The 144,179-nt window shown below is 42.2% G+C and overlaps 5 protein-coding genes across 6 annotated transcripts in view; 3 read left to right on the top strand and 2 right to left on the bottom strand.

Moving 5' to 3' along the window:
• The window catches only part of prkar1b (protein kinase, cAMP-dependent, regulatory, type I, beta), a 110,350-nt gene extending 55,261 nt beyond the window's left edge, over positions 1–55,089 (bottom strand). The window contains exons 1-4 of one of the 2 annotated variants that reach the window (XM_033645293.2): positions 54,950–55,089; positions 52,439–52,626; positions 28,404–28,574; positions 23,655–23,746 (exon numbers count right to left, since the gene is read on the bottom strand). In XM_033645293.2, the coding sequence (XP_033501184.1) occupies positions 23,655–23,746; positions 28,404–28,574; positions 52,439–52,612 (437 nt within the window). In that variant the 5' untranslated portion in view covers positions 52,613–52,626; positions 54,950–55,089. Of the gene's footprint in view, positions 1–23,654; positions 23,747–28,403; positions 28,575–34,163; positions 34,482–52,438; positions 52,627–54,949 lie in introns of those variants that run through there. The other variant, XM_033645294.2, reaches the window with a different exon arrangement.
• Positions 55,090–58,504: 3,415 nt separating this feature from the next.
• Positions 58,505–101,414, top strand: dnaaf5 (dynein axonemal assembly factor 5). The gene is made up of 13 exons (XM_033643958.2): positions 58,505–59,051; positions 60,961–61,145; positions 61,269–61,393; positions 63,227–63,345; positions 68,334–68,566; positions 68,880–69,104; positions 73,351–73,494; positions 75,170–75,335; positions 83,610–83,757; positions 87,277–87,427; positions 91,414–91,570; positions 91,783–91,974; positions 100,758–101,414. Exons 1-13 carry the CDS (start codon positions 58,514–58,516, stop codon positions 100,910–100,912), a joined length of 2,538 nt encoding a protein of 845 aa, XP_033499849.2. The 5' UTR covers positions 58,505–58,513; the 3' UTR covers positions 100,913–101,414.
• A 1,838-nt stretch (positions 101,415–103,252) lies between these two features.
• On the top strand, positions 103,253–113,912 carry LOC117268052 (glycerophosphodiester phosphodiesterase 1-like). Its single transcript, XM_033644209.2, has 6 exons — positions 103,253–103,723; positions 105,965–106,140; positions 107,199–107,304; positions 109,591–109,683; positions 109,852–110,063; positions 112,362–113,912. Exons 1-6 carry the CDS (start codon positions 103,463–103,465, stop codon positions 112,507–112,509), a joined length of 996 nt encoding a protein of 331 aa, XP_033500100.1. The 5' UTR covers positions 103,253–103,462; the 3' UTR covers positions 112,510–113,912.
• A 1,775-nt stretch (positions 113,913–115,687) lies between these two features.
• Positions 115,688–126,816, top strand: LOC117268753 (MAPK regulated corepressor interacting protein 2-like). The gene is made up of 5 exons (XM_033645412.2): positions 115,688–116,371; positions 116,479–116,548; positions 117,009–117,148; positions 118,353–118,445; positions 126,412–126,816. The coding sequence occupies exons 1-5, from the start codon at positions 116,317–116,319 to the stop codon at positions 126,480–126,482; spliced, it is 429 nt and encodes a 142-aa protein (XP_033501303.1). The 5' UTR covers positions 115,688–116,316; the 3' UTR covers positions 126,483–126,816.
• A 63-nt stretch (positions 126,817–126,879) lies between these two features.
• On the bottom strand, positions 126,880–143,476 carry trap1 (TNF receptor-associated protein 1). The gene is made up of 18 exons (XM_033645411.2): positions 143,277–143,476; positions 142,005–142,187; positions 141,838–141,920; positions 141,584–141,724; positions 137,097–137,168; positions 136,826–136,986; positions 136,600–136,709; positions 136,443–136,516; positions 134,787–134,942; positions 134,370–134,490; positions 134,134–134,203; positions 133,803–133,950; positions 133,506–133,691; positions 131,064–131,202; positions 130,869–130,954; positions 130,533–130,678; positions 130,330–130,402; positions 126,880–127,755 (listed from the first exon to the last, which is right to left on the bottom strand). The coding sequence occupies exons 1-18, from the start codon at positions 143,398–143,400 to the stop codon at positions 127,654–127,656; spliced, it is 2,175 nt and encodes a 724-aa protein (XP_033501302.2). The 5' UTR covers positions 143,401–143,476; the 3' UTR covers positions 126,880–127,653.
• Between the last annotated feature and the right edge of the window lie 703 nt (positions 143,477–144,179).

The raw sequence follows: 144,179 nt of genomic DNA, 5'->3' as shown, positions 1-144,179 counted from the left end.
TAAACAGAATGTATGCTGCACACTTACGGTAGTCTACCTTGAATTAAAAGCTCTCAGAGGACTTCAAAGATGCACATTCTCAACGACTCTAGCTAAAGTGGCAGGTTGCTATGAAAAACACAAACAACAGCACTGCTTTTTGTTCAGCTGCCAGGTGAAGAGTTGTGATTAGTCAGCACAATGTGTAAAGCATGAGCAAACTCACAAAGAAAGCATGAAAACATAAATTAGGTTTTCACTGATGATGGAGGTTAAGAGGATTGTTTACTAGCGTGTTGTGTGACTCATTCTGGGTATATCACAGGGAGATGGAAAACATCTTTATGAGGCTGACTAAGTGGTTTAATGTCCAGAGTTTAAAGTTGAGCACAAACAGCCAAAGTTACTCACACGGAACAAGCAACTCACCCCACTGAGCTCTGTCAGCGTGGACACAATGACATTTGTTTTTTTAAAACCATCAAAGTACATAAACTGAGCCGCGCATAGCCTCAGCACATGCACACGGCGGACACACAACGCTGACAATAGGCAGTAGTGTGACAGTGAGTGAGGGAGAGGAAAAAAGGGGGAAATGGAGGAGGTGTAATTATACAGCACTGAAGCATTCAGGAAGGATATTTATGACATGAAAGCCCTTGGCACGTGCCCTGTCTCTCCCTAGAGGCCTGGAAAAAAATGGAGGGACTGGGCCATGCCAGCTGCGGCCCATTTCTTCAAGAACACCACAAAGATCCTCTCCAACTACCAATTCACAACCTTAGTCCACTTTTAAAACTGTGGTGGTGATGTTGAACAAATAGAACTGGGTGAGACACGTCATAATATAACAGCTACAGAATGATTTCTGCAGGTGCCAAATGAAGAGAAAATGTATTTCAATTTCATTCTTTACTTTTATTCTGAAATTTTAATTCATTTTAATGTAGTAGTAATAATAATAATAATAATAATAATAATAATAATAATAATAATAATAATAATAAAACATATAATTTATAAGCACCATTTTAAAGCACTCAAGGACATCTTACAATTCCGTTAAATTGGAATTACCGCCTCATAGTTGCTTCCCTCCGTGAATCAGTCAAACTGCAGTTCACATCCATGTCGGTCCAAACTCAAATAACACCATGACAGTAGACAATGCTTTTCAATTAGATGTTGCTGCAAAGAAGCAACATATTCTAAAACATGGACGCTTCACACACATCTTCAACCCAGCGTTACAGAGGATCTGCACAATCAGCACAGTTTCAAGGTGGACACCCAAGATTAGCGTCACCGATTCAGTATCTGAGCAAATGTTTCCCCTTCTGTTCCTGAGTTATTACGTAAGCACAGAAAAATGTTTTTGAAGAACATTATGATGTCATAGTGAAGTTAACCTTTGACCTTGTGGATATAAAATATCATCACTTTACTACTTTTATTAGGCAGTTTTGTGAACTTTCGTCATGAGCGTTTGAATTCTTAAGTTATGACCAAGAACATGTTTTGTGAGGTCACACTGACCTTGGCCTTTAACTACAAATTTTAATCAGTTCATGCTTGAGTGGATGTTTGTGCCTTGAAGAAATACCCTCAAGGCCTTCTTGCGATATCGTGTTCAAGAGAATGAGAAGAACACAAGGTCACAGTGACCTTGACCTTTGACCACCAAATTCTTAGCGCTTCATCCTGGAGTCCAAGTGGACATTTGTGCCGGAATTGAAGTAATTCTCTGATGGTGTTCTTAGGGTATCGCTTTCACAAGAATGAGACGGACAAGGTCATGGTGACTTTGACCTACGACCACCAAAATCTAATCATTTCATCCTTGAGTCCAAGGGAACGTTCATGCAAAATTTTAAGAAGATTTACAAGAACTGGACAGTCGGACCACCTGAAAACATGCCTCTGGCCACAACTTTTGACAGCATGGAGGCATAAAAACAAGCAGCAATGCATCTATACATCATGAAATCAATCAGTCATTAATTCATTCATTCTTTATCTGTAACCGTTAATGCTGTTGGGAGTCGCGGGGGGGCTGAAGACTAAGGAGGGAGACAGCCGAAGGCTCTAGACGTCATGGTAGTCAACCAAGCAGATGGTGAAGTGAGATGGATTGCAGAAGAGGACATGAGAGGACAGGAGAGTGTGTAGATATGAAGGAGTTCGGAAAGATACAAAGGGGCTAGGTTATGAAGGGCCATCAAAGTACATTACAAGTAATATAAATTCATATATCTCGTCACTAGAGATGCACGATATTGGATTTTTTTTTCCCAATATCCAATATGCTGAAATATAACAACTTATTTTGTTGATAACCAATACCACTATCAATATATCCACTTTCTTCCCCACCTACTTTTAGTGATCATCAAGTCTCTGCTGTAGTGGAATTAACATCATATTATGCATGCATACCCTTATCGTGATGGCCCACCAGCAGATGGAGACATGAAATACAATGCTTTTCCATTTATGTAATATGCATTCATTGTGTAAAGTAAGAAAAAGCATGTTGGCCTATTCTCATAGTTCATTTTACAGCAGATATTGGCCAGTACCGATGATGTGCCGAGATTATTGTGCATCCCTACTCGTCACAAACAGACGGGAAGATTGTGGTTTCTTTCTGGTAAACTAAGTTGTTCTTGCACACCCAGAGTCCCATTGACAGAGCTTTCCTGTCAACTTAAGTACAGATATTAGAAAGCAACTGTTATTTTTATGCACACTGTTGAATTTCCCCCCTCTACTTCTCTTTCAAAGCTAAGATTGAGCTTATTTTTGAATGATTTTATGAGGTCCTACTGTTTCACTGGGCTGATGTGAACTGGCCTATACTGCAGCGTGCAGCACACAGGTGGTCCTGGAGGTTTACAGGTGGACATAACAGTTTACGGCTGGTGGCAATGACCACTTAGAGACGGTCAACAATGTGGGAGGAGAGAGGAGGCCAAGACCGGGCGAGGAGAAAGAGAACCCTCACTTTCCTAAAACTCAGCTGGCCTTTTCCCAATCTGACCTTGGCTTCGGCGCTCGGGGCTCTGATAAACATCACAGGATCCAAAACACACTAAGTGTTCTTTTACTTTGCAACAGTCCATTGCACACTAAGACCTTTTTGAATCCTTAATAGAATCTAAGAGTACTTCGGGCTGATATTTCTGTCTCTAATCTAGGGTCTAATGGGGGCTAACGTCTGCATACGTGGAGGTCTAAAGAGGTCTAGTTAGAGTAAGCTGTGTGATTAAATGTTGGAAGTTGTATTTAAAACCAACAGAGGGCAGGGAGCACACTGTGTTAAACCCACACACCTGGACCTGGTGGGTTTATAAGCGGTGTAAACCTGGATACATTTGTGTTGTTTCAAAGTGTAGACGTGTGTTTCAATATGTGTGTGTTACAGTACCAGAACACCTGAGGGCCAACGCTGGTGATCTGTGTGACCTGCACACTGCTGCCGAAGAAACATTTAGACGCACTGCAATGATCAGACCACCTCAGTAGAAGAGAAGAAGTTGGAGAAAGACAGAACTGGGGAGACAAAGTTTAGCTTTAGATTTTTCTAATCTCTAATTACCAATTTCTGTGAATTTGAAAGTGGTCAAGTGTAGTTGTGGGGCATATATTTTCCCTTAGCTTTGCTTATGATATGTTAAAACATGGCACAAGGGTAATTAAAAGAAAAGAGCAACATCTACATGGTCTAATCTGCATTTTTAAGCATTGATACAGTGATGAGATGCAACATTTTCCAACCCTACAAAAGCGTGACTTCACCGCCCCAGATTGTTTTTTGCTTATACATGTCTGGAGAACTGATTCAGCCTCGTCAAATACATACCGGACCAGTCAGCAATGTTACGTCAGTCAGTGTGTGGTCAGTGTTTACTGACGATGTGACACACCACCTCTGTAAACTCCCACACCTCATTAAAACCTACAGTAGCTGTTGCTATAACATTAAGCACAGTTCTGCAACTCTATGGCCCGTTAGTTAAATCAGATTTACTGAGAATCAGATTTTGGCCAAGAGTCTAAACAGTTGATTGTGGTAACTGCTCCATAATGAAACAGTGATGTTGATGGGTTTTCAATGCAGTGATTTCCAGGGATCCACGGGTGGTCATTTGAGTGGGTCCGCAATAAAATTTGTACTTTTCGACAAACTGTACTCTTAAAAAATCTGACAGTTAAACAAATAAAATGCCCAATATAAAAAGTTTATTAACAAAACCATGGTCTGCATATGTAACTATATATGGCTTAAGAACAAAACATGACTCAAATGCCACATCTTGGGTAGTCTCGCGTGACCAGGTGTTACATGTAACAGAGATGTTGCAGCTCTGCAATATAGCTGAATCAAATGAAATCATATCCATTTTAATCTCTTCTTGCGATACACTGAACACACAGCAATTCCGGTGTAGGCAGGTGTAAAGCAAAGCTAATCCGCTGGGAGCCAACGCTAGTTCTATTACAACTTTCCTATGGGAATGTCCACAGACGACAGAGTTAGCCAGCGTGCTGACGTCATCGACGTCTGTGCAAGAGACTACATCTTGGGTTGAGTATAGAGAGCACCAAAATTATCTACCCAGTATCAAGTTGATCAAATCTGATATGTGATTGTAATATGTGACAATCCATGAAAAAATGAATAGGCTACTGAACAAATTAATAGTTCAACAGTGGGCAGGTGTCAGATCTTTGCAGAGCACCACTACAAAAACTCTGACTCACCGACCGTATGATAACATTCAAAACGCAAGTTTTACCTCAGTGGTTTCTGTGACGTGAGAAATTCTTCCAAAATAACTCATGCAAAGCAAATGTTTATGTTTTCAATGAGATTTGTTGTCCACAGTGTAGCATTATCATAGAAAACAATAGAGTGTGTCCCTGCGACACATTGATAGTGAGTTTACTACGGCAGGTTACTAATTCTCATTGGTCGGACAGTCACTAATGTTACTGTAATAACGCCGTGCGTCCATGAAAGTGTTTCTTTTCCCAGCTGGAAACGGCAGTTGTTATTGTTCAGCACTTGAAGACATTCTTAGGTGATGGGTGGTCTTTGTGGTATTTGTCCTGCCCCCTCTCCACTGTGATTGGAAGGCTGGTGACAGTGATGAGCACAGGGTTTTACCCAAAGTTAAACATTTTTCATCTCTCATATTTAATGGGAAAACAGATTTTATTACAATGGATCTATTTATACTAAGTCTTCAAAAAGACATCACAGTTCAAGGCTGGATTACAAAGCTTATTAAAGGAATAGGATCACACAGAGCCCTTATTGGAGCGGCATAATGGCTTACGTTAGCTTCTAGGATCTAGATATTTAATGTTAGTAAAGTTACGTTGTATATGACATCCTAAACACCTTAGTTAACTTCTTTAGTATCCAGTATGTCAGAAATCTCTTATCAGTCCTGTTGAACACTTCGTGGTGAGACGGACTCGCCCACGTAATTCAGTTGGAAAAGCGCCCAGTGAACTAGTGTGCAGTCTATTTTTGGATAATATTACATTGGAGATCACATTTATTTTTACCTCCAGGCATTGCACTTGCTTGAACACACAGTTTACTTGTCCTAGGAACAGGAAAAAAACACAATTTGGCGGAAACACAACACTACCAGGTAGAGTGCACTTAATGTACTGTGGCATTTTAGTCACTCTAGAATTAACCTGCAGATTTTTTTTCCCCATCAAACGATCAGTTACGATGGGATTACATCGTTATGATCGATGAGAAGGTAGAACTTCAGTCAACCAAGATTTTCTTTGATGAAATACAGCCCTAGAGTTTACAGGATGCGTACCTAGCAACATCACTGGTAAACACTTGCTGATGCTGTATCTAACGGAGTCAGTGAAATATACTTTACAGCTGCAACAGCAAATAAACAGTGAGTCAAACAAACATAAGCAATAACTTGCATAATAGAGAAGGAGTGGAAAAACTAACTGACACAGTAGCTCTGCTGAAACCTTTGAGCCTAATTGAAGCAGTAGTCCTCAGATAAAATATCAGACTGAACCGGCACTGGCACCTTGGACTCTGCCAGCCTGCCAATGCCAACTTCATGAGAGTGCAATCCGGCCTTATCACGACCTTACCATGCCCAGTCCCTAGAGCTCCAGTGCTTTCCTCACACTGTTGTGTCGCTGGCATGGTAATAGGAAGGCTTGGAAGTGCTGCTTTACAAGTAGAAGAGAAATTAGAAAAAAGAGAGATTTCATTTAGACGAGCACGGTGCTGCTGAGAAGCCGCAAGCTGATGTAGTGAATTCCAGACAGCTTAGACCCTCCACCAGATTGCGCTTAATGAACACCTCGTTCACGCTCGCTTGTGCATAAACACACAAACATACTCGCTCACAAATACAAGCTTTAAAAAAGCTATTTTACAACAATTTCCAACAGCTTTAACAATCTAATACAATCTCATTCTTCTGCCGTGACTACTGCTTGGAACATTCAACACACACACTCAAGTATACACACTCAGGTTGGTGCGAGGAGAGAGCTGCGTGGCAGTGGATGAAAAGGACCGGCCTGAGGAGGAAAAGAGTGAGACAAGGGAGAGGGAGCGGTTGATAGGAGGATGTGAGGAGAAATGAGGATATGTTACAGGGGCGGCGAACAAACACCAAATACTTTGACAGGATCTCGACTGTTAATATCTGCCTCATCAGAATCTTTGATGTTTAAAATCACAGGATTATTGTATGTTACTGCGAGGAATAGCTGAATCATTTTCCAGGCAAAGTAGCGGTAATACAATAGGTTACTTGTGGGCACATATCATGTGTATTTCCTCCTTCTCTCCTGTATCACGGCTATAAATAATTTTAACGATTGGAGCTGGATTAAGGAGGGGGATAAAAATAAAGTCTGACTCACACATTCGGCTAAATCTCAGACTACACTGTTGGCCTCCCGTTGCCATGGACAGAGGTTCCCTGCTTCCCCTCTTTTCAGTCCGCTGTGTGCATTAAGTGTGACAAGGCTGTTTTACAGGCCTACCTGATGATCCAACACACACCACCTGCTGATGCAGCCATGATGTCAGCCTCAAAACATCACAAACATGTCCAACCCTGCAGTCACTCCCATTCTTTCCTCTCCCTTTCTTTCCTTTTCCCCTCTCGCATTCGCTCAGTGCAGACATTAAGCTGCCATGCTGTTGATTAACTTCACCGAAACTTGTTTTACTTTTTAACTTGTTTCCCTCATGTTGTCCGCAAGAGCACATTTTCAGTGCTCATGCATTTTCACATTTACCCAGTGCCCTGTGTCTCAGATGTTTGTTGCCCCAGGACAGGAAAAAGCGAGCTCTTCCTCCACTTAAAGAGAAAAGGGGTCAGGCTCAATCAGGCGCTGACAGGACTAAGCCTCTACCTCTCTGATGTTTCTACAGGGGACGTGTCATTGGAATGAGGCAAAGAGAGGGAAAGACGATATAGACAGATAAAGAGAGAGACATATTCTCTTCCTCATCCAGCGAGCAGAGATAGATAAAGATTAATTTCACTGAATGCCTGCAAATACACACAAATAAAACCACCCTGTACATTGTGTACAGGTGCCAAGAGTTTTTCTTTCGCTCTCCTTCTCTCACACACACACACATATCCTGACACGTCGCTAAACATCACAAGGCATGCCGCTGTCCCGCGGGCATGTCTTTTCCTCTCTTCTCTCCTCCTTCGCCCTCCCCTCCCTCATTCCCACCTCACAGAAGACAAGCACTCAAACAAGATAAGCATTTGAGAGGAAGATCGGGACACAAATTGTCTTTTGTTGGGGTTTAAACCTGAGAGGTGTTTACACAACACGGCACATTATGCATGCACGCTCAAACACATCGGTATATACGCTGAAATTGAGACAGAAAGAAAACTCTGAAATTGCCCCAGGGCCTGAGGAAGAAGGAGGGGAGGGTGAGTGAGAAAAGTCAAGGATGAGGTATCCGCTGTAGAAATGCTATAGGCTAAAACTGTACACTGTACTCGTGTGTGTGTATTTGTGTGTGTGTATAAACCCCACCAGCTAGTGCTGTGGGCAGTGAGGTAATAGGTGCAGCGGGTGCACGGAGGGAAGAGAAATAGTTGACATTCAACAGCTGACATCTGACTGACGTAAGGCCTCGCCTGCTGTAAACAGTCAGCTCCATCAGACACACAGCCTGCAGACCTGGACAGTGTTGAGCAACCAACTAGCACCCTGTGCTGTAATGTGCTAACAACATGGAATGTGCTAATGTTAGCAACCTGCTAACTGGAAACATCATGTAAAGGTCTAGTGTGTAGGATTTAAGGAGGGATGTTGACAAAGATTGAATATAGTATCTTAAGTATGTTTTCTTTCGTGTGCGAATGATATATAAAATAAAAATGATGTGTTTTCGTGACCATATTGCCGCAGCAAGTTTAGAGAGGCTCGAGCAAACAGGTGAGACTGTTCCCTTACTGTCAGATGGTCTTAAGGAAGACAGACATTAGACTTCAGTGGCATGCCACCACACTATCAGAGCACAGAACTTGGAGCACAAAGTACTACAAACTAAAAACAGAGCTCCTTTTTTGGCTTTGAACACACTGAGTTTTTGTAAACCAAAAAAGACAGGAAGGATATTGAAGACAATAAAATACATGGAGCAGATCTGTCACTCCATTAGCTGCAAATTGAACCGCTTTAATTTGTTTTTCCTGGATCTGTGTTAGTACAGAAAAAGTTTTTTAGCCAGAAAAGTGTTTTAGCAGAACATTATGATGTCACAGTGAGGGTGACCATTGACCTTTTGGATATAAAATGTTTCATCACTTCTTCAGTATATCGACATTAATGTAAAATATTGTCATAATTAGCCTATAAATTCTTGAGTTATGGCCAAAAACATGTTTTGTGAGGTCAAGCACCAAATTCTAATCAGCTCATCACTGAGTCCAAGTGGACGTTTGTGCCAAATTTAAGTATATCCCTTCATCGTGTTCATGTAGGGTCACACTGACCTTGACCTTTGACCACTAAAATCTAATCTGTGCATCGTTGAGTTCAAGTCGATGTTTGTGCCAAATTTTAAGAAATCTCCTCAAGGTGTTCTTCAGATACGTGTTCACAAGTATGGGACGGACAGCCGGGAAACATCACGCCTCTTGCCACGGCTATCGACAGCGCAGAGGTATAAAAAGTGACGGATGCATGTGTGGTTTTTGTTGTCTCTTTATGAAGGGATTTTACTTTTTCGCTGTTTTACTCATTCACATTAATAAGTTTTTGTTTCAACAATTGAGGTGTCTTACCAGTTGTTGATGGAAATCACAAAGAAAGTAGGGCTGCTGTCCCTGCTTATGTAAATACAGCAGTCATTGTCATGTACAATGTTTTAATCAAGATATGAATCAAATAGCAAATTAAATACCATCCCTAAAGCTGGGAGCTCACATAACAGTTCAGTCACTGTACGTACTGTAACAAACCAGAGGACTGCATTAGTGTAATCACCTAAAAAGCCACACTGCTTTATGATGGCCTAAATTCTGTAATACAAGCTCTCTGAGACATCACACATTCAAACTTCTCAAGCATGGAAATGGGCTGAGCACCTCTAACCTAAATGAAACTCAACCGCAGTGACACCCGCAAACCAGTGAGGAGGTCATGGGAGAATTAACACGCTATAACAAGACTGTTGTCTGTGCCTGTGCACTGGAACCTATCACAGTAGCATAGACAAAGCACATGGGATGTATACAATAGGAGGCCATGGGCCAAGAAGGCAGGCTATTCTGTAGGGCGCTGGGCTCTGTGGTGGTCAGTGTGTGGGCTGTGCTTTGGGCCTGGCTGAGCTATAAAGGCACTGGAGGGTTGCAGGAACATCATGTCCTCACGGCAGGGGCAAACAGTGGCCAGGAAGTCACTTTCATGCACACTCGCACATTTACCCTACATGTTCATTCACATGAAATGAAACGTGGCACTGTCCACAATCACACATGTCCTGAGTCAGTCCTGACTGATATCTTACTATTACACACACACACACACACACACACACACACACACACACTCACACACACAGACATCTCAACTTAACAGTGATTTTTAAAATGCAGCGCTAGATCAACAGGGGTGGGAATCATCAGAGGATCCACGGTACGATATTATCACGCTATTTAAGTTACGGTACAATATTATCACAATATTTAAGTCACGATTAAGGGTGTGCGATATGGACAAAAAATATTATCTCGATACTTTGGGGGATTTTGACGATAATGATAATTAGACGATATTCTTTTAAATATGTGTTTTTAACAGCCTGAGTTATAGCTCATTAATTGTTTCTCATAGATGATATTAATGGACACAGTGTTTTAAAGAAAAAATGTTCTTAACATTTCTTGCTGCTTTTTTACCTGCTCTCTCTGTTTGACTCTGGTGACGGCCTTTTGTAGCATCAATTCCGGGTCCATTTGCAACTGTTCAGATAGGCGTTTGTCCCGCAGACTCACCACAAGACTGTCCCTCACCATCTCATCATGTAGAGCCCCATAACCGCAGTGCTCCGCCAGGCAGTGCGGCGCCGTAATCAAACTGTCAGCCGTCTCGCCCGTTTCTTGATGCCGCTGATTAAACTTTGCCTTCTCAAAAATCACATTCCTGCGATTCTCTTCTGCTTGCGTCTCCAATCCAGCAGCAATGTGGAATCTGTCGAAGCGTTTAATCCATTTAGGCCAGTCTTCAGCCTTGAAGGTGAACTTTTCCGGCGGGGAGACTTGAAACTGTGCCATGTTGCCGCTTCGTTTAGCTAACTGTGGCTAGGCTAGGTAGCTCCGTAGATGGTCTCCTACAACTAGACACTTTTGTGTGTCGCTATATGCAGACTAAGTCACTAGTACTGTCGCTCGCGTCTGACTTTACTTCTGACGCCATGTTCAGTTATTTATTGGTATAACCGCAAACCACTCATGAACCACGCAGGCTTCAGGTACTTGAGCAACCCGTTAATTGTTCCCCTGCAAAACAATACACCATGAGTTCCCACCTTACAGGCTGGGACCTATCACTACAGTTGACCCACGTCTTTCGAAGCTGCTGGAGCATCTGTGGGTGGTGTTGCCATGTTGTCTCGCTAATGTTTGTTTAGCAGCAGGCTAACCTGCCGGGAAGGTGCCAATGAGAGATCATGTGACCACCTAGGCGTACTGCGGCGTGCTGCTGCACGCAAGTTACGTAACTCTTGTTTGGTGAATGTGTGGGGTTTCAACCTGGTTTCAGTTGTTTTTATGAAGTCATTTGCACACGATAACGTAAATTTGCACGTCGTTAAAACAACAATGACGAAATTATCGTTAACGATATATATCACTCACCTAGTCACGATACAATATTATCACGATATTTAAGTCACGACACGATATTATCACAATATCTAAGTACAATATTATCACGATGTTTAAGTCACGGTACAATATTATCACGATATTTAAGTCAAGACACGATATCATCACGATATTTAAGTCATGGTACGATATTATCACGATATTTAAGTCACGATACAATATTATCACGATATTTAAGTCACGATACGATATTATCATGATATTTACGTCATGACACGATATTATCACGATATTTAAAGCACAATACGATATTATCATGATATTTAAGTCACGATACAATATTATCACAATATTTAAGTCATGATACGATATTATCACGATATTTAAGTACAATATTGTCACGATATTTAAGTCACGACACGATATCATCACGATATTTAAGTCACGACACAATATTATCACGATATTTAAGTCATGATACAATATTATCACGATATTTAAGTCACGATACGATATTATCATGATATTTACATCACAACATGATATTATCATGATATTTAAGTCACAATACAATATTATCATGATATTTAAGTCACAATACGATATTATCACGATATTTAAGTCACAATACAATATTGTGATTTTAAATATGTTGGAGTATTGTGATAAAATATATTGTGATATATTGCGATTTATTTACTTTTTGTCAACTGTAAATGATGTCCCCAAAGGTTAACTTTACCAGCCTTTGTTTTATCTAATAAGAAAGATTTCAGTCTGTTCATCCCACCTCAGCCATTTTTTTTTGCAGCAACAAAATGTATCTAGTGGACTGAAAAAGCAACCGATTATATTATTCTAGTAGGCCACCTAAAGTTTAATTTGAGTTTTTCATATAATAAAAAAACAATACTTGGCACTGTGTGACAGTACGATATTGCCACACAAAAGTATCGCGATACTGTGCTGTATCGATTTTTTCCCGCCACTCCTAAAGACTAGCAGCTTCTGTATTCTGCGAGATAGAGTTACTGTTTTTGAAGACTTAAAAAACAGCACACACTCCCAAAAATGATAAATACTGGGTGCAAGACAGAAAAACAAAAACAAAAAAAAAGCAGGTCCGCACACCAGAAACTGCTCCTTTTGGAAGTTTTAATCGTATCACCACATGTGACGTTTCGGGCACCAGCCCTTCATCAGACATGGACAAGATAAGGACACACCTCTCACATGACTGAAACATCAGTTAAAAAAAATGTCATGACAGGCAAATTCAAGGTGAACCAGAAGAAGATATTATACTAACTCATATATCTAAAAAAAAATAGAGGCACCACTTACACAATAAAAAGTAGTGATCCTCAATTAAATATGAGCTATAATGAGATATGATTTGCTGCCACCTGTCATCCACAACAGTACATTGCTTAGCTTAAGTGGCAGTACATCTGCCTGCTTCTCCAAACTGGGAGCATACCAGCTGCCATCTACAGTATGTTATACACTGATTATAGATAAGTACCTGATACCCCACTTCAAACAAACGGCTATCGCTTTAAAGTATGTTTTGGGGCCATTTTGTTCCGCGAGATCGAGGTGAGATTGAGGTGATTCACTACTTCTTCCACCGTCGACATTTGATCCAGCTGCTGCTCAGATCCAAAATGGAGGCCAGTTTCAATCCCTTTTTCCTGTTTACTACATGATAAACACGGCTGTGCATTGTACATGCATGCATGTACAAAAACATAAATTTACATACCCCTTTCTTCCATGAACTTATGTGCATTGGTCAGACAGCGTGCACATAAGTACCTGCACATATATACATGAACTGGAAAACAAATCTCCACTCACATGCAAACACACACACACTCACATTGATGGTATAAGCAGCTGAAAAGGCAGGGATGAATCATAGCGAGCTGGAAAACTGTCCTGCAAAGACTCTGGGGTACATTTTGGAGGGAAAACAACTTTCTAAAAGGACTCCAGACACTAACACTACACTACATGACTCACTACTTTGAAAAGAATTGGATGGAGAAGTGGATGGAGTGAAGGATGGAGACAGATGACAGGGGGCGGAAGAGGCAGCAGGGGACAGGTTGAAACACAGCAGAGGGTATGAGAGAGGACAAAAGTTTCCAGCTATCTGTGCAGTTGTGTGTGTAACTGTGTGTACGTGCATACATGTGCGTGCATGTGCATGTACGAGTGTGTTTATCTGCGCTAGCTTACAAGTATGCATATGAACTTCCTACAAATGATATGTTTGTGTGCGTGCCATGTGGTTTGCAAGGGCGTGAAGGTGAAGCAGTCCGCGCTGAGGGGAAAGATGCAGAGCGCTGGGGGAGGAGGTGACACTGCCGGCCTGTTAGTCCTCCGCGCGCCGGATGGTGGTGGGGATGGTCGCGGTTCAGTCAGGCCTGCAGCACTCCCGTGGAGAGTGACCTCATCGCCTGGCCCCTGGCATTGTGGCAGCAGCACAAAGCCATGCAGGGGACGGAGAGAGAAGAGACTACACATGAATGTGGGGGAGGGACTGGATGTGAGTGTGGATGGAGATGTGAATGAGTCTGTGTGACTGAGGGAGGGAGAAAAAGGCAAGAGGAAAGTAGTGAATTCTGAAAAGGGGGGAAAAAGGAGGACCACCGGGCTCTCAGGAAGAACAGGGATGAGAACACACAGAGAGTCAATGAGGGAATCCATAAGGCAGGAAACACAAACACAAACAAACAACACACAAGAGAAACCTGCTAATTTGCTCATGCTGTTATTGCATAGCCCGCCGTAAAATACAGTCCTCACTAGGCTTCCACCTGAGCACACAGAGAAACCTGTCAATGACGGGAAAAGACACGCAAATGGCCTCACTGCGGAGACTGCAGGACACTTCCTCAATGGTCACTCATTGTGCCACTGCATCCTGTCTCCCCTGCGTTATAAACTGCCAGGATGGACAGTCTGCAGGGGGTCATGTGAGACAAGTGTCCAGGCATGTTGGCACACAATAATCTTGGATACATGTACATGTTTGTGTGTGTATATATATTTATATTTCCAGTCTAAGGATCAGTGTGTCTAACTAGTAGGAGCAACAACTCAGAGATAGTTAATATCTGTGTTATCTATGTGTGGCAAAAACACCCTCTAGGGGCGGCTTCATGGTAACAGCACTTAAAAGTGTCTGTGGCTGTCACAGCTGACCAAAAACCCATTTGCCCTTTCTGTTCATTTTGGAAACAGCGCATCTGCGTTTCAGATATGAACCCATTCACCGGAGCAAAGAGCTCAGGTTCAACACCCATTGATATGGAGCCTGATTCAAATGAGCGAGCGATCAGATATAACGATGAGAGCTGTGTTCATTTGATACGGCTCCGCAGTTTGCTATCTCGCATTGCATCCTCTTTGTTGTTTTGTCCCTTCACACGGGCCTTAAATAAACTTCCGCTGGAACATGAGACGAGGCAGAGCTCTCCCGGGCGTTTTTTTTTAGTGTCTTTCACTTCACTGTTGTTTGTTTATTTAAGTTTTCTGTCTCTCGCTGATTTATTTATTGTTGTTTTTACACCTCTTCAAGCGCACACACACACACACACACACATACAGACAAAGAGTGCCAGTACACTAAAGATGTTCCCCGTCCATCGACAGGGGCGACTTGGGAAGGTGCAGAGGTCAGGGTTTAGGGGTCAGAGGTCAACTAATCGGTCACTTCATCAACTCATTACTCTGCTTGTTAATTAGGGGATTAAAGCAGGCAGGATGAGGTAAGCACCACCTCTTTACAACCCTTTCCCCCTTTTGTATCCTTTGCTATAACATTTTAACTGCAAACATTTTAACGGTTGTATTGATCGTGCTTCTTATGGAATGGTATTAAACTCTTTCCGTTTTTTTTCTTGAGGATCTGGTTCTCTACATAGCGAAGATAAAGAGCCGCATTTCCTTGATTTTACAACTGGGTCCTGACCTGAAAAGATTTAACAACTCCTGTTACCAGATGGCATTTTAGAATATTGCAAGCTCTGCCAAGGCAGCTCAAGGAATGGGATAAACAGGGTTTCCTCGTGCCTGCCAGACTATTTATGTGGTTACACAGGCAGCAGGGCTTCTCCTGTCTGTGCGGTCCCCAGGAGAGTGTTTTGTGGTATGAGGGCATTAGACTAATGCACCCGGACAGGGGAAGACAACTTGATGAGCGTATATTTATGTCAATTTGTGTGTGTTTTGTTTGTGTCAAGGGAAAAATAAATGCACCTCTGACAGATTTCCCAGAGGTCTCTTCCTCTGTAATTAATCCCTCTCCTAAAGGGTTCCCTCACATTTTTGCCAGTGAATTTTTAAAACTCCTCCATAACATTTTCATATTTTACCCCCTTTCCATGTCTTTATTTAAGTAGTTGTAGGCCCTGATACCCCAAAGTGACATCAAGGAACTAGTGCCGATGAAGGTTAACTGTTGCATCGCCTCATGTCGCCTTTTTCTCAGCCAAAAAGCTGCACCTAAACACACCATGAAGACTACAGCCAATGGCCAAGTAGCACTTCTGTTCTGCACCTGCGTGAGAGGAAGGAACTCTCCACACCAGCAGGCAATGGTGGTCTGTATTCGTCATTTACTGCAAGACCCACAGGATGGATTCAAGACACTAGTTAGTTAGTCCTCAAAATGGTGAGTCCACAAGTGGCTGGGCAAGGGCGGGACTCGATGCACATGCCCTTGCTTACTCCGCAAGAACAGAGAAATTTGTTCTCTCTCGCAGGGCTGCAAGAAAAGATTGACGTCATTTTTTTCTTGCAGCCCTGGTTTGGGAGTTCTTGCAGCTTGCTCTCGACACATCATCTGGGCAGAACTTTTTTCTTGTGTGGTGTCCAAGAACTATTGTGTGATTGGTCAGAAATTTTATTAAATGCGGTTAATGCGGAAAAGCGCATGTGACGTATGCGGCAGTGGGAGGGGCCTATGATGACTTCTGCACTTGAGTTTTTTGTGAAGTATGAAAAGCCCTGGCCAGAAAGAACTTTGTTCTTGTTCTTGCCACCTCGGGAACAAGAACAAATTTCTCTGTTCTTGCGGAGTATTTTACAGGGCTTTAGAGGATCCGGTAGTTGCCATTGCCAATGCTGTCGATAGCTAAAATAGAAATGAACCTCAACGGCTAAAAGCAGCTCACTTTGACGTGTTAGCTTCTTCCATATAGTACAAACAGGTACAACACGAAAACACCCACTTGAATAAATTGGCCAACTAGTGCTAACTGAGTTTTGAGCCATGACTCCTTCTATTCTGGCTCCCAATAACACAACAAGATGTCATTTTAAGACTCCTATGTAGCCTACAGCCCTGTGGTGAAAAGCCGTGTTTTGCCTCCAGCTAACAAACTGATGTCATTGTGACATGGACTCTATTTCTTGTTACTTGTTCTTGAATGTTTGTTTTGCAGACATGTCTAATAATCGTTTTGCGACCTTGCCTGAACCTGAGTATATGTGATACCTTAATAAATTAAGGTTGATCGCCATCATGTCCTGTCAGTCTTCCCCCGTCCAAGTAGATGAATGACCCAACACAATGGATGAATATTGCTTGCCAGGTATCATTAGGCTAAGTGTTGTCTGTAAACAACCATCCTGCTGATAGCCAAATGTTTGATCTACAGGCTGAGATTTAGATGGAGATGACAGTCTGATGCTTATGTGCTGTATGTACATACTGCAGCGGCCTCCCACTGAGGCTAACGTTAGCTATCCATCAGTAGTAGCTGTCACCAGCATCGTTTTCTGTTTCTCTACTGATGTGACAGCGTGTTTCATTCCCCTAAAAGGGGGCGTGGCCTTGGCGATGACATGGTGCTGGTCTGGTGTCCCTTGTGATACTAGGGACATTTTCATCAGTCACGCAGTACGGCACACAGTTTTACGTTAGTAATTCAAGAAACATATTTCGTGAAACATTAGACATGCTTGGGGGGGGGGTATGAACATATTTTAAACAAAAGCCAAAACAATGTTCATAACTTTCCAAAAAATCTGTTAATCCCAAACACATTTTTGAAATTTCATAACTTTTGCAGGAATTTCGTGACCCTGGGTAACCTGTTTCTAAATGTGTCCTCACATAACTGCTCCTGCGCCCGTCCCATCCATCTTTCCACTGGAGATCATGAAGGTCATTAATCCAGGTGTGCAGAAAAATTGCCAAAAGCAGGCCAACATTAACACACACAGTTCACAATCTACCGCTATCTGAAGTCTCATTTCATATCACTTCAGTAGGAAGTTAGATAAGAAACACTATTACAGTAGGAACTAAGAGAATGTTTGTTTAAACAGGCGATAGCACTTCTATTGAGCATATTTAAAGACTGATTCTCAATGGGCATTTAACAGGGGGAAGTGGTGGAGAGGGTGCACCTGGACAAACATACACATGTGCACATACACATACACATCATAGGCCTGTAAACTTGACAATTTAGCCGAGGCCAGATATCCAAATTGGTGCAAAACAGTGTGACCTGATTCTTTCTTTTATCAATTTCTTATCAGAATCTTTTATCTGAAAACGATCATCTAAGTGCTGTTAGTTCGCTGAAACCAAAACAGACTAATCAGACATGCAGATGGTAAGATGAGATAGTAGTTTCAGTCGATATGATAACAACTACGGCACAGTTACACTATTGAGACAGGTGGTTGCAGGCTGATTTGGGTGTTAGCCGTGCAGGCTCGGCACAATGTGAAATCAAACACCTGTTCTCGGCTTATCTACTGTAGTGTGCTTGGCTGTTGATGTGGGCATATCGTAATGAGGTCATTATGGCAGCTAATGGGAGGCAAATAGAGGGGTCCACCCAGTGGCCCACTGGGAGCCACACCATGGCAGAGATTCAGACGTCAGTTTACAGACCAGCCAAGGTCACGAGATAAACAAGTGGAGGTACTGTCCCCTGATGGTACAGCATAAGTTCATTCCCTTGCAGTTTGTATTCCTAAGAAACCATGACCTTTTATTTAGCAAAAGTAAAAATTCCTAACTTGAACGCTCTGTGTGTCTCGTCTTTGAATATTGTACAAGACAGGTGTGTGCTTTGACCTCTTCATTCCTCGCTAAGTGCTTAAAAAAACGGACTTTTAATTACAAAAACAGTGTTAAGTTGAAATCTGGAAGGCAGAAATGTGTTGAAGTTTCACTTCCAGGCAGCTGAGGAAAGATGAACCACATGCACACACACACACACACATGGCTGGAGGAGCTCAGAAACTTTGAGGCCATAAAGTTTGACATATGGAATGGTGTGTTAATCAAAGACTCCACGCTCCCAGCTGGAGCAGCCTCACTGGGAACACAGCCTGACATGCATGCTTGAGAATGTCCTTGTGTGTGTGTGCGTGTGTGTGTGTGTGTTTCTCATGATAATGTAATCCCTGTCATCCTTTGTAGTGATGGTTGTATTTGTGTGCCTGGTTATGCATGAGAGAGTGTGTGTGTGTGTGTCTGTGCTTACAGTGTGGATGCTTCACCATTGTGCCATTGCAAATAGCAGACAGAGAGGCAGTGCCACATCTCTCTTGCTCTTTCTCTGCCTCTTCCCTCCCCTGTCTCTCACCTTTACCTCAGCTCAGGTGGAACAGTGCTTGAAGGAATACTCCACCTGCAAAATGACCATCTGTGTTTCAGTTACTTACCTTGAATTCATGAAGAAACCTCTGTGTTCCTGCATGCCACCACAGTGAACGGCAAATCCAATAAAAGGCAAATATTCTTTATGAATTGAAGTAAATGGGGACCAAGTTTTTCAAAGCAAAACTATATCAAAAAGTCTGTTTCCATATTCTCAGTACTTCCCAAATGCATGCATTTTTGCTAAGACATTACAATTCAAAACACGTCAGTACTAACAGTCTCACACAGCCAAGCAGAGAGCCTGAGCACAAGTGTTATTGAGATAAATAAGACTGTGTTAGAGTTTGTAAAAAGATTTCGTTCTGCAGTAGTAAACGTAACCCCCGTTTACTTCATTTCACGAGGGATCTTTGCCTTCGTTGTATTCTTCATAGAGCCACACCAAAAAAGCATAGTTTTCTCCAAGAATTTGAGGTAACACGTGTTATGTGTTTGACAAATGCCTCGAGGGCAAATGACAAATGCCTCTCCTCTTGCCTCTTGCTCTGAATTCCCCTTGATATTCTTTGTTTTCCTTCTGTCTCCAGAATGTACTCATAAACCCTGACATCTTTACATTGCTGACAATGGAATCTGTGACAGCAAACATTCACAGAACAGGATATGATCAAAGTGCAGACCACTGGCTGGCTCTGTTTTAGTTTAAGTAATATCCTGCTTGTCCTGAGATGCCCTCCTGGATCATTTTTCTCAGCCTGGCTCTATCCTGTAATTATACACTCAGTCATCTCAGCCCCAACACAAGACTAATAGGGCAGCTTCACTGCTGAAAGATTTCCTCTGGAAAGACACATATACTGTATATGCACATATATAAAGTATGTAGGTGTTTGCTGAGTGGCTTTAACACTGGAGTTATTGGAATCTCTGATGACATAGAAAAAGTGGCTGATTGTCTAATTTGCACACATCCATTTTGACAAACAGTATGTGGCAAGTGACAAGGACACATGTGATGGGTCTGTTCTTCAGAGCTGTGTTTTAAGCAAAAAACTATACTAACTAGGAAATGATGGAACCCAACATGCAGCTGTGTGCATAGGGACAAGTAAACACACAGTCAGCACTTGCAGTCCAGTATTAAATACCATTGCAGAACACGTAGTACTGTCATACTGGGTACTATCAATAAAGTTATAAACATTTTAAAAAATCCAAAGTGTACTTCATGGTGTCCCACTGTTCAAGACTGGCAGGTATAAATCATGATCCATATAGAGAATGGCAGATTTTGATCAGTATCCATTAGCGTACAAGACTGGCAACCAAACATTAGTCGGTCATTAATCGGCAAGATTTCACTGGTCGCTTAGTCGCAGAAAAAAAAAACAACAACAACTTAAAACTCTATTAGGAGCTGCGCCTTGTCAAAATAAATCAAAACCGATATGACTGGACCATGTGGGCATTTAATTTGAAAGGACAGACACAGGAAGTGGCCACGCTCAGCAGTCAGACAGGAGTCACATTACAAACCACTCACAGCCGACAGATATCTTTCCCTTCTTCTGTAAATATTCAGTCTGATAAATATGGAGAAGGACGATAGGCCTACACACTTATAAACAGCTCCTGGTGGTTAAAGACACGTCATGTGTACACCCTCTAATTCCCTGGGCTGGTACCTGCAGTTATTCCACAGGCTAGTTAATAACATGTCGGGCAGGAAATCCAAAGTGTGGGATCATTTTGAGAAGGTGAAGGACGAACCCAAGGTGGTATGTAAACTCATCTTCATTGGTCGACTACAAACATGACGAATCATCTGAAACATGGAAGTAGCTACACGCCCATTAGCCACTTAGCACAATCATTACTGCTTCCGACAGCGTCATTAACAGGTGGCTCGCTCAGTGTGTGACGTGCACTTGTAGATTAAAATATAGGCCTATATTAATGAAGGTTCATTAGTACGATTCTGTATTTCTCTGTAATGTAGCACAGTGTTAACAATGTTACTGATACTATTCTTTCTCACACCTTCAACTCAAACCATTGTGTTGCCCCGCCCAAAATATATCATTTAATAATTAAATTAATATTGTAAACATGCAGGCGACTAGTCGACTAATGGCCCTAAAAAGCACAGCAAAATATACGAGTGCTGCGGCAGCAAAAAACAATCTGAAAATGGAAAAAGAAAATTTAAAATGGAAGAAAAAGCAGCAGTAAAAATACAGCACAGTGTCCCTGGATTCCTAGAAAGACAGAGAAGTAACTTAAGACAGAGAGCAATAAGACAACAAGGAAAAAGAGAGAGCTCTGCAGAAAAAAAGTGATGAGAGGAAAAAGAGAGCACTGGAGAGAGCAGAGAAACAGAGAGGGCTTCATTGTTTTCGATCTTGCTCATTACTGAAGGGGATGATAGCATAATATAGTGCTAATGGGGGAACAAACCGTGTGGTGTTCGGCTTACATAACTGCTGAGTGATTAATCACACAAGATATTTCCTTGACACACAGATAGCTATTGGCCCTCTGTTTTTCTTTCTCTTTCTGTCTCACACACACGTTATAGACGCCATTCATTAAACAAAGTACAAAAAAATATATTTGCCAATCCCAACCAGTAGTCAGGGGGAAAAAAGTTTGCATGATGTCCCATCCAATGACGACATGCACTGACCCATCCCCCTGATGTCAAGCACAGGCCCATACCAGGAGCGAGCAATGGTCAACTGTCACTATCTTCTCACCCAATGAGACCACATGTGCAAGAACATCTGATAGCCCAAATGGCCAGCTGTGTGCAAAACAAGGGAGGAGCGAGAAACAGAGTGGGAGTGACAGACAGAGAGACAGAGGACTGTACAGTCAGACTCCATCTGCTAATGTGCGTCAGTCCTTGACAGCTCTGGCACATCTAAAGACGCCAATGTACTTCATACTGTGACTTCATCAATGCCATGACAGAAGGCATCAACAGGAGAAAATGATTACTCTGCAGCTGGGACTGGCTTCATTTTCTGTTTTGTTGCCTGTAGTGACCGCTGTAGTGATACTGTACATCACTTCGGATGAGCTGAAGTCACAGGCGCACCTCCTCGGGCAAAGTTTGTGCCGAACCTTTACTAACGAGAGTGTGTAGTCTACTCTGCAGCAACTAAACCATGTGCACAGGGCTGCTGGTTGCTGTGTGCAGGTTTTCATTAATGCTGGACGACCACATTGGCCATACACCAATACACTTCTGTTGTTAGGGGCTCCAGGCGCGACAGCCGCAACATCACCGCAATGTAACCGAGCCACCAGCCAGCCAGCCAGCCAGCCGTCCGGCATCATCAGCCCAGAGTGAAGAGTGAGGAAGAACAGAAGAGAGTGAGGGAGACCGTAAGAGCGACAGAGAGAGACGATTAGAAAGCTAAACGAAGGCAAAGCCAACTAACTGCCATGTCACTGTACAATCTAGCAAATCGGACAAGGTTTTCACGAGCTAAGAGTCTTCAGCGCTGCTAGCTGCATGTTCAACCACAAATGACACAACAACGAATTCCTGTGTGCGCAGCATTAATGGCTGATGCTAGCTGTGTGTAGCGAGACAGCAAACATGACAGCCAGTCAAATAAATTCTACATCATGCATGGTTTCATGGGCCGACGACGCCGCCATTACATAGCTTGGCATGCCAAGAGGCCTTGAACACATTAAAACCTGATGGTTTATGGTCTACTGCCACATATTTTTGTGGCGTAACTCTAATCTGCCACATCAGCCACCCAAGTACATGGTCTCTCAGACTGTCCGGATCTATCACATGTTGCACTCTGCTCGGGGCTGCTTCAGAAGCACTGACGTGCAATCAGAGGCCTGCGTGCCTGTGCCAAGGAAGCACGGTAAATTGTCAGCTGACGAAAGACTGGAAAGAGTGTGTTTTGGGTTTGGTCCGTGGAGGCTTTAGCCGACAGGAAAGCTCCGGTGTTTTCCTCTCCATGGGGCATAATGGATTCTCCCCGCCAATGAAACACTATTCCGGCTGGCGGGCGGGACCGCCAGCCACCTGAGAGCCTTTCCCACAACACCCCCTTCCCTGTCAGAGCCAGACCCAGGCATCACTGGAGATCTGGGACAGATGGAGGGATGGAGAGAGGATGGTAGAAGAGAGGAGGAATGTGAAAGAACAATGAATAGGAGCAGATGGGAAGAAAAAGAGGAAAAGAGGGAAGCTGGCATCCCTCTCTTTCTGAGACAACTATGGAGAATCGTTGATTTCTGAGCAATGTATCTGAACACCGCCGCCCATATCTGAATACACAACATGATATGGACATGCAGACAGCTCACCATAACAACGAGCAACACAACACACAGACACATCCAGTTGCCCCCTTACCCACCCTTCACTGCATACCTCCTCTTCTGTTACATCCATCCATGTTCACCCCTCTATGTCTCTGCAGACTTGAGATGCTCCCAAAGCAGGCAACACTGGCACACAGTGGCCACAAGGGCAATACACTCAGCTGAAACAATGGCCTGTTCATGATTTTATCAGCTTACAAACACACACTCATACTCCACACACATTTGGATTACTGGCATGCAACTGGATATTGTGCAGACCTGCTAAAGAACACAGCAGGGTCACAAACATTCTGTACCTTCTTTCATTATCGTCCAGGTGAGCGAAGAGCACATTCTTGGAGATGGCCTTGGCTAAAGCGGTCATGGTCTTGTAGTCCTTTGGGATCACCTGTGTGGACAAAGCAGTAATATCCATTACAGTAACGTATACCGCAACCACACTGTGCAGGTGGACACATGAGACAGTCCAACACAAACAAATAATAGGTCTGACTTCAAACGCAGACTAAATTGAGTAATTAAAGAGCAGCATTTTGGCAAACTCTGAAAGGGACATCCCACACGTGTGTCTGAGTATTTTTGGGAAAGCCCATCTGTTCAGGGATTACACTCAAAATGTCACACAGCCTTTAAAAATTCACAAGAGGCCTGAACTCATTCATAAGACATGCATTTTCATGTCCCAGACTGTGGTGTGTGTGTGTGTGTGTGTGTGTGTGTGTGTGTGTGTGTGTGTGTGTGTGTGTGTGTGGAAAGGGAATGGCAAAGTCTGCAGCCACAACAAAGCCACAGAAGTCTGTATTTTAAGTTTCTTTTAACATAGGGTGAGAAAGAAAAAAGTAAGAAAGAGCGAGAGGACGAAACAAAACCATTCTCACTGCGGAGTAACTTAAAAAAAAAAGAGAGAGGAGTGTGTATGTGTACGCATGTGTTTTGTCTCTGGTGGTGAGGGAGAGGAGGGGGTAGGCTGTAATTATGTTAAGGCAACAGATGTCTCCACATGAAGACGACCATGCAGCAGTGTGCATAACGCACACACAAAAACGCACACAACCACATCAAATGGGAAGTAAAAAGTACCAAAAGTTTATCTATCTGCCGTCCTCCAGCCTGGTTACTCCGTGGACAGCAAGGGAAAGAGGCTGGTCATCCTCCACAAGATCCATCCTGCTGTCACCCAGGAGGTCATTACATGTCAGGGCACTCGGCTTGTTACCAGCTTTTGAATCACTGTCCTTTTTAAAGCAACGTGTCAGACTGATGTTTCTGTTCTAGCCAAGTGATCCTTCACTAAACCACCCCCTAGTATGCGGAGACGAAGGTTCACACCTCCACATCAGCCATTAAAAAGTGATAATGGACACCGCATTGGACATTATGCCTAGTTGTCTCAGATTAGTTATCTGTGGTGTCAAAGCTTTTGAGAGCATAAATTGAGAGATGTGGAGCTTAACAAATGATGATCAGTAAGCGTGTGCTCGTGAATCTTGAACCTGTCAAAAAGGAATGCAAGTTTGTATTTACAGAAAAATTTGTCTAAATGAAATTTTTATACACCCTGTCACCTTGACTCTAATTTCTGATACAATAATTAGCCTCACTGAATTAGTTTAAAGATAAAAAAACATATAGAAAACATAATGACTAAAACTAATGAACATTTTTGTCCCAAGACTAAAGGGAGATTTATAGTTGTGTGGCAGAGCCTACGCCGTTGTGAACATTTATACTTGTGCGGTGGTGTGTCTGTGTCACCCTGCAGTTACACCTCCAAAACACTAGTTGGCAGCAGAGGTTTCTGTGAAGTGCTGTAAACTTCAGTTGATTCAAAACACACATTAAACACACATTAAACATGGCTTAATAGAGACAATTTCAAACACAAGTACACAAATCAGCTTCACTATAACTCTGGCCTTTATCTGGACACATTTTCCCCGCAAATTTAGCATGCTAATGTTTTTAGCACAAGCCTATGGCATTTTACATTGTATAAATTAGCCTAGAGGCTAGCTGACTTTTTTTCTACTTATATGAAGCCAGGGACAACAGCAACATTTAACAAAGGTAACGTTAAAAAATTCGGCTCCATTACAACTCACAAGATTCACCAACAAAACAACTGTCTTATACTAAACACGTTTTCCAAACAAATATACATGCTAACGTTATTAGCACAAGCCTATAACATTTTACATTGTATAAATTACCCTAGCAACGAGCGGAGATTTCCTCTGCTCATAAACTAGGATAAATCCCTGTAGGATAAATCACACACACAACTTAAAATGCTATTTTAGTGGAGGCTTTATTGTCTTCACAATTTATTGTTTCTTATCTGTGAAATTTAAGTAAATAAAAGCTTTGTTTCCACTGAGAGAAATGGTTTCAGCTTACAATAATAGATAGGAGGGCTGCGCCGCCAGGACGTGTAGTTACATTTCTGGGGAGGTGTGTGTCAGGCTATGGCTCCACGTCAACGCAGAGCCTATGGCGCCGATTCGACACAGAAGTATAAATCCCGCATAATACTGAATCTAAAATACCTGTCAAAATTAACACTGGGGGGCGGGACTTAGCAAAGTGGAAAGAAAGTTAAGATAAAGCCTCATGGGAAAAGATGGATTTCTAATAATTTACCAGCAACGCCTCCAAGCAGCCAATCAAATTCTGTTGCTATATTACATGTGTACTCAATAGTTAGGCCTAAATATTAAAGTAAAAAGTGAAGTTAGGCAAGTGGCAAGTTTAGTATTTGCTTCCATCTGCAATATCCATGCTATGTTTCTTAAACAGCATTACATAAGGTCTGATGTTAGCTATGATACATGCCAAATCCCAAAGAAGTCCCAGAGTCTCTCATTTGATGCCACAGGCCTTTTAAGTCGGAGGAAATATCTGACTCGATGCCCATTTTGTTCCCGCCTTGTCAAGACGGTGTCTACTCTGGTTCCCATCAATCTGATGCCAGCCATGCAATTCATTCTGTTAATGTGATCTCCGGGCCGCCAGGCCTCACAATTTGTTAAGACTCACGGCGCTTTACAGCAAAGCTCTTTTTAATCAGATGAGCAGGGTTAGCTAATTGATTGTGTTCTGTTTAGCAGCTGCAGATTTTCACAGTGGAGTCATTAATGGAATTGATGATGTAGGAAGATGTTGGCACATAGAGTGTGTGTGTGTGTGTGTGTGTGTTACGTCAGAGTACATCAACGGCCAGATGAAATGCTCTCTCATACTGAAGCAATAATGTGCTTTCATCTCCTAATTCAATTTTAATTCACTTTTCTCTGATGGTCTGTTGTGTTCAGTAAGAATTAATTTCTTTTTTCACATGCGGCTGACGTGGCTGTGTGAGTCGTGATACGTGTAAGTTGGTGCGTGTGTGTGTGTGTGTGTGTGTGTGACTGTCCGTGAGATAGTGAAGGACACTGAAGAAAATGAGGCTGGAGCTGGAAGCAGGCTTGTTGCCACAATACATAACTGCAGCGTCTGGTAAAGACCTCAGAGCCACAAACACAAATGCATGTCGGGTGAGTGCACACACCTGACACACACACACACACACACGTGCTGCATGCTCCAGTGGCCATGTGATTACAGCGTGGTGATGGGGGTTCATGCACTTTTGTCATTACCCAGCAATTAATGGCGTGTCAAGTTAATTACAAATGAACAAGCAAGGCAATGATACAATGGCTAAGGTGTGTATGTATGTACAGTTTACAAGAGTGTGTGCGTGTCTGCATGTGTAAAGGTGAGTTATAGTTTCTGGCTAAGGAGCACACTTTCCAAAAGCTCCGTTAAATTGTGGGTGGACACATGACAGTTGGCAAGATGCAAGATAAATCTAAAAGCTGCCTTGCTGTCCAGAATGAGAAAACATGAAGTCACACAGTGTATTTACACGCACAGCTTTCTACAGTAAGCCTATTTCTTAATCAGCAATCACAGTGTATGAGGAGCCTTGTGTGTGTAGGGTATGTATGCATGTAACCAGGGTTCCTATCAGCTCTTTAAATGTACGCATGTGCATGACAAAGAATTAAGATAAGGAAAGCACTCCAGGAGGAAGCAAGATATCTGATTACAATGAGAAATGCATCCTCCTAATCAGAATAATTTAATTCAAAGGCCTAAACTGGAACAATGTAGCCTCCAGAAGTAAATCGGTTATATCAATAAATGATGAATGAATAAATCAGTTTCTACAGATTATTTCCTACATAACCTGATTTTTCTAGGTAATCTGGTGTCTCTAAAATGGGAACGGTTCCATTAGTACTGTCCAAACCTTTTCACATAAACAGAAAAAAGCACACCGAACTGATCTTAACCGTACTGCTTGGTGGCTTAAATGTAATGAAGATACCCTGACATGTGCGAGTCAAGGTGGTTGTGGTTTTTAGCTCATTTAGAGCAAAGCAAATACGACTGGCATGATTAAAAACAGTTTCTCTGTTCAGCACATCTTTAAATTTCATGATGAAGCTGTCAACTATCTGCAAAAACCTAGTCTAGAGAGTCTATCAACGCATCTGTGCTGAACATCAGCCCAGTAGCTGAGTTACAAACTGTGTATTTTGCTGGAAATATATTCGCTGAAGTGTCCAAGTCTGTTCATTAACTGCTGTCATAAATTTACACGGCTGATCTCCCACTGTCACGACGTTTCGATGAATGTGTTTGTATTCGTGCTCTTAAGTGGGCGTTGACAGAACGGCAGCTTTGTGTCTGACAAATAAACAACAATTAACCTCGATGTCTGCTTGATGTTTTTGACTGTGTTTTGAATTTCTCATCCTGGGGAGGGCTTTGGATAAGCCCCCTGTCACTCATGCATTTCTTACGTTAGGAATTGTTCAGTAATTGTGCAAATACATAAGCAATAATCTGCTAGTTCATATGTACGCATTGATTGCATGTATCTGTGTGCGAGCATGTTGATGAGTTTGTGTAAACACGTTGGGTATACACTAACTGTGTGTGTCAGTACGTGTCTGTGCGTAGATGTTTGCGTATCGCATCCATCTTCTGATGCTGACCTTGCGTACGTAGCTGACAGCGTCCTCTTCAGTGTAGACCTCTGCGCTGACCCCTCCCCTGCGGCGCCGGGCCTTGACAACAGGGTTGGGCGGTGGGGGAGAAACCTCATCATCGTGTGAGTCTGACTGGCTGTTAGATTTCTGGCGTGCCATGATCTGCTTGCATTCTTCCTGTGAAAACAAGAGGAGAGACCTGACTGTTAGAGGGACACGCGCAGAGAGCGGGACACAGAGGGAGAGAAAAAAGGTGGTAAAAATATAAATAAGCAGGTGGTCTTCTCTTGAAAGAGGTTCTAATGCTCTTCCTTATTTTCTGTCAAATCCTTTCTGTTACAACATCAGATGTTCATATTGTATGTGGCCAAAGTTTCAAATAATAAGGTAAACAAATGTAAAAGAAATCCCTGTGAGCAAAACCCTCACACCTCAGACCGTTCTGAATACTTTGTTTTTTACACTTTGGCTACAAGATAGCATCAGATAGTGTTAGATTTTTAACATGTTCATCTACTCCAGGCACGTGTTTACATTACTTAGCCTACACTGCTACATGTAGCTACATGCTAACATCAGGAAAATGTCGAGTCTTGGCTGCTGATTCTGTTCATTTCTCTCTGATTTTGGATCGTAGTTCCGCTGAAACATGCCCAGTTGTAAGGATTATGGTTTAGAAGTAAGGACGTCAACAGCTAATCGTTAATCAGTTAACTGCTGATTGGTTATGAATGTCGGTTTATAGGTTAATTTTGCTAGTCTTCAGTTTATTGCGCTGTATACCAACCGGGTCTGGTGGGAATTAGCGGTGCTGCTCATTCTGTGATTGCTGTTAACGCTGTCCAGACCCAACAGCATTGCTCTGGATACATTGTGCCCACCCTCCAGTCTCCCCCCAGGTTGCCACAGTGAATAAGCGACTCAGTTTTGAGCCGCAAACCCCCTTTAGCATTTTTAACTGTGTTATCAGTAGCCCTTTTTAAATACGAATTGTGCAAATTTGCAGGAAAGCCCAATCAGTCTTTTTTCAGCATTGGCAGTATAAAAACAGGGTCAGGGAGTGCAGCAAAATGCTGCCTGCCTACTTTTGTTATAAATACAGAATGTGTCTTTCATGTTTGCGTTTCCCTCTGCTTGCTAATTCCTGCTATCACCTGTTTCCTGTTTATCCACCGCCGGTGGGTCGCACGTGCGGTGTCATCAACAGCTCCTCCCACAAGTCATCAACAGCCCCTCCCGTGGCGGAAGGGCGCCTCGTTCTTTTTAAACCAAAAAGGTTCCGCCAATCGGATCAACTAGCCAATCCAGCCCTGTGTGTCTAAACACTCGCAGCTTGCCGGCAAAATGGCCCAACATTCGCCGAAAATCTGGCAGTGTAAAAGGGGCTAGTGTTAGCACCGTTAGCAGTGTCAGCACAGCTAGTGGTGCTAACAGTTTTAGCACTGCTAAAGGGGTTTTGTGGCTCAAAATGAAGCCACTTTCTCAGTAGGGGGACCTAGGGGGAGGGGCTGCCATGTTTCCACATTTTCCTGGTGGTGAGACGGTGTTACCGGCAGTAATTGCCATATGACTGGTGCTCCTGGTACCTAGCTCCTCCTAGATATCTACCCAAGCAGTGAGCGGTGTAGAGTGACGAAAGATAGCTACCCAGTGGGGATAAAAGGCTGGGTAGTGGGTACTATGTTTTCGCATGATAGTGCGGCTAGCTAGCTATCTGTCTTCAAAGCCAATAGAAAATAAAACGGGAATAATTTGCATCACAAAGCATTATAATTTCACCACCTCTAAATTCATAGCGCTATGAAATGCAGCGCTAATACTAAAAGGTAAGGCCTCTTGCATTTCACGTCATGTTGTATATTCTGTCTTACTTGCCGGTTAATGGATGTCGGGCTATTTAAAGCAAAATTAACTGAAACCGCTTTCACTGGTAAGAGATGCCGAGTTGGCAGCCAAGAGTGCAGATACTGAAGACCCGGAAACACTGACCAATCAGAGCAGACTGAGCTTTTTTCGAAGGTGGTCTTATAGAGACAGGCACTAGAGAGTGTTTTAGACAGAGGGTGAGTACAAGTGTTCCAGCATAGACATTATGAGGAAAATAAAGTGTCTTTTCAAATATCAAAGCATGTAAACATGTCCTAGTAGAAACCCAAAGTACAAGTATGAACCTGAAAATAAGCATAACTGGTCTCCTTTGTGTGGAAAAAATAGATATAACTACTATGGTAGCTTCAGGCAAGACAAACAAGATCTGAAAGCATCTGTTATTCTTTTACCTCACAAACGATCACATGAAGACGGGCTGACAAACCTCTCCGAACACACTCTTTCTAACATGGCGCATCACGTGGATTCTTAATCGGGTCAGATAACATAACAGGTTTGTATAAACCTCAGAGAAAGTGCAGTGGATGTGTCCTAGTCCTGAGTGCACGTTGTCTGGACATCTGGCTGCTATAGTATGAAGTGAAAGTCATCAAATATTGATATCTGCAGGCCTGAACATGCAGAGAGAAGAAGGTTCAGCCAGGTACTCTCCTCCTCTCAGATAATGAACAACAAGGAATACAGACATCAAAGGGGAGACAGGCTGCCTCCGGCTGACAATTGTTTCGACTGCTGAACACTCTGCAGGTGATGAATTATTGATTGCACACTTGATTAACACATTAGCATAAGTACACAATAAACCACTGTAGTCTTGTTAATGTGTGAAAGTGTTGCAGGATAAGGGCAATGAGATAATAGTTTACGTGAAGGTAGCCAGCATCCACTGTCTGCTTTGTGTATTTCTAAAAAGTATCTGTGCAGAACAAACAATGACTGGTGTGTATCTGTGTGCAACTGCCGGCACTGTGCATTTATTCCTTTATTTGAGTGCGTTAGTGTGTCTAATAGCACAGTGGGGACTGGGTTGGCAGCAGTATTATTCACCACCATATTTTTTTGGTACAGTAACAGTTTCATTTGTTAGCTGGTTCACTGCATTGCTGCTGTGTAGTCAGAAATAAACAAAGGTGTCTCAAAGGGACTCCCGACAGGCAAGTAGCAAGAGGTGGCACTCTCACACTGCAGTACAGGAACACCACACCAACAGAAATAAACATGACCAGGGAGGGAAAGGATGTCAAGATGAAGGGAGGCAGGCAGCTGGGTAATGTGTCTGGTCAGCTCTGCTGCTCCATCACATGAGCAAGCTGGGTTGATAACAAGTTTTTGTCTTGGTTTAATCACGAGACGAACATTGAACAATTTTCAAATCAACTATATTCGCGACAGTTTGTAATAGGAATGTTCATGATTAGGGTGGCTCATTGGTGCAGTGGTTAGCACTGTCGCCTCACAGCAAGAAGGTTTCGAATCCACCAGCGAGCTCGGGCCCTTCTGTGCGGAGTATGCATGTTCCCCCCGTGCTGCTGTGGGCATTCTTCGAGTACTCCGGTTTCCTCCCACAGTCCAAAGACATGCAGGTTAACTGGTGACTCAAAATTGCCCATAGGTGTGAATTTGAGCGTGAATGGTGTGTCAGCCCTGTGATAGCCTGAGTGTACCCCATAATATGAATATGAATGAATTATTGAATCTTCATGATTAATTGATGATTGGTGAGTTTATTGTTCAGTGTTAACAAGGAGTTACAAACACTTAACAAGATATCCTATTAGTCAATCCAGTTAGATTGTTGTCAGTAGACAGAGCAGCCTGTTTCATTGTTCTATTTAATGTAGGAATTGACCTTTTGCTAAGCCCTGTTCCCAGGCCAGATGAGACATGTTATCCCTCCAGTGTGTTCTGGGTCTGCCCCGGGGCCTCCTACCAGTGGGATGTGCCAAAAACACCTCCAACTGGAGGCACCCAGGAGGCATCCTGGTCAGATGTCCGAACCACCTCAACTGACACCTTTCAGTGCGAAGGAGCAGCGGCTCTACTCCAAGCTCCCTGCGGATGTCCGAACTCTTTACCCTCTCTATCTAACCTACCCTACCCTATCTCCCAACCACCCCACGGAGGAAACTCATTTCGGCCGCTTGTATCCACAATCCCATTCTTTTGGTCACTACCCAGAGCTCATGACCATAGGTAAGGGTTGGGACGTAGATGGACCAGTAAATCGAAAGCTTTGCCTTCCAGCTCAGCTCCCTCTTCACCATGATAGTCCAGTACAGTGCCTGCATCACTGCTTCTATGATAGCAGACTAAATGTTTTTCAGATTGATAAATAATACGAAAAAGAAATTTCAAGACATTACCTTGGGCTTACACACATTGCGATGGGCATTTCTCACTATTAAAAAGACCAAAACAATCAGCAGATTCCTCGATAATGTGAGTAATCGCTAGTTGCAGCCCTAGCTCAGACTTTTTGACATTTAAGAACATTTAAATCTATGAATAAAGCATTTACTCAGGTTTTATTAATTTGAGTTTTTTGTTTTGTTTTTCTAATCCAACAACCGATATAAATAATTTAAAGCATTTTGTATTCTATAACCTTTTAATACCTAATCAATTATTCACCATTAACAAGGACAGTAATCAATTAGGGAAACTGCTTGTTCACACCACCACGAGCAAATGCAGACAAAGATGCATAGAAGACGCATAATGCGTCCGGGTTTTTGCCACTATTGAGTTCATACCACCACCTCCAAATTTTAAATCCACCATTTTCTATGAAATATAAGAGAGGTAACTTTTTTTTCTCTTCAAGGGGAAAAGAAAAAAAAAAAGAAGACCTGGAGCAGCTGAGAGCAGAGTGATTACCGAGTGCCTTGAGGAGGGAGCGCAAATTGCTGCTGCTTCACTCTGCTCATACACTGGGGAGGGAGGGAAAGACAGAGACAGAGAGGAAGAGAGAGACGACCTGTGTCAGAGAGATCGCACAGATGACACAAACACAGAGTACCAGTGCGAGAGGTGGCGGTGAGGAGACTGTCATATTACCTGAAAACGGAGACAAACAAAACTGTCACCTCACAACTCGGCACTTCTCTGCACATTCTTTCTCAACTATCTGTCTCTATCATCCTGGCAGCATAATGTAACGGGGACGAAAACAGTAACACGGCGATGCTGTAACGAGACAAAACAGCAGCCAGTTCGTGACACACTTCATCTTGTACTTTTCACTGATGATCTTTTTGTCACAGTCTGTCTCTGTTTGACTTTGTGTCTCTCCTGCTAATTGCATCCTGAGGTTACTGTGACGCTTTGCTCGCTGTTGGTGTAAAACAGTGGGATAATGCAGATCACACACACACACATACACACTCACTTCTTGCTTACGCAGAGTCACTGCCTGAGGGAACACAGCCAGCAGGAGGAGAAGAGGGGAGGCAGAGCCAGAGAGCAGCATCAAAACACGCACACACACTCTCCAAAACACATGCACAGACAGACTGCAGGGGAAGAGGAGCACTCACACACTCCACCTTAATCAAGGAGGAAAGGTCTGCATTCAGATAACACACCATACTCTCTGAACACAAATCCAAAACAAACGCTTCCCTCCCTTTGAAGCACTGCAAATGCAAATATCTTCCTCTCCTCACGCTGGAAAGAAACTACAAGTCAGAATCACAAACTAGCAAACACAGTCAACACACACACACACTCAAACTAGGAAGCATCTTGCAACAAAACACATGCTTCAACAACAAACACAGTGTTGTATACTACTTGTCTACTCTTGCCTCTATGAGACCATACAGGTTAGCTCCAGGAGGCTAACTAAAGGCTACGTTTGTTAGCAGAGGTATTTACCATGGCACGGGGGGCCCCTGGCCAGGCGTGCTGTGTGTCCCTCAGCCTGTCAGAGGCACCAGCAGGCATCGACTCAAAGTGTGTCAAAGAGTGCATGGGAATCAGCACACGTGGATCCCCATCTCATACACACCTGACACACATGTCACACCGCAGCAGCAGCATTTTCCCATACTAGCACAGCGACCGCTGTGTGTGTGTGTATGTGTGAGTGTGAGCACTCAGCTTTGAGTGTGTGTGCGAGCAATCAGAGAATCCAAGTTTGTGCCTGAGAGAGAGTGGGGGAGCACCAGCGGCAAAATGTCTGCAATCCCCACGACACAGCGGCCGAAGAACGAGACTACTGATGAAAACACTGATCGCAGCAAAAAGCCTGTCTCTCCATCGCTCCTGCGCAACCCTCTGTCTCTGCTTTCCAGCCCTTTCTCTCTCCCTCTCCCTTTCTCTTGCACACACACACACGCTCACAATCAGGTGGCGCAATGAGCGGGCTCCTCTCGCTTCCCCCCCATCACTATGACAACTGGGTACTGTGAGCATCCTGAATAGTTGGTGGTGAGTCTGAGCAGGAAATACACACACGCACCAGTTCTGACGCCTGTTGACATTTTGTCTCTCTGTTGCTCACACATCTACAGTGATTCACAGAAGCGAAAACATCACTCCCGTCAATACGGACTTCTGTTCTGACCAAATGGCGTGTCTTTTGTATGTTCTGTACCAGCAAATGGCCCCAAACATTTCCATCATGGTTCCATACATTCCCATTGTGTGCCAGACGCTGTTCTGTACCATGCAGTGTCTTTCTCCCTCCTTAGTGATCTCCAGCCCCACCCACACGCTCTCCTCTTAGGTCAGAGGGTCAGGCATCAAGTGAGGACTTTGTGTCTGGCTCTAACAAGTCCTCATACTGTTCTGGCCCCAGTGCTCAAGCATAGCGACACAGAACACATGTGCAGCATGACTTTTGGTGTCTCGTAAGCGTAAACGCATCTACACAGGAGTAGGGATAGACCGATATGGATTTTTTAGGGCCGATGCTAATACAGATTTTTTTCTATCACCCTTAGCCGATGACCAATTATGGACTGCCGATTTTCTTGAGCCGATATTTGGGGCCGATACTGCTTTTGCTCCCTCAATTTACATAAAAAAAAAAAAGACACAATGATAACAAATATTACAGGTCTCAAGTTTAAAATAAGAAACATTTATTGAACAGTAAAAAATACTAAAACAAGATGGAAAGTTGAGGTAGAACAGGTAGAATATTATTATTATTATTATTATTATACATTCAAATAAAAAAAAAGAGTTCAGTGCTCTTAAATCTTCCAGTAATGTCTTTATAAAATAAACAAATATTTAAGCTGAAGTATAAATAAAACAACAACTAGTGTACATAGTAGGATTCAACAGCTTTGTTCAACTTAACCACATACTTTCAAATGAAAAAAAGTGCCAGGGAAAAATAAATCCGCGAACCCACACACGTATCGGCCGATGCCGATACAAGTAAAAAACTCAAATATCGGCCCGATATATCGGCCGGCCGATGTATCGGTCTATCCTTACACAGGAGGCACCATTAGTCCAAGGTGAGCTGAGAACAATGTGTCTTTAGCAGCAACACAGGCAAACTTTTTCTTGCTTTAGCTATTCTGTGGCAACACACAGGCCACACAGTGTGAGGCAGTGCCATTAATCATTTCCAGGGCTATGCACAGTAGCTAAGCAAAACACATCTGCAGCTGTTTTTTGCAACTTTTACCTTTTTGCTATCTATCTCAATCGAGGGTGGTGTCATTTCTATTTCAAACAACATTAAATATCTCTCCAAAAGCAAAGCACTCTTCTTTTAATACCCTGCCATCTATTTCATTTATGTACCAATATGTTCTACTCTATAATCAGTGCTATAAGCCGATGTCAGACTCTCTTTGCTCTCCCTCCTTCTCTTCTCTGCACTCCCTGCGTCATCATCGGCGGCTGGATGCCAAACAGAGAGGACAGGAGAGGAGGGAGAGGAGCGAAGATAGAGGACACAGGCGTAAGCAGGACACAGAAGCTCTGTAAGGAAAGCGGGCTTTCCATTAGAGACAGTGGGTGACTGTGGGTCAGAGATTAAACCAAAGAATGGAGGCACAGACAAAAGATGACACACACATGCAATCCCATCCGCACTCTCTCGATTGAAAGTCACTGTTATTAAAGCATTATCAATTCCAGTTTCAACTCATTTACGGATGATGAGTCATATTAAAATGGGCCTCTCCTGTTTTGTCCATTCCCTGAACCAATTTGCACCAAGCAGAAATGAACAAAAAAGTTATGACTAACTCATCCTAATGGCTATGACTAACCAATATTAACAAGCCCAACCACCCATCACGCTCAGAGCAAAAAGCGTTGAACCCATCAGAGAGGCTCAGAGGGCTCAAAGCACAAATAAATCCAAATATCTTTTCTTCCACAAAGTTAATTTCTGATATTAGTCAGAAAAAAAGGAAGCATCCATAAGCGATTACCTTAGGTGGCCCTAATCCAGTGACGGAGGCAACTTCACTCTCCGCTGCCAGGGCTGAAAGCATGCGAGTGAACCAAAAACAACAAGGTACCGCACACACATACACAGACATACACACACAGGTAATGAAGCATGGAGAGCTGATCCACCAGCGGAGCTAACAGTCCACTCATCACTCTGTTCCACACCATTACAGCACCACAATGGACAGAAAGTTCGCTGCTGTGTTAGGACTGCGTGTGTGTGCTGGGCTGACCTCCTGGCTATGAAATGATGTTCACTCTCTATATGGTTGCAACAAACACGCACACACAAACTTGTTTTTCTATCCTAATGGCAGCTCTCCATTACTGACATTTATTTTTTTCTAATCCATTGTCTAATCCAACTGCTGAAACATTATCATTAACAAACATTAATTCTAACCCTTTACACTACAACCAAGTTTTAAAGAAGTATTTCATTGCATGAAAGATGGTCTTTACATAAAACTGTGACACAAATACTTTTTAAATTGGTTCTGTTTGTCATTGATGCTGCTCTGTTCTGCTCCCAGGGGGTCTTTGCTGCTGCTCCCCTGCCTTAGGCTTTCCATGTAAGCACATGGAAGGGCAGTGAGGTTTGTTCTCTCTGCCTCAAGCTTTACTCGTTTGCACGTGGAAGGGCAGAGTGGTGTGCTCTCTCTGCCTTAAGTCTTTCCACATAGGCGCATGGAAGGGCAGAGAAGTGTGCTCTCTCCACCTTAGGGTTTCCATGTATGCGTGTGGAAGAGGCTTTCTGCATAGGCCGAGAAAAGGCAGAGAGGCCCCAGAACAGAGCCATAATGCCAAATATAATACTGCAAATGGAAATAAAGTTTTCTTTGACCAAAGTGTTCCTGACTAATAAATGTTTCTGAAAACATTTGAGGCAAGGAATACACAACACAGTAACACAATCTAGGTTCGTTTTTGATTCGGCCTGCTTAGTTTTACAATTGAATCCCAGATTTTTCAGCCTCCGTTTTTCCAAAAGCAGGAAAAAGTATGCCACCCTGATCAGAAATTCTCATTTTACAGCTACACTGTGCACTAAAATAGTTTTCTGGAGACATTTTAGGTGAGAAATAGGCAATACAGTAACAGAATCTTGGTTTATATTTGATCAGCACTGCTTAGTTTTACAGTTTGATCAGAGTTTGGTCTGGGGAAGGGGGAAGGCAGCTCTTTCTCTTAAAGCATACTAAACATACGGAAATGTGGAAGTCCAATCTGTAGTTTAGGCAGAAGCCCTAGAGCGAGCAAAATCGGCTGGATGAGAGACACATTTCATCCAAGCTGGGAGATGAGCAGGGAGATCTGGGTGCTGGTAAGATGGAGGGAAGTTTAACCACGGTTCATTTACACATACCACCCATGTTGTTATGATACAAAGCTGATTTTCAATCAGCAAAGTATCCCTTTAAGTCTAAAGTAAACATGTGGGGATCAGCCTTTCTATTCCCGCGTAATTATGAGTAAACTGTTGCGACACTATGACAGCAGCTACAGAGAACTGACAGCCTCTTAGCATGAGCAACACTCATACCCTGCTCCTCACATCACAAGTACAGTCGTTTTTATGCTTGCAGGATGTTTGTGGGAGTTCTTTCGGTATCGAGGGCTCACTGTTGAGTGCTTTGAGTACTTTTGGTAAATCTACAACACAAGTTTCAAATCAAGACTACACCGTGCAGCCTATGAATTAACAGTGAAAGGGAATTCTTTACCGGTGAGATGCTGCTGGTATGTTGAATTAAAAAAAAGAAAATGAAGATATCTGGATTAAATTGCTTAACTGCTCAGGCACACATCCTTAGCTTGAGTCTGTATCTATATCTTGTCTATATCTCTTTTGCTGTCTCTCCTAGCGCTTTAGATCGAAATGCTTTACACCTGACACTTTTTTCTCTTCCTCTCACACCAACCAGAGATAAGTTGGGAAGGGAGGAGGGATGTGACGGGCAGATGACAGAGGACAAAGAAGGACCACCAGGGAATCCGGGGCTGGGGGTCCAATTTACCTGGAGGGGCCCCAGGGTGGGCCTTGAAGGAGGTTTAGGCCTGGGTCACTGCGTGCACCTTGGGCTAATCTGACAGAATACCCTGCTCCCAGCATGGTGGTGATGAGTGAACACAGAGGCTGGAGACACTATTTACACCATGCTACAAAACTTGTGTATGGGACATAGTGTTTGTGACTCTGAACTGAATCCTTTAGACCTTTGCTGCTAATATGCTTTTTGCATACACATCACTGGTACACACAAATGTAGACTGATCAAAATAGTCATAGAGCAGATCAAGAGAAAGACCGGGACAACATCAAAGAAACAAAAGGAAAAGTCAAAGACGGGAGATCATCAAAAACTAAACCTAATTCTCCTCTAAATGTTCTCTGTGGACTCAACAAACAACCAAACCCTTCTGACAAATTGTCAATCAGAGGCCTTTGAAGGGACTAGCGGATTTGTTATGATAGCTCCTGGTGACAGCTGAATGGCTAGCAGCACGGAAAGGCTTCTCATCTTACAGGGGACGGCGAGACAGAGGCTGATTGACTGATGGACAGACAGACAGAGAGTGAGGGTCTCTACCATAAAGCAATGTGAAGGGATTTTCCACAGGCAGAGCTGATGCAGCAGGGTTTACATTTGACATGCTTTATAATGTTGAGGGAAGCACCTATAATCAGCGCAACACTGGCCTAAATATAGTAGAGGTGTAGAGACACAAACATCACACCTGTGTATCCTGATTCTGCTGTTGTCTTTCTTTTCTGATGCTGTTTTGTTACATTTTAAAACCAAAAAAAGAAGAAAACATCAAGGTTCCAGGGGTATGAAGTACTAGCAATAATTGAATTTAAATATGACTTTTCTTAGGGTAGTTACAACATGCTTAGATAGTCACAACGTGCAATAAAAATAGCATGAATAGTAAACAAAAAATGAAATAAATAAAAAATATTAATAAAACAATAATATAGTATAAGAGCTGAAAAAATAAGAATAAAAAGAATACGCTATTTAGCCAACAAACAGAAAACTAATCAAAAACTATTTTTATAATTGATTTAAGTTATCATGTTTTGCTGAAACTGCCACCATATGCTGAAAGAAAAATCATGTCCCTCCCCTTCCTACTGCCTCCAATGGCATTTGTTACTGTGGAGTACCGAAAACAACCAATCAGAACCAAGGAGTCTCTAAAGCAGATGTCAGACATGTCATTCACTGCTTGCATCTGTGGTCAAACTGTCAAACGAGGCAGCGCTGATTAAATATGAATCAAGATTCTGCTACTGTGGTGCCTTTTTCTCATCTCGTGTTTTCAGAGACATACTTTAGTGTACTGTTTAGCTGTAAAATGAAAAAAGTTTGGGACCCGGCTTCCATTTTGGAAACATTTAACTAAAGTACCAAGCGCCGCCCACTGGCTAGACCAACCTTCTCATTTCACATCTAAACAGTATACTAAAATATGTTTCTGAAAACACTTAAGTTGAAAAATAGGCAATGTAGTAACACAGTCTTGATTCATAATTGATCAGAGCTGCCTGGTTTGGCAGTTTGATTGCCATTTATGAGCAACGATTGACATGATTGACAGCTGCTCTGATTGGTTGTGTTCATTTATGTGCTTTAAAGGAAATGGCCACTTTAGAATGAAAATACACACAGTGCTTCCTCACCCTCCTGCTGACAAGAAGTCCAGTGTAGTTTTTTAATCCACAAAATTCATTCGGGGTATCGGAGGATAGCAGCTAGTTGGAATAACAGCTACACTTGAAGTGCATGGAACCCACATTTTGAAAATGTAATTAAACTCCGCTAATCCATTTCAAAAACGTCAGAACGGCTTGTCCGTCGTAATCCAAGTGCCCTGAAGCCGCAGCATGCAAAATTGACTTGAAAAGACATAATTTACTCCACTTTTATAGCATCATTTCTCACCGTGGTCAGTTAGCCTAGCCTGCAGGAGTGCTGTGTTTACATGGCAACTCGCGCAAGACTTGATAACTAGCACCACCACTAGCCATCAGATAGTAAATTACGTCTTTTCAAGTCAATTTTGCATGCTGCAGCTTCAGGGCACTTGGATTACGACGGACGAGCCGTTCTGACGTTTCTGAAATGGATTAGCGGAGTTTAATTACATTTTCAAAATGTGGGTTCCATGCACTTCAAGTGTAGCTGTTATTCCGGCTAGCTGTTATCCTCCGATACCCGAACGAATTTTGTGGATTAAAAAACTACACTGGACTTCTTGTCGACATGAGGGTCAGTAAGTACTGTCTGTATTTTCATTCTAAAGAGGCCATTTTCTTTAAGGCCATCAGAAGCATCACAAGGCAGAGAAACATGTTTTTTTGTTTTGCAGATTATCTGTCTCAGCTATTGCTGTGTTAGTATAGCTACAGTTTCAGGAAATGTGACAAAAAAGTTCATTTTTCTAAAAGTGACCATCTACAGCTTTAATTGTTTGATTACATTTACTGATTTTCTTTTTCATATGTGATGGTAAACTAAATGTCTTTGGGTTTTGGTCAGACAAACAAGCAATATAAAAAGGACAAAATGAACAGAAGATTAACCTATGATGAAAATACAAAGTTACAAAGTTACAAACTACAGTTACAAACTACAAAGATGTATTACATGATTTAAAGCCTTACACTATAAAATCTGAAATTGAAATGTGCTTTCTTTAGTTCCAATTTAGGATGCAGACATGGCGATAGAGAGCAAGTTTGAGTGAGACGGTTAACAAAGGATATGTGTGAGATGACAGCAGAGAAGACGTGGAGAGGAAGACAAGAGAAAGGACAAGGATACTCGAAGGACACTAGTTGTGATGAGACAAAACTTGAAGGGACTCAGCTGCAGAGGAAAGAGAGGGGAATGAAAAGATGAGCGACGAGAGGGATATGGGAGAAACTGTAAAAAGCCAGGGGTGAAGCATGAGACACAAACTTATGACAGCCCTGTGAGCGTATAGAACACAGGGGGTATTGTGCCATAACACATACCAACACGCAAACAGATATACACATACAGAGACGTAAAAAGTAAAAAAGACAAGATATAAAGGGCTTTACTGTAAGAAGCTAAATCTGTTTACTTTATTAATGGGGAACAGCACTTGAAAAGATGACAAAGAAGCATTAGGAATTGGTCCTATGTTTCGGAATCAAATGTTGGCATTGTACAATTCTGCCAACTACAGATATGTCAAAATTGTGCAGCTCATACTTATGACATTGCTCTATGTCTATGAGCTGAGTTTCTCATCAGAAGAAGAACAGGGTGGTGAGAAGGTGACCATTTTTCAAGACCAACAAAAGCGGGTGTTTTTTAACGACAGTTCAGGACATGTCCAGCCATGTTTATAGCAACCAAACCCCCCATTTTAAGCCAAAACAATGTTTTCCTACCCACGTTCTTTTGTTCCTGAGCATAACCACATGTTACCCACATAGCTGTCAAAATGTACAAATGTAACATATCTGTGGTTTGCAGAAACGTACATTGCCAACATTTGTTCTGGCACCTGGGTCGCACAGCCCTTAGATGCACTTCCAAGCACCACACACATACAGATGGAGTGGTGGAGTGACGGCTGTCATGTGCTGAACATTTGGTTGCTAGTGCAGGTGGCATGTTCCTGATCAAAGTGTTGCTGGAGGAGGAGAGAGATGCATCTGAAAGAAGTGTTTCACTGCTGGAAATCAGTGCTACATGACCAGAGAAAACAGAGATAAAGGGTTTTTGCTCAAGAGGTAGAAAACCTAAAACTACCAGAATGCACTGCGCTGCACTGGAAATACTCCCGCTAGTGGGTGACGTAATGCAAGTTGTTGAACACGGGAAACACCACCAGCTGGTGACAAACAATCTTGTACAATTAAACAGGAAGTTAAAATATGTTTCTGAAAACATTTGAGATAGGCAACACACATGCACAAACTCTTGTAATACTGCGCACAGTGCACTACAATGTTTCTAAAAAGTAAGAAATAGGCAGTACAACAACATAATCTTGGCTCATATTTGATCGGCACTGCCTAAGTGTTGCCATTTGATCGGAATTTGGTCTGCGTTTGAGAGAGAGGCGTGGGTCTGTCTCTTGATCTGCTTTTATTCTCTTTGGCTGAATCCAAATGTCTGCACTTCACCGCACTTGCAGACTCGCAGACTCTGCAAAGTCCGGGAGTGCTGAGGGCTGTCCAAATCCACAATTCAAACAATCCACAAGGGGCCTCAAGCGGACTTTCTGCAGACTTCCAGAGAGTCCGCTTGGGGTGCAGCCTTCACTGATTTAATAACCCACAAATCATTGCCATACAGGTGTGACATTTTTTCAACTACCGTGTGTAAAATACTTATTGATAGCGAAGCCTATTAAAATGCTATTTGAATTGTGAAGGCCAGAAATAATATTCACCCATATCTAGTACAGAGATATGTATAAGTCTAGACTGTAGAGGGACTGAAATTGCATTTTATTATTGCAGCCTCTCAGGCAGTGCAGTGAAATAGGCTAAAAAAATTGATCGAAAAAAAAAAAGGGTTTCTAATGTAAGTAATACCAAGTTTTTTGAGTCAAAGTCCTGTCCTTATTTACAAACATTTCTGTTTTTGAACGCATGTAGCCTGTAGCCGTCACAAAAAGGCTATATCTTGTTATCTGCAGGAACAGATGAGTAGGCACTATTCAATATCGACGTATATGACATATATGAATATGACCTCAGCGATAGTTGAATGTTTCCATGGCAATGAGTAAAACAATCTTGAGGGCTGTCTATCAGCAGCTTGCAGTCTCTGGCCTCGCAGACTTTACGTGATGACAGTAAATATGTCATGCTATGAATGACCGAAGTCTGCAAGGGCTCATTCTGCAGGTCCAGAGGGTGGACATTTGGATTCAGCCTTTGTGTCCTGTGGTGCCAAAGTTCAAATTTGTAGTACGAGCAACAGCCTGTGGGTCAGGAAAAGATTTGAGCTGGGGGTTGAGCAGGGAGATCTTGGCGCTGGGAAGATGGAGGTAAATGTACCCACGTTGCTAATGATACAAAGTTCTTAGGGAAAGTTATAGAAAGAGAAAGAGGAGAGGGAAAAGTAAAGGATCTTTTGTGGAAATAAAGTGCTACAAAAGGAACCAGAAATCAAAAGCAAATTTCAAGTCTCTGCACATTCATTTTCATAAAGACGGCAGTCCTGCAATGCCAGAAAACACTGCTGAGCCTTGTGAGGCTGCAATGTGCCAAATTCAATAAAACATCTGCGGTGGCAGCTGCCCACTTGATACACTGAGTGACATATCCACGCTCACACATTCAGTCCTGGCACTTTTCGCTGGTGCTGCCTGTTGGACAGATCGTAATGATGCAGAGTGATGAGAGGGAGTCACCATCTCTTATTATGCACATGATCATGGCCAAAAGCACTGCAACAATAAACCCTGTGTATTACAAGTTCTATCTCTGTTTAAAACTGTTTCTATATCTCTGATTTTCACGAGAGATAACAAGCTTTTCTATTAATAAGAAACAAACTTGAACGAAAACTTACAGTAAATGACGGCGACAAACACACAAACATACAGGAAACATCATTGACAGACAGCCCTGTCATAATGCTTCACAAACTCAGCTAAGGTGTCACAGATAATGCTATCTTTTTACACTGTAATGTGCCAAAAATTAAGGTTCCTTCCTCATAAAATTGAGCTGATAGCAGTGGGGGGAGACGAACGCCCATCTAAAGCTACTGTTGTAGAGATCAAAGGCATCATTACCATGCATAAATAGGCAGCATGAAAGGCAGCGAGACGCTTGTTATCTTCCCATTCACAATGTCAGCTGAGCACTAAAGACATGTTATTATACAGAAACAAAAGTAAAAAACAAACTAGTCAGACTGATGATTTAACGTTCTCTCAAGTCTGCACGTGTATGAGTAGAAAAGAGACATCAAATAGAGACAGAGAGAGAGAAAGAAAGAAAGAGAGCAAAGCGTAGCGTGTATAAGGGGGACAACAGAGAAAGAATATAACATCAAACAAAACTGTGAGAGCAGATGCTGGCGAAACCGAGACAGAGAAAAGAGATTTTCTAGATAAGCTTGTGAATGCCGTATGAAATGGATCCTGTGCAGATATGAAATGAGGTTAGGTTAGATCTGGAAAAAGGGGGGAGAAAGAATACCCCGGTGATCTAATTGGCACACACACAACAAAGAAAACCTGAACACATGAGCAGAGAGATGGAATAAACTTTGTGAATAAAGGGGCTCATTCAACACAGGATAGACTACAGTCTATCTATCTCCTACTGTTGCCTAGGTTACCGCCTCTAGTGGGTGGTGAGTGCTGACGAAAACGGCTGGGAGAGAAGAAAGAGAAACACAGACGGACACAGAGGGTGAAGTACAAGAGAAAATGTGACGGCAAAAGTGTATTTTGTGTCATCTCTTTGTGTGGAGAACGAGAGCTGACGGAGGCAACACCTGACACCTTGATTCAACAAAACTATTCTTTATGTTGTTTTGCATTTTAAATTTGTCCTACTCTACCGGCACTAGGAAACAAAAGATTTTAAGACACTAAAATAAATATTTTGAGCAACAGAGGACTGATACAGCTTAATAACCGTACAAAGTAGAAAATGAAATCCAGATTAAATGGACATGAGGCAAATATTGTCCTCAAAGTTACCCTGCGCAGGGAGGAAAGGAGCACAATAAGCCTCTTAAATAACTGGGACACCACAAAAACATACATGGCCTGTTCCAATTCCACGAATGACTGACCTCACAGCACAAGCCCAGATTTGGAAGGCTTGACTGGAATCATGTTGGGAAACTGTGGACTTTAGAGCACCGAAAGCCTGCAGGATATTTTTTTGGTCTAACCACTTGCATACAGCAGGTGATTTCACTGACCAACATTCAGCAACATAACTGTTGAAGCTCTGCTCCCTCAGCAATGCAGTGGATCCTTACTACCTTAAAATATGCTCTTTAAAAACTGACCTTTGACCTACACACAGGGACACAAGCATCGGCGATAACATATCATCATACTGTTGTTATGCACATGAACACACACACACAGCGTAGATACAATCTCATGGTGTGAATCAACCCAGCTGACAACAGACTTCAATGTGTTGCAGAAAGACGTTACACTTTTACATCGGACATAAGTTAAATTTGGTTGGCGATATTTTAAATGTCTATCGACTTTAGAATTTCCCGTTGTGTGGATGTCAGCATCATGACGTTTTGCAGATGTTGGGTTCTGGTCTCCATACCTCACGACTAAATGTCATCATTCTTCATCAAGATGGCGTTGGCTAACCTGGAAATCAAGATGCCCCGCCCCTAGCAAATTCTAATTTGCACTGCACGGGAATCTGGCCCCGACGAGCAGAGCCTGCTGAATCTCCTATCAGACCAATCAGATAAGTCGATCTGACAGAGGCGGGCTCTGGGCGGGCGTAACATGATGACGACAGCGCTGCGCCGTAGGAGTCGAAAAGTAAACAGTCAAGATGGCAGCTGCTGAAGGACCACGTCCATTCAATTTAGCTTTGGAAGAAACGCTAACACCAACTACACTTATCTTTTTCCTTGAGAGAGGAACAGAAGATTGCCCTAGAAGCCTTCGCTTCCAGGAAGGACGTTTTTGCTGTTTTGCCAATGGGATACGGCAAAAGCATAATATATCAGTTAGCCCCACTGTTCGGCAAACAAATGGGGCTTAGTGCAATGAATACGTCACCTTGTTTTTTTCTCTGATTGGCTATCGTGCTATCCAATTGCGTGCGGCGGCATTTGAAATGTCTCAGTTAGTGCCGCCCCTTGGGTAGGAAGGGTGTATCGGTGAGGGCCAGACTCAAAATCTTTCTAGATTTGAGTCTGGATTTCCAGGCCTGACACTGGCATGAGATGTTTGGAAGACGTTGGACACAACTTAAAACCAAGAAAATATCGTCATCTGTCATCAGTATTCCATGTCAAATTTACATTGAAATTCGACATTGTCCTAACATTGAATTTTGGTCACCTGACGTCGCAACCTAAATTCAACCAAATATCAGTGTCTAAAGATGTTGGTAGCCGCTTGGTGTCTGTTGTGGCAGTCACTGCAGCAGGTTGTATCAAAATAGGTACAAGAACTTGTGTGCTTTTCTTCTCAAAGGACTGGTAAACAATTCCACGATGATTTCAAGTTCACTGGCCATCCACGACGTTTTGCTACTGCCAATTAGCTTGCTACTCCTTTACTACAAAAGGGGCCTGGATACCGCTCTACTAAGTCAACACTGTTTGCTGTCCTTGCTTCCCAATGGTGGAACAAACTCCCCATTGACATCGGGACAGCAGAAACTCTGCAAATCTTCTGTCGCAGACTGAAAACTCATCTGTTTAGACTTCACCTTGACCCATAATATAATACATAACCTATGCCTGGCAATCCATCCATCCATTTTCAACCACCTATCCAAAGCTGAGTTGCGGGGGCAGCAGGCTGAGCAAAGTATTCCAGACATCCCTCGCAATGCTTTCCAGCTCCTCCTCAGGACCCCAAGGCGTTCCAAGGCCAGATGAGATATAATCCCTGCAGTGTGTTCTGGGTCTGCCTCGTGGTCTCCTACCAGTTAGACGTGCCCGGAACACCTCCAACAGGAGGTGCCCAGGAGGCATCCTGATCAGATGCCCGAACCACCTTAACTGACCCCTTTTGATGCGAAGGATCAGCGGCTCTACTCCAAGTTCCCTCTGGAAGTCCGAGCTCCTTACCCTATCTCTAAGACTGAGCCCAGCCACCCTTAAGAGGAAACTCATTTCAGCCGCTTGTATCCGTGACCTCTCAAAACAGCATTTCAAGAATATCTAGCTTCAGTATTGTGACATATTTGACGAATTTGGTTTGATCGATAAAAAGTAGCCTTGTCTTAATAGTGAGACCCCAATGGCGTTAGGCCGATGGGACAGCAGTAGCTATATAACAAAATGTATTAACTATCTTTTATTGTCTTGGGTGGCCCGATGGTGCTGTGGTTAGCATTGTTAGAGGGTTCCTGGTTCGAACCCAGGGTGGGGGAGCCCTTCTGTGCTGAGTTTGCATGTTCTCCCAGTGTCAGCGTGGGTTTTCTCCAGGTACTCCAGCTTCCTCCCACAGTCCAAAGACATGCAGGTTAATTGGTGACTCTAGATTGTCCGTAGGTGTCAATGCGAGTGTGAATGGTTGTCTGTCTCTATGTGTCAGCCCTGTGATAGTCTGACGACCTGTCCAGGATGTACCCCAACTCTCGCCCAATGCCAGCTGGGATAGGCTCCAGCCTCCCCACAACCCCTAACAGGATAAGCAGTTACACAAAATGAATGAATGAATTATTGTCTCTATATGTGGCAAAGACATTAATGTAATTCTTGCACTTTTGGGGTTGTACCCACATTTTCAAAAGCACTTATTGTGAGTTGCTTTGGATAAAAGCATCAACTACATAAATGTCATGTAATGTTTATACAGTAAAATCATTACTAGCGCCGGATGTGTCCATATGTGTCGTCTTGACACTGGGACACTTATTCTTGCAGCAAAACTCCAAATCCCATTTCCTCTGGATCACCAAAATGATATTTCCTGCCATGTAAACAGAAATAATATGTGGAGCTGTTAGTTTTGCATTCGTGTAAAGAGTCAGACGATTGCTTTTTCAATGACAACGTTGCTGCATCAGACACTTCAGGGGGGAGACTGAGGACAGGACACTATGATCAGAGGCTACAGGTGGATGCAGGGGTGGAGATGGTGCTGATTAAATGTTCTACATAAGCAACAGCAGTGAGGATAGTGAGACACTTGCATGAAGAGTGTAGCTGCAGCAGGACTGAGCGGAGCATGACAGCTTAATACATTAACTTATTGCACAGGGTGTGACAGATATGTACTGCAGAGAGTGAAGCATGTTACGTGCAGTGTAACAGTGTATTCCACCAGTGACAGTGTAATCATCTTTACCAGCCACTTGTACAGACTGCAGTGTTGACTGTGGACACCAGAGCCAATACACATACAATAATTATCGTTCTCCCTTCTCAAAGAACTTGTAAATTTAAACATATGCTTCACGCCTGGGTTTTTTAACAAAGGACTGATCCCAACAGTAAATCTTTAATGCTCATCTGTTATCGAGCTGGAATACACATGTGCACGTGCAAGGGCAAGTGCGCAGTATGTTTTTTTACAGCATGAATCACTCGCAACTTGCTACTGTATGCTTCTGCTGTGCTCTATTACATCCATTAGTATTCATGCTGCCTCTCTGACTATGCAGCATTACAGTCCTCGCTAACAGCAGCAGAAGCTCCACTATGAATGCCGTGCTCGCACTCTGTCTCCTTGGCCACACAGCTCTGTGAGGTCCACTGCTCCAGATTACAATAGCAGGCAGATGCAAACACGTAAACAAGTGTGTAGGACATGTTAGCACAAAGGAGCCAGCCTGACCTTGAGCTTTTTGTATGTTCAGTCCTGAAAACGGCAGCTTAATACGCTGTAGGTGTAGAGTGATGTTGTACATAAGAGTCTGATTGGTCCGTCTTGATAAATAAATAAATGAAAAAATATAATTTACTTGCACATACAAGCAAAGCATTACTTTCATAAACATGATAAAGCCTTTGATTTTTTTTCGTCTTTCATTTCATCGTCACTTTAAGTCAGATGACTCTCACATGCTAACATCAGAACAGTAAGGACGGAGACCCTCCTCAAGGCACTGGGGTGGCGAGCCTCAGCCCTGCTATATCTGATGTCGCTTCACAATCACTTCTCTTGTTGAAGACTTCTTTCCAAGGCCTAAACTCTCCTCAGGCCAACAGCGACAGCCTACAGGTCCACCTCATACACCTTTATGACCCATAACAGGAGCAAAAGAGTAGAGCCCATTGTTTAAACAAAGAAATCATATGATCCACTCATGAGCAGACGACCCATCTATTTCTCTGCTTGATTAAAGCAAATGTTGGGAAAGAAAATCTGTTTTGGCTCAATTCTGCGAATGATCATGATCATACGTTTGTACATTTGTATGTTATTATGTAGCAGACAAGTTGAAACCGTACATTTTGACAACACTGTAATTAACGTGTGGTTAGACTTAGGCACAAAAAACACATGGTTATGGTTAGGAAAAGATCACGTTTTGGCTTAAAGTATTAGCTTTTTGTAGCACAATCTCGTGTGAAAAAGCAGCAATGTCTTGGTAAAAAACACCCGCATTTGGTGGCATTATCTCAGCTGAAAATGCGGCAGTGTCTCAGTATAAAAAACACCTATTTGTTGTGGCACAATATTAGTTGACCATTTAGGGATGTCTAAGTTAAAACACCCACTGCCAGTGACAAAGGGACGGGTTGCTAAAAAACACCTTTGGCTGCATCTCCATCACTTTAGACACATTATTCAGTTAAAAAAAAAAACAAACAAACACAAACATAGTGTAACCTTGGTTTGCAGGAATGTACAACGCCAACATTTTGTCATGGCAACTGCGCTTCCTCTGCTTGATTAAAGCAAATGTTGGGACAGAAAATCAGTTTAGGCTCAATTCTGGGAGCGACCACGATCATGTTACATTTGTACGATATTTTGTAGCGGTGATGTAACAACACTGTAAATAACATGTAGTTAGGCTTAGGCACAAAAAACACTTGGTTATGGTTAGGAAAAGATCACGTTTTGGCTAAAAATATTCGCTTTTGGTGGCACAATCCCTGGTGAAAACGCAGCAATGTCTCGGGAAAAAACACCCGCATTAGGTAGCATTATCCTGGCTGAAAATGCAGCGATGTCTCTGCTAGAAACACTTATTTTTGGTGGCACAATCTTGCGTAAAAATGCAGTCATGTCTTGGTAAAAAAAAAAAACCTCACATTTGGTGGAACTATCCCGCCTGAAAATGAAACCATGTCTTTGTAAAAAACAACCACTTTTTGTGGCACAATATCAGTTGAACATGAAGCGATGTCTAAGTTAAGTTAAGTCACATGCTACCAGTGACACGGGGACGGGTCGCTCAAAAACACCTTTGGCTGCTTCCCAGATACAAACTAAGGTCATGTACTCCATCACTTTAGACACACTGATATGTAAAAAATAAAAAAAAACATACAAACGTACTGTATCCTTGGTTTGCAGAAACGTACAACGCCAACATTTTGTCATGGCAACTGCGCTTCCTCTGCTTGATTAAAGAATGTTACGATCATGTTACATTTGTACGTTATAATGTAGCAGTGATGTGGAAACTGTATGTTTTAACAACACTATAATTAACATGTGATTAGGGTTAGGCAAAAAAAGATCATGTTTTGGCTTAAAATATTTTCTTTTTGTGGAACAATCCAAGGTAAAAACGCAGCAATGTCTCAGTAAAAACACTCGCATTTGGTGGCAAAATCCTGGGTGAATATGCAATAATGTCTTGGTAAAAAACACCCAATTTTTGTGGCACAGTATCAGCTGAAAATGCAGCGATGTCTCAGTTAAACCACCAGCTGCCAGTGACACAATCCCCAGTGGAAACACAGGGACGGGGTCGTCGATGGGGACAGGCCCTTGGCTGCTTCCCAGATACAGTCTAAGGTCATGTACTCCATCACTTTAGAAACATACAAATGTAACGTATCCTTGGTTTGCAGAAACATACAATGCCAACATTTTCTCATGGCGACTGCACTGCCTTCTTCTATCTTTAAATCAACAGTATGGTGTGCCTGCTGGTAGATTCCAAGTTATTTGGCTCCAGAAACCTTGTATAAATATAGCAGGAGTCAGTGAAGCAGCTTTCATCTAAAAAGCATCTTGCCACTGTCGAGGTGCCAGCCGGTGCCAACACATTTGCTGAAAAGAGACAGACACAAAACACTCTGGGCAATCACAGCATTTGTGAGCCACAGGGAATGTGCTGCAGAAGTTGCTCCTGTTTTAACCTGTTCTCTAGTTATGATCTTTCCCTTCCATCTTCTCGCAAAACCTCCTCTCCTCTATTATCTTTATATGAGTGTGTCACCTCTTTTGTCTCTGCTCATGGCCAGACAGACAGACTGGCAGATACGAACTGTCTGTTCACCCCGAGCCTGCAAACAGGACACTGGCCTTTTATGGGTGCTTCTCTCACATTCCCTAATGGATTCTCCTATTATAGGTTGGAAAATAAAAGCACTATTATAACAAGTATGAGTGCAGGCTGTTTTTTTTTACACAGTAACGAGCTGTTATGTCCTGTCTGCTCAAATGTGATGGTGCTACAGATATCAGAGGAAGACACAGAATGCAGCAAACAAAACAGTGTTTGTGTACAGTGCGTGGAAAATATGAAAATACCAGCACACTCTGTGAGGTGTGTATTTTTACACATGTAAGTGTCTACAACAGGAAAACAGCATTCCAGCTTGTAACTGAGCCTGTAATAAGCACTCATATAATTTTTAGGCTATTTTATTTATATAACATCAGAGAAATGAGACAAGAAATCACTACTTGGTAAGTGGGAAACACGGCGGCAAACATTTATGTCATATATCAAAAGTAGATCATAACTTTGAACTCACCGCACAAGATCTCAGGCAACACAGAGCCCCGACATTACAAACAGAGACTCAGACTGACAGACCTAAATCACACAAACACAGAACTTTGTCATCACCAACCTTCTCCAGCTTTTCAAAATGCTCCCGCAGGAACTTCATAGGACGCTCAGGCTTAGCGATGCAGAGGTTCACAATGCACTCTTTGAGGATCTGCTGGATGTTGTGCTTCTGCACAAAAATTTCACAGCCCTTCAAGCTCTCGTCTTCTTCCAGAGTGGAGGAGGAGGTGGCCATCTTATCTTTTATCTCTGTGGCAGTGGGAGAAAACAGGGTGTTCCATGAGAGGAGGGGAGGGAGAGCAGAGTAGAGAAGGGGGTAGAACAGGGGCAAAGGAGGGGCAAAATGCAGTGCATACAGTGTGATACAGAGAAAGTGGGATAGAGAATGGAGGAGCAATGGATCGTGGGAAGGAGGTGAGCGGACATTTCACACCCGTTGCTTATACTTCTTGTCAAGGGCCGCATGACATGAGCTACTGTCAGCTGGCAATACCCTAAGCAAGACATGACGGTGTACAATGGAGGTAATTGTTGAAAATAACATTACATAGTGATTATTCTGACAGATACGGCAGTTGCAAAATGAGTAATGATTAAATTGTAAATTGTTTATATTTGCATTTCACTTTAACTTAAAAATATATATATAAAAATTATGTGATATTTACTGGGGTCTGCACCAAACAAGCATGTGCCTTATGTCGGGAATATTAATCCTAGGCCGGGACTTCTCTCTAGTACCACAATGCTTCGTTTATAACAGGATGTTGTAGATATTTCTTAAAGAAGTCACTAAAACTAAAACTGCTAAATCACATGTAAATGTTGTTATGTCACTTCTGGAGCATTTTTGTTAATTTTATTTTATTTTTTTGCTTTTTTTGCCTTAATTTTGGACCAATATTGAATGTTATCGTCTCACTGATACTGTGTGATTTTAAATTTATGTATTTTTAATGTTGTTTTGTGAGTGGACCCCAGGAAGACTAGCGCCCACTTTGTAGAAGCACTTGGCCATATTGCGATTTCAATAACCACTAATCAATTGTGCAGCCCGAGCCCTATGTTGGCACTGCAGCTCTGGGGTTGGGTGATACGATGCTATCCACCATGACTATATGAACTGGTCACCTGTCAACTGAGATTTTGCCATTCTGTTTATACCATGGTCGCTATCCATTTTTAATCTGTGGGTGTATTAGAATATTGCTGGCAACGTTGCATATAGATGATACATCCTCCTGGGACCTGAACGTTTGTTTGGTTTGCTTTTAATTTCAGCTAGCAATTTGGGATCAGTAGACTAAACATCGGCAACGGTAATAAAGTCCCAAAGTCCTCAAACGAGTACTTCCTAATTAACAGCGTCTTAGCTTGTTGCTGTTGCTAAAATCGGTCAACTTTGTTGCCATATCAAACTATAGACTTTTTTAATCATGAGTAAACAAGTTTTAAACTATAACATGTGATCAGGTTTTGAACCTTGTCCACTTTTGTGTCGGGATTGGCTGCGGACTAATTTGGCAGAGATGGCCGCCATCTTGCTTTTACATGGATTAGGTCTTACTACCACTACATGACACAACAAATTGTCCATGAACATGGACAACAGGTTGAAGTTAAGTAGAATGAAGTATCAAGTAAACCCAAACTGTGATGTCCTCATACAAGGACGAGGATTTTTGCATCAATTTGACATAATACCTTGATTTATGAGGTATGTAACCAGCCAAATATAGATACCCCTGTCTGGTTATGCCATCTATAATCATCTTTAAGATCATTAAAAATATACTATACAGTGATATTTATAATATATGTAAAATTGTATCCCTGGGCAGATGTGCATGCCTTTTACCTGTGCCTTTGATTGTGGGTGACAGAGGGAGCCTCACAAGAGGATTATGGTTAACATGTTTAACACATATATTTAAGCAGGGTACACACACCTCATGCACAACAGCTGCATTACTACTGCAGGACTGTTCATGCCTTTACTATGTGTCTATGTGGATGAAGATGACTGAATAGGAGACTGGTGCCCTAATGGATATAATGTTATTTGTGACAGTAAAGCAAATTACAAATCCTCAAAGTGCATGACAACACACACAAGCTATGTCAAACAGTTATGTCAGATAACACAGTGGTTGTATGCCTCACAGCAAGGCAGGAAGCTGAGCAGGTGTAGCTAACTGTCAACTACCCTGTGTCACTTCCTCATATGGAAATCACGTCCACGACAGTGTTTTTAAATGCATAATAAATCTGAATCAATTATGCATTCAGGGCATGACATCTAGCGAGTTTTCTCTGCAGCAGATAGCAAAACAGTGCCCGCTTATGTTGACTGTACCATGCACACTGTGGAGCTGGTGATGGAAGTGAGCACCTGTTCAGTTGCATTCAATAGACAGCTAACTGAGCTAGCTGTGCTAACCTTACAATGACAACCAAACCACAACGAAGGGGAATTACTGCGACGTAAACGCCGTGAAGGGCCTGAGCTCAGCCGCTACTCAGTGTTCATAAAGCCCCACGGTCCGCTCGGTGCTCTCGCCGGTGTCCCTACCGTTATTGGTGGAGGATGCTCAGTGGGAAAACACCTCGCTGGTGGTGGGAGATTGGTGAGGTACCGTTGGTTAGCCGGGATGCTGCTGGCCGCTGCTGCTCTGCCTCTCTGCCTCTCTGATACCTCGGCTTGCTCTGCGTCAGTCCCGATGACGTCAATCTATCATCCTCCCGACCGCAGCGGCGCTCTCTCGAGGCCAGCGGCGGCGAGCACGCGCCAGCCAATTTACAGGTGGAGGAAAATCTTTAAAGGAAACATCCACCTTAAAAAGAACAGCGGTGTATTCCTGTAACATTGAACAGGCCTTATCTGTAAATATGAAGACACACATGCCTAAACCCTGAAACTAACATCTTTCTTTATTTTATATTTATTTTTTTATTTTATTATAAAACTATTTTTATGTTTTATTTATATATCTATTCTATTTTATTTATTTTATGTATTGTATTATATTTTATATTTACAGAAAGCCAGAAAATCTAATAGACAATAAATAAATAAATAAAAAATACATAAAACATTTTCTTTAAATTACAAAAAGGGAAAAATGTTGACAAATTAATTAACTTACGTAGCATAAGTAGATAGATAGATAGATAGATAGATAGATAGAAAGTACTTTATTGATCCAAAACTGAGAAATAAAAAAAAAAAAAAATCTGAGTGCTCTCTGTCAGACAGAGGTGAGCTGTTATATATAAGTAGGGGAGTACAGCATGTTTCATTACAATTTTTCAGCCTTTTTTTGCCACGAAAGTGGCAAAGAAGCGTGCTGTTGATCCTTTTAAAAAAACAAGGGATTTTCTCCAATTGTAAATTATACATAACATCCTTGATCCAATGTCCATATGTTGGAGGTAAAGAGTCCTTCCATTTACACAGGATGAGCCTTCTGACCGGATGTGAGCAGAATGAGACAATGTCCGCTTGGGCTCTACTTAAGTTAACATCTAGAGGAGTTACTCCAAATATTGCCATGGACGAAGCTGGGGCAACCAGCTGTCCAAGCATTATTGAAAAGGTTTTAAATATTAAATCCCAGAAATGAAATAGTTTCGGACATGACCAGAACATGTCACATAAAGTGGCTGAAGACTGTTTATACCTGTCTGACGTAGGATCAGTTTCATTGTTGATCTTGAACTCTGGACCAGTGGAGTCAGTGTGAAACTAACATCCTTGAGGGCCAGAAGAATTATAAAAATAGTGTAGTCGTGAATCCCAGACCCCAAAGCGCACCATCTCTTGCCTTTTTCGAAACCAGACACCTGTAGGAAACTCTAAAAATGTGTGGTTTTTTCATATTTTGCTTTTTATTCCAGCACTCTTTGCACTATGCAGAGCCATTCAGGGGCAGCACAGTAGGGGGGACTGACTACCCAAGGCCCCAATAGGACAGGGGGCCCTCATAAAGCCTGGAATATAAGTAAATATTTGGTGCCAAAACTGACCTAAAACTGCCTGAATAATGTGGTTGAAAGACTGCAATTTGTGTGTTAAAAAAAAAAAAAAAAAAAAAAAAAAAGGTAGAGGAAGCTTTCTGAGGCTCATTTCACCCCTTAAAAGTGCAAAAAGGTTTTGTCCGCCCCTGCACAAGGATTCATCTCTAAACGCAGAGCTGAGTTAGTGACTGCTCATGCTGCTGACGCACCACTGTAGGCTACACTGTCCTGTCTTCCCCCATGAAAGGGAAATCAGAAAGAAAATTCTCTCTAGGTCACAAAAACACATAAACAATATTAAGGACATGACCTCAGTCAGTGTCCTCACTAAACAGTAGCATACTGGAACATCCCAAGTCACCATGGGTGTGTTCACTGAGATAACAGGATGTTTCTGATTTACATCTGTGAGCACATCTGGGTTTAACATTCAATCAATCCAAACTGACAGATTAAATCATTGTTTTAATGTCAATGGAAAAAGCTTGATATGTGCCATGTGATAACACGATAAATTCAAGTTTTGAGGTTCTTAAATAACAGTTTCCCGTATTTATAGATAATGACAATGCTATGCAAATATTACCGAGCAAGCACAATGTAGCCCTCATTTTGTATTAGGGTGGAATTTGACTTTGGAGTGTGTGACCGGCTCACTTGGTGACATCAGAAATCTGAGTCGGAGGTTGTAGCACTCCAGCTTTTAGATTTGGAAGAGAGTTGTTCATTTTTACAAATATTTTTGGATTGTTTTAGACCATAGGAATAACACCTACAAATTTTAAAAATGGTCGTATTGCCACTTTATTAAGACTATTTTATGAGAAACCACTGTAATAATCATATAACAGTGTCTGTGTTGTAGGTCAGTGGTTCTCAAACAGGGTTCCAGGACACCCAGGGGTCCTTAAGGGAGTTTGGGAGTCCCCAGAAAAATGGGGAATCATTCATTTTTCTCTATCCTCCTGAGGCCCTGTGTCCTCATATGAGGACATCACATTTTGGGTTTACTTGACCTTATACTTCATTCTACTTGACTTAGACTCATTGTCCTTGTTTGTGGACACTTTTTTGCAGCCATCTCTGCCAAGTCAGTCTGCAGCTGATCCTGACACACATTAATAAGTTAATAATGTTTGTAGTTTGATACGGCAACAAATGTGACCAATTTTAGCAAATGTAACAAACTAAGATGCTGTTAATTAAGAGGTACTTGTTTGAGGACGTTGGGACTTCATTATCGTTGACAATGTTTCGTTTTTTATACTTATCAGGTCCTACTGATCCCATTTACCTAGGAGAAATTAAAAATGCACACCAAACAAAAGCTCAGGAGGACATCTAAGTGAATCTAGTGTGAGTAAGAGTCATAAGAGCGACTACTCTGATGATAGCTCTCACTTCCTGCACAGTCATTTCCTAAACTGTAGGTGACAGCTATAGAAGTATGGTCTAAATCAGTGCAGGTCCATTCTGAATGGACCGCAAGTGACTGGCATTGTGTCAAGTTTGTTAAAAAAAAACCCTTATTTTTTAAATACAGTGAATTCCTGGCACAAGGCTGTTATTTGGAAGTGCCGTTTACTGGTGTAGAGTGAGTGACTAATGGACAGCTACATGACAGAGACAGCAAACTAGCTCAATGACATCACAAGTATGACACTAAACTGTGTGGAACTTGAACTGAAGGAGAAATCTGGACCCTGTGGCTGCACCAGTTGGGAACCACTGGTCTAAATCATATCTAACAACCAAAATATTTTCAGATGGAGGTCCCTGGAGTGAAATATTATCAATTTAGGGGTCCTTGACATGTAAAAGGTTGAGGACTACCGCTGTAGGCTACTTCTCAGCAAGTTTCTCACTGTTTTAAAATCATAATTATTGTATTTTTTTTAATGTAATAAGGCGATTAATTGTTATATAAAACAATGTGTTTAGTATTTGTAGCGTCGTGACATCACCTGACTCATTTTTGTCACCACAAATGGGAACACCCAGACCTTCAAATTCGAAGAGGTTGTGAGTGTGAATAAAGTTTTACATTTTGAATCGGAAGCTGCCGTAAAGCAGCCGTTTGTTTGTCGCGCAGCCGCTGGTTGCCATAACGACAGTCAAGATGGCAGCTATGGCGGCTGGAGACGAGCATGCTTCCTCTGAAGTTTTGAGAGGACTCGCCCGACATTTAAACTGTCTGAACGAAGACAACAAAGCGACACGAAAGAGAGCTCTGGAGCTTATCAAGAGGGAGACCTTAGATAAAGGACTGTCCGGCAGCGTCTTACAGGAGGTCTTCTCTGCCCTCCTCAAGCCTCTCCTCAAATGCCTGTCAGACCCCATGGAGAGATGCAGAGAGACAGCGATAACGATGATAACAGAGTTTATTCGCCGCGTCCCAAAGCCGGAGGAGTCGCTGCCTTACCTCATGCCGTGCCTGGCTCAGAGGCTCGGGGAGAAGGAGATCCTGGAGCCGGCGGAGGAGCTCCGGCTGTCGGCCGTGGAGATGTTGACTCTGACGGTGGAGGTGTGCGGGAGGCATTTAGCGCCGTATCTGAACGACGTGATCAACATACTGCAGAGGACCGTCGTCGACCCTTTCCCTGATGTCAGGAGAGAAAGCTGCAAATGCACCGTAACCTTTGCAAAGTGTGTGCCAGGTTGGTGGAGAGATTTTTGTTGTTGTTGACGATGGACTCCGTTGCCATGGTTTCGAGGCACGCAGAAAAGCTCCCTTCCTTCCTCTACTATTATATTAAGTGGCTAAAATAAATAATGAATTTCTGGAATACCAAGGAAACATCATGGTACTGTTTTTGTGCTGAAACACTAGAATTAAACTCAAAAAGTTTCAGTGTTTTAAAGGTCCCATATTATGCTAATTTTCAGATTCATACTTGTATTTTAGGTTTCTGTTAGAGCATGTTTACATGTTTAAATGTTCAAAAAATACATTATTTGCTAATACCATCTGCCTGAATATTCCTGTGTTTACCCTCTGTCTGAAAAGTTCCGATTTGGCCCTAAAATAATATCACTATATTTCAGGGTATTTTTGCGATAACAATATTCTTGACGATATGACAAATTAGCTTTTAAAAAAATTATATTTTACTATTACTTTAAGATGACAGTATGGCAACAAAATAAATGATATAGTTTTACAGCTTGCCTTCAAATATTCAGTAAAAACAAAACAAAAATTATCTCATTCCTTTAGTTTGTAAACCAGAACAGTAACTCAGAGTGAGAGTCAGATTCTGTATACTATATGAATAGTTCAACAAAATGAAATCTACAACAAATTACACATTTAAACAGCTCCCAAATACAATAAATGTCCCCTGGGATCTATATATATATATATATATATATATATATATATATATATATATATATATATATATATATAAATCAACAGGTAATTTCCTTCTTTTAGCAAAATCCTAAATGATTGAGTTGTTTTTTCCCACCTGGACCTTTATGCTCTGCCATTTCTCCTCTAATCAGAGGAGAAATGGGAGAGAGCTGTGCTGCTGTTGGCGGATCTGCTGAATGAGTTCCCTCTGCAGGGACGGTAATTTGTGGTGACTCACTGAAAGAGTCTGAGAAGTCCGGGGCTGTTCATAAGACATCCAGGATGCCACAGTTTATTCCACACTACTGGAGCTGCAGCTTATGTTGTGCACTGTACTTTAGTCCTTTTCTGCGTCTTCTTACATTGTCGGCCACCGCTTTATAATTGTCCATGTTTCCGGATGGTTCTGGTAATCCATGGTCTCTGGTTGAGGAATGATTTACCTGTTCACACATCCTGACCTCAACATGATGGCTGCATGTTCGCTCCTCCCAAACACTGGCACAGCATATAGCAGTGATTCACAGTAGGAACGGGGCAGCACCTCTCATTCCCATCGCCACACTAGAGTCCTCTGCGCTGTCAGACTGACATAGAAAAAGGGTCACCTGGCTGAATGCTGCTGTCCAAGATTTAGTCAAGTTCCAGTCAATAAAAGGATACTACAGTTCCTGATATCCTGTTAGAAACTGATGCAGCACAGAGGTCATCCACTTTATTTTTAGCTGGTGCCCATCTTCTCCTCGATGTTTACTGATGTTTACATTTGAAAACTCTGACCTAGCTAGTTAGCAGAAGTCGACAGGAGGAGAGTTTACAGGCTGTTGATTTGATTTCCTCAACCTGATGAGTGATTTGCAGCCACACGCCACCACTGTCCAAAGCCAACGACAAAAAGCACCACCTGCACTTGCAAAATAGACATAATACCATAAATTTAGCTGAGCTGACAGAGACGCGACTGGAAACATCCGCACAAGTAATACACTCTCTTATCTAACTGAAATTCAGAGTGAACAGAAGCAGGAGTGTAATTCAGCCTTTAAAACCACAAAAAACAAAACAATATCATAATGTTAGAGTAACAAAAAAATCCTAGGATATATCCAGTCACATATCTCCGTATGAAATATGAATATGAGACTGCATCACTCAGCTCTACAGTAACTTCTTAACATGGATTGAAATACATTTCACCTCTTTCTCTTCAGAGCACTTCCACATGCAGGCTGAGAGTCTGATCAAGCCTCTCATGCAGACGATTGCTCATCAACACTCGCGGGTACGAGTGTCTGTCATCGAAGCCACCGGGGCTGTCATTCAGCACGGCACTGGCAAGAATGTGGACGACGTGCTCTCTCACCTGGCACAGAGGCTGTTTGACGACTCGCCACAGGTTCGGTTTAAAGCAACAACTAAGCAATAATACCAGACGCACCGTGTGCCGTTATATGTGCTGCCTATTAAGATATTCTTGCTCAGTTCTGCTCTCTGTCTGTCTTGCTCTCTTTTGTTCCAGGTGAGAAAAGCTGTGACTGCAGTTGTTGGCGATTGGCTGCTTCACATGAGAGACAGATACTCTTATTTCCACAAACTCATCCCACTCCTGCTGAGCAGCATCAATGATGAGATCCCAGAAATAAGGTAAAAGTGGACACTGACATTATTGATTCTTTGCTTCATAGTATAATGTAACACAATCCATTATATACGATGTATACGTGTACAATTTGTTTTTATATAGAAGCATCATCCATCAAAAGCCCCTTTTACACTGCCAGATTTTCGCGAATGTTGGGCTGTTTAGACACACGGAGCCGGATTGGCGAGTTGATCCGAGGTGCCCAATTTTCCGCCTCGTAGGGTAGACATATTGGCAGAACCCTTTTAGTTTAAGCAGACCGAGGCGGCCTTCCGCAACGGGAGGGGCTGTTGAAGACTTGTGGGAGGAGCTGTTGATGACACCGCACGTGCGACCCACTGGCGGTGGATAAACAGGAAACAGCTGATAGCAGGAATTAGCGAGCAGCTAGTAGCAAGAGGGAAACACAAAGCTGACAGACACTGTAAAGATGAGCAACTGGGGAGACAAGGAGTTGCGCGCCCTCCTTGCCCTCGCAAACGAAGAGGCCATTAATCATCAGATGACAGGAACGGTGAAGGACGGGCCGACTTACGAGACACTGAAGGACTGACTAGCAGCGGCTTCCCTCTCACGTCACTGGTTACGTCACACGCTGAGCTACACATTTTGTTACTTGCTCACGCCCCCCCATTGCCCCGAAAGAGGCGCATTCTGTATAAACAAAAGTAGGTAGGCAGCATTTTGCATTTTGTTTTTATACTGCCAATGCTGAAAGAAGACTGATTGGGCTTTCCTGCAAATTTGCACAACTCTTATCTAAAAAGGGCTAATGTGTGGATGGTGCCAATTTTCATTTTTATGCAGATGACACAGTGATTTATTGTGTCGGCTCATCCATCACAGACGCTGTGGCCAAATTGCAAGCTGTCTTTAAAGTTACCCAGATTCAGCTTTCACAACTAAAGCTGGTTTTAAATGCTGATAAAACGAAGGTCATGCATTTCTCAGATGCTAGGAAGAAGCCTGGGAACACTCCTGATGCTATTACCGCTCAGAGGTTGTCACCTGTTACAACTATCTCTGTATTTGGCTCGATGACTCCCTGTCTTTTAAACCTCAGGTTGATAATTTTCTTTAAAAGCAGAGGTTGAAGTTAGGGTTTTATTTCAGAAACAAGTCCTGTGTCTCCTTTGAGGCCAGAAAAAGACTGGTTGCTGCTATGTTTTTACGGGTTCTGGATTATGGTGAGCTGTTGTACATGAATGCATCTGCACATTGTTTGCACATATTAGTTACAGCACATCATAAAGCACTGAGACTTTATTCCAGGGCTGGTTGGCCTTCTTTAACCTTTCATAGGCTCAGTCACTGGTATTTGTTCATTTATAAAGCCTTATTGGGTAAACTCCCTTCATATATTTGTACTTTGATTGAACAGAGATCTGCCTGTAGCTACAGTTTTTTTAGTTTTGCTGTCTGTTTCTAGTCCTCGGACTGGGCTGGGAAGGAAAGCTTTTATGTGCTCTGCTGCTCTCACTTGGAATAACGTTCAAAAATATTTGAAACTACGTGAACTGGCCTCTACCTGACTTTTAAGCTCTCATAAGTACGAGGATGAATGAATCAGTTTGTCATTGTGTGTAGGTGTTCTAATATTTCTACAAGTTACTGTTTGTCATTTATGTTTTTTATAGTGTGGTTGTTGGCTGTAATTTTTATGTTCTGCTGTCTTGGCCAGGTCTCCAACAGGACTTACATGGTTAAACATGGGTTAAATAAAAATAAAGATCATCACATTCAGCATATATGTGAAATACAGTGTATAATACTGACGACATTGACAGTGTTGATGATCGGGATGATGATCTGTGTTTTCTGCTCCCCTCCTGCAGACTTCTAGCAGCTGATTTATGGAAGCAGGTAGGCGCCCAGTGGGAGAAGGAGAACGAGGAAGAAATCAAGGACAAGCTGGACTTTCTCCTCACCCCACCTCCCTTTTACCCAGCAGGAGGTCAGTCACAGTCGACATGATTTATTCACCCAGGTTATTTGATCGGGTTCTCACACTATCAGCTGGGTCAGTTTTAAAGAAAAGTCTTATTAAGATAAAGTGTGAGCTGCTGGCATCAATCATCGTCAGTGTCCCATTTAATTTGCTAATAACTAGCTGGGTGTAAGATGCATAGGTTTAAAGAGAAAAACTTTTAGGGTCAATTACGCTTTTTAGTATTTAAACTGTAAGTTTGAAGAGTGTAAACCTCTCGAGGCATTTGAGCACCAAAAATGTACGTTCACTAAAAGTGCTTGTTTGTCTGACAACATTATGGAAAAGATCCTACAGAAAAATATATTTTTTTTCTCCATCTTTCTCGCTCTAACATCTCTCCATTTAATGCATATATAGGTCCTGCTTGTGCATGTGTGTGTATTTCAGGCCCGTGTGTATACGACAACAGAGTAGAAAACTGAATTTCCGCTTGGGGATTAGTAAAGTATATCTTCTTCTAGAAATCCCCTTTGCTACAGAAACAGCAACAACAACCTCCAACTAAGTTGAATCTCACAGTAACATATGATTTTTTGGTGAGTTTTCTTTTGCGGGGCCATTTTGGTGAGAGTGCTTGCCTCTCCACGTGCAAAGTTCCACCAAATCAAGTTCACCCCTTACACTATTTTGCAAGGGCACCGTCACTGCATCCTGAGCTGAGCGCTGCCCAACAAGACAAAGCATATTTCCCCTATAGCAGAAAGATAATTGGTGATTTTGGACCTTCTCCGAGGGCTGATATAGCACTGTGGACATAAGTCTGGCCACGTGAGACTACATAAGATGTGATTTGTGGGAAGAAAATGGTGGAAATGGTGAGAGCTTGAAAGAGTTTGTTGTGTTGGAGTATAAAAGCTTGGTGTAATCTAAAAGATTTACAGCGTCATGACTGAGCGAGTCTTTGTTAAAGATAATATCAAACAGACAGAATCAAGTGAAAGGTAAGGAAAAATGTTTTATTTCTTAGTTGGAAACCTTTCCATAGTGTTGTCAGTGGAAAAATGAGCAGTTTTAATGGATGTTAATTGATGGTGCACAAATGTCTTGTTCACGAGTGAGGGTAGATTGGAGTGTGAGATGGATCAGCCGTTTGGTGCGGCTTCTGCGCTGGTCCGTCGTGGTGAAGAGGGAGCTGAGCCAGAAGGCGAAGCTTTCAAATTACTGGTCCATCTACGTCCCAACCCTCATCTATGGTAATGAGCTGTGGGTAGTGACCGAAAGTCACGTGGATACCTTCGTGTCAAAAGGGGTCAATTGAGGTGATTCGGGCATCTGATCAGGATGCCTCCTGGGCCGCTGTAGGTGTTTCAGGCATGCCCCACTGGTAGGAGGCTCTGGGGCAGACCCAGAACACGCTTGAGGGATTACATATCTCATCTGGCCTGGGAACGCCTCTGGGTCCCCCAGGAGGAGCTGGAAAGTATTGCGTGGGGAGAGAGACGTCTGGGGTGCTTTGCTTGGTCTGCTGCCCCCGTGACCCGGCCCCGGATAAGTGGATGAAAATGGATGGATCATCACAAACGCACAAAAACATGGAAAATACAGTCTAGGTTGAAAAATACATTAGTTTCCATTTAAGCACATACTTTCTTTCATCCTGTGATTTTATCTCATTGGCTTATCTCGGTTATTATTTCGGTGAAGTCTAAGAAATGGTTCCTGAATTCCAGTGTTACAACAAATCAAAGTTTTCTTGGTGCACTGGCATCACTGGTCTCTCACTCTGCGCAATAAAATCCCAAAAAACACCAGTCACACACAAAGGTCAGTTTTGTATGTAAGTGTAATCTCTACACTGTTTGCTGCATTAAATCATCTCTGTTTATTACAACTGTCCAGATTCACAACATACAGTAAAAATAATGTTGCATGTGACATCTTAGTTCTCAGGACAGGCACTGGCTTGGAAAGATAAGTGTCTGCCTTGGACCGGGAATGAGTGCGAACCTGAACATGATCACCATGGTTTGTCTATAGGGCCAGGCTCAGAGTGTGTGTGTTTGTGTGTGTGTGTGTCAAGGGTACAGTTCCTAGGCTTTGCATCTTTTTTAGAGATCCTATACGTGTCCCACAGCTACACATGCAACAGTGCGGACGAATACAGGCTGTGCCTGAGGACAGGAAAGAAAAGGAAGGGGCTCTCTTTCTCTCTCTTTGTCTTTCTCTTTCTTGCCATCATAAATCTCCCAGTGTGAAGAGGTCACTGTCAGACAGTGAGAGACGACCAGAAAGGGGCCTGTTTTGTCTTGTCCTGGTGTGTTTCTCTGATTTATTTCTGTCTTCCTTTAGTCCTCTCTTCCTCTCTCATTAGTGTGCCTATAGGAGAAGGAGAATAATGTGAGGCAGAGAAAGACGGAGATAGAAGGAGGGGAGAGGGTTGCTAGATTTAAAATGTAGAGGGCTATCTGAGAACGTGTTTCACTTGCTCTGACAAGTCTCTTTTGGAGAAATCGTAAAAAGTTGTAGGTAAAACTGTGATAAGTTGGAGGCCAGTCAGCAGACAGTTGAAAATCTGTGAATCACTGATATTTATTGTTCCATAAATGCTGTTTCTTAGTGTTCAGATAGTTTACTACAATAGAGATTACAAAATACCGCAAGTTCTCATAAAGGTTAGAAAAATAGACCACACACAGAGGATGTAAGGGAGCTAGAACACATGTTGCAGTGAGCTGTCATAAACAATGTGCTAGGTGCTCACCTGCTATTTGTCATTCAGACACCTTGAATGAAAATCAAAAGCTTGCTCCTCCTGGAGAGTCTTCAAAGCGGTGTTCATTTTGGTAGCTCTTCTGATTTAGTTTTTGTCTTTAGATGAAAATGAATTTTAGTCATAGTTTAGTCATTTTTATCTTTTATAGTTTTAGTCTTTTGTTCATCGATGGCCACTCAAAAAGTTTTAATCCGGTTTTAGATGACGAAAAGACATCATTGCATTTTAAGTAAAGAAGGGACTTTAGGGAGTACATTCATCTTAATTGTTTTGATCCTACCCCCTCTAGAGATAGGTAGGGGATCCCAGCATTCAAGGTCTTGCTTCAAGTTAGATTAGAAATAGCCTTATAGAGATCTTTATGGTCACGTATAACTCAAATACCTAGATATCTGATTTATTTAGGGCTGACTGTAAAGGGAGCAGACCCAAAACGCATTCCCTCCACAGAGGTAATAGGCATAAGTTCACTTTTCTGAAGGTTGGCTTTATAGCCAGATAATTTTCCAAACTTTGCAAGTAAGGTGTAAATCAGGAAAACTTGAGAGGGGGTCCATTATAAATAATAACATATCATCTGCATAAGTGCAACAGCTAACAGGAGCGGTGGAAGAGGACATCCCTGCCTCGTACCCCGCCTGAGCTCAAAGTCAGCATTGAATTTTAATAAACTTTTAGTCAAATAGTTTTTTCTTTTTAAACAAATTAAAGTAGGCTAATACAGGTGTCAGAAGTTGGTATGAACGTGACAGGTTGTATCAATTACTGAAATTTCATTTAGACATACTTTTTTTTTTTTTTTTTTTTTTTTTTTTATACCTACAAAAAATTCCCACACACTTTCAAACTTGCTTTTCTCCAGCAGTTTTATCTGTTACGAACACACTTTTTGACAGGTCAAAAAATAGCTCAAAATCTCTGAGACCATAAATTTCAAATTTATTTCAGTCGACAAATAGAAATACAAACATCATGCATTAAACTACAAATTCATGTAAATAAAGTCACAGCCTCTCACAGAAAATGGCATATACTTAATTAGTACAGTGCAAAACTTTACACTAAAGTAATTTAACATAACTTAGACACTTCTGCAGTCCGAAAAAGGTGCAGGCTACAGCTTATAAGACCTACCCTTTAAATAGCACGTCATATTTAGCAATCGACAACCAAACAAACCAAAACAGGCAAACAAGGCAAAATAGCAACAACAACAACAAAAACTTACAAAAGGCAACTTACACACTTAAAGTTCCTGAACCCTGTTCTTCTACATCAGTATTACAGTCTGAATGAAATTAAACAACTGATTTTAGACAACTACAGAGTGGTGGAGTGCAGAGTATACACAGGTATATGGGATATACCCTCCTCTTTTCCTGGATGTTTATACCCACTCATCAGCCCAAACGCCATTGGAATATGTATAGAGTATACTCACTTCCTCCACAGTAACCTACCCATCCACATATTAGTACACCCACCTCATCAATTACCACTACGCCACTGTATCTAGACAACTAGGACTTGTACCCAGCTTCACTGTAAACTGTGACTTTTCGATCTCACCGTTAAGAAGCAGAAAAATAACTTTATTTCAGCCTGAATTCTTTCTAAATCTGCAGCATAAGACTGGAGGTTTAAACTCATATCCTCTCACATAGTTTGTCTGGCAGCTGACCCCTTTCCTGCGATTCAGCGGCTAACAAGCAAAGCTGTAACCAACAGACTCCACAAATCCATTCAGCAGCTCCACCATCCTCTGTCCGACATGCACGGCTGCTCATGCACTACCGAGTTACAGCTCACAGCTCGCACCAACTGCTGACGCTGCTTTAGTTTGAGCATTTTGCAGGTTAACACAGCATCCTGGCACCAGCTAGTTACTGGTGTTTACCAACCTGCTGGAGGTCTGGTCTCATTGGAAGATAATTGCAAGCACGGCTGTTCCTAGATAAAAACATTTTTCTAATAATATTCACAAAATAATTCCCCAAATTCTCCTTTCCTCTCATTCTGAATGTCCAAAAAGCCAACACAAACATTTGAATCTAGTCTAATATCTATGTCATAGTTTTTGTTAACAAAATTAACATTGCCTCAAGGTCATTCTGGAAAACAAAGTCATTCACCCGCTGTGGGAGATGTAGGCAGGCTGAGAGAAAACAAGCCCCTTAAAAACGAATATCTAACAGTGGAAGAGTTTTAAAAGGTGGATGTTTTTCATTTTCTCCTTCAGTGGAGCGTCCAGGACTGGGCTGCAGAGAGCTCGTGGTGAGAAACCTGGGTAAGCTGGTGCCGGCCATTGCCCACGACGTAACTGACTGGCTGGTGCCCACACGTGTCAGGACCTCTCAGCTGCTCTCCGTGCTGCTGCTCCATGCCGAGGACCACAGCACCCAGCATCTACAGCCTCTCCTGGCCACCCTGTACCGCGCCTGCACAGACTCAGAGAGGGATGTGGTCAGCAATGTGAGTCCCAGAGAGCTAGTCATTGGATTAGCAGGATGTTAGATTTCCTTTTTTGGATCAGGTGTGGTATTACTAATGATAGAATTGTATTGTGATCAGTTAATAGCAGAGAGAGTCATTTCAGGACACATCTGTTGAGCTTTAGGCTGGACCAAGCGAGGCTCAAGGACTTGGGATGCACCTGTTTACATAGAAGGACTCGTTCTTTGATGTGAGGGAGATAAAAAAGGACTTCCTGTGTTTCTCGCCCTCCTATACACCACCTCACGCCTCTATGTCTCTCTCCACACCTCTTCTCTGTACCCACATCTAGTGCCTGGCAGCTGCTAAACTGCTGGGGACCTTTGTCCCTCCTGTCGTCCTCCTCAAGCTGCTGCTGGATCACGTGACAGCGCCCTCTTCTTCCTCCCACCCCTGGGCACCCCTCATGGTGCTGGCTGCAGTGCTGGGAGGCTGCTCCAAACCCCTCCTGAAACCACATCTCGGACAAATCGCCAACACGCTGGCCCAGCCCGACGTCTGCCAGGAATATCAACAGGTCAGCAGGGAGAAGTTTGGGTTTGGTTGTGGTTGACATGTTTACCTGAGAATGACTGCTTGTTGCCAGTTATGCCATCTACCCCATTCACACGCAGCACAAGCACGTCCTTCTGCTGTTGTTAGCTGAGTAGCTTCAGTGGAGCAGATCAGAAGTTCACTATGGGAGGGGAAAGGTTGAAAATACTGAAACATTAAAGTCAGGCTTGTTTTGATGACGGCTTTGCCAGGTTCTCTCTGCCCTCATAGGTTGCCATGTCTTGATTTCCCCCCTGATCTGTGTGCACCAGCTGTTTTTCTTTCCCAGTCTTGTTAGGTGATCTTGGCAGTGTCATAGAAGGTCATTTTTTGCTCTCCTTGTGTACCTTAACACTCTTATTTTTGGCAGTGACAGCGCGGCAGTCAAACTGTATATTTCTTGCCTAATTTGTCCCTTATGGAAATAGGTTTCGTGATAAGATGCCACATCTCTTGAAAGGGCTTTAGTTGAAGGGCCTTCAAGAGTTTTCAATAGCACTACTGTACACGGTGAGTTCAGTGGGTTCACTGTTGAGTAATTCTCTAAAATGCCAACCCTGCTAAAGTGACAGTCCGGCCACATGGTGTTTTTCAAATCTAACATTACCAGTCTCTGATCAGAACGACTCCGTTCACACGCATCTTTGAAATGTGCTCCCCTTTTTTTTTTCTTTTACATAGCAGCAATGATTAAAAATGCCTTTTGAGTTTCTCTGCAAACAGTCTGCCAGTGGAAAAATCCCATGGAGTCCAGAGCAGACTCTTCCCCGCTTCCTTTTCTCTTGCACCAAATATGTTTCCCTTTCAGAATCAAAATAACAGTTGTCTGGCAGAGGGCTATTTTCTGATCCTGCCGCAGTACTGACTCACCTATACCCATGACCCCACCCCCCTCCCAGTGAGGCCTGCAAGAATTTCCTCCCCGGGATAATAATAACAGAAATCCACTAATTTCGCGTGACCTCTGCATGGCTGCTCCGACCCCTCTGTGTAGACAGGGCAGCGCACAGCCTTTGTTATTTTTTATAGCCATGTGTAAGGTCTTGGCACCAGACTGTGCTCCATGCACGACATTGAAAGAATCCCTGAAATTGCTTGACCAGGCTGCCTGGTCAAGGCCGGTGATAAATGACAGGGAAGTTGACCCTCCTCTGTCCTCTCTCGCGGCTATCCGGCGGGGTCAGTCGGAGAGAGAACTAACAGGACGGGACAGTCACACGTTGTCGCACAGATGGAGGCAGACCTCTGCTTCCTCTCTGTCCGTTTCTCCATCTATCTCCCTCTGCCATTCTCTTTGTCTCTGTTTCTGACGGCAAAGCGCGGACAGTGTGATTCAAGAGCTCACCCAGACAAAGCACCTGCAACATTCTTTGACAACAGACCGGGTTCATAGCAGGGACCAGGGCCAGATCACTGTATAGCTGTAAATAACACCACTGGAGACGGGAGCACCTGCATCCCTCTCCCCCTCTTTTCTCTCTGTGCTGAAATGCTGACCCAGAATATTCTGCACTCCCTTACCTCACAGTTAGGTTTGCCCTGAGATCCTTCATATGGGACTGATTTACTTGTATGATAATGGTTTAATAACCTGCAGACACACAAACAACAAACACATGGACACGGCAGACTCACTTGTTTTATTTAATTTTTTTAAAACAAGGAACTTATAAGATATGCGCATTTGGATCCAACTTGACAGAGTTATGTGCCACTCGAACCGAAGGCAGAGAGGAAGAAAAAGTGAGGTTTGACTTGGACAAAATGAGGCCTGTTAAGAAATGAAATATAAATAATCTTCAAAGTGAACAGAGGCAGGGGGAACTGCAGGGCTCCGTGGGGAGTTTGGGGAACAAGATGAAGATTTGGAAACTGATATATGATACTACTGCGCGATTTGACCTCGCCGACTCTTTCAAGTCGCTGTTTTCTTTTCTTTATTTCAGTAGGGGGAAAAGACGGCCTACAAAAATAAATGACAGATGCTTGGTGAAAAATAAAAAATACTGGTCGTAAATTGGAGATGATGTCAAGGGTTTGAGGGAAAATGAAAGGCGAGCCAGTGGTTAAAGAAGCCACCATGTTCTGAGGTACTCTCTGTAGTTTATATATGGTGGTGTTTGCTTGTATGGGTTTCTCTTTAAAGGGCGATCCCACAGAGGATTAACAAATCCCTACCATCACACACACACCTTGCACAGCTGAGTGTCGCTGTGTTGTGGTTTGCCATGGTGACAGGGGCATCACAATATCTGCAGGGCTGGAGTAAATTGGTAAAGATAGCACCAAGAGAGGAAGAGAGGCGTAAAAGAAGAGGGGCCCTGACAGTGAATTAGCAGGCATATTTACAACCAGGCTTGTTAACACTGAATATGCTGTCTTGGTGAAGCTGTAATAAAAAAAAAAGTGCCTGACCTACAGTAGCCTGGAGGAACAGAGCGGCAGGAGAGCAGGGGAGAAAACACAGCTCTGTGCCTTTTCATCATGTCTGTGCACGGAGAAAACTTTCAGCGCTCGTGTCACAACGACCAGCATTCTGCTGAATACACATGCATACCGCCATACATCAGCGTGTGTCCTGCACGCCTGCCCTTTGTCATGAATGACAGCTGCATACTGCTCCCCGCTCCGCTAAACGACAGATGAAGAGAGGAGAAGAAAGGCCGCATAGCAAACTTTACCTGACTCCAAAGGGGTCGGCATCCCATGCACCACCAGTGTTTGTTTTCCTGTTGCCGTAGCAACAGCAGTAGCTGTAGGCGGGGTGGGCTCCCCACTGGATAGGAATCCATCGCCTGGTATGGCTCCCCAAAGTGGAGTCGTGTGTGTGTGTAAATTGATGTATCCAGTGGTGGACAGATGCACACACACTGTGTAACGAGGCCCCTGGAGCGTGCCCAGGCCAATGAAACCAGGTGTATCTCACCCAGCTCCAGGTGTCCACCTAGTCATTACACCGCACCACTTTTTCCGCTCTCCCTCTTTTCTCTCTCTCGGCCAGCCAGCCCTAATGGTTGTTTTCTGCGCGTGTATAATATGCGTGTCCGTATATGTGTACGCTAATGTGTGTGTCTGCCGCTGTTTGTCACGTTATTTCCACTACTGCCTCCCTGGAGCTCCTGCTGTGTTTATGTGCCAGCGAATGGCTTGGCCATAGGCATGGATTTCCCCCATCAATGACTGTGTGAACACTTTCAAACAAAAGCGCACAGTGCACTGGGTGTTTTAAGTGTTTTGAGTCTCGGCAGCTGAAGAAATGAGGGCAAGTTGTGGTTGTTCAAGTTGGGTATGGAAGTTTAGTTTAGCCTCAGACTGGTGCAGGAAAATGTGTTTACACACTTAACTAACACCCTGGACTCAAGATACGCGTAACGAGCTTTTTTCCCAGTGTGTGCTCAACACTCTACTGCAAAATAAAAACATTTGCTCATGTGTCTTGCAGACTGGAAGTCCCTTGGCTCTCATTGCTCCTCACAAGTCCTGGCTTTTTGAGCATCTTTACTTGGCGCAACACTTGTTTTCCCTCCACGTTGATGCCAAGCTTTGTTGTACAATATCTACTCAAATATATGAAAAGATAGTGCGCCCCCTAGTGACTGAACTCTGTCATTTCACAGTCAAAGCTCAGTGAGTGGGTTGTGTGTTTTGAGTGAGGAAGCGTATGTGGATTGAGTATTTCTCGCTCACACACACTCGAGTCCCCCTCTCACCTCCCAGCTCCTCATCATCAGACCAAGGTAAACACCTGGAGGGTGCTTCACCAGCTCTCAATCCTCCACATACAAAAAAAAACCACTCTCTCCTTCTTTTTCACTCGCACACACTTACCTTCCATCTCCCCCTCAGTCCCCCTCCCACCCAGCCCTAATGACAGGCTGCGTGAAAACAGGAAAAGAGGCCATGATCCCCGTGATGGCATCGAAATTAGCCTGAGCCGCAGGTCTTTGTCTAAACAAGAGCTCACCACAACACAGGCTGACAAGCGACAGCAATCACACGCACACTCATGTCTGGAGATGGAAAGTTCTCACTCTGAGTTATTGTATGTGTGCGAGTCGATCGCTCTAATATTTTTGTGTAAAATAAGAGATTATTAATAGAGTTACACTGCAGATTAAGGAGATGCCGTGCTGTGGAGAGAGACTTAGAGCAGGCCAGATAAAAGGAGACTGTGAGGACTGAAGTGCACCAGACAAGACGATCATATAATACTTGTCCCTCTTTCCCAGGTCTTGTACTTGGAGCAGCTGTTGGCCTGCGTGGACGTGCTGCTGCGTCAGTGTGAGTCAGACCCCGGCTCAGTCAGCCTGCAGCTGCTGCAGGTGCTGGTCACTGTCCAGAGCCTCTCCAACGAGCCGCATATCAGCGAAAAGGTGAGAAAACACAACGGTTGAAAGATGCGACCCCAGATACAGCCTGTCTGCCGCTCTGCCTTCACTTCCGGGCAAAGCAGCGTATCATCCCACCTGTGTAATTCTTCAATTCTACTTAGACATGGCACCTTTTTCTCTCCCCTCAATTTTCCATTCTTCTTTTATTAGAAAGGTAAGCAGGTTTTATGAAGCAAGAGAGCTATTTGAGGAATGTCAGCATTTGTACAAGTTCAAAGTGGGCATGGCCAACTGTATAATTACCCACTTAGCCAGGGGAGCTGAAATTGCACCTTTGGAGTGGAACTTTAAATCCAGTCCTGGGTGAAAGGAGGCGGGTGAAAGGTGGAGAAAAAGACAGACAGAAATAGAGGGAAAAAAACAGATAGGGAGAGATGAATTGTGTCTTAGCGAGCGTGTGTCATCGGCTCAGTCCCATTTGTGGCTCCATAACGCCTCCTCAGGTCAGCCAAATGATATGCAAGTAACAAGCTTCCATGTTGTGGTCAGCCTCCAAATGCAAAGGGACAAACAGGAACAGTGACAAGTGAAGCCAACAGTATCTGAGGCCAGCGTGTCGCCTAACTGCTTGTCGCCGAAGGAGGCTAATGACAGAGAGAGGAGCGGGAAGGGATTGGCAGCGATGCTTTCCAGACACCACATGGGCCACCAGTGTATGTGTGTGTGTGTATGTGTGTGTGTGTGTATAAGGAACCACCCCCGAAGTGAGTGTGTGTTTACGTCTGTCTGAATGAGTGTGTATGTTCAGACAGGGAGCAGTGTTAGAGAGGAGATGAGAAGGAATGGATTAAGAAAAAGAGAGGGAGGGTGAGAATGGCCTTGGGCATTCCCGGACCCAGAGGAAGAGCGGAACTTGTTTTTCCCAGAAAAGGGGCACGTCTTTCCCATCAGTGGACGGCTCAGGGTTGTCTCGCGCTCTTCTGAAGGGGCCGATCTGTGACTCAGACATTGTCTCTGTCCCTGTCCATCCCTGAGGGACTATGAAGGGAACTATGAAGTGCCCTAAAGGTCAGTTCCCCTGCCCTGAAGAGTCAGCTAATTATTTACTCTCCTATCTCTCATTCCTGCCCTTTCCTCCCAGCTCAGCTTTATTGGTGTCTGCGTGTGCGTGTGTGTGTGTGTGTGTGTGTGTGTGCATCTGCGCATGTGTGTGTGCTTCTGTCGGTTCCTGTGCCTTTGTGACATCCTGTGTATCTGTCAGGGTTTTTCTTTCTGAGTGGCTTTATGTGTAAGACCTTGTCATGTCTGCTGTGTTGTTCTTCCCATGGTTTCACATGATGGTTTTGTGCCTCCCATGTGAGCGTGACCGAAGAATTCCTAAAAATTACAAGAGAACAGCATCAACTGTTAAACTTGAACACAATGCTCTCTGCTTTGTTTGTTCTCATCGGCTCTTCATCTGCCCTTTCTCTCACCCAGTGTTCCCTGTCCATCCTGACTACCATAAAGTCGAGCCCCAATTAAACACACAGTCCCTTTTAATAGCTGGATGTGGCTACACATTTTGACAAATAAACACAGGTCTCAATTAGATGCCAGGTCTTGTCGCCATTGTTGGCCTAAATGTGCATGAATTTTGTGTGATTTTTATGTACAGATTGTAGGTTAAAAAATATGTTTACATCACTTTTGTTCCTCCTCTCCCTTTCTCCCCCAGGCCGTGGAGAGTGTGCAGTTCTTGTGTAAGGTGCAAGGCCTGGACTCTGTGGAGCTCTATAGACAACATATGGGCCAGCTGCTGGACTGGCTGTCTGCCTCTGTCAACACCTGGTCCAGTTACTCCCCACAGAGACTTCGACTGCATATCATAGTCATACAATCAGGTGAGAAGTGAAGCCTGAATGTGCGCACGACATTGCCAAATTATACAGCAGGTGCTGAAGTTTGCACATATAGAGACACAATAACGGTCAAAGATATACAGTAAGGTTTTGATAAATTGGCCTGTCAAATAACCTGTTAATGACGGGGAAATCACTGCGTCAGTCATCAGTCTGAACATGCTCTGTGGGTCCATTTAACCTCAGCATGTTGGTGAGACTACAGGCCCATTTCCACCGCAGGAACTTCGGGGTAATTTTACGGGGCCGGGGCCGTTGGTGCGTGTCTCCACCGCAGGAACCACCCCCGAAGGACAGAGTTCTGGAACTTTTACGGGGGCTAAACAAGTCACTGCCTCGGGGTAGGTACTCAGAACGGCCCCGAAAGACTCCTGGCTGGGGCTTGGGGATTACTTGGTGCTGATTGGATATACTCAAGGAGGGATGTGACGACAACAGAAAGCAACAAAATAGCCGGCATTTTTAAAACTCAGCAGACGAGGGTTAGCTCGTTCATATATCTGTCATCTGTTAAAAGCCTCCCGTTGTCGGATACGACATGAAACTACTCCACTTAGCTCAATCATGTTGTAACTAAAATGGTCGCGCAATGATTACATCACATCCAGAGGCAGCCCGTAACTTTACAGGAACCTTCCTCGTACTCCACTCTCTCAGTGGAGACACGGCGGTTGAGAGGGCCGAGCGAGAGGACGTTCCTGTAGTAGTTCCTGCCCCCCAAATAGTACCAGGAACTTCTTCAGTGGAAACGGGCCTTATATCATCTAGATCATGTTTTATTAAAGAAATACTTCACCCACTCAGTGTGTGCTACCTTGGATTCGTGAAGAATATCTGGTCCAAAAAGGGGTCCACTTTTAACAACAGCAACATGATATCAAAACATCAGTTTAATCCAGGTCTCATTTATCTATTCTAATCTACACATGCATATTTGCTAAAACTTGTAGTCGTGTACATGGGTAAGCACTTGCATTTGAACGCTGCTCATGAATTCCTTTGAGCAGAATTCAAATGCGTGCACTTACCAGGGGTGTAAATCACCAGCTTCATTACAATACAATATTATATCAGTTCTTTGGACAACGATGTGATATTTGCCGATATGACAAAGTCTTCCACAATACGATTTTGACTTGATGAGATTTAGGGGCCTGCGATTGACATAAGACGATATTAAATGCCAAAATAACACAATTAGTTACAAAAGAAGCTGCCGCACCTTTATTTTCTGCTTTTGGCCATAAAAGATAAAAACATGGGGGTGACATGCAGAAATGGTTGCAAGCTGGAGTCGAGCCTGTGACCGCTGCAGCGAGGCATCACCTCTGTACATGGAGGCGCCGGCACTATCCACTACACTACCGACGCCCCGTTTTATCTCATTGTTAACATACACCATGTGCTCTGCCTGCTGACCCCACATTTCCACACTTGTGATGTATCCTTGAGTAAAGAACGTTATCCTCATCGTCTTTCTCTTGGCTGTTTGCTATCTTCCTGCTGCTGTTTGACAGTGAGACAGACTTTCAAAATAAAAGCGTATCCCAAAGATGATGATATAGATTGATGCTGTCACTTTGCATCGATGATACAGGAACATTGAATCCATATATCTAGATCAGTGGATCGTTACACCCCTAGCACTTACACAGGCGCGCTACTCGTCGATGCCTGAGGCTGTTTAGGTGGAAGTGTTTTAAATAGTAATGCATGTTTTTGGGATATACTGTGCATGCAACTGGATAAATGGGACTTGGACTTAAACAGATGTTTTATTAAAGTTTTGCTGTAGTTAAACGCGGCCCCCTTTTTCTCCAGTACATCAAGATTTTTTTCTGTGTTTGGATTCTTCGTCCACTGTTGAGGAATGAAACAAGGTTTTTCTTCACTAATTCAGCGCAACACAGGAAGAGTAACTGACCGACACGTGATCATTTTGTGGGTGAAGTATTCCTTTAAACATTACTTCATGGTGTGGTTTGTGAAGCCATTCTTTCCTCAACTTGTTCAGACACACGTTACATCACATTTGAAGCGTCAAGCTGTTTGTCCTGTTCACACTTGATCCATCATCGAGGCAGCGCGTCAAAACCAGCAGCTGTCAAAGCAGCAGAGCAGATTCTCTCTTGTACAAAGGATCCAGATAGTTTACTGAAATTGTTTGTAATGTTTGTGAATGTTTCGTTTTCTAGTGTCTGTGTGTATAGAATTAGCAAAAAGCACCTCGTCAATGTTTTCATTCAGTAACCCACACTGCTCCTGAGAGGTATGTTGGCATCAGAAGTTGGGCATGTATGTGTCAGTGGTGGTCCAAGCAATTGTCAGCACCACTTGATGGATATGAGCACTGTCAAATGACACAATATTTAGGGTTAAAATCTGTATGATTTATTGCGTGACTCCCCAATAGGTGAGTGCTGTGCCATTGTTCTTGCCCAAGATGGATGCCCACCAATGGCTGTCACTCAGAGACAGTGAAAGAATTATTATGTCTGTTACCCAAGCAGAGAGGCTCATGGTCAAACACAACCACAGAGGGAAAAAAAGAGTTGTCATTAGCACCAGTTGGCTTACTGACTTTATTAAATCCCCGTCTCTCCCTCCGTTTGTGTCTACAGGGGTTAGTCCATGTGTGTGTGTGTGTGTGTGTGGTGCAGTGGGTTAAAAAGCTGTGACCCTGTCTCTGGTGCTTGGACTTCCCGTTACCTCCCTCTATACCATATAATCCTCCATCATCAGCACCTCCATGGGCCACACTTTCATCTCCATCTCTTCCTCCCTCCCTCCTCTCTCTTTCTAATTGACTGGGCAGCTGGGTACCCCTCTAATCCCCATACACACACACGGACTCTCTCGCACACACTCCCACGGCTAACTGACCAGTCCATTCTAAGTCTACTCAGTGATCCCCGTGCGGGTCACTACATCAAACAGAGCCACAGCCGTCTGCTCTTGACCTTCCCCTGGATCAAGGCCACTTTGAAGCTCTGTGTGTGTGTGTGTGTGTGTGTGTGTGTGTGTGTGTGTGTGTGTGTGTGTGTGTGTTTTATCTGCTCTAAGCTTCCCTAGGTTTCATTCCTACAGATGTGATCTTTGCTCTATTAACAGGACCCAAGGACTTTATTACGGGCAGCCGAACACACAGCGCGTGGCTGCTTTGTTTTATGTGCACAAGATTCAGGGAAATCGGCCCTCCGCCGAACAATTGACGGTAGTTAATTTGACAACTGAGAATTGGTCATCTTGCTTACTCATCACACTCCATCTGTGTTTATTGGGGACAGGAAAAATTATTGCCCTCTCATATCCTCCTCACAGTCTTTTGTCCTTCCGCTGGTGTGAGAACGTCTGATCTATTGTGCGTCGACTGGAGCTCTCTCTTTCTCTGTGCTGGGGATTTAGTGCCTTGCCCACGGACTGGATGCATGTTGAGACTTCTCTGAGCAGTAATGAGGTGTCAGGGCTCATGGCTCGTCGCCACAAGAAGTTACTATGTGGCCACCAATTATCACCTGTAGGGGTAGGGTTGGGTACCGAAACTCGGTAGTTTTTGTACTTGGTACCGATTCACGTCGGTACTACTGAGTACCGATTCACTTAAAATGAAACGGTGCCAAATTTCGGTACCTGAGGTGGAGGCGGAGCGAGAGCGCATGACTTGCACCTCAGACTCAGCAACAATGGCGACAAAAACAATGTGCAGGCAAAAGTTAACGTGCAGCACTGTTCCTAAATGTTCTCAATAAAATGTTGAAACTGAGAAGTTTAGACTATGGGTCCGAACGACGCATAGTGCGTCCAAATTCACACCCGTTCTTCTCTGTGGATTTTCTCTGCGACTGTGCGTCATAGCGAGAAGCCACGCATATCACGTGAAACAGCAGAACTGTAGCTTTCCGACGAGGCCAAGCACTTGTCGGTAATCCAATGTTTTCACAGCGAAAAATTACAATAAAATGATGTATAACAGAGCTTTCATACAGCTTTGCACACACATTACTCTTGGATGGATTACTCGCGAACGCAGGCTCGCACAGAAATGCCACCCATATCACATGAAAGCGCAGGACCACACACATCATTGTGTTGTCATCCCATCACGCTCTAAATACAGATCAAGTGTCTACGAAATAAAAACTTGACGAATTTCTTTACAATCCATTACACAGATCTTGTTATCGGTCACTTCATATAGTGAGGAATATCATATCTTACCACGTCTTAGGCTTGTGTGTGTTTCTCCCTGTCTATCCACATTTGTAGTCCAGCTTTCAAGATGCAAATATCTCCATATTTTCCAGTTGACACTCCATCAAACTTTGTATGACAAGACCAGCCATTTCACCTTTGCGCACCCAGACAACAGCAGCCTAATTATGCATGCATGACAGGGCCGTAGTCACCATATACATTGAGGGGGACATGTGCCCCCCCCCCACCAATGCCCAAAATGTCTCCCCAGTATATAACTGAAACTGAAAAACAAATATTATCTTGGAGGACATCATTGCACTTGGATGACTATTTTTCTATGATCTTAGATGTAAATATTGCATGTTTCTTTCAGATAAAACACATTTTTGACTTGTGAATGAGTCAGTGGAATTTCTTGCAATAATGAAAAAATACTGGCAATCATGTCCGCCTGGCACAAACCACATGTTTTGGACAGCTGTGAAGTGACAGAATGTCCCAGCATCATGGTTCTTATATCGCCAGATTCCAGAGAGTCTCCCCTCTTCATATATGATAGAATATGTCTTTTTCCAACTTGCTATGCTGAGATACATGTAAAAATGTAAGAATTTAGGCACACAGATTTGTTTTTTTCATTGATATAAAAATTAATATAAAATACAGGCACATAGAAGGACATGGAATGACGGCAAATCTGGTTAGCCCAGATTGTCCTGGAAAAAAAACAACATATAGCATGTGTATGTAGCCTTTATAATGACTGTGATATGAGCTTAAAAGTAAAGGCAATAAAAATACCCCAAAAAGGCCTAGGGCCCATAGGGTTATAAAGTACCGAAATAAGGTACCGTTTGGTACCGGTACCGAATTCCAGATACCGGTACCAGTACTGTATCGGTTCAATTATGAACGGTACTCAACCCTATATAGGGGGCCTGCTGCGGCCACTTAGTGTTATCAGGTCTCTCCTGAGAATGAGCCGCTACGAAGTCCCTTCTTTATACCGCCTTTGCATTTTTACACCAAACCAAACAACAGCGAAATCAAACTGCCCCAGTGTGTGATTTTAGACAGCATGCCGACATCCCGGAAGCAAAAGAGGCATGACAGACCTGACATGTAACACAACAGCATTGGCCTCTACTGTGACATATAAAATAGTGTTGACAGTGCTATCGAGACAATAACATTGGCATTAACGTGATTATAGTAATCATTTACCATCCCTGTTATATGGCGGCTGACATCATCCTCTGCTGGGAGGGTAAGGAGCTCCAAAACCTCTTGTTTTCCCAATTTGCTGACATGTTTTTCTTCTTCGAGTTAGCTGCTAACTGCTTCTTGCTGCTTTTTAAATCTCCCAGTGGTGGCTCACACACAAAACATGTCACCAAAACGTCACACCCATTCTGTCTATGTTCCTGTACTGCCAGCTGTCCCTTTTACACAGACGTTGATCCGGCTCTGTTACTACCTTCACCGCCGTCTTAAAGGTGAGACAACTCTGTCCCCCAGTTTTACTATCGTACCTTATGTGTGGAGTTATGGCGTGAAATTCCCCGTCTTGAACTGTGTGAGAGTGTAAAAGGGGCTCGAGACACACTTACTAACCAATATAGGGAGAGATGGGTATTTACAAAAGTCAGTAAGCTAACTGGTACCAATGACAGCCTTTTTTTCTGCGTGGATGTGTTTGACCATGAGCGAACGGTACTCGTTGCCAGCTAGCCAGGGCCCAAGACTAACAGCGTCCCATTGTCCCTGTAGGCGACAGAAAATGCATCTGGGACGAGCATAGATCTTTGTGTGTATGTTTAACATCGCCCAGCAAATGACAAACTGAATTGAGCAACTAGAACGCAGCACATCTTCATCAGAATTTGCAGTGTGTTGGAGCAAACAACAACAAGCTAATAGAGCTAACAGCTAATAGGGCTAAGAGCTGGCTGAGCTAAACAAAGCAAATTGCCTTCCCTGTAGGCTTTCATTTAGGCCATCAAAAATGTACTTTATCCACCTAATTTTGGGGCTTGTTGGCCTATGGGGCCAGAGCTTAAAAATATTAGTGTCTAACATTATCCCTGGGTGTGTTTGTATAAGTGTGCGGTGAAATTTCCAATTGCTTCCTCGTCATATCCGTAGTTGTTGTGCAGTGACCTGCAGACATTTCCTCTAACACCTCTGGTTAAATGACACACCCTTTGATTCATACATTCCCATCTGATAAAATAGGTCTCTCTTTTGCTCTCTGCCTGTTTTCCCATATCTCTTTATGATGTTGGCCACCGCCCTCGGGCAGTCTCAGGATTTCCTCTGTCTCCTCTCATGTCTGAGCAATTCAGAGTCCAAACAGGGCACGGACACTTATCAGTCATTACACACACACAGATTACTATATATAGCTCTGTAAACATGCAGTCAGACTGTTGGTGGGTGTGTGTGTGTGTGGGCATGAGTGTAACTGGGAATACTTGCATTGTGAGTTTCTCATTTTTCCTGTAAGAGACACTTGCATAAAAACACTGTCACACAAAGACCTTTTTGTGTCTCGTTTCCTCGGGGCTCTGTGTCACTGTCTCACCAGTCCATTGAGGTCTCAATAACTCAAGCCCTCTGGTCAGTGCCAAACATAAAGATGTCTTAAAGGGTAGCTTCTGGATTTTTCAACCTGGGCCTTGTTTTCCCATGTTTTTGTGTCTGAGTGACCAGTGAGAACGGCATTTTTCTTAAATTGATCCAGTATTAAACGAGGCAGCCAGCAGCCACGAAACATCCTGCAATGTAACCACTCTGGGCCTGTGCACACCGTCAATGTATGTCCACTAAAAGTGTTTGTTTTTGCCACTGACAGGCTCCGATTGTTAGTCTGAAAATATTATGGAAGCGGTACCTACAGAGATAGACCTTGTTGTTAAAAACTCAGTTCCCCGGGCACCCAGTTGCTCAGTGGGTAAAGCTGGCGTCCCATGTCCAAAAGCAATATCCTTGCAGCAGCAGCTGCGGCTTCAATTCCAGCCCATGGCTTCCCTTTTCACGCTTAGTCTGTCCTGTCCAATAAAGGCAGAAAAGCCCCAAAAATAATCTCATAAAAAAAGAGTAAGCTCCTTTTTATTTGACCAGAAAAGGCCCAAAATCGCTATCATCAAACACACCAAACATCATTTAAATAAACACTAATTCACAGTTTACACTTTATTCGGAGTATACAGAAATAAAAAAAAAAATTAACAAAAACTGCCCTGGTTTGTCTTCCCATTTTTGAAACAATCACCAACTCTGATTTGGTTGAAATAAACCTTTAATTCATCTAGTTAGATATGAAAACATGCTGGCTCGATACAGGCTAATATTGCTGTTTATTTAAATGGAGTCTGGTGGGTTTGGCGATGCCGATTATGGTTCTGTTCCTGGTTAAATATAAAGGTGTCAGTCTCTGTAGGGATCCTTTCCATAATGATGTCAGACACCTAAAATAATAATCTGAGCCTGTCAGTGGCAAAGGCAAGCACTTTTAGGGGATGTACATTGATGGTGCACAAATGCCCCGAGCTGGAGCACCTGGCAAAACCCACGCTGACATGTGGAGAACATGCAAACTGTGCACAGAGTGTAGAGCTCCCCCTCCCTGGGTTCGCACCAGGAACCCTCTTGCTGTGAGGCGACACTGCTAACCACTGCACCACCATGCCACCATGGTGGTTTAAAGGCTTAAAATACGTTGGGTTACTGAATACATTCAAGTCATTTGACTGCTGACCCAATAAGGTGCCAACGTTAGGAAGACAAATAATCCAGGTTCAAGCAGTGCTGAGGTCACACTGGAGTTTTTGAACATATTGCAATAGAAGGGGCATCCGGTGGCCTAGTGGTCAAAGTGCAGGCCACATAACTGCAGCATTCCTGGTTCAATTAAGGCCGCAGAACTTTCGAATTTTGTTGCACATCCTACCCTCTTCTCTCCCCAGATTTGTACTGTTAACTGTCCAATAAAAGCACACAATGCCCCAAAAAACTATTGAAATAGTAGTAATGCAAACTTCTGTGTGTGTGTTGTAGGTCCAGTGATCGGGGAGTTTGTCAGCCAGTTGATGCCTCTGCTGTACAGCTGCCTTCAACCAGACAGAGACCCAGAGATGAGGATGAGCATCTTCACAATGCTTGCTAAATTGCTTCTGGATGCAGCCAACACACTGGATTCCCAGGGGTGAGAGGGGCACATACACAAATGTTCTGCACATATTAACATCTTGATATACACACACAGAGCAAATTATCCTACGAAGCAAAGACACACACATAACCGCTAAATTGCAGGTTGATTTACCACCGTTTCATCACTGCATGATGTCACGTCGGGCTTTAGTTGTCTGTGTTTGTCTAGTCTGAGATTTTTAAAGTCATTGTTATTAGCACAACTCATATTTTTGGACTTAACCCCACATGAACCTGCAAATTAGTACCAAGCCCACAAGGGACTATAATTAGAAACACGAAACACTATAGTATCATTTTCATGAGGTCATTGTATCCCTATCAGCTTCTTTAGGACTAGCAGAGGATTCAGGTGTGATTGAGTTCATCATACTTTAGAAATCATAAACCCCATTACAGACTCACCACATAAAGTGAAAGAAGTCCCGTTGGAGTTAATATGGTCCCTTTGGGAGTATCAGCTAGACTAACTCAAATCACTTCCCAGCATGCCTGAAGAAGACAAAAGCAAATGATGTCTGAATCTCTCTTCAGTGATTTAGTAATACCTTTAAATGGTTATTGAGTGATGAAAGAGGAAGGACAGGAGGGATGTCTGGCACCCAGAGAGGAGCTCCTGTTTCTGGGTTCTTCCTCTCTGCGGACCCTCCAGGGTCCCCTCCGAGCCCTCAGCTGTGCAGCCTGCAGGCTGAGCTCACAGCTAATCTGAGGGAATGCATTAAGCCAGAGGCCCCCTCCGGGTGCCAGCGATCACAGCAGCTGCTGCTGTCCATCAGACAGACGAACCTCGTCCAGGAGGTTGCCATGGAGACATCTGTGCAGCGTGCAACTAACCCTAACCCTGCAGCCAAATGGTCCATAAGGGTTTCCACTGGTTAATATGAGCAATAGCTTTTGGCTTGAGCCTGGCGGCAGTGTAAAGAGTATAGCTCAAAATAATATCATTGTCAGTGAAAAATGTTACAGAAACAACAAGAAGTGTTCTTAAGCCAAAACATTCTGCCACCTTTGCCAAAAACTTGGAAATTGGAACTTTGCTTTCAGCTTTCATCAGATTATTTTAGCCATACATGTGCATATCAGACAAAAGAAGCCTCTGTCTCTTCGCCCCGCTCCCAGCACGGCCACCTGTGCTGCTAACTGCTCCTCTCATTCCTCAGCTACATCTCCGGTAATCACAGGTCCATCAGGAGACAGAAATCAAGTTACACCTTCAAAAGGTTTCAAGCAGAATGTTTAACATACAGCATGTGGGGCTGTGCGGTCTGCCATAATATTTCCATTCATGCTCATCTCATCCCTTCATTCATGATTTATGGCCTTATCTTTGCTCAGCAGATTGTAGCCCACACACACACGCTATATGTCATCAAGAGGACAATGATAGTCATAGAGAAAACCTCTTCTCTTTGTTCCGCAACCAAAATGACATAATGACAGCTCCGCTATAGAACAAGCAGAAAGGGAAAGTAAGTGTGTGCACATGGAAGTGCCTTTCATCCACACACACACACACACACATAATATCTTTGTTTCATGTGGATTTGTGTGCTGTGATTACAAAGCTTGAAGTGAAATTTAAGTAGAAGGCGATGTGTGAGAAATGAAAGTTCATCCTCTGTAAGCCGAAATCATGTGCAGCTTACAAGTGAGATAAGAGTGTGTGCTTTCATGCATGTGTGAACTGCAGAGGGAATCCATCTTAGTCTCAATTTCAGCTTTTAAGATATAAAACAAGAAAAAAAGTTGTGATTGGGGTGACATCCTCCTCTTATTCCAAATGTGTTTTCCCTTAAAAGGATGTTTCAGATTTTATGAAGTGGGGTTATATGAGGTACTTATCCATCGTCAGTGTATTACATACAGTAGACGACTGTCACCACACCTCAAGTTTGGAGAAGCAAACAGAACTTCAAATGCAGATGCTAAGCAGTAAACTGCTGTGGACGAGGCCAGCAGCAACACTTATTTTAGCCACCTAAATAAGTCAGTAATATTTCATGTATACGCTGAATTTAGAATATTTTCACTGCTTTACCATGCCATTATACAGCCGTTTTCAACAGGGAACTGAACTGCTCTCTTCAAAGTCAGACTCCATAGACATAACAGTAATTTTACCTCGCTGAACACAGGAGTTGCTGGTCTACCACTGCCTTGATCCAGTTAGTTTTTAAGGATAAGTTCGGTCACGCAGCAACACAAACTAATCGATCGACGCAGCTGTTGACCAGCAACTTCTTTGCTCAGCGAGGTAAAATTACTGTTATGTCAGTGGAGTCTGGTGGCTTTAAAGAGAGCGATATAACAGCTTCAGTTTCCTGTCAGAAAGGGCTGTCTGGCGGTAAGGTAAAGCAGTAAAAAATATGCCAAATATAGCGCACACTTAAACTGATGTCAGTATTTTTAGGTGGGCCTTTTTTGGAGATGGCTAAAATACATTTTGCTGCTAACCCCCATCCACAGCAGTGCATTGCTTAGCTTTGTGGCAGTGCTCCTGCCTGCTTCTCCAAATTTGGAGAGTGCTGATCGTCATCTTAAGGAAGAAATGTATGATATAGTTTAAAACATTATCACAATAATAATTTGGATGTGTCCAAAATCAGTATATATGAAATATTCAAACTGATGTTTAAATGAATGAACTGTATTCCTGTGTTACGCAACTCGACTAAAAATGTCAAGCACAAACTTAAATAATGACTTTTGTTTGAATCAGTTATTTGGACAATAGAAGTTTGCTCATAAGATGGTGAAATTATTTTGCTGCCCAGTTCCACTCGATGACAAGTTCAAATACTATATGTGCTGTGAGAGATTGTTGTTTGCTCCGCAGCTGCTTTGTGACCATAAGGTGCTCAGACAAAACTCCCTGGAAATGTGTGTGTTTGTGCACAGACATACAAGTGAAAAGGTGAAAGTCCCACTCTTCTTTTCCTTTGGACATCATCCCTGCTATGTGGAAAATGTCTTTCCATCTCCTGGCATCACTCATGATGAGCTTTCAACACCTGTCAAGATGACAAGACTGAGCTAAGGCAGCAGTGCACAGTGCTGGCTGATTTAGTGGCACGCAGTCTCCCCCTACTGGCGATGAAACAGTACAGCACATATGATCTAAAGTCATGACCATTTTTTTGTGACACCAGCTGAATAGCCAGAGGCTGGAGGCAGTGTAGCTGCTGGTGGAGTTGGTCTAGAGCAAAGGGGCAGTGCAGACTCTGGAAGTGTGTGACAGGATGTCAGAGGGCCTAAACCAGCGTGGAAAAGAGAGGGAGAAGGGAAAGGAGGACGCCCAGATGTTGCACTCCTCACCTCCCCCTCTGCCTTACTTCAAGTGTGGGAAAATGACTGTAGCAAAGCCATTTTGTTGCTGTTGCATTCCCAACAGCCATCATCATCCACTTGTCCTCCAAGTGGGCGCTATTCCTTGCTAGTCGTTAAAAATGTATAAATGCCAATGGCCTCCTCCTGTTCTGTCTCCATGTTTCTACTCTCTGCCTCCCTCCAGGCATTTCCGTGATGAGTCAGAGAGGTTCCTGTGTGACATCTTGCTTCCTAACCTGGTTTGGCACGCTGGTCGTACCGCTGCTGCCGTCCGCACTGCAGCCCTCAGCTGTGTGCTGGCCCTGCTGCACGGAGGGGCCATCACCCCTGGACAGGTAAAGTTATACACATGAATGCTGCAGAGATGACATGTACACAAAGGTACATATGACACACAGGGGTTTGGGCTGGGTATCGTTTAAGAAATGACAATACCAGTACCCTTTAAGTGACACTGATACCACCAGAGTACTTCACTCGATACTTTTTTATGCCAGTTACAGCTGGCGGAGGCATTATGTTGTTCCTATGTACGTACATCCCATTCTTGTGAAGGTGATATCCCAAGAACACCTTGAGGGAATTTCTTCAAATTTGGCACAAATGTCGACTTTGACTTAATGATGAACCGATAAGATTTTAATGGTCACTGGTCAAGGTCACTGTGACCATGTGTACGTCATTCTTGTGAATGCGATATCTCAAGAACACCTTGAGAAAATTTCCTCAATTTTTGCAAAAACGTCCACTTGGATGCAAGAATGAACTGATTACAATTTGGTGGTCAAAGGTCAAGATCACTGTGACCTCACAAAACATGTTTTTGGCCATAACTCAAGAATTCATACGCTAATTATGACAGAATTTCACACAAATGTCTAACAGGATAAAATGATGAAGTGATGACATTTCATATCCAAGACGTCAAAGGTCAGCTGCACTGTGACGTCATAATGTTCTGCAAAAACATTTTTCCGGCCATTATTTAACGCTATATCTCAGGAACAGAAGGGGAGACATTTGGTCAGATACTGAATTGGTGACACTAATCTTTTATGCGCACCTGATCTTCTGTGCTGCCATGTTGAAGATGTCTGTGAAGCATCCATGTTTTCACAGACGTGGATGTAAACTGTAACTGCAACTTGACAGGTTTGCAGATGCCTACCACTGCAAGGCGGTAAATCTTTTGATACCCATCTGAATCGCAGCATTCAGTTGCTTGAAGTCTCACCTGACACTACAGGCATGTGGTATGGCTATACTTTAAAACATTTGGTGGCATCTTGGCACATTGAACTGCTAACTCTGCCAAGTAAACTGTGTTGTAGTGGTTGAGATTGGCCTTGGTCTCGACCACGCTTTGAAGGTCTCATCTTCAACTCGACCATGTTTATACTCAGTCCACTCTCGATGTCAGACAAAGAGGACTCAGGATTTTATTTCAACAACAGTCACGACCACAACTGCAAGGGTATCTGCAAGGATATTACTAAATTGCCTGTGTGTAAAAGAAGTAATTTCAGCTCTTCAGTGTTTGCTCATAGAAAGCAACGGAAAATTCCCACACATAAAATTCACCTCTGCAATGCCCTTTGATTATGTTATCTAGACAATTTATACATACACACATATGCATATATACTCTATGGCAATACACTTGGGTGAAGGAGGAGGAATCTTTATTTGTTTTCTGTAGGTGTTTTTATAGGAATGTGGATCTTTTAGATCAATCTGAGGAGTGCCTGTGGTTTACATGTTGCATGTTCTATTGTAAGTGTCATTCAGTGTGGGACTCTCACTGGTCTGGTCCTGACTCTGTCTCAGACCCTCAAAGTCTTGGCCTTTGTCTCCATACACTATGGTCTTGTCATGTCTTGGTCTCAGTTTAGGTGGTCTTGACTCTCTTTACACCACAGACTGGGGTTGTAGCTGCTGTGGTAGTAGGCCAAGCACATGTTGCATTAAATTCAAGAGTGCTTGAGGTTCTTGGCTGCCAGCAAAAACATAAAAGTAGACTTTTTTTCTAGATTTGAGTATAAAAAGGATCAAATTCAGGTATTGTTTTGAGAAGTTATTGGTACTCGTTATTGGTACATCTATTTCCACCTGTATAAAGGGATGCATAAGCATTGGAAGAGAACACCGGATATGAAAGGTCTCCAGTAGTACGCACTCCTGATCTCCAATCTGCAGAAACACTTTTTATTGACTCAGCTGTAAAGGAAAAGATGTGGTAGTGCATTTTTTTAATCCACCAGGAGTTGACATTTACTTCAGATTGTCTGTTTTGTCCATTTCACATCAAAATAGACGGTCCCCCTTGGCCATTTAGGAAAATATATCTTCCGCCATTCCCTTGGCTGAAAGAGTTGGCCGCTGCAGGTAGCAGGTGTACGAGGGGGCAAGCGGGTTCACATACCTTTGTCCCCGAGGAACAATGCTTCCACTGTTGTGGGCCCTTGTTGTACGGAGGAACTATCACCGGGACATGCCCTTGCACCTGCCTGTCAGAGCTTGTGCCCAGTTACAGTATGTGTGCTCACACACACACACACGCACATCTGGCTATGTTTGCCCTTGCGTGTGCAGAGTGACCAGTTGAAACCGGCTCACACACCTCTCCTATTCACACATCTTTAACTACAAGGCAAAGCAAACAGCTGGGGGACAATGTCAGCATGGGCGTGGGTGTGCAATCAAACTTTTACTATCTGCTGGCACCCAAATGTCCTCACATGAATAGAAAAATCTGGAAAAGTGGTGACTTAACAGGACCGTGTCGCTCGCCATGTCCGAGTAAAAGTTCACATTAAGGTTACAGTATAGATGAAATAAACAACATGTCCTGATGGGTGTGACAACAGAAGGTTATGTGTGTATTTCCACGGGCAAATCAAACAGCCTTTCATTTAGAGGGCCGTGGTTTCCTCACTGCTCCCTGTGAAAACAATTAGCAGCTCTGGTTACACTTGGCACCCTCAGATTGTCACTGATGTAATGCCGGATCACTTCTCTGCCAAATTTTCCTCCTCTTTCTGTCTCATTCCCTCCCTCTCCCCTCGCTCCTTTGTTTTACTGTTTCGCCTGCACGGTTTCGATAGCAAACAGACGGGGTGACAGAGGTTTTAGCCATTACCTCTTGGCCCGCAGGTCTGCACGCTCAGCTTCATGTTGTTTGTCCATTTCCTCTGTTTCTCATCTGCTGGTGTGATGAAAACATCGGTCCTCACTGTAGTGCTAAAGTTGGGCTCCATGCCTGTGCGTCTGTACAAACTGATCCAGACCTGAAGTGAATATGTCATGCTTCAGGTGATATTTCACTTTGGTTGTGAAAAAGAAATATTCAACGTAAATAATCGAAGAAAAGTGTGGGAAGTTATTTCCTTGGGATTTGTCGTCAGTTTCACTAATCAGCCTTCTCTTTCCTAGTTCTCGTTGTTGAGGTGTGGAAATGACTTGGAAGCACACATTTCTTTTTACCATTACTGAAAAATCACTTTTGCCTTTTCGTTTTTTACATTTGAAGCTCCTGTTGAGGTTTTTCGAATGAAGCTTCAAATATCTGTTGACATATTTTAGCCTGTCCTCACCCTAAAAATATTTAAATCCCCAAACAAAATCAATTAAAATAAATGGATTCATACTGATGACGTCTTGATGGGGCGCCAAGCAAACATAGATACATAGTATGATCTTTTTTTGTAACAATTTAAAGTTGGGATGGGCAGAAATTTGTAGAAGGCCTTGCTGGTCCAGCAGGGAGTCGGGGCTGTCCAATCTCCTGGAGATGGAGTGTGCGCTGTCTCTGGACCTGCTGCTCGTTGTCCTCCTGTCAGTAGCGGTGGGGAGTGAGGCGGGGGGGACACACTGATTATAGGCTCTTGCTAATGTTAGCTCCCATTAGCAGACGGCTAAACTGTTAACATTTTCTCTCCATCTCTAAAGTGCTTTGACAGTACGGACATGTGTTGCCTTCATTTATTCTCAGATTCTCTTTTAGTCTTACTTTTTGATAAGTCAGTTTCCTTCTTTTTGAGTCACTTTGCAGTGTAAGCAGTTGCTGCCAAAGCTAGAATAGCAACTTTGTCAGCAGGATTCTGCACCATTGAATCAGGCTTCCTCCAAAGGGACATGAACATGCATCTGCATTTATAGAACCATTCGATACAGCCCTACTTTATTATACGAAAACACCTTTATGTAAACTGTGTCTCCTTGAGTGAGTCTGAATTATATTAAACATATTATGAGCAGACTTTGAGCATGTCATATAACATTTTAAGTTGACTTTGCCGGTCTGTGCCTTTCCTGTGTGCAGCTGCTGTGTCTGGAGGACAAACTGAGTCCCCGGGTGCTGTCAGCTCTGGAAGAGGACTCTCAGACGGGCAGGCTGCTGGCTTGTCGTTCCCTGTCCACCATACTCAGGCTCATAGGGACCAGTCTGCAGCCTGAGGCCCTCAACAAGGTCTACCCTGGTAGGTGGAGGACACACACGAAGGCAAATTGATGCAGTACATTTTGTCACTCCGCACAATGACATTTACATGCACGCTTTGTGATTTATTCTATAATGTCTGCTTTCATTGAAAATAACTTTAAAAAACATCATCAAATTAGCAAAGTTACTACAATGATTACAATGAGGATAAAAATGGTTCTAATCTTATATTTATATTCCCGTCCACAGAGCTGCTGAAGCGCCTGGACGACAGCAGCGAGGAGGTGCGCGGCGTCGCCCTGCAGGCCCTGGGGCTGTGGCTGTCCAGCCTGACCAAAGATTACAACCCTGAGCTCTTTGCTCCTCATCTGCATCTCCTCTTTCAGCAGCTCCTCCTGCACCTGGATGACCCCGACAGCTCGGTGCAGGACCAAGTGCTTGGTGAGACGGGGTGGGGTGTGTTGAACCAGCAACATCTGAGACAGTGATGGAGTTTTGATTGGTAGTTGATGGTGAGAGCTTAACAGAAAGATAAGCAAATGGCGGTGTAATGCTGGGTGCAAACGTAAAGTGGATAAAACATTACAGTTTAAGGATTTACTCTTTGTGGAATGTACCAAAGCTTTTCCCTCAGCTCTTTATGAGTCCTGACTATTAATCATAACCATTACACTTGTCAAAAAATATTATATAGCAGACTTTTTTCTAGCTGTCCGCTAGTGCTTTGACAGGCCACAGATACCAGTGCTGGTAAGAATGAGGAGGAATTGTGAATATGACATTATGGGAAACATAATACGAAACATCCTCATGTGTCTGACTTGAAATGATTGTGTGATACGGACCTTATGACCGCGATTATCTGATAAACATATTCAGCCGATACAGATAGTACAGATGATGATGGTGACGATGAAAGCGGAGTTTAGCCGTGATGATCTGCAGACCAGCCAGCTGCGTCTGACACACTCACAGAGGGATGAGAGGAATTTGGGGTATCCTTTATCAAACACTAGATAATTGCCTGGCACTCTGCCAGCAGATTCCCCCTGTCTTTTATTTCAGGAGCTCTCTGGTATCCTTTGTTTCCACACAATTTATCACCAGAAGCAGCTCAACCAGTTCCTCCTGCCAAAGCATGGCCTTAGGGGCCGGGATGGACGTGGCCCTCAGGAGTGAAACACAAGATCCAGATATGGATTAGCACCCACCTGAGAAGGACACTGCACAGGTTAAAGGGACAGTTCACCCCAAAATTAATACTACATATTTTTCCTTTTACCTTTTAGTGCTATTTATTGATCTAGATTGTTTTGGTCTGCGATGCCAGGTGTTGGCGATATCACATGTAGAGATGTCTGCCTGCTCTCCAATATAATGGAACTAGATGGCACTCGGCTTGTGGTGCCCAAAGTGCCAAAGAAGTACATTTGAAAAACTCAACAGCAATGTGTCTTTCCAGAAATCATGACCAAGCAACTCAAGATAATCCACAGACCTTGTTGTGATCAGTTTCATGTAAGAACTACATGACATGACTTAAAGGTACAGCTCATCCAAGGAGGACGCCTTTAATGTTTACAAGGGCTGCCCCCTAATAGTCAACCAAATGTTAGTCGACCATAATTGTCATTAGACAGTAAGATATCAATGGTCGCTTAGTCGCAAAAAAAAAAAAAAAAAAAAAAGTTGCACTACTTGAGTAGCACCCAGAGCCCGACCTAGCGCTTTCCAGGCTGTTAAAGACACTTCATGTGTACGGCCCCTAATTTCCAGGGCTGGTACCTGCGGTTATTCCACAGGCTAGTTAATAACATGTCGGGCAGGAAATCCAAAGTGTGGGATCATTTTGAGAAGGTGAAGGACGAACCCAAGGTGATATGTAAACTCATCTTCATTGGTCGACTACAAACATGACGTATCATCTGAAACATGGAAGTAGCTACATGCCCATTAGCCACTTAGCACAATCATTACTGCTTCCGACAGCGTCATTAACAGGCGGCTCGCTCAGTGTGTGACGTGCACTTGTAGATAAAATATAGGCCTATATTAATGAAGGTTCATTAGTACGGTTTTGTATTTCTCTGTAATGTAGCACAGTGTTAACAATGTTACTGATACTATTCTTTCTCACACCTTCAACTCAAACCATTATGTTGCCCCGCCCAAAATATATCATTTAATAGTTAAATTAATATTGTAAACATGCAGGCGACTAGTCGACTAATGGCCCTAAATGATGACTATTGGTCAACTGGGAATATTCTTAGTCGGGGGCAGCCCTAATGTGTACATCTTGTGCTGTTAAGTACGAGTACAATCCTCTCGTCCATGAGTAGATGCACACTTCCTTCAGCGTGGTGACTCAGTTGGCAGATGTAGTTCGGTAAAAATAAAATGGTTGCAACATCAATCTGCTCACAGCAAAGTCTGTAGATTATCTTGAGTTACCGGGTCATGATTTATGGAAAGACACATTTCTGTTGAGTTTTTCAAATGTATTTTCTGGGCGCTTTGAGCACCACAAGCCGAGTGCCATCTCGTTCCATCTCGTTCCATTATACTGGAGAGAGGGCAGACTTCTATACGACTGATATCTCCAACACTCTACAAGTCACATAAAAACAATCAAAAGTGACCAATAGCATTACATGTAAGGGGAAAAAAATCTGTCTTTGATTGTGGAGTGAACTGTCCCCTTAATATGTAAACTCTAATATTTGTGTAACTCTTCTGCCAGTATACCTGCTGTAAAATGGGCTGTTTGTCTGCCTCTCCACCCAGGATCTCCCTCCAACACAGAACAGCTTCACCTAATGTTAACCACATGGGGACCCCCCCTTCCCTTCGCCACCTTTTCACATCTGTCCTCACAACCATCACGCTTAATCTCTTTGTCTTTTATCTGTCCGTCTAACTTCCTGCTCTCATACCCAGTGTTTTCAGTGACAGACTTGCAGCTTCACGGCTGTGTTTTTATTGATGCATCCATGGAAAGTCTGAGTGGCTTTTCCTGAAGTGTGTATGTGTGTGTAACCGAGGCTCAGCTCCTCTGGACTTTCACTCTCTCCCACTCTCATGGATGTTCGCTGTCATTACTTTTGACAGGACGCAGGTGAGCCCTGATGCCTTAGCCAGCGCAGAGAGGCCTCTCTACGGGATCTCTCATCTTCATGTGGCTAGACATAGAGGGAAAGGCATTCACACACTCACCAGATGCAGCAATAGCTTCCATACCATGAATTCTAGGTCTGTGAGACAGCTTTTGAAAGCGGTCCAAGGACAATAAGCATTTTCGTTGTTGCCATTAGTTATAAAAGTGTCCGTAACCTTGACTGCAGAAGGCAGAATAACACATGTAGATCAACTGTATTAACTGGCCTTCGCCCACACACTGTACATCTGTATTTCTTGTAGTTGAGTGATTTTGTGTGTTGCGCGTGTGTACTTTAAGGATCCACTTTGAAAAACTAGACCGTAATTCTGTATGTTCCAGTTTAAACATGAAAGGGATCATTTTTGAGATTTTTTTTTTTTGCTGTCTCAACCTGCTGGATATGATTTATCTCGTACTCATGCTCTGGCAATAAGTTACTCACCAAAACTGATACTAGTTGATGGATAAGTCTGAGGATGTTTTATATTTTTCTTTTGTCAACAAATCCCATGAAAAGACCAGAGTCAACGTTGAATTTATTCTCCTAACAAGTGTTGTCTGTGACCTTGATGGATCTTACTCCTCTGTGCTGTAGATCTCAACTGTCATCCGAAAAACACTTCATTGAGCCACGCCATTACACTGGGTGACATGTTCCTTCGTTTGATGAACATGAGCTCTTTAGTTTACTTTTAGATGATCACGCACGCACTGTCCTGCTGCTTTAAATACTCATTAGAGCACCAAACTTACAGGTGCATGTATTCCCCAACAAAAGTGCTATTTACTTTGTTTGAGTAACATTTGCTAAAAACCACAGTGCCTAGCTGTTTAAGGAAATGATTTACCCCCTTTCCTTAAATAAAACTAAATATTTGTGACCCATTTTTAAAAGATTCGGCGATTCACTTTGCACATGGGTGAGAATAGTCACACACACTTGTACACCCATCCCTACGACGTGTTGTAATGGATCCCACTGCTTTTTGTGATAGGCTAGTTTTTGTTATTTTGAGGGTTAGGATTTGGGCAATGAGGTCATGGTTAGGTTTGGTACCAGCCAGTCTCGGAAGTTCTCTAAGATTAAAGTGGTAAATTTATTAAAAAAAAAAAAAACTCACAGATGTACTGCCAGAAAGTCAGGTGACGTAGAGTCTATGGCGGCAGTATAACATGGTGGGTGAGTAAAACACAGGACTTTTACCAAGGAGACTGAGGTTCAAGAGCTCTGTCAGTCAACATTGCCTTATTATTTCTGATTTTTAGGATGTTTAAATTTGAACACGTTCTCAGTGGGTGTTGACCTCCGCCAGGGTTGTCCCTTGTCTCTGACTGTTCTGTTCATGATATTCATGGCCAGGATCTCAAGGCACAGCTGTGGGGAGGAAGGGGTCCAGTTTGGTGACCTCAGAATTGCATCTCTGCTTTTTGCGGATGATGTGGTTCTGTTGGCTTCATCACATCTTGATCTCCAGCATGCACTGGGGTGGTTTACAGCTGAGTGTGAAGCAGTCAGGATGAGAATCAGCACCTCCAAATCTGAGGCCACGGTTCTCTGCCGGAAAACGGTGGATTGCCCCCTCCAAGTTGGGAGTGGGAAACTGCCTCAAGCAAGGGAGTTCAAGCATCTCTGAGTCTTGTTCACGAGTGAGGGTAGAATGGAGCGAGAGATGGATCAGCGCTTTGGCACGGCATCTGCAGTGATGCAGGCCCTGTACTGGAGGTTCAAGAGGGAGCTGAGCCAGAATGCAAAGCTTTCGATTTACTGGTCCATCTACGTCCCAACCATCACCTATGGTCATGAGCTCTGGGTAGTGACCGAAAGAATGAGGATGGGTGGATGGATGGATGTTTAAAGCTCCTGAATGCACACTGTGTACATAAACTTCAGCAGAATAGCTCAATAGACCCATTCATGTTAACGTCAGATAACTATAACTGTAGACCCGGGTGTACATATAAAGCCATATTGGCTGTTTACATCAAGGTACAAGTAACATCTGTCTTGAAGATTTACATCTTCAGTAGGAATGGATGGATTTTGGTCTGAGAGTCAAAGACAGTCAAGGGAAGTCTGAAAATGTTGAGTGAAAATTGTTGGTTTTGATCTTTTCATTGGATTTGATGACAGTAATTGAAAGTTGAAAGTTTGTGAATCTCAGGGGACAAAATCAAGGACAGTTTGGAAGAACAGATGTACATAGACATGGGTCATTGAAAGTGCTTGAATCTATATATATTGTGCAAGAATAGAAATTGAAATTCTTTTGATATTGTCTTTGTCACTCTCTTTTTAATTGATGTCTCTGAGCTTCTGTCAGGGTTCTGACAGGTCCTTAAAAAAGTCTTAAAAGGTGTTGAATTCATAATTGGCATTAAAACCTCTTTAAAAATCCTTTGGAAGTCTTAAAAATTTTAAGACATGTACCCTGGATGACATTTTAGTTGCAAGTCAAAGCCACATTTGAGATGTCACAAGCGCTTTTATAAAAATAGAATGTGATCAAATCAAAATGCAAAACAAAATTCCCTGTTTGAAAATATACAGCTGCACAACATATTTTTTGGTTTAAAAAACGTCTAATAGCCGTCTACATGAAGACCTGACGTCTAGGCTAAATCACGGCTGAACATATTGAACATATGAACAAGAAACATATTTTAATTACTGTTGACTCTCCATACGTGATTGAATATCATACCGCATGCCATCTGCAATGGTGAAAATTACATTTAATCAATTTCAAAATTAAATCGGCTAGATTTGGGTTACATGTAGCTAGACTAAATCAGAGCTAAATGTAGCCAATACGTTTAAATCATGACTATTGCTTGCTGGGAAATGAAAAATGATGTAAAATAAATAGCAGGGCTGTACGTTACATTTTTGCACACAGCACTGGTGCTACAGAGGTTTAAAGGTTTGCAGCACAGGATACTAAACTATAACATAACTACAAAAGTATCAAGTAGCTTTAAATCCATTGTAGTTTGGAACAATTAAAAATCAGAGTGTGACCTCGTATCGGGCCCTTACAGTGTGAAGATGTGAACATGAGCCATTGTGTGCAGACCAGTTTTTCAAACTGTGATCTCCATGAAGTACAGTAGATTCTTAGACAGCTCGGAGTCTCTTTGTGAAATGAGATGACCTCACATCTTGCTGAGTGATCGTCTGTATCTGACAGCACCCGTAACCGCCTGCGCTGCAAATGTGGAAGCATTCCTCGCTCTCATGCACGGCTCTGTTTGAAGCTTTTTTCCTCCCTCCGCACTCTCTTTCTTCCTCTCTATCTCTCTTTGTTCCTTTTAATAGTTGATCCCATTCTTATGCTTCTTGGATTTCAAACGCATATCTGTGAAGTGGCTTGATGTGTGCAGCATGTCCTGACAGCATGATGGACAGCACCGCCAACCCTACCTCCCCCCTCCTGTCTCATCCCTCCTTCTCTCACTGTTCCAGTCCTCCACCCTAATAATCCCACCATCCTGGCAGCACGGCTGCTACCTGCTCAATCACACACACTGCTGGCATGAGTATCACTCAGTTCCCACAAGTCATCATTGTTCTCCTTTAATTCAAAGTCCCACTGCCCCACCTCCATCCTATCTGAGTACAGTATACACAAAAGCTAAAAATCCCCTCCATCTCCTTGAAGAACAAAGGCGGGTATCAGATGATGAGTTTACATGAGCTAACTCATCCAGAGTGACGGCGTGTCACCACTGGAACAGCACTTTTGCTGTGTGGTTTCCAAAGCATTTACCCATTGACAACACATCAAGACATTCAATATACCTCTGAAAATAAGCAGAAGGTGTGGGAACAGTGAGAGGAAGAGAATTAGACAGGATTATTGCCTCCTAGTGGTAGGAAAAGGCATCTGCACAAACAGTATGTGAGCGGCAGAGTTAATGTAGTGTGGCTCATCGCTGCCATCTGCTGGCATCTTTTTGACTGTGCTACCACAGAAATAAAAAATCAGGGTAGAGTAACCACCTGCCTGGACCCAAGTTAGAAACTAAGAACTTGATTCAAGATCTGTAGAGAATTTGGGTCTGATGTGCCTGAATGTAAATTTGAACTTTAGGGAAACTCCTACAGGTTTACATGTTTCATGGAGAGAAATCAACCTGACTGAATGTCAAAACCAAGAAGAAGAAAAATAAAAAAGGCAACAAGAGCAGACCATTGACCCCTTTTATACACTGAAGATCACAAGTTTCAATACTTACATTTAAACATAAAATATTTCAGTGAGGATTCCTTCAGTGGCTGTGGTTCAGTAGGTTTTTACTGGAAGCCGAATTATCCACTGAGGTCTCTTCCACTCCAAAATAAATGGACTGGGTGATTAAAACTGGTAAAAATGCTGAATAAGCCAGTTTAAGGTTAAAATCAGTGTTTCTCCATCGCAGAGGGGCTGCTCGCCCAACTGCTCATGTGGGCTCACTTTTTTTCTCTGATAACTCAAGATCCAGATGTTCAGGAGGTTTTTACCAGGAGCAGAATTATTCACAGAGGTCTCCTTCTTTTCAAAACAAATGGCTCGGGTGATTTTGTCAGTAAAAACACTGAATAAAAGAAAAAATCAGTGATTCTATAGCCCCATTTCCGCCGAGCAGTACGGTACGGTTCAGTTTGGTACTTTTTTTTTTGTTTGTTTGTTTCCATTGTGAAAAGTTGTGGACGGTACCAATGGAACTGTACTGTACCGTCCCCATTTTTGGTCCCCCCTCTGTTGGGGTACCTAGCACACAGATCTGGTACTAAAAGGTGGAGCTGTGAACACTGCAGTCTGTTGATTGGTCAATAGAGGACGGTCACTCTGCTCAGGGCTGAGTTGTGGCTGGTTTTGAGGTTCATGTAACCACTGTTCATACCGTGGAGAGTTAGCAGACTGTAACTATAAAATGAAAGGATGTTTTGTTGCCTCTTGCAGCAGCTGGAGTCAGAGAAAGAAAATAACTGAACTCACTGGGCCGACTGCCGTTGACTTTTAAGGTGGAATGTTGTCGCCTTGCAGCCTCGTTCTGTGGACGATAAACGAGGTGCAGACTTTCATCTGTGTCACTGCTAATGAGGAAATACAGTGAGTGCTGGACGGAGCAGTGAGTGACAACAACCCTGCCCACATTTAAGAGTACTGTTTGCAGTGGAAACTCTAGGGTCTACGTACCATGTCTGAAGGGTTACTTTTGGTTCCAAAGGTACCATACCAAAAGTGTTTGACACTGTTTGGCACAGAAGGGGCTGGAGCCAAACTCTCGCTAACATTCGCTCCACTTATTTCTCTGATAACTTAAGATCAAGATGTCTGATGACTCAAATCCTTCATCAGATTAAAACATATAGCTAAAAAAGACCAAGATCTAAAAAGTGAAAAGGCCAATTTTTGACAGCTTCTTGAAGGCAAACACAACCCTGACAAATATAAGGGGATACAACATGACTGAAAAGAGACAGCCACCAAATGACACAGACCATGTCCTTGATTATAATTACAGATTTTTGTGGGTTCGAACATTGTTTGAAATGTTTAGAATAATAACACGACTCAACAAAATAACAATGGTCTCGGGGCGCCCAGTGGCTTAGTGGGTGAAGCAGGCATCCCAACGTGGCAACATGGCAACGTCCCTGCTGCAGCACCCGCAGGGTAGATTTCAGCCTGCGGCCCTTTGCTGTATGTCATCCCCTCTGTCTTGCCCTTTCACACTTAGACTTTCTTATCTATTAAACACAAAAAGTGGAAAAAATAAACCCCAAAAAATGACAATGTTGTAGTTGTTTTTACACATTTGAGTTCAGATTTTTCAGTAGGTCTTAAGTCTCCCCTGGAGAATTAAGCTCAAAGGAAAAGTTTGACATTTTGAGAGTTAGATGAGAAGGTCAATAACATTTTCTGTGCTTTCAGTATCAAAACTAACAGTATTTTATTGTGGATGTTTATTTTTAGCACAGAACCTCCTGCTTTTATATGTGTGTGTCCTCATTTATGTCATATCCTAAATGCTGACACCTGTTCATGGTTCATGTCTTCGGTGTTATGTGTGTGTCCAGAGATCCTGAAGGCAGGCAGCTCAGTCCACCCGGCTCTTCTAAGGAGGGAGGTGGAGGTAGTGAGAGACAAACAGCGGAGTCCTCTCTACTGCGACCGGCTGCTCCAGCACATCAGCTCGCTGCCCACAGAGCCCACAGCGGAGTGTCCTGAGTGACAGGAAGTTTGTGCCTTGATTCAAAGAACTCTCTCACCTTAAAGTACAACATCGATGAACAACCTTTAACAGCAGGCTGATAATGACATGATCGAGCATTTTTAGGTCTCCTTAAATGAAGCTCAGTCAGTATGTAGCTACTTGCCTTAAATTCTTTAACCCTCATGTGGGTGAGTATATGAGTGATTTTAAGGTGAACTTTTCAGTGTGCCTTTTAATGTCTCCTTTACCATTTGTTTTTCTGCATCTGTTCCTTTCATTGCATTCCTCTGGTTCTGATGTTTTGTTTTACTGAAAAGAAACTGATGCTTGATGCACTGTGGTTGTGTTTAAGTGTTTTACCCAAACTCTCAGCACCCCTCTGAGTCTGCGAGAGGCTGGGCTATGTGATTGTTGTCTTCAAAATAAGTGTTTTTTGTTTGTTTGTTAAGAAAAAAGTTATATGTTGAGCTGTGTAAATAAGAATTACAGTAAAATAAACCTGAATCTTTTAAATATGGAAGGAAACCATCTTTGAATATTGTTTTTAACACTAATAATTGCTGGGTCCTGTAAAAATTGTGAAAGCCAAAATAGCATTCTCACATTTCTGCTAAAGCACATGTTTTAAAATGCATAGTGATACACAGGTTAATTGTCATTTTTATTTTTAATATTCTGACCAGATGTTTCTAAATAATTTTATTTATTTAAAGGTCTAGTGTGTAGGATTTAGTGGCCTCTATGATGAGCTTGCAACATTGCAACCAACTGAAATTGCTTCCGTATCCCAGCATGTAGGAGAAAAATGGTGGCCGACATGAAAACGCAAAAGGCCCTGTCTAGAGCCAGTGTTTGATTTGTCCACTCTAGGCTACTGCAGAAACAGCATGGCAGACTTCATAGAAGAAGATCCCCTTTGTAGATATCATGGCTGTATGAAGAGATCTGGATGCAGCATTTTTTTAACTAATTTGTCATATCAACAAGAATATAATTATCACAAAAATACCCTGAAATATTGTGATATTATTTTAGGGTCATATCGCCCACCCCTAATAGCAAGTGCACTAGAGACATGCAGCTGCTGAGCAGCTCACTTCAAGTTTAGCTTTCTTTTTTTTTTTATTGGACTAAATTGATCAAATTCTGATTTGTGTTCATCGTTTCGGGGGAGTTGTGACACTCAAAAAATGTACCCACTGATTTGCAGACATCTGTTTCCCAATCTAAAGTGGGATTTATACTTGTGCGATCTTAAATTAGCCTAACAGCTAGCAGATTTTTCCTCTCCTCATATCAAGCCAGGAAAAACAGCAACATTTAACAAAGGTAACGGTACAAAATTCTTTTCCATTACAACTCACAAGGTTCACCAACAAAACAACTGTCTTATACTAAACAGGTTTTCCAAACAAATATAACATGCTAACGTTATTAGCACAAGCCTATGGCATTTTACATTGTATAAATTAGCCTAGCGATGGGCGGAGATTTCCTCTGCTCATATGAAGCCAGAAAAAACCACACACAAGACTAAAAATGCTATTTTTGCGGAGGCTTTATTGTCTTCACAATTTATGGTTTCTTATCTGTGAAATTAAAGTGGATAAAAATCTTTTCCACTGAGGGAAATGGTTTCAGCTTACAAAAATAGATAGGAGGTCTGCGTCGCTGTGACATGTTATATTTATGGGGAGGTGCATGTCAAGCTACAGCGCAGGGTATGGCGTCGATACGACACAGAAGTATAAATCCCGCATAACTCTAAGTGAAAAAGTCTTTTTGGGCCCTGTTGCATTACTTGACAGACTGGTCATCGTAATTCCAGTCAAACCCTGTTCTTTTTTCATAGACCTAACTTTTTTGTTGCCTAAACCCAACCATGTGCAGTTGTTGTTGAAAAAACTGTCAATTTGCGGTGTTGTACCGACGTAGTGCGTTTATTTTGTAAATGTTAATTTCCTGTTAAAAAGGAGGTGTATTTTGAAAGAAGACAATGCATGTAACAGGCAGAACTTGACACGGTGTCCCAGAACGTCAACAACCAACTCACCCTGGGTACCTTGCAAGTCGTAGGGGGATGCGGAAAGTCCATGAGCAAATGTTGATATGTGACAAGGTCGGAGTGAGAATGTGGTGGTCTCTATGTAGGCTGCAAAGTCCAGGAATACAGATGTAGAGATGTAGATATAAAAGGCTCATTCTAATATAACAAAAACACAGCAGTTGTTATTAGTAGTTGATTATAAACTAATGAAAACAGTCATGAATATTATATTCCTTTTCTGCCAGTAGATGTTGCTAAATCCCACACACTGGACCTTTAATATTTCAAACTTGTCATTGACGACAGCAGAGACACCGCCTCCCCTCCCTCCTCCTCTCCATCCTCTGCACAAGCACCAAGTGAAACTGCTGATTCTCGGTCATCTGTGTGTGTGTGATCTTCTCTCTGACCCTCCAGCATGTAGTCACCTGAGCGCTGACAGCAGAGCTCCATCCATGGCTTCTCTCTGAGCAACGACTCCTTCACCCTCCGGTCCGACAGTGACACACACGCCCTTCATCATGCTGCAGATCGGGGATGAGGTGGTGTATTTCTCGGCGGTGTTCCTGCTGACGCTGTTGGGGACGAGGAGCCCCACGGGTGCCTCTCTCCTCACCGCATTTCTCTACGTCTTCATGGTGATGTTCCGGTTTCCTCCGGTGCCGGCGGAGCAGGCCGGCCGCGTCCTCCGGCCCAGGGCTCCATCAGGCGGCGTGCCGGTGGTGGCGCACCGCGGAGGCAGCCACGATGCTCCGGAGAACACCTTGGCTGCGATCAGAGAGGTGATGCATCTGATCAGCTGAGAAGATGGAAATGTGCACGTGAACTTTAGCTCTAAAACACTTAATAGAGATGTAGGCCAGAGATAGGTAACACCCAAATACATTAGCCTATATTTGTATAGGAATCCATTGCAGCAGGAATATTAGGGCAATATATTGTGTCATAATAACTGTATTGATATTTTAGGATGCTCAGGCTTTGCATGTCGTGACTTCCCATTCTGCAGCAGCAGCAGAGCACCACATCTGCCCATCTGGTGAGGGCTAGCTGGTCAGGTTTTTATCAGATCAGTGGCTCATTTGTATTCTAGTCCACCCTGGAAAATGAACCCCGATTGATGCCATCTTCATTCCCATATTCATCTACAAACATTCACAGACTCAAAAACCCTCTCTCCCTTCACTGTCTCTGTCATTTCACATGCTGAAGGTGCTGAGTCAGCGGTGCTTGTGAGCATCCTGCTCGCCTCTGACTCACACCTCTCATCTGCCTTCATTTTTGGATGAGTCCATTTATTCTAACGAGCTTCTCCTCATCCTCTTCTTACACATTTTGATCCATTATTTAGTATCCCCTCGGAGGCAGCTATTGCATGTGGAGGGAAAGATGACATCATAAATTCCACTCTGGCTTTTGTACAGATTACAGTGCTGAAACAGTGCCGTCATGATGATGATGAGGAGGAGGAGGAGAGCTCCAGTTTGCTGCAACTCAACCCAGTCTTTGATTTTACTGAGCAAAGAAATGTATCTCTGGTCTGTTGGTGTCAAAAGGAACATTTTCAATTTCCTAGTGACAATTATGTTCATCCTTCAGACATGCTGATCACCCAGGGTGTCTGTTCTGTAATTTGTTTTCCACTGTAAGTGCACATGAAATTGTGACTGCAGGATTTTGCATCAGTGTCAGATACAGAGTCCTCCTCTAGGTGTCACTTTTGACTAATACTTGTATTGTGAGTAACAAGCCAGGCTACATTCAACATATTTTGCTTCAATTGTTTGGAAATATTTAGTCATGCTTTTATTATTGGTGTCATTTAATTCAGTGTTTGTCTGTCTAATTTAATTTAGGACAGCATCTTGCTTTTGATAGAATCTAGTCATTGCTCCTATAATATGCCAACACTGGTCCTCTGCCATTGACCTGTGGTGGAAGAAGCTCATTTTACTTAAGGAAAAGAAGTTATACCACAATATAGTAAGTAAAAGTAAAAGTGTATAGCATCAAAACATACTTCAAAAAGTTAAAGTACCTGTTATCCAGAATGACCTGTTTCAAAATAAGTGTTGATGCATTAATGTAGTGGTTTTCAAAATGTTTGTGCCCAAGTCACACCAAAGGGCGAGCCAAAATCTCAAGGCACACCTGTATTTACATCTGCACAAGTTTATATATCGTGTGTTATCACTCTTATCAGGACATAAGACAAGAAAAATAAGGGAAAATAAGACATGATACTGTCTACTGACAATTTTTTTCTTTTTTCTTTAGGTGGTAGGTCGTCTTTGCTGGTGCTTTTTGTAATTTGTTTCATACAATGTAGCGATCCATTGTCCCACTCAGGGCTTTCTACTTTTAAATATTATCACCCCTCACACTGGCTGCCAATCAGGGCCTTCTGATGTGTCACACACTAATAATTCCTATGTGTGAAGGTTTTTTTAATTGAATTAAACGAAATTATATTTTTTAGCAAGATTTTGCCTCTTTATTAGGAAATTGTTGCACACAAGATACTAATACAGATGATTAAAAATTCATTCATAACTTTTTGTTTAGGCCCAGTTGAATTTTGCAATAATAAAAATCCCACGGCACACCTGGATTAGCATCACGGCACACTATTTGTGAACCACTGCATTAATGCATTCATCGCTTTAATATTGGAGCTCATTTTAATTTATTCATGTATATTTTATTTATTACTTTAAATACTGCAGGGTAGCTTGTGAAGTTCCCCGTGGACCACTAAATCCTTATTCATAGAATAATGTCAGAGTTTATTGATTAAAATTTGTGCTGTTTTTTTGCATTGTTTGGCACTTGGACACATGCACACTGCCCACAGAAATGGAGGACATGTCCTTACTGTTTAATGACTGACTCACTGTGTCACACTTTCTTTTTGATATAGGCTCATTTTCTCTTCCTGAAACCATTTTGTCAGTGAATTTACATTTTGCAAAGAAAGCTGTTTGATTTTTGTCATCTTGTCCACCTGTGATGTCCCGCTGTAGGCCAGTAGGAACGGAGCAACTGGAGTGGAGCTGGACCTGAGTTTCACAGCCGATGAAGTGCCTGTACTGATGCACGATGAGACTGTGGACCGCACCACCAACGGCTCTGGACCAGTTAGCAAACTGCCGTTGGTCCAGCTTAAGAAACTTGATGCTGCTGCTCGTCACAGACTGAAGTATGCTGCATATTAAACATTTCATTTCTACTCATCTAAACTTGTTATTTGGTGCTTAGATGAAGAAACTAAGGACGATAAGTCCATGAAATAAGACATACTTCATACATTTACTTTATAAAAAGTTTGAGTTGCAGAAACATAGTTTTCATGTCAGTGATCCCCCACCCCTGCACTACTGTGTCACCATTTAAAGTATCTTTTGTCACAAATTTAAAGATTTAAAACAAGAGAGCAGTGTGTTACAGCAGGGATGTTGACCAGTTGTTTGTGACCAGATGATCACTGGTATATCAGTTACTCACCCTGTGTTACATTGAATTCAGGTGGAAAAAGTTGCTTTTCTCGCATTCCTCTGGTGAACGAAAAATCCAAAAACAGAAAGTTCTTGATGAATTGATGCAAAAGGGGTCCATGTTTAACAACAGCAAAACTACATCACAACTCGTGCAGTATAACTCAAGTCTCATTTATCCAGTCGTATGCTCAGTATTTCCCAGACGGCCCTTTCCAAAGGGCAACTTAACTGAAAGTGAACCTATCTGTGCTCTCCTTAAAGCCAGATCCCACTGACAGCAAAGGTCATTTTACCTGGCTGAACACAGGAGCTGTTGGTCTGCTCATACCTCAATCAGTAAGTTTGTTTGTGTTATTGTGTGACTTTGCAGAAGCATTTAAAACACCAGAGTCACGTAATAACACAAACTAGCTAACTGATTGAGGCAGTGGTGGACCAGCGGCCTCTGAGTTCAGCTAGGTAAAAATGCTGTTTTTGTCAATGGAGTCTGGCTTTAAAGAGAGCATATATATAAGTTTCACTTTTAGTTTGCTGAAGAGGGCCGTCTGTTTGGGAAGTTTTGAGCATATGACTAGATAAATGACTTCAATTCATCAAGAGTTTTCTCAGTTTTTTGATTCTTCGTTCACTGTGGAGGCATGGGAGAAAAAAACGTGTTCTTCATGAATTCAACGTAACATGAGGTGAGTAATTTATATATAAATGAGCATTTCGGGGTGAAATATTCTTTAGTAAACTGTGTTTTTTTTTTCATCTCCAGGGACAAGTTTAGTATTGAGAAGGTCCCGACTCTGCAGGAGGCAGTGGAGGAATGCATCAGACACCAGCTGACCATCTTCTTTGATGTCAAAGATCAACCTGATAAGGTACCTGACAGGCCCTGATCCTTCTAGGAGGCAACCTTTCATAAATCTCTTCAAATACTCGTACTCGTACTCGTTGTCCTCCGCTTATCCGGGTCCGGATCACGGGGGCAGCAGCCTCAGCAAAGAAGCCCAGACAGTCCTCTCCCCAGCCACTTCCGTCAGCTCTTCCGCAGGAACCCTGAGGCGTTCCCAGGCCAGCCGGGTGATGTAGTCCCTCCAGCGTGTTCTGGGGCAGCCCCGAGGTCTCCTCCCGGTTGGACATGCCCGAAACACCTCCCAAGGGAGGCGTCCGGAAGGCATCCTTACCAGATGCCCGAACCACCTCAACTGGCTCCTCTCGATGTGGAGGAGCAGCGGCTCTACTCCGAGTCCCTCCCGGATGTCTGAGCTCCTCACCCTATCTCTAAGGCTGAGCCCAGCCACCCTGCAGAGGAAACTCATTTCGGCCGCTTGTACTCGCGATCTCATTCTTTCGGTCACTACCCAAAGCTTGTGACCATAGGTGAGGGTTGGAACGTAGATCGACCGGTAAATTGAGAGCTTCGCTTTCTGGCTAAGTTCCCTCTTCACCACAACGGACCGGTTAAGCGCCTGCATCGCTGCTGACGCCGTCCCAATCCGCCTGTCAATCTCCCGCTCCATCCTACCCTCACTCGTGAACAAGATCCCGAGATACTTAAACTCCTCCACCTGAGGCAGGACCTCCCCCCTGACCTGGAGTGGGCAATCCACCCTTTTCTGGCTGAGGACCATGGCCTCAGATTTGGAGGTGCTGATTCTCATCCCAGCCGCTTCACACTCGGCTGCAAACCGCCCCAGCGAGAGCTGGAGGTCACTGTTCGATGGAGCTAGGAGGACCACGTCATCCGCAAAAAGCAGGGACGAGATCCTCCCGTCACCGAACCTGACACCTTCCACCACTCGGCTGCGCCTAGAAATTCTGTCCATAAAAGTTATGAACAGAACCGGTGACAAAGGGCAGCCCTGGCGGAGTCCAACCCTCACCGGGAACAGGTCCGACTTACTGCCAGCCACGCAAACCAGACTCATGCTCCTTCGGTACAGGGACTGGATGGCCCTTAGCAAGGGGCCACCAACCCCATACTCCTGGAGCACCCCCCACAGGATGCCCCTGGGGACACGGTCGTAAGCCTTCTCCAAATCCACAAAACACATGTGGACTGGTTGGGCAAACTCCCATGCCCCCTCCAGCACCCTGGCGAGGGTAAAGAGCTGGTCCACGGTTCCGCGTCCGGGATGAAAACCACATTGCTCCTCCTCAATCCGAGGTTCAACTATCAACCGGACCTTCTTCTCCAGCACCCTGGAGTAGACCTTACCGGGTAGGCTGAGGAGTGTGAACCCCCTTGTAGTTGGAACACACCCTCTGGTCCCCTTTCTTAAAGATGGGGACCACCACCCCGGTCTGCCACTCCAGAGGCACTGCCCCCGATGTCCATGCAATGTTGCAGAGGCGTGTCAGCCAGGACAGCCCTACAACATCCAGAGCCTTGAGATATCCAGGACGAATCTCATCCAACCCCGGGGCTCCGCTGCCTCGGAGTTGTTTCACTACCTCAGCAACTTCTGCCCCAGAAATTGGACGACCCGCCCCCGAGACCCCGTCTCTGTTTCCTCACTGGAATACGTGTTGGTGGGATTGAGGAGCTCCTCAAAGTATTCCTTCCACCACCCGACAATGTCCCCAGTTGACGTCAGCAGCTCCCCGCCCCCACTGTAAACAGTGTGAGCAAGTTGCCACCTTCTCCCCCTGAGGCGCCGGACGGTTTGCCAGAACCTCTTTGGAGCCGATCGATAATCTTCCTCCATGGCCTCACCAAACTCCTCCTCCTCCTGCCAGGTCTGCACGGCGTCTTCCCCCACCATCTGATCCAACTCACCACCAGGTGGTGATCAGTTGACAGCTCTGTTCCTCTCTTCACCCGAGTGTCCAGAACATACGGCCACAGGTCAAATGATACGACTACAAAGTTGATCATTGACCTGCGACCTAGGCTGTCCTGGTGCCACGTGCACCGATGGACATCCTTATGTTTGAACATGGTGTTAGTTATGGCCAAACTGCGACCCGCACAGAAGTCCAATAACTGAACACCACTCGGGTTCAGATTGGGCAGGCCGTTCCTCCCAATCACGCCCCTCCAGGTCCCGCTGTCATTGCCCACGTGAGCAAATAATCGGGTCATAATCGGATAGTTTAATAATGTTCTGTCGGTCATTTCTCCAGTTTTTTAGGAAATTTTAATAAGTTTTCCTCTTTTCCAGGCTGCAACAGTGCTTCATCAGATTTATAAGAAGTTCCCAGTCCTTTACAACTCCAGCATTGTTTCTTCCTTTGAACCCAAAGTCATCTACAAGGTAACACACTTATATGATCATCTTTACAAAGTTATTTCAATGTTTAAAACTTTGTCTACTTTGCATACTTACAGACTTGTTTATTTACTAAATAGTTTCGTTGTTGTATCTCATTCGAGCACTGTATTCTCTGTCCTTATTTGACCTCCAACTTCTTCTGGCCCACAGATGCGTCAGACTGACCCCAACGTAGTCACAGCTCTCATCCACCGTCCCTGGAGACTGAGTCGCTTCGGCGATGGCACACCTCGGTCCTTGTCAACATCGGGTCAGCTGTGGCTGGGGCTCCTGGACGTCTTGTTGGACTGGGCCCACCATCACATACTGTGGAAACTCTGTGGTGTCTCTGCCATCCTGGTGCAGAAAGACTTCATCTCACTGTAGGTGAAATTAAATATGTTTAACCATTTCATCTTAAGGTGTGTGTAGGTCACAGGGTTTAACAGGGTCCCACAGGAGGGAACTGTTCTTGTGTGCGTAACTCTTATACTGTGCTCTGCATTCAAACATCAGGATGTGTTTCATTTTAAAAAAAAACAATAAGTGAGATTCTTCTTTCTATGCAAAACGATACCTGTGTATAGAGACTGATGCTGCATCTGTGCTTAGTTGCAAAGTCAGGCATGACGATCAACGGCAGCATGTCTTAACAGGCATACAGAAAATGATAAAAACTTAAATTTGTTGAGAGTGAGTAATTAAACGCACATCACGTAGGTGCAAGGCTAACTAACGCTTGTACACTTACAAGTTTAATCAAGACAACATTTCAATCATACTTGGAGCTTCGTCAAGGTCAAAAAGCTTGAAAACCACACCTTTATTTATATCTGTGTCCTCATATGAAATATAATCATATTAAAATATTATTATGTTATCATAGAAAAAATGTTGAGTTCTTCTGCAAAAATGTGTGTTTACTTTTCTAACTTTTCTTGTTTTTGCATTTTTTTTCTTGTAAAATTGTGTATATGTTCACCACATCACACCTCTGCAAATCTTTTAAATGAAACGGTGCCTTTTGTTCATACCTAGGTATGGGTTCTGATAGCCCATTTTTGCTATGGTTCCTAATCGGCAGAGTGCCCCTATTCATTAAGCTCTAACTATTCTTATCAAATCTTGAAAATATATAGGTAGCAGCTTCTTATTAGCCAACTGTGGCTGTTAAGATTAATGTTATGAGCGGTGGCAGATTAGATCAGCTGTTAATGTCTGAAAGGAAAAGTCTGCATGTCTGTTTTCTGCAGCTGGTGTCTGTATTCAGCCAAAGATTGTTTGTGAGTAAAAAGACGCATCACTCAAAACTTATTCCACTACAGATCACTGATTACATGCACTAAAATGTAATGTGTAACATATTCCATTAGATTACTCAAACTAAGTAACATATGCTACATATTTGGGGATTAAACAGTCCTAACAGCAAGCAAATGCCACCCTTTGTCCACATTGAATCAGTCAAATATGCACTTTTGTTATGTCATGTAGACAAATCACGTGAGCCTGCTTATCAGCTGTGTGTTTAACTGGAGGCGGAACCACTTAAAAGGTGGGCGAGTACCTGCTATCTTTCTACGTTTGTATTTTTAAACAGAAAAGACACATTTTACATTGTGATATTTCCTGGGAATTACGTACAATACAGCCTACAGCAAGGAGGTTGTTATTAGCGATGGTCATTTACCAGAAACGTTCCAACTCCCTGGTGATCTCCCTCCAGCCAGCTGCCACCTTATAGGTTTTTTTTGTAGTAGGTGTCATATAGATGACTCCTCATTTCAACTTTATGAATCCGTTGTTCCTCTTCCATTGTGGAGCTTTAAAAGCGACGTAGAAATAGGGCGTCTGACAGAAGTTATGCTCAAAACAGCAGCACTGCGTCATCGCTCGTGGCCAGTTGGAACATCCTAATAGAAAACAATGCAATCAAACTGACGCTCACTCACACTGCATTCAGTTCTTTAGAGCAAATAAAACATAAGCAAATAAAGTAATCCCTTCAAGTGAACTATTTTTAAGATGGCAACTGTATTCAGAATGTCACAACTTGAAACTCTAACAGAATACAGTTACTCATATTTTGCTTTTTAAATACATAACGCTGTTAGGCTACTTGTTTTCTGTTACTCCCTCAATTACTCACTTCTGTAACAATTAACTTGTGAAGAAAGATTTGTTTTTCTCACATGCCTCTGGTGAACGAATAATCCAAAAATGAAGAAAATTTTTGATGAATTGAAGTCACATGGGGCCGCATTTAACAACAGCAAAACTATATGAAGACATCTGTTTACACACTCTCACACAACTCGTGCAGAACAGATGTTTTGACATAGTTTTGCTGTTGTTAAACATGGCCCCCTATGACTTTAACTCATCAAGAATTTTCCTCCGTTTTTGGATTCTTCATTCACCGTGGAGGCATGGGAGAAAAACAACTTCTTTCTTAGTGAATTTAACACAGCACAGGGTGAGTAACTGATATACAAATATTAGTTAGGGGGGGTGAGGTATTCCTTTAACAGGGACCAACAGGCTGGTGCCACTTCTCCCAGTTACACTTGGCTTCATTTAAGCGGCTCACTATTCTATATCATGTATTATTTGCAACAAAAATGTGGATACTGTGTCTTATTTACTGAGCTGTGTTTTATTTTCTTCCTCCTTCCACTTAGGGACTACATTCAGTACTGGGCAGAGCGAGGTGTGGAGGTGGTGGGCTGGACTGTTAACACCGCTGTGGAGAAAGACTTCTACCAAAACCTGCTGAAGATTGGCTACATCACAGACAGTCTGCTGGAAGACTGTGATCCTCATTACTGAATGATCACACACACACTTGAATACAAACACACATAGATAGATACATACAGGGAGGATTAAAACCTCAAGTGTTTTCAAAGACACAATTTTACAGCTTCTTACTTAACAAATTAGAAGCTGGGAACTCCATGTTTACACAAACGACTACATGATTACTACGTTTCCCAGTTTCCTGTCCTCTCAAAGATGTTAAAATATTGATATATGAAAATAAGATTAATTATAAGGTGGAATAAAGTTAGAAATGTGGTGCTAACTAGCTCTGTAGTGGCAACTTAACAACCCAAGCTTTATAGAAATACCTATATGATTTACTGTAGAGGTAAGAACATCATTGCCTGTAGCTGGCATACAGGTAACTTCCCTTTAAATCTACAGACTCATTAAACCATGAAGACTCAGCCGTATACTTCCTTATCTTTATCCTACTACCAGCAGCAATACCTCCAACTCTCCTGGACCAGGGATTAGGATTAGGCTACCTTAAAGATCTTTTCTACCTTCTGTGCTGATCTGTCAGAGGCTTTAAAGAGACATCAGTGTATATAGTTAGACATATTGGCATCATGTCAATGCCCGCTCTCATGGTCATGATATTTATTTAATAACAGACTCTAGACTCTTGTCAGTTTCTACAAGTTGACAAGATGATGCTTGATTGTGCGATTGTTCAGAAACTTGCCTCCTGTCGTTAAGTGCCACAGCAGCACAAATACACAGGAAACTTTGTATTAAAGTAATATCTGAAGGACTGAGGGGAGGTAAATCTGAGCCCTGACACACATATGGTAGCTATAAACGCCAAATTATTGGTATGATTTAACTTCTTTAAGACATTCTGAATCACCAGAGAAGGAAAACTCCAAATTCCCATCTCATCGGCCCAAGAAATGTTTGACTAGATATCATAAAACCTGGAATTCGTTCATTCTAATTTACAGAAAATGTAATTGAGAGGTTTATTTCCTCACATAATGGTCGAATGCTGCTTTGAAGAATTCTCCATCAAGTTAGGAATATAACTACTCATTCTCTTTATTTTATTTTCATTTAACTTAATTGTCTCGGTCGAAAACAGTCACTTTAAAATATTGATTGTAAAGAGTATCAGAATCAGCCTTTTAATTTTAGGTTTTTAAGGAGTTCTTGTAGACAAAAGGTCAACAACCACATCTCGGTCGCTTATTACCAACAACGTTCGATGTTGTCTTTTATTTCCTGTTGGGTTAAGAGTGTCATATAGATTAGAGATAAGTCATCATCATAGGGTCAGACATCGAAGCGTCTTATGTTCTTGTTTAGGCTGAAATAAATCTTAAGAATGTAAGTCCAGTTGGCAAAACTGATGGTTAATAATGCCTTTTAAGTGAAAATCCTGAATATTAAACTTTTAAAAAGCATCAGTTTGTGAGAGTTTGTATTGATTCCTGTTAATGGCCATCTGGGTGTCAGTCCAACTTTTAATCTACCACATGCTCAGTTAGTGTATAGTAAAGCATGTTGCCGTGTAAACATGGTTGTGTGTGCATGTTGCGTTGTGCCTCTGACCTCACCTGTGTGTACTGTAAACACAGAGCCGTTGGGCAGATGGGGGCCACACATGGAGGAGCAGACAAGGGGTGTAGCACCATATTCTGGGCCCTGTGCATACGCAGTCTCTGTCAGCCCCCTGCCCTTCTTCTCTTAATGAAGCATTGACACATACACACTTTTCAAAATCTTCTTTTCTTAACCATGAAAATCATGCTTTAGCCGTTCAGATCCCTCTTCCATCTCAATGGACATAGCTCATCTGGGATGTCTAGATCTGTGATGACTGTACTCTGTCTCCACTCAAATGCACACAGTTGTTTGATGTGAGCCAATCACAGTGTTACACATCATCTTAAGTGGACTGCAGTGGAGCCACACCCACTTTTTCAACAAGCATGGCCAACCATGAGGCAAGGAGGACACAAGGCATGTTTTAATCTATTTATCATATTAAAGTGCATCGTTTGTGTTTGAACAGTTTTAAGTAAACATGAGATGTTATGTTACTCGTACATGTCAAAATATAGTTTAACAGATTTACAGCTTTTACTCAGGATTTTTTTTAACAAGCCATCCATGACAATGGACAGGGAGATCTTGGTACTGGAAAATGAAAAGGGAAATCATATATGATTTTCTAAGGATACAATCAGCTTATAAAGCATCATAGTGATTATGTACACAGAATATTTCTGGAGGTTTTGAACAAACTCTGGAGAAGCTTCAGAAATCGAATATAAAATATAAATGCAATTCATTTTTAAGCATCCGTTTATTGATTGATATGAGTCACCTATTCATAAAAATACATTAACTCATGTTTTGTGCCTTTTGAAAGGTCTGTTAAGGTTTACACAGTTTCTCACATTCAGATTCTCCATCCGCATGAATGGAATGAAATAAATAACAGATAGTTGTGTATCCTTTAATTTTTTTAAATGATTTATGAGTGCATTTAGGGTAGAAATCCATTGTTATATATATTTAATGTTTTTGTGTGTGTTTGGAACATTACGCTACTGTTTGGCCAGCCATTAGATTCTGGATGGGAATGTCAGTTGAGCTGCTGAGTTTGCTCTTACAACAACAACAATAAATTAATAAATAAATAATGATAATATTTTTAAATATTTAGGACTATACTGGCAGAATTTAGCATGATGACCAATGTAATTATTTCCCAGAGTTTGTTTGGGTTACCATAGTCCCTAAATGTATGTAGAAATACAGGAAATTAGATTCAAACAGCTATTGTTATTTTCTCTTCTGTTCTCATGGTCCAGATGAGATGCACCAACTCTGCTGACACATTTTGAAATACAGATATAAATATTCATTTATTCATTTATGTGTAGTATAGTATACAAAGTCCTAAAAAGTTAAAGTATATTATGATACAATTATGAAGTATATTATGATATAAAAATAAGTCATAAAAATCATAGTATAGTATGTAATAAAACTGATAAAAAAAATGGTATAGTACAGTATACGATTTTTTTTTAATTTGAAAAATGTCATAAACAATGTGTCTTAAAAAAATTCATAAAAATTCACTTAATTTATTTTAATTTAACTGAATTTAATTTAATTTAATTTAATTTAATTTTTGTGGGGGGCGACCCCAGACGCTCTGTTCTATTTTGGCCCCCCACATTTCTCAAACCAAAGTTACGCCCTTGGTCATACTTATTATTGAACAAGGCACAATTTTAATTTACCTCGATTTAGGGAATGAGGGAAGAAAATTATGGACCCCAGTCTGTAGTGGGTGTTACAGATGTCCCACAGACCGGGGACACTGTCTCTTTAAAGCGCCGGGGGAGGCGTGTACGGACGTCGAGGAGTGGTGTGCGCCCAGTGTCTTATGAATGACCGCCGCTGGTTCAGGTTATGTGACATTGTGGCAGTTCAGGACACTTCAGCACCAAAGTGAGTTAAGTGTCTGGACTTGAGGGGGAGGCAGGTGAGAGGGGGAGGGTCGCTGGATGACATACGCCCCGGCTGTTGGTTTTACGCGGAGAGGAGCGCGGCGCACGGTTGTGTTTTCTGCGCAGTCAGTGTGTGAAGTCTCGTGGTGAGCTCCGTGGATTTGCTTTGGATTTAAACTGTGTCCGCTGTGGGTGAAACTCAGAAGACTGACGCTTTCCACATCAGGAATGTATTTAACTTTTTAGTGCTTTTAACGCAGCACTGCTCCACCTGTATCTGCTCCATCTGGACTCTTTCTTCTTACTTCAGAGTGCCAAAGTTTACAGGTGACTTTTCCTGCGCATGATGTACACAATCACAAGAGGCCCCAGCAAACTTGTCACCCAGCGACGGACAGGTGAGACTTTTAACTGTTCAACCATGTTACACACTCAGAGATCCAGCATTCATCTTGTTTTCAAGTGTTTCTTTTATGTGAAATGTGGTCTTTCTGTAACATTTTAGGGCCCACGCAGCAGCTTGACAACAAAATAAACGACTTCAAGCACAAACAAACATCCTGGAGTATCCCTGAGTAAGTGTGCAATTCTCAATATTTTTTTTCCTGTGGTGCTTTTTCATGTGTGTCCTTTTAAGTCTCAAAAGTCTGGCTAATTTGGCACAATAATTGTGGTGGTTAAAGTGTGTGTTAGTGAGTGACAGTGTGCTGGCAGCAGTGGACGTCATCATTTTGAGACAGGCAGCCTGAATGATTTATAACACACCTTCGCACTGTGGCTTCCCCCAAGGCTCATTGTGCCTGCTGGGCTGTTTTCATGCCTTTAAACCACCCTCTGTGTGTGTGTGTGTGTGTGTGTGTGTGTGTGTGTGACCTTGTGGGGCAGTCAAGGTGGCACATGGTCCTTCATTCAGCTGTTGCAATCTCTGACTCCCACACAAAGAGCCAACCATGCTTGAAGTGAAGTTGCACTTGCAGAAAAAGAACGTTGTTACATGTTTGTCTTCTTCTTCTTCTTCTTCTTCTTCTTCTTCAGCCTTCCTGCACCCAAGATAGTTTTCAGCCGCCCGAACGGTAAGAAGTACCATCACTCTGCTCCGGCTTTGCCCGCAGACAACCAGCAGGAAGAGAGCTTCTCAGTGGCGCACGAGGAAAACGTCAAATTTGTCTACGATGGTGAGGAAACGAATGAACGGTCTAACTGGAAGTACAAGAAGCCAAGACAACACTTTGTATTGTCTCACTGTATCCAGACACCCGTCCCCTGTCCACTGTTTTGTGAATGACATTGTTTTACTATCAAGTTGTTTAAATGAAATACTAACCTCCCCCCTCCCAGGCCTCACCCACACAGCTGCTCTGACACTGATAGCCATGATAGGCACCTAACAGAAAAATGCTCTCATTCCCACATATGCTGCACATGTCCCACGCTGGCACATGCACTGAAGGTAACAGGGTTTTTGGCTTCAACTAGCGCCCACCAGCCTCTCAGTCCAAAGAATCTTGTTGTCTAGGTTTGGTTGAAACTCCGCGCAGTGACCCACTTTTGAAGTTTGAACATTCACAGGCTCATTCAGACTCAATTTGGCTCGGCTGTTCTTGCTCTCTGTGTCCTGTGAGTCGCTGGCGTTGAAGCTCAGCCGCAGCAGCTCATAAACAACATCAGTAACCTTGTGTTTGAGTGGACAAGGACACAAAGAAGGCCCGACCCCCCCTGTTGAGAGAGTGGGAGAGCTGTTCAGGGTGGATTCATTCACTTTTACCCTCTGAATACCTTCAATACACGCCATTAACAAGCGTAACCATTTCAGCTCTCTGAAAGTCATGACCTGAAGGCAACTACCAGAGATAAAATCAAGCACACACACACGCTACATGTGACCAGTCCACATGCTGCGTTATTTGAAACACAAACGTTTGCCAGGAGTGGCAGGCCTTTGAGGCAGTTGCCCTTGTGGACTTTACTTGTTTGACTCTGCGGGTGTGACACTGGGGTGCAGAAGATTTTAACCAAAGAGATAAGAACTTTGGCTTTTACCCACTAATTACATTCTCTGTACTGTATCCATGGGTTCAGATGACTGTTATTTGACATAATTTTGATTTAACTGTGTTAAATACTTGCTTGTGTGTGCTGTCTCTTGTTGATCAGAGGTGTAATCAAACAAATTGTGGACATACAGTGAAGGCTGCAGCTTATTCTATCTGTAATTATCATTGCATACTCTATGAATCTGCTTCTTCTGATTCCATAGAACATAAAAAAACTGAGAACCCAAGGAGATGTCTTCAAATGTCAACTTAATCACCTCTACATACTGTATCAGAGCTTATAAGTATCAGTAATAGATGTACTGACTGAGCTGTTGTGATTCAGCCTGGCAGGAGGTGGTGCAGCAGGAGCAGGGGCCAGCGGAGGACCAGGGAGCAGTCCACTATAAAGAAACCACTCCCAGCCCACACATGGACAGTAAGTACAGCTTCTCCTCTTCCTCAGAGTGCGCCTTACAATGCTTCATCCTCCCTCAGCTCATGTTCATGTCTCCAGGCCATTCATTTGCATTTTACCAGCTCTCTGGCTGATCTAAGGGATATTGTCATATACAAATACATCAATGTGTATATATATAAACATCTATGTTTATAGCGTATGTGCTTTGGCACGTTTTGTTTGAGGGCGTCTTAATATTGTTGTTGTTTAGTCTCTTGTGAAAAAAGGCCCACAGGCCTACTGCACTACTGTGACATGGGCAGGTTGTATTGGCTCATGACAGCCAGCCAACCAAGGATTAGTGCACATGCTTTTGATCCTTTCAGCTGGAGGGAAGCCAGCACAGGTCACAGGCATAGTCCGAATGACATGCACCAACTCTGTTGACACATTTAAAAATGTTTGGTTATAAGTATTCATTCATTTATGTATTTCTTTATAGTAAGTTATGTACAGGAGTGTCATTGTCTATGGTCTGTAGTAGCCTATGTAGTGTAGTATAAAAAGTCATAAAAAGATAAAGTATATTACCATACATAAAGTCATAGTATAGTATGTAATAAATAGTGACGCAAATTGGCATAGTAAGGCATGCCATAATTTTTTCATGTAAAACGTGTCAAAAATGATGATATAGTACACAATCAAAATGTCATAAAAATGTGTCATAAAGAAATTAATTAAAAACTCATAGTATGCCATGACTATAGTGTGCTGTAAAAAAAAATCTAATAGAATAGTATGCCATTTGAAAAAATCATTAAATATAGTATGTCTTTTGAAATGTCATTAAAAAATCACAGTATAGTGCACCATAAAAAGACCATAGTATAAAATATGCTATAAAATAAACATAAGGAGTCACAGTATGTCACAAAACAATCATAGGATAGAATGCCATAAAAAAGTAATAGGATAGTATCATAGTATTTTTTTATGTCATAAAAATATTTTATTACATACAATACTATGATTTTAATATGACATACTATACTATGATTTTTTTAATGACATACTCTATTATGTTATTTTTGTGACATACAATACTACGATTTTTTATGACATACTACACTTACTTTTTTACATACTATACTATGAATTTTTTATGACATACTCTGATATGTTTTAAAGACATACTATACTGTGGCTTTTGACATACTTTACTATGATTTTTTTATAACATACTTTACTATGATTTTTTTTGCATTCTATACTGTGACGTGTTTCCATACTATAATATTATAATTTGACATCATACTATGACTTTTTTACATACTATACTATGATTCTTTTATGACATACTATACCATGACTTTTTTTTATGTAATTTTTTTTTTTTGACATACTATACTATGACATTTTTATGACATGCTATACTATGGCTTTATTACATACTATACTATGATTTTTTTTTTAAATACTATACTGTTATTGTTTCATGACATATCATATTATGATCTTTTGACACACTATACTATAATTTTTTTGAAATGCTATAATATGAACTTTATAACATACGATACTATGACTTTTTACATTCTATACTATTTTTTGACATACTATATTATGATTCTTTTGTGACATACTATACCATGACTTTTTTTTACGTAAAATATATTTTTTGACATACTATACTGTGACATTTTTATGACATGCTATACTATGACTTTTTTACATACTATACTATGATTTTTTTTAAAAATACTCTCCTATGATTTTTTATGACATACTTTTATACTATGATTACTTTATGACATACTACACTTCGATTTTTTATGACATACTATATTATTATTATTATTATTTTGTGACATACTTTGCTATAAATTTTTTGTGCCATACGGTACCATGATTTTTTTTTTGATATCATATTATGACTTTTTACATACTATACTATGATTCTTTTATGACATACTATACCATGACTTTTTTTACGTAATGTATATTTTTTTGACATACTATACTATGGCTTTTTTACATACTATACTATGATTTTTTTTTTTTAAATATTATACTATTATTGTTTCATGACATACCATATTATGATTTTTTTTATGACATGCCATACTATGGTTATCATATACTATAAAACTATAGTATGTCTGAAAAAAGTCATACTATAGTATGTTGTGAAAAAAAAGTCATGGTATAGTATGTCGCAAAAACTCGTAGCATGCCAAAACAAGCCATAGTTTAGTATGTCATAAAAAAGTCATAGTATAGTATGTCGTCTAAAATCATGAAAAAATGTCATAGTATAGCATGTTGTCCAAAATCATGAAAAAATGTCATAGTATAGTGTGTCGTCCAAAATCATGAAAAAATGTCATAGTATAGTATGTCGTCCAAAATGATGAAAAAACGTCATAGCATAGTATGTTGTCCAAAAATCATGAAAAAAGTCATAGTACAGTATGTCGTCCAAAATGATGAAAAAACGTCATAGCATAGTATGTTGTCCAAAAATCATGAAAAAAGTCATAGTACAGTATGTCGTCCAAAATCATGAAAAAACGTCATAGTATAGTTGCCCAAAACTATGAAAAAAAAGTCATAGTATAGCATGTCTTCCAAAATCATGAGAAAAAACGTCATAGTATAGCATGTCGCCCAAAAATCACGAAAAAAGTCATAGTATAGCATGTCGTCCAAAATCATGAAAAAAAATCATAGTATAGTATGTCGTCAAAAATGATGAAAAAACATCATAGTATAGTATACCGTCCAAAAGTATGAAAAAACGTCATAGTATAGCATGTCGTCAAAAATCATGAAAAAAGTCATAGTATAGCATGTCATCCAAACATCATGAAAAACGTCATAGTATAGTATGTCCAAACATCATGAAAAATGTCATAGTATAGCATGTCGTCCAAAAATCATGAAAAAAGCCATAGTATAGTATGTCGTCCAAAAATCATGAAAAAAGTCATAGTATAGCATGTCGTCCAAAAATCATGAAAAAAGTCATAGTATAGTATGTCGTCCATAATCATGAAAAACCGTCATAGTATAGTATGTCGTCCAAAAATCATGAAAAAAGTCATAGTATAGCATGTAGTCCAAAAATCATGAAAAAAGTCATAGTATAGTATGTCGTCCAAAAGTATGACAAAACGTCATAGTATAGTATGTCATCCAAAAATCATGATAAACGTCATAGTATAGCATGTCGTCCAAACATCATGAAAAACGTCATAGTATAGTATGTCCAAACATTATGAAAAAAGTCATAGTATAACATGTCGTCCAAAATCATGAAAAAAATCATAGTATAGTATGTCGTCAAAAATGATGAAAAAACGTCATAGTATAGTATGCCGTCCAAAAATCATGAAAAAACGTCATAGTATAGTATGTCGTCCATAATCATGAAAAACCGTCATAGTATAGTATGTCGTCCAAAAATCATGAAAAAAGTCATAGTATAGCATGTAGTCCAAAAATCATGAAAAAAGTCATAGTATAGTATGTCGTCCAAAAGTATGACAAAACGTCATAGTATAGTATGTCATCCAAAAATCATGATAAACGTCATAGTATAGCATGTCGTCCAAACATCATGAAAAACGTCATAGTATAGTATGTCCAAACATTATGAAAAAAGTCATAGTATAACATGTCGTCCAAAATCATGAAAAAAATCATAGTATAGTATGTCGTCAAAAATGATGAAAAAACGTCATAGTATAGTATGCCGTCCAAAAATCATGAAAAATGTCATAGTATAGTATGTCATCCATAATCATGAAAAACCGTCATAGTATAGTATGTCGTCCAAAAATCATGAAAAAAGTCATAGTATAGCATGTCATCCAAAAATCATGAAAAAAGTCATAGTATAGTATGTCGTCCAAAAGTATGACAAAACGTCATAGTATAGTATGTCATCCAAAAATCATGAAAAACGTCATAGTATATAGCATGTCGTCCAAAAATCATGAAAAAAGTCATAGTATAGTATGTCGTCCAAAAATCATGAAAAACGTCATAGTATAGCATGTCGTCCAATAATCATGAAAAAAGTCATAGTATAGTATGTCGTCCAAAAATCATGAAAAACGTCATAGTATAGCATGTCGTCCAAAAATCATGAAAAACGTCATAGTATAGCATGTCGTCCAATAATCATGAAAAAAGTCATAGTATAGTATGTCGTCCAAAAGTATGAAAAAATGTAATAGTATAGCATGTCGTCCAAAAATAATGAAAAAAGTCATAGTATAGTATGTCGTCCAAAAATCATGAAAAAAGTCACAGTATAGCATGTCGTCCAAAATCATGAAAAAAATCATAGTATAGTATGCCGTCCAAAAGTATGAAAAAACGTCATAGTATAGCATGTCGTCAAAAATCACGAAAAAAGTCATAGTATAGCATGTCGTCCAAACATCATGAAAAATGTCATAGTATAGCATGTCATCCAAAAATCATGAAAAAAGCCATAGTATAGTATGTCGTCCAAAAATCATGAAAAAAGTCATAGTATAGCATGTCGTCCAAAAATCATGAAAAAAGCCATAGTATAGTATGTCGTCAAAAATGATGAAAAAACGTCATAGTATAGCATGTCGTCAAAAATCATGAAAAAAGTCATAGTATAGCATGTCGTCCAAACATCATGAAAAATGTCATGGTATATAGCATGTCGTCCAAAAATCATGAAAAAAGTCATAGTATAGTATGTCGTCCATAATCATGAAAAACCGTCATAGTATAGTATGTCGTCCAAAAATCATGAAAAAACGTCATAGTATAGTATGTCGTCCATAATCATGAAAAACCGTCATAGTATAGTATGTCGTCCAAAAATCATGAAAAAAGTCATAGTATAGCATGTAGTCCAAAAATCATGAAAAAAGTCATAGTATAGTATGTCGTCCAAAAGTATGACAAAACGTCATAGTATAGTATGTCATCCAAAAATCATGATAAACGTCATAGTATAGCATGTTGTCCAAACATCATGAAAAACGTCATAGTATAGTATGTCCAAACATTATGAAAAAAGTCATAGTATAACATGTCGTCCAAAATCATGAAAAAAATCATAGTATAGTATGTCGTCAAAAATGATGAAAAAACGTCATAGTATAGTATGCCGTCCAAAAATCATGAAAAATGTCATGGTATATAGCATGTCGTCCAAAAATCATGAAAAAACGTCATAGTATAGTATGTCATCCATAATCATGAAAAACCGTCATAGTATAGTATGTCGTCCAAAAATCATGAAAAAAGTCATAGTATAGCATGTCATCCAAAAATCATGAAAAAAGTCATAGTATAGTATGTCGTCCAAAAGTATGACAAAACGTCATAGTATAGTATGTCATCCAAAAATCACGAAAAACGTCATAGTATATAGCATGTCGTCCAATAATCATGAAAAAAGTCATAGTATAGTATGTCGTCCAAAAGTATGAAAAAATGTAATAGTATAGCATGTCGTCCAAAAATAATGAAAAAAGTCATAGTATAGTATGTCGTCCAAAAATCATGAAAAAAGTCACAGTATAGCATGTCGTCCAAAATCATGAAAAAAATCATAGTATAGTATGCCGTCCAAAAGTATGAAAAAACGTCATAGTATAGCATGTCGTCAAAAATCACGAAAAAAGTCATAGTATAGCATGTCGTCCAAACATCATGAAAAATGTCATAGTATAGCATGTCATCCAAAAATCATGAAAAAAGCCATAGTATAGTATGTCGTCCAAAAATCATGAAAAAAGTCATAGTATAGCATGTCGTCCAAAAATCATGAAAAAAGCCATAGTATAGTATGTCGTCAAAAATGATGAAAAAACGTCATAGTATAGCATGTCGTCAAAAATCATGAAAAAAGTCATAGTATAGCATGTCGTCCAAACATCATGAAAAATGTCATGGTATATAGCATGTCGTCCAAAAATCATGAAAAAAGTCATAGTATAGTATGTCGTCCATAATCATGAAAAACCGTCATAGTATAGTATGTCGTCCAAAAATCATGAAAAAACGTCATAGTATAGTATGTCGTCCATAATCATGAAAAACCGTCATAGTATAGTATGTCGTCCAAAAATCATGAAAAAAGTCATAGTATAGCATGTAGTCCAAAAATCATGAAAAAAGTCATAGTATAGTATGTCGTCCAAAAGTATGACAAAACGTCATAGTATAGTATGTCATCCAAAAATCATGATAAACGTCATAGTATAGCATGTTGTCCAAACATCATGAAAAACGTCATAGTATAGTATGTCCAAACATTATGAAAAAAGTCATAGTATAACATGTCGTCCAAAATCATGAAAAAAATCATAGTATAGTATGTCGTCAAAAATGATGAAAAAACGTCATAGTATAGTATGCCGTCCAAAAATCATGAAAAATGTCATGGTATATAGCATGTCGTCCAAAAATCATGAAAAAACGTCATAGTATAGTATGTCATCCATAATCATGAAAAACCGTCATAGTATAGTATGTCGTCCAAAAATCATGAAAAAAGTCATAGTATAGCATGTCATCCAAAAATCATGAAAAAAGTCATAGTATAGTATGTCGTCCAAAAGTATGACAAAACGTCATAGTATAGTATGTCATCCAAAAATCACGAAAAACGTCATAGTATATAGCATGTCGTCCAAAAATCATGAAAAAAGTCATAGTATAGCATGTCGTCCAAACATCATGAAAAATGTCATGGTATATAGCATGTCGTCCAAAAATCACGAAAAAAGTCATAGTATAGCATGTCGTCCAAACATCATGAAAAACGTCATAGTATAGTATGTCCAAACATCATGAAAAATGTCATAGTATAGCATGTCATCCAAAAATCATGAAAAAAGCCATAGTATAGTATGTCGTCCAAAAATCATGAAAAAAGCCATAGTATAGTATGTCGTCAAAAATGATGAAAAAACGTCATAGTATAGCATGTCGTCCAAACATCATGAAAAATGTCATGGTATATAGCATGTCGTCCAAAAATCATGAAAAAAGTCATAGTATAGTATGTCGTCCATAATCATGAAAAACCGTCATAGTATAGTATGTCGTCCAAAAATCATGAAAAAAGTCATAGTATAGTATGTCGTCCATAATCATGAAAAACCGTCATAGTATAGTATGTCGTCCAAAAATCATGAAAAAAGTCATAGTATAGCATGTAGTCCAAAGATCATGAAAAAGCGTCATAGTATAGCATGTCGTCCAAAAATCATGAAAAACGTCATAGTATAGCATGTCGTCCAATAATCATGAAAAAAGTCATAGTATAGTATGTCGTCCAAAGATCATGAAAAAGCGTCATAGTATAGCATGTCGTCCAAAAATCATGAAAAAAGTCATAGTATAGTATGTCGTCCAAAATCTTGAAATAAAACATCTGTGTTGAAATTTCATAGGAAAGCATGTTGGAAAAAAATGTTAGTACAGTATGTTGTAAAGAAGTCATAGTAAAGTATTTTGAAAAAAATCACAGTAAAGTATGTCATAAAGAAAGTTATAGTATAGTACCTCAAAATTTCATAGTATAGTATGTTGTAAAGAAATCATCGTAGAGTTTGTCATGGAGTAATGACATACAGTCATCATGTCATATAGGATGTAATACAAGTCATAGTATAATGTTATAAAAAAAAAGTAGTATGGTATGCCAATAAATAATCAGAAAATAATCATAGTATATCATGTCTTAAAAAAAAAAAAAAATCTGTAGTGTCCTCTCAACAAATAAAAGGTCACACTGTAGTGTGACATAAATAAAATCTTACTGTTAAAGAATCACAGTATGTAATAAAAGTCCCAGTCCCCACAGTCATGGCAAGCACAGAATAGCAAAGTTTTCTTTTCACATTTGAATGTTTTAGAGTGTAATGATCATCACAGCCTCACAAGCCAAAAGTCTATGAATCTCATCTCATGTTGTTTAATTTCTTTTTTTTTTTTTCAGATTTTGTGCCCATAGATCTGGATGAATGGTGGGCCCAGCGTTTCCTGGCCAATATAGACAAGCTATCCTGACACTCTTCTAGGATTTGTGGATCTTGACGGATAGTCAGGAGGACAGACCTGAAGCAGGATGGGTCACAGAGGAGAGGAGGCCTGGGCAGGTGTTTCAGGTTTTAAAAAACCAAATGTGGTTCAAACGGACAGACAGCGCTGGAACGCTTACAGACCACAGAGAATCACATCACTTGAACTCTTACCTTCTCACAATCCATCTCTTAATATTCAGTCAGGAACAGACTGCACAGTGGAGGACGATATCTCCAAGTTGAGGTTCCTCTTATCTTTCTACCCTCACAACTGAGACATCTTGTTACTTTGAAATGCAGTAAAATTTTGTTTTCAAAAAGCTGTGTTGGAATCTTTGTGGTTGTTTACTCAGCACACAGGATACTGACAGCTCCATAAATGATTAGACAACATTTTAAATCCATTTTATTAGATTCACTGGTACTTGAATACCACTGTTGAGAATCCATGTTTGACCACTGACACATTTGCAGCTCATACACCATCGTCCATGTACAAATACTTTTTTCGTTTGACCCAGTTCAAAAATACTTCCACATCTCAGGTATTCTGCTTCATATAAACCACAGACATGAACTTAAAATATTAAATAACGTGAAAACAAACTATGTTGGAGGGCTCATAAAAAAGACAAAGAACATAAAGTGTTTAACAGCTCCACTCAGCAGTGACAACATTTTGCATTTTTAATAAAACCAGGATCAGTTTCAAAGCACTTCAGGACTTGAAGCTGTTTTTACACACTGTATTTCACAATGGTTTTGAAATGTGACATTGGATTTTCTTACCACACTTTTGGGCTGACAAACTTTTTAATGCATCTCACTTATTTCTTGGTGCTTTCCCTCTTCATCTCTTCACTGTTTGTGGCTGGTTTGCATCCAGATTATTCAGGACGTTTAAACTGATTACATAGTGCTGAACACAGAGCATCAAGACGTGTAAGTGTTTACGGAGAAGCTTCCAGCAGTTCATCTCCACGTGTTCTCCATAAGGGGGAATGACGTACTCCAGAGGGGGAGAGAGATATGGTTTTATGGCTCCAGATGAACAAAGGCCTGAAACTGCTGCTCTCCGGCTTTGTACGCGCTCCAGTCTGCAGGCCACCATCATCCAAACCATGTCAGTCTGTACTGTTCATGTCTGTGAGCAGCTCTCAGTGCTTCTCCAGAGCTTTAGTCAGCAGATCGTTGAGGCGGGAAATCATCGGGCGGGGATCGTCGTTCAGGCCTGCTGTGATCATGGCGTTGTCATAGATCTGTAAAATATAGATGAAGAGAAATAAATGTCAAAACCTGCACTGGAAAGACAGTGGTTCCCAACTGGTCCAGATTTAACCTTAGTCATTAGTTCAAGGTCCACGCAGTTGAATATATTCAGTGTCATACTTGTGTTTGGCCATGTCTCAAGCTAGTTTGCTGTCTCTGTTAAGTAGCTGTCCATTAGTCACTCACTCGACAGCAGGAAACAGCACTTCAAAATAAAAGCTCTGTACTGGAAGTTCACTGTGCATGAAAATAAAGTGTGTTTTTTATGTAATTTATATGTTCCCATGTCACCTGCAGTCCATTCAGAAAGGACCCACGACCCACCAGTTGGGAACCACTGATTGGGTGCAGTTACATGATGGCTTCTCATTCAGAATGAAATAAATCTGAATGAAATCATTCAGAACTACAAAAGCACTCAGAGTGCAGACCTCCGCCAAGTAGGTGATATTCCCTCCCCCTCTGCATCATATTTTGCAGCCTGCATCACAATTAGGTTATTTGCATCACTACCATTATTAGGTTATATATGCCGTCACCATGGAGACACTGGTGTCTTTATTTCATTTTTATTTTGTACCTAAAGTACACAGAATATAATGGTTTTTTGTATTTTTCACTTTTTTTTCCAACACAGAACATTAATTTCAACTTTAGAATTACAACAATATTTAGCAAGTAGAACTAGACGTTCTGTCCGGCCACCAGATGGCGCTATTTTCACTGTCTTTAGAAATTGGAATTGCTGCTGAGGCTGTCAGATGATAGACTTTATTTATTTATTATTTTATCCACTTTGCTTCAACCGATCACCACTAAAAAAAATTTCTGTTCCTTGTCCCATTATCCACCTTTCCTGAAAATTTCATCAAAATCTATTCATAACTTTTTGAGTTATTTTGCAGACAAACAAACAGACAACGCCGGCGAAAACATAACCTCATTGGCGGAGGTAATTTAAGTCTTTCCAGGTAGTTTACATGGGAAATATTCATTCTGAATGAGGGGTTTACATGGGAGACCAGTTTAATCGCTTTTATTCGGGTCTGCGCAAGGTTTGAGGCAGGGAAGGTTTCTGATTGGATAGGGGGCGGGGCGGGTAACAGGTGTTTGCATTTACCAGAAGAAAACGCTGTATTCCTCGTTCCAGATAACAAGATGCTTGACGATGCCGTTCTTAGTACCTTTTTCGGGCTTGTTTTGCTTATATTCTTGAAGCAGCAGTACGACAACAACCTTGTTCTGCTAATGCTTCGTCTGTTGAGGAGGAGAAGGGAGGTAGAAGGGCAATAGATGACCATGCTATGGCGAATGGAAACTGGGTAGTGCAACAAGTCCGACTGCTCTATCTCAGCCCGTTGCTATGCGCGCTATATACGTCATCACGCCAGAAGGGCAAGGAAACGAGCATGCTCAGAAACACAGGAATAAACTTAAAGAGGAATGAGTGTATACAAGTGCGAGAAATTCTTTCATTCGGAATTAGAAACGGAATATTCCAGCGCCTTACATCGGATTGAATTTTCAATTGCATTGGCCATTTTCATTCCGAATTAGGTGTTTAAATGATCACTTTTAATGGGAATGAAATTTCATTCTGAATGAAAAGGGAATTAAACTGTCCATGTAAACGCACTCAGTGATAACCTAAGAGTTCATTACATGTTGCCAGAACAGAAAGAGCAGGAAACGTTACCAATGCTTGAAAATAGGGCTGGGTATCTCCACTGATTTCCTGAATTTATTCAAGTTCGAATCGCAAGGTCCCCGTGCGATTTGATTTTAATTCAATCTGATATCTATTGAACTGGGAATATTTCAGTTACAATACCAATTTTTGCTAATATGTGAAAGAGATTCTCAGAGAACTAATACTGTACATTTTTTTTAAAATAAATCCTGCTCCTGACGTCACAATACTGAGTCAAGTTTAGAAAGCATAAAGAACACAGACATCTGTCAGTATAAGTCCTCTCTGCTCCTCCATCTGCTGCTGAGGTCACATGACCACAGGTAAGTTTTACGATGCGTGGCAAACTAAATTAAACCGTCAGACATAAACTGCTCTTGTTGTTTAAGCTTGTGAGTAACAATTTTCTATTAGCTGTAAAGCGCTCTGTGGTTGTTTATAATATATTAGTGGTGGTGGATGAGAGACTGCGGAGGTTGTGGCAGCGTGATTATAAATTACACCAAAACATTAAACAGTAAGTTAACAGATACAAATGGTGGTAACTTAGCGCTGCAGCACATTTACTACCGGCAAGATTAGGGGGGTTAAAGCTTCACGCATCTGTGGGGAAAAGCGTATATTAAAAGATCGATCTCAGATTTAATGAATCGATATTGGGTCATTCAAATGAGGAGCAATTTGAAACGGTTTTAATTCTCAATACGAATACCAGCTTTAATGAAAATGACTAGATGCGCAAAAAAATGGTGCACAGTATCTGAACGTCAACGTTACAAGTGAACCTTTGAGGCTTTGAACTACCTACTACAACAGCCCTACTATAAAATACCATAAAATTCAGTTTTCCATATGCAGCTCTGACCCACAGTACCTGCTCCAGGAGAAGTCCAGCCAGCTCAGAGTTTGTGTCCTTCAGAGCGTGCAGCTTCTTGATCAGATCGTGTCTATCAGAGGGTTAAACAAAACGACAGTGAGAACACATTTTTTTAAAGTAATATAATTTAATTCCATCTATTAAAACCCATCACACACACACACACTCTCTCTCTCTCTCTCTCTCTCTCTCTGTCTCACCCTGCGTTTATCTCCAGTGTGGGCTGCAGTATCTGAGCTCTCTCCTCAGGGGTGCGAGCCAGCTGCTGGGTGCGGAGGAAGTGGCGTGCAGCCCCCATTTCCAGCACTGTGATCATAGCTGGGTGGGTGTCCAACCGAGGAGTCAGCTGCGGGCCAGGGGAGAAAATATATTATGCGATGTGACTTATTTAGGGCTGGGTAAAATTAATGTGAGACCAACTTGAAGAAATGTGACAAGAAAAAAACTGTCGCACAATTATTTGAGCTCATAACTGAGCCGATGTCTCGTGAGGAAAACACATCTGAGGCCTTGACACACATTAGTCTTAGCTTTACCTTTATGTTGGTGACTCGGGGGCCCAAAGCGTTCTTCATCCAGGACATCAGGTCATCGGACTGCTCCTGCGTCAGACGCTCAGAGGCTGCAGAGGAGGAAGAACAATAAACAGGAGTCAGGACTACAGCTGTGACAGTAAGAGATGTCCTGCTGCACTGCTCTGCTTTAACTGCAGACATTAGGGAGGAGCTGACCGGGTTTGCTGTCCTCAAACTTCTCCTCCTTGTAGTGATCCACTACGATGTCGGTCTCCACTGAGATCATCTTCTTCTTGTCAAACTCCCTGAGGTGGAGCAGGGTCAGCTCATCGAACTGCTCGTAGCAGAACAGCACCTGCACGAACACCAAAGGCACGTTTTTAAATTAACCTTTTCAGTAGCAGAACCGAAATCTTGTTTCTTTTATTCTCGTCTGACAAGGGCAACTAGCTATGAAATAATAATTTATTGTAGGGCTGTACCCAACTCAGATTTGGCTATTCGAACACTGATGCCTCTGTCTCACTTGGACTCAGCCTGGTTCTGGGTCAGCCGCTGCCTGTACTAGAGGGCAGCGTGAAAGTGAGGAGCGCTGACAGTACATGTCCACAGGGGCATTTTTGGATGCTAAAGGGGTCGTATTAGAAGTTGTGTGAAGTCGCTGCTTGAAAACTCAACATTTTAAGTTATTTTACATAAAAAACTTTTATTGTGAAGCATCTATAGGAAATGAAAGCTTCTCTTCAATAAAGGCAAGTCTAATAATACAGCAGAGAGGGAAGTGAAAGCAGAAACAGCCACAGTGAGATGTTGATGAAGAGCTGCAGACAACAGGCTCTTACTGCACCTCTGCAAACAGCTCCAACTGTGGATCAGCTCTCTGCTTTTAAACGTCATCACTCAAGACAAGCCTTCATCAGTTAAAGACACACCTTCAAGTAGGTAGCCCTGTTGTTATGGAGATGCAAATCCCTGTTGTGCTGGGCTGACGGCCCAAGCCAAACCAAGCCAAGCCCAGGACTGTCAAAAAGGGGTAGACACCCCTGATTTGCATAAAGCAGCTTAGATTTAACTTAATGCAAATGAGGAGGAGACACACTGCAACACAGACAGCGTGGAAATGACGGATCCTGTGGACACGTAGAATCACTCTGTAGCTGTTTTTGGGAGCGAACAACTGCTCAACTGATGATTAGAATCTTTGACTTTCAGGGTGCAGCCCTAATCTGTTACGAGTTAAAGATATCTTGGCAATTCTTGGAACATAGGCCAAGTTTAGGGCTCGATGTGGCTCAAATTCTCTTTTCATACAAAGGCATTTTAGAGTTTGTATAAAACATCCCAATTAAATCATTTTATCTTTGTATGTATGATTTGATTTCTTTGATTTAGACCACATAAACCAAACTACAAGTGTGAAAGAGACCTAAGACTGAATTTGATATAAATCGGAAAAAATGAAAATTCAGCCATTATCTACTCACCCATATGCTGATGGAGGCCCTGGTGAAGTTTTAGAGTGCTCACATCCCTTGCGGAGATCCAAGGGGGGAGTGGCTAGCACACCTAATGGCAGATGGCGCCCCAGACTAACGTCCAAGAACACAAAATTGAATCCACAAAGTATCTCCATACTGCTCATCCATAGTGATCCAAGTGTGCTGCAGCCACGACATAAAAAGTTGTTTCGAAAAACGTCATATGAACTCTGTTTTTAGCCTCACTGTAGCCTGTAGCTCTGACTGCTTCTCTGTGCTCCGCGCTCACGTGTGCGCGCCTGCGCGAGACCAGCGAAAGCATGAGCTTTGCTCACCTGTGTTTACATCACATGACACGTGCACCGCAGGGAGAGACAACAGTAACCACAGTAGCTAAAAGATCATTTGCACTATGGTCTTTTAGCAAAGGACAGCCCAACATGTTTGAAGACTTTGAAATTGAGGAGGAACAGCATTTCTTTTTTGAGCCCGAGTATACGGACGGAACTCAGGCTCCTGGACGAAGCAGCCGCCGCAGCTCATGAGCCTAACCCTCAGCCAGCTGCAGAATACTGGAGTCGAGCACTGGAAACCTGGTGGTGTAGTTGTTTCAAATGCAAAGCAATGCCAACGGATGAGGAAAGTCTTTGCTGCACTTGAGAATCTGGACATCGGTACTGACGAGACTGCTGCTCTTCAGAGATCACCAATCACGCACACGTGAGCGCAGAGCTCAGAGAAGCAGTCAGAGCTACAGGCTACAATGAGGCTAAAAAACAGAGTTCATATAACGTTTTTCGAAACAACTTTTTATGTTGCGGCTGCACACACTTGGATCACTATGGATGAGCAGTATGGAGATACTTTGTGATTCAATTCTGTGTTCTTGGACGTTAGTCTGGGGCGCTGTCTACCATTAGGTGTGCTGGCTGCTCTCTGTGCCGATCTCCGCAAGGGATGTGAGGACTCTAAAACTTCACCAGGGCCTCCATCAGCATATGGGTGAGTAGATAATGGCTGAATTTTCATTTTTGGGTGCACTATCCCTTTAATGTTTTAAGCCACACTCTGTGAGGTGTTGCAGGGTATATGTTTTCTAGAACTTTTGTTATGTTGCAAATCACTTCAGCAAATTCATTTCTCAACACTCATCACATTATGATCGCTGCCACTCTCTCACCTCCATGTCTTTCTTTTTCATGGCCTCATAGTAAGGAGAGTGCTCTGCAAGATGGCGGTTTGGGGCGCACAGGTAGTAGATGTTGCGTGTGCCGGCCTTCATGCGGGAGGAGTACTCGATCAGATTGGTGTGCTGGCCCGCCGGCAGAGCAGAGGACTCGAACCTCAGCAGCTTCGCAATATCCTCCTGTGCAGAGACAACATGGAGGGTAAACAGTGCTGCAATCACATCAAAGATACCATATTTCTGCTGCTTATAAGGTTGGCCACGTTTGTAAAAAGGCGCTCTCAAAATCACCTTGACGTCCTGTTCCTGTGTGGTGACGATGCCCTCCCTCATGAAGAGGCCGTAGTCCTCAAAGAACTTGTTGTACTTCTCCGGCTCCTTCTTGCTCTGGTCCAGCAGGAAGCGGATCACCCTCATCTGCAAGACGTCACGGAGCTTCCTGAAGCCGGAGGTGCAAAAATTAACCGGTTGAAATGCATTCTGAGTAAATGTTCCTGAACATGTAGATTTTTAGGATAAAGAGTAGCCGCCAAACATGGTGGTGAAAGAGAAGTGATCATACCCTAAACACAGAAAACAAACCCAACAAATTACAGTCAACTATGCAAAACTAGCATTGTACCTGATGAGGGCGCTCTCCTGCAGCAGCTCTCTGCTCAGATTCAGCGGGATGTCCTCACTGTCCACCACACCTGCACGCACACACACACACACACACACACACACACAGTTTAGCTCAGCACCAAAGAATTAAAAGCGTAAAACTCTATCTATTCCAACTACAAGATTGTGCATCTAGTGGAGTAAAAACAAGCAGCTCCACCAGGAGTGGGTGGAGGCACTCGGGAGGATCCAGACCTCGGAGGAAGCGCAGCCACTTGGGCAGGATGTCAGTCGCTTTGGTCTGGATCAGGACCTTCCTGCTGAACAGAGCCACGCTGGAGCCCATCTCCCTGCTCACGTCAAACATGCTCGGCTTCTGTTGACGAATAAACGCGTCTTAATAAAACCCAGCGTCATATATACTCACTGCCACTGAAACCATGAGCCGTTAGGGAAGGGAACATGATCTTTAACACAGTTTGGCGTTTTTAGAAGTTGTTAAATGCAAGTGACAGAATTAGGGCGTGGAGAGATGCTAGTTTAAATCCCAGATTATCTGATATGCAAGAGAAACATTCCCCTTAGACAGGCACTAAAAATCCAGTTCACTTTGAGTTAGGTGTCTGTGCGCACAAAAAACACACTGCAAACAAACTTAAAAAAGCTGCTCACCGCTTCAGGGATATAAAAGATGCTGCGGATGTTAAGAGGGGCATCAGCGCGGTAGTGCAGCGTGTAGCGGGGCTTGTCGTAGGCCTGGGCGACGTAACGGTAGAACTCCTCGTGCTGCCAGTCACTAATCTCCTTAGGCTCCATCATCCACAAGGCCTGATGGGAAACAGAGGTCAAACAACAATAATTAAAAAGGAAAAATATCCTTTACTTTTTTAGAACGTCCACCTTGGTAGAAATATATTCTATAATCTAGTGAGAAAGCAGATTAGAGAAAGAGGTCAGTCTATTTCAATTAATATTAAGGGGCTTTTACGACGGAGAAATAAAGCACAATGTAAATTTAGATAAAAATGGAATACTTAGAAATAAAATTGGAGTTTACACCTCAAAGAAATATAGAATAACATCCACACTGTATCAGCAACTACTGGAGATAAAGGAAACAACATTTAAAGCTGAAATACAAGAAAGAACTAGGTGTGAATGTTACAGAGGATGAATGGTTGCATATTTGAAGAACACAGTCTGCAACATCCTCACATACTTGGAGAGAAAAATACATTTAGATTCTTTATTACACCAAAAATTAAGAGCAAATACCTGTCTACAGCAAAACCATGTTGGAGAAGTGTTGGGGCAATTAATATGTACCACTGAAAGTTGAAATTGTACAGTTTTGGGGAAATTTTCATGTTGCTATTTCACAATTCTGGGCTGTCATATCACATTATGCAGAGAGGGTACAAAGGTGAACCAACAACACAAGATGAATGGCTGTAAATTGTGAATAAAACATGATATTGAACTCATAGGATTAGAGTTTAGGAGGAGTGATGTCGAGAAAAATAGGAGAAACTGGCGATAGATACGTTAACGACAAGAATCATGGAGTATGTTACAGGAATGAAAAGGTTTGTGAGACTGGGCGATCCAAATCTTTTATGTTTTTTTTCTTTTGTGTGTGTGATGTTCCTGTAATGGAAAAGCAATAAAACCTGACAAAATTACACACAAAATTGCGAAAGTCTGTGCTGAAAGGAAACTCAAATCAAAGATAAATCCATTTGAGGTTTTTAGACTGGAGGGACAGAAAGTGCCCTTTGTCTGGCAGTTGATGAACGTCATCACAAAGGTGGATAAACAGGAGTACTGTGTTTGTATACCAATGTTAAAACGATGTCTGATGATTTACTGTTGTACTTAATCTAACCTATAGTATTGAAAATTAGCATTTAACCACAGATATTTAGAAGTGACATCTGCAGAGGCCGAGGTCTCGTCAAATAACATAGGTTAGAGACTCAATTTTACAAATGAATGACATTTACAAACTGCTTCAAAAGCCAACCTCAGCCAGTTCTGACGTCCAATACAAGTGACGTGTTTGGTTAAAAACTATTGACAATGGAATGATGTGGTTGTTGAGATGAGATGACACACTCTGCTTCTGCGCCCACAATTTGGTTGGTTTTATTATGTGGTGATGCAGCGATCAGGGTTAGGATTGTTTTTTGTCTTACAGAACTTGCTGTTGAAAAACAGCTGCACTGGTCGAGCAGAGTTCTCCTGTATTAGTTCTCCTGTATTCATACCATGAATCATCTGAATTTTGAGAGTTCTTTGTATGAAGACAACAGAATGAGAGAAGCTCACCTGCAGAGTGTTGAGCCTCCGTCCGTTCAGGAAGATGGGGAAGCTGACAAAGTTGCTGTACTTTGTTACAACCTCTGAAAGCGAAACAACAGCTTGTCAGCACATTAACTAATGTGTGTTATTGCTGCAGTTGCAGAAGCAGCTCCAGCAGTTATACCTTTAACTCTGTCCTCAGTGGAAAACTCCTTGCAATCGTCTTTGAGGTGCAGCACGATCTTTGTTCCCTGTTGGACACCAGCGGCTTCAGCGATCTCAAAAACTCCAGAGCTGAGGAAGACAACGAGGATCACATTGGGTCACAGTCATTTCTCTTCTCCTACTCTTGATGTTGAAATAAAAGACTCCTTAATTTCTATCATTCACATCCCGTCTCTGCCTCTCACCCATCTGAGGACCACTTGTATCCAGGTGTGTCAGGCTCAGCGGACCGGGAGTAGACATCAACACGGTCGGCCACCATGAAGGCAGAGTAGAATCCCACCCCGAACTGACCAATGATGGTGCTGCTGGCCTCCGCCTGGTTCTGCAGGGCATCCAAAAAAGCCTGCAGAGTGGGGAAGAGATGATTATCATGACAGAGTGAGGAGGAACATTATTAACACAAGTGTGACATTCGTAGATATAAACTGATGGAGGTCTGTGGAGGAAAATCACCTTGGAGCCAGAGCGGGCGATAGTCCCCAGGTTGGCCACCAGCTCCTCTTGGTTCATCCCCACTCCTGTGTCCTGGTAGAGCACATAGGAGCCAAGTCACTCATAAAACCTGTCATCTCTTGTTGTTAAATATTCATCCACCAGGTGGCACTCTAACTCAGACACAGACTGGGAGCCAGAGTTCACCAGAAGCAGTCTTTCACTGCGGTAACCTGGTTCTTACTTGCGTTTCTTTTCCTGTTTTTACAAACCAGGGGTCTCATTTATCAAGCAGTGCACAGGATCTACAACAACAAGTGTGTGTGTGTACACAAGAGTACACAAGATAAAATACCCGTCATCAAAACCATTGAAGGAAAAGTGGCAGAAAGAATTCATTTCTTTGACTTTGACGTTTCCTCCTGCCCATTTAACCACACTATTTGGGCTGGGTGAGCCAGGTAGAGTGCAGGATGGGTATGAAGCTCAGGTTATCTCTCTGTCCACGCTGCAAGCAAGAAAACTGCTGCTTCAATTGTGGAAATCTGAATTGAAAATGAATGGATAAAAAACACTCTGAAGGTTTGGACAGGTGTAAGAAAAAAATAAATAAAAAAAATCCCAACTTCAAAAACAGTTTGCACTCCCGCCAAATGATTCGTACAGGTACTTCCAAACACAACACTATATCACAAGTCATAAAGAAGGAGAGATGGTCAGCAAAAGCCCAAATCACATAGAAGAATATTTGATCAGTATCGCAGAAAAATGCTTTCCAAGTAAAAAACATTTATCTCATATGTTCAAGACTTCTAAATGATGTCACACAAAATACCTGGAACATTACGGAAACATGGGAATTAGAGTTAAATACTATAGTTGACAATAATATATGGGAAGATCCATGTGCAAACTGTCATACAGGACTCAATCATCAATTATGGAAAGAGTGACATTCTAATACCCCTCTCATCATCTCGTCAAACATGAAAGAAACCTCAGTGGCATTGTGTTGGAGAAATTGTGGGAAAATTGGGGATCACACTCATATTTTTTGGGACTGCCCAATAATTCAGGGGCTCTGGGGAAGCGTTAAGAAAGAAATCATGGAGGTAGATGTCCCGTCAGTTATACCCAAAGATAGTTATAACAAAGAGGGTGGATAAACCAATACAGTCCACTGTGAGTCAGTTTCCTGTATCAGTGTCACGTGGGGTTTGCCACCACGACCACCACGTCCCTTTAGGAGACTAACAGCAAGTCCTGAGTCCATTGACTTCAGTGGGAGAAATGAATGTGATTACAGATTATGGCTGATTCTTTCACCCCATAGTTACGGAAGCAAATACTGGACCCATTTATCACAAGCCACTTATCTTCAGAATATTCCGACACCAAAATGGCAAATTTCAGACGGACAAATCAGGAGAAAATTTACTTTGTTCAAGACCTGTCTCTGTCTCAACAACACAGTCTCGCGAGATCTGGCAACAGGTATCTCCTCTCAGGTGCTGAAATCAGTGCAGTTTCACCAAAGATACTGGATTACTAAAAATATTTTTTTCCAGCGGATGTCTTAGTTACAACATGATTGAGCTAACTGGAGTAGTTTCCTGTTGTATCTGACAATGGGAGGCTTTTAACCAGAGATGGGGACTCGAGTCATTGTGACTTGGACTCGAGTCGCTGTTTTGATGACTTGTGACTTGACTTGACAAAAAATGAAAGACTTGAGACTTGACTCGGACTTGGAAGTTAAAGACTCAGGACTTGACTTGAGACACGATGACTTGAATGACTTGAGTGTTATTCACATCATGTTTTCGGTTAGAATATAAAATTAATAAATTAATTTAAAAAATAATGTCGATTACCCGGTAGGAGCGCAGGGTGAGAATGGCATTGTCATGATTGGATGACTCCCCTGTCAATCAGTCATGCCCTCTCTACGTACCTTACGTGTTTATTGGAGAAACAGGCCCTCTTATATCAGATAGGCATCAACATGTCAGCGGGATGGGTACCGAGGGTCATTGTCTTCGGCTTTCGGAATTACCATTATTACGGCAAAAGACGAACAGCACAGTACAAGACATGCGGCATAAACATCTTGGACAGCCAGGCGACAACTTCAAACTTTGTTCGTCATTTGAAGAGCCATTCTGCCCAGTACTGCTTGTGCTTGTCAATTAGCTAATATTATCTGGTTAGTTGGTAGTTAGCTAACGTTAGCTTGATACGATACGGGGGTGGGGTGGGGTGGGGGGTCGGTTTGGTGGAACTTGTTTTTTAATTTATTTGCTAACATTAACCCCAGAAAACGTGAGCGAACATTCCGACGGGTTCATCACAAGACCGGCTGTACATTTTATGAACGAACAACACAGGGTTAAATGAGCTAAATGGGTGATTTTGGCCACTGCCTTGGTTAGTGTGTGTGTGTGTGTGTGTGTGTGTGTGTGTGTGTGCGCGCGCGCACGCATGGGGGTCATCCCTGCAAAGTAAACATTGCAGCAATGAAGTCAATGTTTACTGACAGTTACTTATATCTTGTCTTTTCACTTTATTAAGATCAGATTCTGCAGGTAAAATTACAATAATAAGGTGACTTGGACTTGACTTGACCTATTACAGGACTTGACTTGCCCAAGAAAAAATGACTTGGGACTTACTTGAGACTTGAAGGTTAAGACTTGAGACTTGCACATGTGTGACTTGGTCCCATCTCTGCTTTTAACAGATGACGTCCTGATGTTAGCTTGTTAGCTGTCCCTGTCAGCTGCAGCCACTGATGCTTTCTAGACATTGTGATTTCCCAAAACTGAAAAAATACCACACACAGCAACACAAAACTGCTTTGCTAGCTCAATCATGTTGTAACTAAGATATCCGTTGGAAAAAAAAAAAAAAAATTTCACGGACCGTTTATTGAGTTACTGAGTTATTACAGACACAGCTAACGGCTAACGGTTAGCCCAGCTAATCTACGATAACCAAACGAGGTTGGGGATACTCGTCTTTGATTGGGCTACGGGGGACAACGCCTACTTAGGAGACCGGAAATGTATACCATTTCATACAATGGGGGTATATTGTAGGTGGGCCATCTTGTAGTAATCAAGTATCTTTGGTTACAACAAGGGTCAGAGGTACGTACTGAGGATACTCATACTGATTGCCAAGAAAATGACAACAATGAACTGGAGAGACAAGAAACCACCAACTGTAACCCAAAAATGGTTTACACAATGACAGCAAGTCTGCAAATGAAAATGGACACTTTTCAAAGGTGGACTCAAGTCACACTATATTTGGGGATCTAATCAAACAGAGTCGGGCTGTGGTAAAAGATTGTATTATAACTGAACTGTAACTGAACCTGCTGTAGTGTACATGCTGTTTGTATTGTGTTTTTGTTCTTTACTGTATTTACACTGTTCTGCAGAAACCAGTGAACAGATGTTAAAGCCAAAAAACTATTCTGATTTATAAAAGCGTGCATACGACTTCCAGCACACAATTTCATTCTATAAATCCCAAATCAACTTGGCATTGTCCACATGTGGATCAGCCTCATATCCCGCTCTCTACACTCCCACATTCAACCATACATGTGCAATGCAAAGCACCTCATGACGCTAATGCACAGAAATGAGCCCTCTGATCAATGGCTCAGTTGAGAACCATTGATCAGAGGGCTCATTTCTGTGCATTAGCGAGTGTCACCTCAGTATGTATATGTTTACAGCAGTCGGACTGACTGCTTCACAACTCGCCAAAATTATAGTGACAATCAGTGGCACCGCCCACCCAGCGATATCATGTAAAAAAATTTAAGTTTGATAGGTCAACACAATTTATTTATTTAAGCTTTGTTTTTGCCAACTTGGCCTACATTACAATGAGGACTCATAATATGGATATGAAGGATGATGATTCTGCGAGAGCCGTCACTGGCTTTATTTCCAGATGTTGCCAATATACACAATCCACATGTGAAGGTGGTGAAGCTGTGGCATCTCCAGTAGCAGCACAGTCGTGTTCACTGCATCGATTCTACACACAAAACGACGTGACAACTGGGGTGACCTCTAGCTCAACAGGTGGAGTGTGCAGCCCATGTAGGCTGAGTCCTTGCAGCAGCCCAGGTTCGTTTCCAACCTGCGGCCCCGTGCTGCGTGTCATCCTCATTTTCAACCCAACTTTATCGTCTCTCTCTACCTGTCCCGTCATAAAGGCAAAAAGCCCTTAAAAATCTTAAACTAGGTGAAAACTGGAGTCATACTTGGTCAGTCCATTACCCAAAATGGTTTCGAGAGCATCAAACTACTTCATAGTTATTGTGACTTTCTTCTGGGCCATCTTTTCATTTCTATCTTCTAACTTCCCCTTCTCCCCTACTACTGGTGAGAACCTGGACCTACACACATTTAGTTCCTGTTGTGGAGAAGGGCTCTGATGTTGTATGTTTATATGAAAATCAAGATAGGGCTGAGTCATGGTTGTACCTGAATGGTGAAGGTGCCCTTGGCACTATCGGTCTGCAGGTGGATCTCCATCTGAGCCGTTGCACCACCTGCTGTCATCAGTTTGTGGCGCAGCTTTTCCAGGGCGTCACTGCCGTTGGAGATCAGCTCCCTGATGAACACCTGGTGGAATGTGGAAGAGAAAACCACTATTGTTAATCAATATTCTGAAACGTCAGTCTAGCTAAGTCGTACATTTACCGCTCTCTCTTTCTCTCTCTCATAAATTCTCTTACCTCTTTCTCAGAGTACAAAGACCTGGCAACAATGTCCAGCAGCTTTTTCGTCTCAGCCTGAAATTCATGTTTGGATGAACTTCCTGCATGAATCAGGAGTAGAGCAACATTAAAATCATTTTAATCTCTCAAATCATGGAGAAGTATGTCTGCGGCTGTCACAGCACCTTGTACAGACTCTGTATCGCTGATGATGTTGTGCAGAGGCTCCTCTTCAGGCTCTTTCTCAGGCTCTTTCTCAGCCTCCTGGGTGCTGTAGTAAGACTGCTGGGTGAAGCCGAGGCACGACCGCTGGGAGCTCCATACCCTGGGCCGACTGCTCCACCTCTGCAGCTGTCCAACCTGCAGGTCTGATGACAGGAGGGGTCAGCAGGTGGGGCTGCTTCACAAGGAGGCTGTGGCACTGGCATTCTTGTCTTTTTTGGATGCCTAACAGAAGGCTACACTAACCAAGACACACTATTCACCAAGTCTGACACACACAAGAGTAACCTTGACTTCTGTCCTCGGGTAGAGGTCTTTTGTCTGTTTCAAAAGCCTGGATGAAAACTAAAGGTGACGGAGCATCTGCAGTCAAGGCTCCAAGCCTCTAGAACAATCTGGCAGAGGAAATCAGGTCGGCCGAGTCAGTGATCTTCTTAAAACATACTTTTAGCTGAGAGCTTTTCCTCATGTTAGCTGAGTTTTAATTTCTTTGGTGCTGTCTTTTATTACCTCTGTTTTTACACACCAAAGTGTTATTTTTAATCTGTTTTCTTTTTTCTCTGGGTACTCCGGCTTCCTCCCACAGTCCAAAGACATGCAGGTTACCTGGTGACACTAAATTGTCCGTAGGTGTGAATGTGTGAATGGTTGTCTGTCTCTATGTGTCAGCCCTGTGATAGTCTGGTGACCTGTCCAGGGTGTACCCTGCCTCTCGCCCAATGTCAGCTGCGATAGGCTCCAGCACCCAGCGACCCCCAACAGGATAAGTGGTTGCAGAAAATAAATGAATGCTTGTTTTTATGCCTCCGTGCTGGCAAAAGCCTTGGCCGGAGGTATTATGTTTTCAGGTTGTCCGTCCGTCCCATTCTTATGAATGTGATATCTTAAGAACCTTGAGAGATTTTCTTGAAATTCTGTTTGAATGTTCACTTGGACTAATACTCTCTTTCTCTGCTTTTACCGCCTGAAAGTTTTTAAACATTTCCTTGGCCCTGGCTCTAGTTTCTCCTCTCCTTCTCCAAGGCTTGGACTTTACTGTCATTTTCAAATGTCTCTCGCAGGTGGTCCTTTTCATGGCACAATGATGATAGAAAGTAAATAACACTCCAGCTCGTGGTATCGCCCCACAGGCGATGTAACATGTAGCCGCAGCTGAGTTTACATGGCTGTGATCTTGCTGCTGTCAGCTAGCCGGCTAGGCTAAGTCGTCCAGCTAACAAACACAGCTAGCTTACCTCCGGTGAAGGAGCGCGAGGTGATTCGGCTGCTCAGCCCTCGTGCACATGTCGTTAACAGCCGTGTGTTGGCCCTCTGAGAGGAACCGAGGGCGAACCGGGCCAGCGCGAGGCAGCGGGACATGTTGGTGACAGAGAAGGGGACGAGACAGGTCGACTGACCGAGAAACACACGCTGGACAACTGTAGCAGAGACAGGACCCAAGACGGCGCTTTGTGATGACGTCAGCAGAGCGTCCGTTACACTGCCCGACGAAAAGTGGAAATTATGCAAAATTAAAAAGTATGTAAGTGAACCGTTTAATTTCGTTTCTACGTATTAAAAGTCCCGCTATTAGCATGTGTATCACTTTAACTGTATAATTAGTAGCCTTCTTTATTATTCAACGAGGATTAATTTCAGTTCTTAATTTGCCCTTCAAGGTCAAACCCTATTCATGTCTATAGGTCAAACTACAAACGTATACAAGACTTATGGCACGCCTATATACACATTTACAGTCTATAAGTCCAACAGTGGTCATCTTAATTATGATATAAAACAAAATACTAAATATTTCACAAGGTGTCTAAAGGTATCACTTAAATTTAATGCTTATGAAGACTTTTAAAGGTCATTTAAAGCCAAATTTAAAGGGTACATCTGCTAATTTTTAAAATGTATACACAGACAGACAATGAATTGGAAAAGATGTTCTAGATTACACAGATACCCCTTGTCTGCCAACATGCTCCATTTCGGTTACTACGTCTAATTTTGAACTGTTCAGCACATTTAGAAAAAAAAATCATAACCTTAAAAGTTGGTTTTTCAGCTGGAACCCCCAAAATAGCAGGTTTTACTTCACCTGAGGAAGCTGTGATGACATTGAGTGTGTCTTACTCTACTGGTTGGAAAGAGAG

This window comes from Epinephelus lanceolatus, chromosome 18 (assembly GCF_041903045.1).
Source record: "Epinephelus lanceolatus isolate andai-2023 chromosome 18, ASM4190304v1, whole genome shotgun sequence".
Classification (NCBI taxonomy): domain Eukaryota; kingdom Metazoa; phylum Chordata; class Actinopteri; order Perciformes; family Serranidae; genus Epinephelus; species Epinephelus lanceolatus.
The sequence above is the reverse complement of the archived record's forward strand: the minus strand, read 5'-3'. Positions and strand labels throughout refer to the sequence as shown.

What these genes read in the sequence shown, in the direction of transcription:
- dnaaf5 (XM_033643958.2), top strand. Translation starts at nt 58,514, where the DNA reads ATGGCAGCTATGGCGGCTGGAGACGAGCATGCTTCCTCTGAAGTTTTG. An exon ending in AGCCGCATATCAGCGAAAAG is followed by an intron (nt 73,495 to 75,169) that starts GTGAGAAAACAC and finishes TTTCTCCCCCAG; the next exon opens with GCCGTGGAGAGTGTGCAGTT. An exon ending in CCTCAACAAGGTCTACCCTG is followed by an intron (nt 91,571 to 91,782) that starts GTAGGTGGAGGA and finishes TCCCGTCCACAG; the next exon opens with AGCTGCTGAAGCGCCTGGAC.
- LOC117268052 (XM_033644209.2), top strand. Translation starts at nt 103,463, where the DNA reads ATGCTGCAGATCGGGGATGAGGTGGTGTATTTCTCGGCGGTGTTCCTG. An exon ending in CCTTGGCTGCGATCAGAGAG is followed by an intron (nt 103,724 to 105,964) that starts GTGATGCATCTG and finishes GTCCCGCTGTAG; the next exon opens with GCCAGTAGGAACGGAGCAAC. An exon ending in GCTGCTCGTCACAGACTGAA is followed by an intron (nt 106,141 to 107,198) that starts GTATGCTGCATA and finishes TTTCATCTCCAG; the next exon opens with GGACAAGTTTAGTATTGAGA.
- LOC117268753 (XM_033645412.2), top strand. Translation starts at nt 116,317, where the DNA reads ATGATGTACACAATCACAAGAGGCCCCAGCAAACTTGTCACCCAGCGA. An exon ending in TGTCACCCAGCGACGGACAG is followed by an intron (nt 116,372 to 116,478) that starts GTGAGACTTTTA and finishes GTAACATTTTAG; the next exon opens with GGCCCACGCAGCAGCTTGAC. An exon ending in ACATCCTGGAGTATCCCTGA is followed by an intron (nt 116,549 to 117,008) that starts GTAAGTGTGCAA and finishes CTTCTTCTTCAG; the next exon opens with CCTTCCTGCACCCAAGATAG.
- trap1 (XM_033645411.2), bottom strand. Translation starts at nt 143,400, where the DNA reads ATGTCCCGCTGCCTCGCGCTGGCCCGGTTCGCCCTCGGTTCCTCTCAG. An exon ending in CACTGAGGACAGAGTTAAAG is followed by an intron (nt 136,517 to 136,599) that starts GTATAACTGCTG and finishes TTTCGCTTTCAG; the next exon opens with AGGTTGTAACAAAGTACAGC. An exon ending in CACAGGAACAGGACGTCAAG is followed by an intron (nt 133,692 to 133,802) that starts GTGATTTTGAGA and finishes GTCTCTGCACAG; the next exon opens with GAGGATATTGCGAAGCTGCT.